The following is a 134,213-nucleotide window of genomic DNA, read 5'->3' on the forward strand; positions in this document are numbered from 1 at the left end:
ATCATTTTAAATATGTTACTGTGTTAAAGTACTCTTGTAGTTCTACAACTGGTAACACGTTTTCTTAAACTCTATTTTCTGTATTTAAGATTTACATTTCATTTGTATATTTCATATCTATAAGTGTGCAAACATGCATATGTATTGCATGCAATGGAAGATACGAACTTGTAAATTTGTTGTCGTTTTAGATGTTAGTTCAGTTGTTACGATCTATATGTAAACTTGTTATATAAAGGCGGGAACCTTCAATTAAAAGATTGAATTGAGAGACATATCATGTGCTATGCACGGGTACAATAAAAATGGTAGGCATACAAGTTTGCATTTTCAAAGGTCATTTTAAAAAGGAACACTTTACATGTCTGGAATTTTGGCAACGAACGCCCTCCATATATTGGAGATATGGACAGAATAAAATAAACGTGGCGGGACGTGACATTGCGTGTTTCCAATAAAGCGTCCACAATAGGTGGTGGGTTTAAAACTTCTGAAACTAGTGTGAAAAGGTTAACACTCGTGTTCCAAAAATGTCTGAATATTTCCATACACAATAACGAAGGAAACCAAATCACCAGTGTTTGGACATTTTACATTTGCTAAACTGTACTACTCTTCACTCGGAACGAACGCTGTTCTGCAATGAAACCTCTTAGTCTTCTAAACTGGCTCCGAAAACTTGACAAAATTGTATTGCTGATGCTCTTGCAACTGCTTTGTAGTTGAAACCATTCTACAGCACGTCCTTAATTCCTACAGGTAACTTTACCAGAATTTAAATTGAAAACATTAAAAGTATGTGTTATCTCAACTGAAATGAAATACAGTACATATATATACAAAATAAAATACAAAAAATCCCTTAAATACTTAACTGTATACAAAAGTTTATATACAAATAACATGTACTTTGTACTTGGTAGGTGTCCTAATTTAAGATACTGAACAAGTGAATAAAGTATCAATATTATATCATAACTGATGTATGGGACCATATTTTATAAACCATTTTAGCTTTAAAATGGGCATAGATATGTCAAATTGTGAGCCACTCATACGAAACTTGGTCATTGACCTCAGATGTCAACACTTTATATGTGTTTTAAGTTTCAAAGGAATAGCTAAAATAGTTTTTGAGAAAATATTTTTCATGAAAATCTAAACCACAAATTCAAAGTCGAAAAAGAGGCATAATTTGATTACAATGCAATTCAGAGATTTCTAACTTAGAGCGTGTTCTTAACAAGTGTGTGAAGTTTCAAAGCTGTATGATTTATTGTTTTTGAAATACCATGTTTCATGAAACTTCTTAACTACAAATTTCTTTGTCAAAATAAGGCCTATAATCTGGTCTATATTCAATATAAGATGGACGAAGAATGAATTACGGGTGAAAACCGATTAAAAATGTAGCAAACAACAATGCGAGACAGATTTGGATTTAAAACTGGAACCCATTTAAAAAAATAAAGCGTTTGATTCATACGCTGTATGTCAATTTGAGATTATATATCCCTGTTCCGGAAATCAAAACAAAAAATGGATACCCAATGCAATGCAATGCAAGCAAAGTATTTTCTTTTCTTAATCAATTAAAAAGGCTTATATTAGAATAACTTTCTGTTCTTGCGTATGAGCCCACATATTTTGTTTTTTAAATAAGTCTCCAGGAAACTTAGGTAAATTAACTTACCTCGTCTGAATTGTTGTCATATTCTGCCATATTTTCCTTGGAAATTATGAGGCAAGCACATGGGACAATAACAAAATCCATAAGTCAAAAGTCATAAATCAAAAGTCATAAATCAAAAGTCATAAGTAAATAGTAAAATAAGTCGAAACTCAAAAGTGACCCTCCAGGGCTTCCATAGCTAACCTTTAGTTGAATTATTCTCTCCTTTCATTGTTATTTTGTCTATTATATTTTACAATGACATATATATCGTAAGTCCCAGATTAAAGAGACATCTTCATGATTTAACTGTATATATATTTTGCATGTATATACATGTATCACCAGTACGAATACATATATAATAATAAGTAAAACGTTAGCGAGGTGTGTAGGAAACAGCACTATTTTACATAATAACTTACTTACTTTTTTATTACAACAGTACATCAAAAGATTGTACTGGCTACTTATATAAATTATAAATAACAGTATTTATTATTATTATAAGAGTTTTTTTACAGCTGTCACTTTGTCGAGTCATGATATTTTAACTATTAAATTATGTTTCCAGGGTGATGATTGTCAGTATGATTTCGACGAATGTAAATTTGGAAATCCTTGTTACCACCGTGGCAAATGCGAAAATACATTTGGTAGTTGGCGGTAAGAACGATATGAATTGAGCATAAACTTATTTATGTTATGCTAGGGGTTTTCTTAAAATGGCGATGAGAAAGATGGATACTAGTTACCTTTGTTTCAGTATTCAATACACATGCATCATTTCTATAGTAAGTTTAATAGAATGCTGTCATTTTAAAGTTACTACAATAAACACATTATTCATAAATTGTTTAGGTGAGAAGCTTTATTGGTATTTCATTAGAAAAAATGGCCTGCAATTAACTTCAGGTATTTGTGACACTGCCAACGTTACTGTATTATCTTATAAAATTGTGATTCTTACAGTCTTTGTTTTAAAACTAATAGTTGCATTTTTTCAGATGTTTGTGTTTGCAAGGATGGAGAAATGGTGTACACAATCATTGTGAAAATAAAACAAATCCTGACATCAACTTCCGGAAGTGTATGCCAGGATGGATGGGAGACATGTGTGAGAATCAATGTCTAAATGAGTAAGTATGAAAGATTTTAACAGGTTAGTCTATCACCAAAAGTATTGTTTCTACATAGTCAATTTACTTGGAATTGCATGAACATACAGAAAACACATAAGTGCTAAAATCGGAATCATTGTCGGTCGTTTCTTTTATATTAAGATAACTTATGATAAATATCACTCAAGTACTCCCTTTAAAACTTATAATATATCACTCAAGTACTTTCCTATTATTTCCATCAATTTGCTTTAGTCAAATGTGTGGGCCAAACCAAATTTGCAAAAAGAAGGGCAGAGGAAAGCTGTGTTTATGCCGAGATGAATGGAAGGGCGACAACTGTGACATAGACGTTGATGAGTGTGACACAAAGCCGTGTAAACCGTATGAAATTTGTTTAAACAGTGCAGGTTCATACAGGTGCTCATGCCCATCTGGTTGGCAAGGTCCAAGTTGCTCAGATGATGTCGACGAATGTTTAACTAATCCTTGTAAACATTCAGGAATGTGTATAAATGCGCAAGGTGCTTACATTTGTAATTGTACATCTCACTGGACAAGCAGAAACTGTGAGGAGAATTCAACTAAAGGTAAGCTTGAATACCAATATACTAACTTTTTCTTGTTGAATTTTAAAATGAAAACAAATGAAAAATTATAAGTGATATATGAAAAGATATCAATTGTGAGTTGTAGAATAATGCACGGTTCGAGTTTAAATGCGCGGGAAAATAACCACAACAGCCAAAAGAGTTAAAATATGTTGAACTACATTGAGCGTAGAAGTAATTTCCCTGACGTCATTTAGTTTATTGACCTCATATATGACGTCATATCACGTGTAAATATTCGTTTTGAAAAATCATGCTAAAACCATTGTTTGTGAAAGCAGTTACATGGTATCAAATATATCTACTTTGATGGTCAATGATGGATGTATTTGTTGATTAATGGTTAGTAGATGCTGACGTTGTATAAAAATGCAGTTTTACAAAAAAGTTCTAGTTAAGCTCAATAAGAAGAACATTGAAATTGTAATAGGAGGATGGTTGACGAGGTGTAGATAACATAATCTTGGCAAATGATCTCGGACATTAAATATAATGGTCATTTGTCTTTCAGCGCTGGGTCAGAAATCATGCGGGATAAATAGTCGGTCACATGCAGTGAAATCGGTAATTACTAGTTAGTTATTTCCAAAAAAAAAAAACAACATGGAAAGGTGGACTGATGACCGAGATATGACCAAATATACTTTGAATCGGCGTCAAAACAGAAAAAAAAACTTTTTCATTAGTGACAAAAACGATTTGTCTCTATATCACTATTAAAGGTCATTTTTACAATCGTGCAATTCCATCTTTTTTATATTCCCCCCCCCTTCTGTTTCTTTTCATAATATGTTAATGAATGTTTTATGTTTATTGCCAGTTGGATTTTGGTCGATGAAGACTTATATTGGTGTGATGATCCTCGCCTTCTTGCTATTGCTCCTGCTGTGTATCGTTATCGTTGTCATAGTTAAAAAAAGATGGTAAGTACGGATAATCCATATGACTGTCATAGTTGCGACAGTAGCGATATCTATATACATGTATTATAAAAACTGTTTCCAAATTGTTAAAGCAACTTTAAAATATTTATTCTCTATGATGACATCCAATGCTAAGGAATAATGAAATTTCATTTAATAATGTACATTATCATAACAGAATACTAAAAAAGGCATTCAATTATTCAACCATTTTCTAATTATAGCAAGAAAAGGAAGAAGGTTCGTCCCAGAAGAAACGAAGAGAAAAGAAAAGTCATCCACATCAAGGAACGCGTGTCGATATATGAATAGATTAACTGTTTACGTTTCAAAACAAAAAACACATTATTTTTCAGTTGTGAAATGTCATATGATATAACTATATACATGCAATTGTTAATACTCCAATTTTGTTGGAAGAACAACAACGCATTTGTCATTTAAAGTTAACTCATGTCTGTTTAATTGATCAATAAGATTTGTAAATATTTAACAACATGAATATCGCTGAACGTGCCGGATGCCCTTCGTATCTGCACATTTGTAAAGGTTTTTCAATGCACATCGGTCAATAAATAACAGTAGTAAGAGCAAAAGGGTAAATTTTTTTTACATCAGTGGCAAGCAAGATTAACTTAGAGGACAACTAAAGGTTGATTAACTTAGAGGACAACTAAAGGTTTTGAATAAAGGCTTTCTTTGTACCCTGTCTTGTTTATGTTTGGAGTACGCCTGAGCTCTTTGCCACTGGTTCTTGTTGCTGGGCCGTTTGGGGTTGCGTTCATTGAACTTTCTTTCTTGAATTTTTTATCATATTTCAGTGCAAAAGTGAATTGTCTATATTTTCAGCTTCTTAACTTTGACATTGACCCAAGTAAGTGTTAAAGGACAAGACAATCCGATATAATTAATTACTTACCAAATAAAGAAAGACATCAGTCGATTTTTGAGTTTTCGAAGAAACTGAACAAGATGTTCCCCACTACACTAATCATTGCATAAAAGAGACCTAAAAGCCTCCGAGACATACTTGTTCGAGCCCGACTGAGATCAATAATGACAGACAACGATGGTCAGTCTGGACCATGTGGCATACCTAGATGACACACCTGTGCTGTCATGCACCTCAAAAATACATTCTCTTCAGAATTAGGGGCCTAAACTCTCTCAAGAACACTATGAACTTTAAAACAGCAAATATTATTTATATTTTGGCTTCCATTAAGTAAACAGACTTACACCGCTCTGACTGGAGAACACACACATTAAACAGATCTCCAGTCGCTGAACATTTTCACCTTGAGTGACATAGAAGTGTCCCTATGTTGCATTAAACACAACACAGAATGGTCAGATGTAACACGCACATCACGTGAGACATAATAATGGATTGGCCGTCTTAATACGTTTGAACCATCAGCAATCAATACAGGAGATTGACTTAGGAGACTATCATAAATCCTCGCCAATCTCTGAAAAATTGCTTTAAACCTTTATGACCCAGTTGCCTTCCTATGGTTTGACTAAAACAAAACTCGAGGGTTGCTGGTTCGTTTTTAATTTGTAGTAGACATTTATATATCATACACAGTCCATCAGATCACATGGTTTCAATCATATCAACACACATGTAGCATAACACACATATAGTATATCATAGCATAGCAGTATCATGTCAAAGCAACGAGTCCTGAAAATATACATATTAAGCATTCCTTATAATCATGAAAAATATGATACAAACACCTATATAATATCTTCAAATTTAACAAATCCATTATATCAAAAGATCAGTTCATATAAATATTCTAAGAATGTTAACTTTTCTAAATATATCATTCATACACAAAATACATATCTGAATACATTAATATCCTAGGCCGACAGAGTTGTCTTTCTTGGAAAATAACAATACACCTTTAGTAAAAAAAGGCGGCACCGGGGAGGGCACTCTTCCCGGTGCCTGGGAGATTTTCATTTATTATCATTTGTTTTCATTTCTACTTTATAAAACATCCTACTTGATGAAAATTACAATTTCTGACATTATACATTTAGTAACACAAAATGTCTATATACATACTTAAAAAAAAATCCTTTAAATTTGATATTATATCTTCATTACAATACATTGTCCGCGGGGCTATATAGGCTTTGTAAAGTATAACAACAATTACCATCCAATAACGGTCTTTTCTTAATCCATACAAATTTAATCACCTTTCCAGCGACTGTAGTGTGAAGTAAAATCCAAACATGTTTGTACACTATACACGATGTTTAATAATTTACACAAATACGTAAGACTGGACAGCAGTCTTAAAACTGTCCAGGTTGTCCACAGTTGTGATGTTAGCTGGTAGGCTGTTCCAATAAGGTACAGTTCTTGGAAAGAATGAATGTTTGTACGCATTAAGTCTGCAGTGATAAGTGACGAACTTTACCGAGTTTGTGTATTTTGTTGATAGTTGTGGATGGTATTCAACTGGTACAGCCACCAGGTTATTAAACAATTTATACATGAGAATTAAGTCCGCACACTGACGACGTTGTTCAAGTGTTGGCCATTTTAGTTCGTGTAGCATTGATGTTACGTAGATGGATGTAGATGTAGATGGATTATAACTGTTGCATGGCTTATTCATGACGAATCTTGCCGCGTTCCATTGTATTTGTTCGATTTTCTTTCATGTATTTAGTTGTTGAGGATTCCAAATTGGTGACGCATATTCCAGTTTAGGTCGAACCAAAGTTTGATAAGCTCTTTCTTTTACTGTGGTCGGACAGTGTTTTAAGTTCCGTTTGATAAATCCAAGAGTGCTAGAAGCTTTTGCTGTGATTGAATCAATGTGTAGGTTGTATTTCAGAGTATCTGCTAGTTCAACACCCAGATATGGATGGTTTTTAACAACATGTTGTGATTGATTTTTAGCTCGACTTTTCTATGAAAAGGGGAGCTATCCTACTCGCCCCGGCGTCGGCGTCGGCGTCGGCGTTAGCGTTGGTGTCACACCTTGGTTAAGTTTTTCGTACCACCCCACTTTATTTCAGAAGTATTACAAGTATGGCTTTGAAACTTACCATACTTGTTCACCATCATAACCTCCATCTAACAGACAAGAGTACATAACTCTGTCAAGGTTTTTGACAGAATTATGGCCCTTTTTTGACTTAGAAAGTGTATTGAGCTTGGTTAAGTTTTTTTGTACCACCTCACTTTATTTCAAAACCATTGGAGGTATTGCTTTGAAACTGACCATACTTGTTTACCATCACGACCTTCATCAACAGACAAGAGGACATAACTCTGTCAAGGTTTTTGACAGAATTATGCCCCTTTTTGACTTAGAAAATACATTGAATATGGGTAAAATCCACTTATTGCCTTAACCCTTTGAGATATTGCTTTGAAACTTTTAATGCTATTTCACATCATTACCCCCATCTGTACGCAAGAGAAGGTAACTCTGTCAAGGATTTGTTTTAAAAATTAAGGCCTTTTATCGACTTAGAATCTTGGTTAAGTTTTTAGTACCAGTCCACTTTTTGACTGAACTGTTTGAGATATTAATTTGAAAGTTGGAATACTTGTTTACCATCATGGTCCCAAAACATGGGCAGGAGAAGGTAATTCTGTTAAGGATTTTATTTGAATTATGGCCCTTTTTGACTTAGAAACTCAGTTAAGATTTTCATTCTTGTCCACTTGTTGACTTAACCATTTGAGATATTACTTTGGAAGTTGGAGTTCTTATGTGCCATCATGAGACCTATCTGTAAGCAAGAGAAGATAACTCTGTGAAAATGTTTCTTGATTTGTACTTAGAAATTCCTAGTTAAAGTCTTGTGTGCCCTTAACTGTCAAAGTTTTGTTTTATAGGCAAGCACTAAAAAAGTCGAGCGCGCTGTCCTTCTGACAGCTCTTGTTCATTTTGTAGTCAAACACAGATTTGTTACGTTTATTTGTTATTGACATGGTCGCACATTTATCGACGTTAAATTCAATTTGCCAGATATTACTCAAATCAACTAAAGTGTCCAGGTCTTTTTGTAAAATATTATGATCTTCACTGGTGAGTATGTGTCCATAAATTACACAACCGTCAGCAAATAGGCGAATTGATGACTTAATATCCGAAGCGATGTATAGTAAAATAAAATTGATTTATACTAAAAACAATGCAGGACCAAGCACTGTTCCCTGAGGCACGCCCGATGTTACCAGTGACGGTCTTGATGATTCTCCGTCTACTACCACTCGTTGATAACGACCGTTAAGGAATTCATTAATCCACAAATTGGTTTCATTACGTATACCATAATATTGCATTTTTACAGAGAGTCGCTGATGTGACACTTTATCGAAAGCCTTAGAAAAGTCAAGCACCGCCATATTAACCTGGTGACCAAGATTAACACTACGAGCAATGTCATCTGTAGTAAATAAAAGTTGAGATTCACACGAGCGTTTAGCCCTGAAACCATGTTGGTTTTCGTGAAGAATGTTCTGGCTGTCTAAATGGTTCATTACTTGCGAAACTATTATATGTTTAATCATTTTAGAAACAGCTGCGGTTAAACTTACAGGGCGGTAGTTCGATGGTTTGGTTCTGTCGCCTTTTTTGAAAATAAGTACAATGTTAGCGTTTTTCTAGTCCAATGGTACTTAAGATTTATCAATAGACTGTTGGAATAAAGACTGTATAATTGGTGCTATTTCAGGTACACATTCTTTCAGACAACGATAGGTATTTTATCTGGTCCAGAAGCTTTCTTGGGATTAAGTCTGTTAATACACTTAACAACACCATTTAATGTAACGTTTATCTTGGGCATCGAGCGGTATGGCGAAGTTCCTTTATTTAGTAGATTGTCCAAAGATTCTTTCGTAAATACTGAACAAAATTGGTTTTTAAGCATTTCTGCCTTATGACTAGCGGATTCGGCGATTTGACCGTTGTTTTTCAATGTTCCAATGTTCATGCTGTCTTGTTTACGAGACTTTATATATTTCCAAGATTTCGAAGATTTATCATTTTCTGGATCAAGAAGATATCTAATGTAATTGTAGTAGGAAGTATGTAGTTTATTCCTTACAGTTTTGCGAAGGTCACTAAATTTTTACAGTCACTTGCGCTATTACTTTTTCTTGCAATGTGATATAAGTAACGATTTTCTTAAAAAGCCGTTTGATATTCTTTTATAACCACGGTATGTCCGATTTCCCTTTTATAGTTTTCTTCGGTATGAAACGTTCCATGATTCTAATATCACTTGTTTAAAATTGTTCCAGTTTACATCTACTGTGTTGTTATGTATATTACGCAGAAACTCGTGTTGAAATAATAGCACACGATCTTTAATTTTCGGCCAGTCGGCTTTTCTATAATTAAACACGGTTCTCGGCGGTAGTTTGTTGAGAACCGGCTTTATGATTGTTGTTACGGATAAGCTATCATGGTCACTAAGCCCGATAGGTGGTCCGACTACGTGTCGTTGTATAAGTGTTGGATGGCTCGAAAAGAATAAGTCTAAAATCCTATCCTTACGTGTAGGGGTTGTGTTGATTTGTTCAATAAAACAAATTGAAGTTATATCGATTAATTTATCACAAAAAGTCTTATCCCTAGCGTTTGGCAATGTTCACCCGTTATTCCAGTCCACGTCTCCGATACTAGGATATTTATACTTTAGCACTGTATGAACGTTTATTTTCCCCAATGTTTTGTTATTTTGTCTACGTTTTTTTTTATAAATAACAAGCAAAAATTCTGGAAACAAAGTGATCCCTCTGAAGCATTAATCACAAATTACATTACATGAAAATTGCAGACTCGGTTTGATCGAGTCTGTACATGAGGGATAATGAAGAAGTGCAATATCCCCCACGCCCCTAGCACTGGCTTGAGCGGTACTCAATTATCAACACTTTATAGTGTTGGCATCAATAAACCCGATGGACCAGCAAAATATAATAACACTGAAGTGAAGTACGGGACAACTTTACAGTTGCCACACGGCACTTGACACCTGCTGTTGTGATGTATACAAATCTGGAAACAAAGTGATCCATCGGAAGCATTAATCACAACAAAATCACATGAAAATTATTGCAGGCAGTTTTGTTTGAGTTAAACATAAGGGATAATGAATAAGTGCAATATCATTCACGCCCCTAGCACCGGCTTAAGCGGTACTCAATTCTCAACACTAAATATGCTGGCATCAATGATCCCAAAGGTTCAGAAAAATACAACAACACTGAGGGGTAGAACGGGACAACTTTTACGGCATTTGACACCTGCTGTTGTGATGTATAAATAATCTGGAAACAAAGTGATCCCTCGGAAGGGAAGCATTAATCACAACAAAATTACATGAACATTGCAGACTCGTTTTGATTGAGTCTGTACATGAGGGATAATGAATAAGTGCAATATCAATCTTGCCCTCAGCACTTGCTTGAGCGGTACTCTTTTCTCAACACTTAATAGTGTTGGCCTCAATGATGCCGATGGACCACAAAAATATAATAACACTGAAGGGAAGTACGGGGCAATGTTTTACAGCTACACAGGACTTGACATCTACTGTTGTGAAGTATAAAAATCTGGAAATAAAGGGATCCCTCGGATGCCTTAATCACAACAAAACTGCAGACTGCTTTGGTTGAGTCTGAACATGAGGGATAATGAATAAGTGCAACGTCCCTCACGCCTCCCCTAGCACCGGCTTTAGCGGTACTCAATTCTCAACACTTAATAGTGCTGGCATCAATGATCCTGAAGGACCAGAAAAATATAATAACACTGAATTTTAGTATGGGACAAGACAGTTGTTCGTGAAAATGTGTTGTTTACTATTGCAAACAAAACCAAACTAACAACAATTTTTTTACTTATGTATCCTCAGTTCACTTGAATTATACATTTAAAAGATACAGTTGATCGTAATCTTGTTCATTGAAGAAGAAGCTTTATTCTTTCACAAATGTCACAATACACAATTGGCAGACATTATAGATCATAGTCACATTTTTTGGTATATAAACATATGAATAAGTATTGGCATTAGTCAAGAATAAATTTATCAATATAGTAAACCAAGTATATGTAAAAATAGTAAGATACAAAAATCTGAACCTACTCTTACAAGCTTTGAATACATTTTACTCGTACTTACTTCCCTTGCATTTCAAAATATCTAATAGTCTGTGACTAGAAAATCGAATAGTTGTATGCCTAAAAATGTGTCTGCACAGTGATTATCTGTTGTTTTTCATAAACGAATAATCTTTTATAACACTTTCTTAAATGATTATTAAAATAAATATAAAAATAGAAGCATGAACATTATTTTGCATCTTATTTATTTGTATTATTTGTATAAAACAATTCTTTATTGTCTCATTCAATGTAATGAGAAATATTTATACGCCATTTGTCGTCATATATGTGAATCGAAATCACGGCTGTAGTTAAAGCCGTGATGAAATCAACAATTAAATGTTGTTATACCACTAATGAAGTTTAACACATACTTTTTGGTTGCTTTTCTGACAGTGTGTAAGATTGAAAATATGAATATGTATCTATTTTTCTTTTTATGCGCCGCAATACAACCATGCACAGTCCATCGTTCAAAAGTTTAAAGATAAAATTACCATGAACTTGAACTATAAGAACGCATTGGCATAAATATTATCAGCAAATACTAATGAAAATGTTAATGTTATTTTAAATATTATCTTAAAAGTTACAGTCATTATAGAATGTAAAACAAACGAGTATGTAAAAATTATATCAATATCTTTTTATCTTAAATGCTTAATATACATATACAGATCAATTTCTAATGTTTTTAACATTTTCTGATGAAATAGTCGCAAAATTGTATCAACTTTATAAGCGTTTAAAATTAAAGCTTTAGTCACTTATCTAGATTTGAATACCATTTGATTATAACATTTTTGTTAACACCATGAAATTGAGATTGCTACTTTCATGAGAATAAAAATAATTTATTCATACGTTCATAACAAATAAAAAGATCGATTTTAACTTAATTTGATATATCATGCAAATATATATGAAATAATATGTCATCAGTAAACTCACAACGAAAGCATCTTCTTGCTGACAACCACTTTTTGTGGCCGTTTTCTTTTTCCTCATTTTGTTTTAATCTTTACTAAAATGTAACTGGGATGATGAGTAAATGGGTAGGTATAGCAACACATTTATTTGAAAGATTTCAATACGAGTTTACTTACTTCAAATAATTTAGGATCATAATTAATGGACATCTGATTGAATATTGATTGGATGGATTTTCATAAGCATAACCTGAAACATCTACTTCGGAAAATATTGAATATAAAAGTGGGTTAGATTTTGTTTGAATTAACCTCACGTGCTTCGCAATAAAACGATTAGAAAATGAGATACAATATAGATTTATTGACAGAATTAAAACACACTATCATGCCATGTCATAAATTGAAAAATAAAATCAACAAAATATATTTAAAGACATATTCTACTATACAAGATATTTAAATCAAATAAGGCTTTTAAAATCATGATGATATAATCATCATTATATTTGCAAGATAAAGAATAGTGAATTTTACTATGCTATACAGAAAACAAATATCACAATAAAAATGACTTTACAGGAGGTCAAAATGACAACAAATAGATAACCTTTAAGGACGGAATACATTAACTTATGTTTGTATTTCACTCAATTACATTCTTGTTAATATTACTGTAATGATTTATTGACTAGGTATTAAAATAACAATACATTTAAACATACTAGGTCAAAAGTCTGTTAATATGTACTTTTATAAGAATAATAAGCTTAAATTCAAGTTGAAAGTTTACCTGATTTCTTTTTAAAAACAATAACAACAACCAATATTTTGTTTCATTGGAGATACATGTACAATTTATACAATGGTAATGACCAAAATGTGATACAAAAATATTTATTGTATTTAAAATATACTCTAAATAAAGCTTGAGATTGTCATAAAGATTTTGTTAACGATTTTATTGTCTTGAAATTACTGATGCCAACTTACATCTATCAAATACACAGCTCTAGAGACGTTTCATATCTTTTGTTTCTAAGTAAATATTTAACAATATAATAATTATAATCAATAAAAAATGGGGAAAAATAAATTGAGGTGACGAATAAGTAAAAGTTTATTCTTTAAACAAGTTCTTTTCCCGTCACATTGTAGTCCTTTATTCAAAAATAGACACTCTTGCTCGACCACCTGTGGCTTGTTCATTTATTTGATTCAGCTGCGTTAGATCATCCGTTTCATTCTCGCTATAATGTTAAAAAATAAGTGGACAATTATTGTGTGTGTCAGGAAAAAAAAGTTCCATATCCGAGAAAAATGATGGTTACCAATACAAAAGCATTTACATTTCAAGTAGCTGAACAAATACGTCACATCATTTTAATGAGTACGATATGTGCCTTTAACTTTTGCCAAAATCATACAAAACAGTATTGAATATGACTTACTTTGATGCAATATTTTCTAATTCTAAAACTCTGACTCTATTGTGCTTTGCAGGCTTGTCGTTTTGAAATGGATTGAAATTTTCCTCAGACCTGAAAATTTATTTTATTTTATTTATTTGACAGTTTTTGGAGATTCTGAAATTGCTCGTCAACCAATTGTAGTCTATAGGTTTCAAATGTTAATTTTGTTTATCAGTACAAAGAAACGACAGTAGTATTTTTCTACACAAGTTAATCCGTAACCTGCTGGAACCAAAAGTTATTTACTTTTGGTGCCATGATAGTGCCATACTTGTGCCATACCAGCCTGAAGTCTGACCAGACCCTAAACTGTTGGTAGATTAAATGCTCTAATTCAATATTGAAATTCTTTAGTTCCATATTCAAAGCAATGGTCAGATCCATTAAAAGAATCAACAGATAAAGGGTCACAAGATGAAATATTATGAAGAAGGCTATTGACAAAATTGTAAGTGTTGCATCAGCATGTTTATGGAAGGTAATGGTAAATGCAAGTTACTGTCCAAGTAAACATTTGAAGTATATTTTACTAGAAATAATATGGAAGTATGAGCAATTCGCTGCTGTACCTTCTTTCTATACCTGTACAATTTACAATTAAACTTGACTCATGCAGTAAAGGCCACCTACGTCTATGCACTCGCCCCTTACCGTTTTGTGGTCGAATCCCCGTCAAGAATTTTGATTCTTTCATTTAAAAAACCTATCCAACTAGCTTACGGGAGGTCGGCGGTTCTACTCAGGTCCATCTCGCGTCTGAGGAGCTTATAACTACTTCCTCTTATATTATTAGTTCGAAATTCGCAATAAGACAGCACTGTCGTCTTGACTTTTATCCCAATTAAAAAATGTCTAGACAAGCGTTCTTGCATAATCAATGACATTTTAACACTCTTACCTATTTGTTGTAATAGATTCCATGGCTGAAATGCGTGCCATCCTTGACACGATTCGAACAACGTTTCTCTTAGGTTCACCCGGTGGATGGGTACTTAAAATAGTCGATATTTCAATGTAAGACAGTGCAATTATCATATGGTTATAGGCAGTGTCTATCTATAATAAAAGCTGTGTGTATATCTACATATAAAATGATTATTCAGTTTCCTGAAATATGTGACTTCCTATAAAACTATTTTATCATTTCAAATACATGTATACAAATGCAGTCCCAGCGCAATAATAATTTATTTATAAAACACAATGCGTATACACGAGATACATGCATACTGTGTGTTATTCTCAAACGTAGCAGTCCAGAGCGTTTCAATAATGAGATTGGTCTGTATAAATAATAGCCATTATCTTTGATTCTTTTGATTTGCTGAACCATTCATGTGTTGTGAACATTTTTATAGTACCCCACCCCAAATAAAAATGGTACGCTCTTTTAACGCTAACCATTTTTTGCATTATTAAATTATTAAACAAACGTTATAAAAAGAAAGTTACTTTTTCCCGTATGTGTTCTTTTCCCAGTCTGATTTTGCCGACGGATCAGATTCCATGTCTTCCTCTTGTTGATTTACGTGTCGGTCTTTACTGTAAATACACTAATTATTATACATTGCAGAAATCAAGGGAGGAAACAAATAAGGGGGACGTATAAATTAAGAATTACTTTTTAACAAACATACTTGAAATATTGAAAAGTGTGTAGGTGCTTACGAAATGATGACAAGAATTAAAAGGTTGAGCAAGAAAGGGAGGCAAGGGGGTAGGTAAAATTAGAAAAGAAAGGGAGGTAAAACGGAACGTTGTCAACAATATACGCATTACTAACGAAAAAAAACATTGGTATCTAACATTTATTTCTAATATCAGATTTAAAATCGTAATTTTGCAATTCATCAAGATTGTTTTAGCTATTTGTAAGATAAAGCAAAACATGTTACACTTTCTTGATATGAATTTTACAGAATATTCCTGAAAAATCTTATTTTGTAATGTCATAATCTTCATCTATTTTATACGTATATTATCTTTATATTATACTGATTTACAACATGTATAATACATGTAATTCAATAATATATAATATTGTCAGAATATTTTATTATTTTCATTCTGTGAAGATTCGCCTGTGAATAAAAGTACGTGGCGATTTTGACGGTCTCCATACGGCACAAACAACGAAACCACAAAACCACATAACTTACTAAATATCAGATCTCCGTAACTTCTACATGCATATTTTAAGGTTTCAACGTCTGTCCAAATAAACCTATTTAAGCCAACAAAATAAATCATCAGTTGAAGAGAGGGATCTGATAGAAAATCCTAATTTGGAAGCATAAAGAAACCTCCTTGAAAGTCAGAGAAGCTATTGATTTTGCGGTACAAAACGATAAACATATCTTTCGAATGTTCTTTAAGTGACAAATGAGATCATTTGTATTGTTATTTAAGCGTCGTATAATTGTTTTACATAAAAATCATGACTGCTCTCATTTATGGTCACCCGCTATATCTAGGAATTGTGACAATAACGCTAAAAATTGTGGTTTCAAAACTGCTAAAATATTTATGAATGTCAGATCCTAAATCATATCATTATTTAGGAGCTGTTTATGATCAGATTGCACATCCATATCGACTGATATTAACGATACCTATGCAGGTGTACGGTTTCGAACATTTGTTTGAACATTTTTGGCTCAACTGCATATTCAGACAATAACTTGTAATACCACACCTAACACTATAAAGCAAGATTAAGTTTGTTAAATGTGCGAATACAAGTTCACTTCAAGTTACATTATGCTTATCAAAAGGTATATAGTTAGTGAACAAGTGAAAGTCAAAATAACTTTTCATTATGACATAACTCATTGTTATTTTCCTTCGGATTCATATGAACGATAAACAACTCACACGGCCTATGGACATTTCTATAAATATCCATAGAAATTTACTAGTATCGTTCAATTAAAACAAGAAGTATCTTTAAAAAGAAACTCGGCCGAAGAAAATCTGCTTTACTTGCATAGTTATTTCGGAGATACCCGGCCAAAGTAAATCTACTTTACTTGCATAGTTATTTCGGAGACTCCCGGTCGAAGTAAATCTACGTTACTTGCATAGGTATTTCGGAGATACCCGGCCGAAGTAAATCTACTTTACTTGCATAGATATTTCGGAGTTTTGAGTACATGAAGGCAGTTTCCCAGTTCGATATCTGTGTTGAACTTTTTGATCATGTTGTATTTTAAAAACATAATTGATACACATTTGCATCATATAATACAACAGCGTAAATATTATTCTACATAATTACAACGTTGACAAAAACACAACAGATTTGAAGAAACATGTTATTAAAAAACGCTTTACTTACCACAGGTACCTACTCACAACAACGACAATAATCGAAACAATAGAAAATGCAAACGACCCCACTGCTAATGCAAATATGGCGGTTTTGGGTGGTGCAAATCCTGTTTTTCGGGTATTTTTGAAAGTAAAAATGTAAAAGTTAAATATGAATGAACGTATAATGAGTTCTGCAGATGTAAAAAATATAACTAATCTTGCAACTTGTTGTCTTATTACTCTCCGTATTTCTAAGTATCACACAAATTAATACATTGTATTTGAAAAATCTTTGAATAAAGTATACTAGAATTATGCAATAACACTTATTATATTTTCAGGCTGTGTTTTTTTATATTAAAAAAGGGCATTAAAGTGTTACCTTCATCTCTATTCTGGCATGAATCACCTTCTTTACCAGGAAGACAATTGCACTTGTAGGAACCTACAGTGTTCATGCATATACCGGAATAACTACAATGATTTGTTAGACATTCATCTATGTCGTCTGAACATGCTATCCCAGTATAGCCCGTTGGACACCCACAGGAATAAGATCCGTCCGTATTTGTACACACCTCAAAACTTTGGCATGGTGATGAAAGGCATTCGTCGATATCGATGCAGTTATCTACAGACCCGGTCCAGCCAGGCCGACATGCACAGATTTTACCCCTTCCGTGCTGAATGCAGACTTCGCTCGCCTTACAATCATTACTGAAGTAAATAAACGAGAATCTATCAAATCATTAAATCCCTTAGCTAAGGATGCCACACGAATAAAACATGAGAGCTGTGGACGAAAGTTTGTTGGCGAGAAGGTTTTTCATAGAACGATTTTTTTCAGTTTCATTTCGGCACTCATTTATTGAATCAGTGTACCTTTATTTCTACTTTAATAGAATTTTCAACTTACTTCAGAACACTTTAAAAGGTAATTTTTACTTCATGAACTTTTTGCAAAAAGTTACTAAAGACCGCTGCTAGACGGTGTTTCCTTATGCCAGCATGAACACAAGAAAAGCATTGATGCAAAGCATCAAAGGGCGTCCAAGCAAGAAATGCAGCAAGTGAAGATGAACTAGTACACATATGATGACAAGATATTCTTATAAACTACCAGAAATGTATACCACTTATGAATGAGCTGACGAAAGACATTGTTCATTATGAACTTTGATTGGCATGCTAGAGATTAGAATATTACTTGTTATTTCTTTATGATCGTGGTTATTAATAGCAACGGATATACATGTATGCAATCATTTATAATCCATATGTGTAACGCATGATCAACACGTACCACACATTTGTCCCTTATTATGTACATGTTATCGCTATTAGCGAAGACACTTCGTTTGATCCGGGTCGGACTAACTTTGAATCGGCATAACTTTTTTAATAATCAAGCAATTAACATGCGGTTTAAAGCACATGGAAGGGAATTCATTTACGGAGGGAACCGTGTCAGGGATTTTTGTTTGCTCAATCAGCGACTTAATTATCTTTCATTACGTAATATGTATGGTGAAAAAAGTCGCATAAAACGTTTGACGTTACGTAATTTTTTTTGAGAAAATATAGAAAAAATTTGAGACACGGTTCCCCAGATATTATAAGTATGTTTATTTTCCAAAAGTTTGATGACAAAAAAATAAAAAATGACTTTGATATGACGATTTAAAATTTTAGGATTTTTATTAAAAATCAATCATTTACAAAGGCATTTTTTTCAAATATGTTATTTTTTATGATAATCAACGACATTTAATGCACAAAGATAAAATAAATAACAATTATTACTGAAATAAGTTGGTTTAAATGACATTTATGTGAGTACCACGAAAAGTGTCTGTTGTCACCTTAAGGTATCTGTTCACACTTTAAGTTAGTAAAAATATGACACTGGTTATATTACCATGTTGATCATGTTGAGCATAATTGTTTATTATACAATAATTGTAATATCTATTAATTTTAATTTAAAAAAAATACAAATTTTATGAATATTGTTTTCTTTATTCTTTTTGTGTTTATGTGCTATTTTAATACTGAGTTTTTACTACTCTTTTTTATTAAAATTGTAAAATAAATTTTAGGAATTCAATTGTCATATTGACCGACGATTATAAGTCAAAGCTTAACTGGAAAAAGTCAGTAAATTATGGTTTATCTTTCAATCTATAATATTGTTTATTCTTAAACCATGTACATGTACATTGTATTTTTTCTTTATCATTTTTTAAATTATCGATCAATTGAATAATTCATGAAATCTAATTTGTAACTTTGAATAATTCCTCGGCATCTTTACTAAACACGGATAACAAATTGAATAATTAAATAAAATGTTTCAAAGTTGATAATGTCATTTTAATACCATAAAAAATGTACCTTTTTCTCAATTATTGTACATATCACGGATTTATATTACATATAAATCCGTGTACATATTTATGTTTTTATCTCATATAGATAAAATGAAACATGCTATTGTTGTTTTTTTCTAATTGTAACGATATCAAACATCTACTCCAAAACCGGGAGAGACCGGACAATATAACGTGTGGTACTATTCGCCGGTCACTAGTAAATCCTGGTCAAAATAGACCGGGAGAGACCGGCATTTACCGATAGGAGTGATAAAAAGATATATCTATAAATAGGTTTTTGGAATATTTAGGTCATCAACTGATCATTCTAGGATACATGTACAACAATAACATACCATGACATGATAACCGACTGTGTACTACAAAATGATAAATAAAAAACCCCGAAGAGCGCGATTTATTGACGGAAAAGGTTATTTCATTTGTAAATGTTTGCATTGCGAAAATTCATTGTAACATATCGCGACATTTCATTCTTATTTAATAATCAAGCACCCTCATACCGATCGGAATTTTCGGCATTTATTATGACCGACTAAAAGACTCGAGAAGTTGCTTTCGCCCTTTCTCAAAATCTGATCTCATTCCATAAGAGCGCCGCGCTTCGGCGCGGACGCCAATAACGACCTACACACGAGTATTAACGATTTTTTCTGTTACCTGTACTCGATAATCAGTTTGATATATACTCGATCTCAATTCACGATCCTTGCAAGGTGAAACGTTCCGATACATTTTAAATACTTTCTACATTTATAGCAGCATAAATATAATTTTTTCTTGTTAGGTGGTTCTTGTATTCCTTCTTAAATTTGTTAAAAACTCTTATGTATACAGATTTTTCCAAATAAGCTTTTGGATCTTTCAGCTTGCAGAAATTGCGACAACTTCTCTGCTTGCACGCTTGAATACACAATACTGACAGTCAACGTCTGAAGGAGCATCACTGGTGTTTAAATCCAAAAAATAAATAAATACGGAATCCCTTAAGAAAGCCCAACACGGCAATATTGAAAATGTTGCAGGTTCGGTTTGATTGAGCCTGTTCATGGACGGTACTGTAAAGTGCAAGTTACCGTCCACGCCCCTAGCACCGGCTTAAGCAGAATTCAACATTTAAACATGAAATAGTAAAATTTTGAATTTAGAAACATCCGCAGATGTGTTCATACGGCGGTTATCATGGAACCTTCAATGTGACACTTCCGTGCCATTCCATATAGTCATCAACTGGAGATTTCCGCAGCGAGATGAACGGCGTAACTTTCCTGAAGTGGGTCAGAGACAAAGTTCCATATTATAACCTTCAAACCGACAAGTGTCCTCCTGTAAAACCGAAATTCAGGACTGCTTACGTCGCCATGATATTGTTTTTCAAAATATTTCATGTTGAAGTCCCTGCTACTGCAGCTATGCAATTGTTATAAATCAGCGCCCGGTTATCAAACCGAGCCTGCAACATTTTCAATTTTGCCGTGTTGGGCTTTCTTTAGGGATTCTGTATTTATCAATTTTGTACTTAACAGCCTCTTGAAAGATCATGACCATAATGTTTTACGACTTCCAGCATATCTTCAGAGAACAATATCACCCATAATGGTTAATTTTCGGCAGAACAGTATTTTGCATGTTCAAAAAATAAAATAAAAATATATGGAACTAGACATCGCAGTTGTACAGATTTCAAGACATAGTACAGATTTCATAGAATTGCGCTTCTGTGACGAGGATATCGACAAGTGACGAGGATATCGACAAGTGACGAGGATATCGACAAGGCAGAGAGTGATGGGGAAGTTTTTACAGGCTCTGTATCATCGGAATAAAGTTGATATTCTGCCTTTTTAAATATTTCGAAATATTTTATCAAATTTTTGGACAATTTATGTTTTGAACTTTAATGATAAATTGTGTGAAATAAGTTTTCTCAAATATTTCAAAGTTGTTATTTTTTCAGAATATATTTAAAGGAACTTTTCCAAGCTCCCCATACAAGGCTAATTAGTTTCTGGATTTATGTACCCGTAGAATGTACATCAATGTTCGATGTATCATTTCAATATCAGTGGCTTAAAGTGTATTTCTGAACATGAATTCAGCACGGATCCAAATTATACATTAAATAAATGATTTTTTTATAAACTGGCGATTCAATATGTTGAAAAATGGAAAACAAAAGCGTGAAGTTTGCAGCCCAGCAGCCTGAAGTTGGCAGCCTTACAGCCTAGCAGCCTAAAGAAAACTTAAGTAGCACTTCTTTAGATCATTCCACGCCTTTTTCAAGAACGTGATCTTTATTTTTTAAGATGTTGAACTTTATCTTAATTTTAATTTCATTCTGACGCTTCGAAATTTGTGAAGTTTGCAGCCTTGTAACACCGCACTTTGGGGTCAAACGCACTTTGGGGTCCAACCCCAATGTGCGTTAAACTTCGCACCGCACTTTGGGGTCCAACGCACTTTGGGGTCAAAATCGAGAAATTGACCCCAAAGTGCGTTAATATGCTACATATCAACGCACTTTGGGTTCCAGAGGTATAACGGTGTCATCTAAGTTCTGCTTAAATACTGAGTACTGACTTATTTTCGATCTGAGACATTGAAATATTTAAGGTGGAGTTTAAGATGGCGGTCAATACTTTATGATGCTTTAGTGATAAAAGTTTCATTAATGTTACCACTTAAAATATCTAAAAATTGTGGTCATATAACAAAATTACGGTGGCATAAAAGTGACATTTGCATTTTTTTGTTTTTAGTTGTGTATGCATATTTTATTTTAGTTTTGCATACATATTTTTTACAGTTTTGCATACATATTTTTTTTTTAGTTTGCATTCATATTTTATTTTTGTTTTTCGTACATATTTTATTTTTGTTTTTCGTACATATTTTAGCCCATCAAAACAGCAGTGGTTTGGTCACATTTCGACCAATTTTTGGAATCGGCCCAGTCGTTTTCGGCCGGGCAAGTCTGGTTTCGGCCGACACTTTTCGGCCCATTTTTTTAAATATATGTATTTTATATAATTATTGTTGTTTTTTTATTATTATTATTATATACTATTATATTAGTGTCTATTTGGAAAGGGCTGTTGATTGGTGATCAGTTATTATTCCATGAATATGCACCACTCAACCCCATCCCCTGAGAATAGCGGGGAGGAATTGACTTTAAAACAAGCCGACCACTGGTAAAATCTTCCCCCTGCGGGGGATACTCGGATAATAACATTCCTGCCTTATGTCCCGGAACAGCGCAAACATCAAAACACGATTCTTTTTTAACCCGCACTCCCCGGGGGCCAGGTGTACCGGCTCAAGGTCGGGATCACACCTATAGGTCAAAGGATTAAGACTTGGGTTTCATGTCCGCTCCTTATCTCCTAAAACCAATGAAGGATTTTCATGCACCTTGTGTCATATGTTAACCACATCGAGACCATATGCAGAACCTTTCTTTGGGTTACCGCGGACTATATATATACATGTATACACTAAAAAGTGTTGTTATTTTTTTTATTTATTTTTTTTTTGTTTTGATAAATCCAAAAATGAAAATGTTGGTATTTGCAAATGGCATTTGCAAATGGGGTAATTTATAGATGGCGAAGTGTTTGAAAATGGTGTTTTACAAATGGCGTAATTATCCAAACCTCTACTTAGCAAATGATCATGTACAAATATGTACAAAAAAAAAAAAATAAAATATGTACAAAAAACTAAAATAAAATATGCATGCAAAACTAAAATTAAATATGTATGCAAAACTTAAAAAAGTATGTATTCAAAAGTAAAAAAAATATGTACGACAAACAAAAAACAAAACAAAAAATATGTACGGAAAAAAAACAATAAAAAAGTATAAAAAAGAATTGCAAATGTCACTTTTATGCCACCGTTCAAAATACTCTAGTACAGAAATTGTGTATTCCTAAAATTAAAAGATGCTTCGAAAAATATCCCGTTCTATCAGTCATTTACTTGATAACTTTTGATAATATTGAGCCCCATTTTAAATATGTTGGGAATGAAATAAAATGCAGTTAATATTTTTTTTCCGAATAACTATAAATATACTCTATTGCTATGTTCTGGTGAAACATCAATTAAGTTTTTCGATCGGACTATAAATAGTGATTTTTACAAATACATTATTAAGCTTATCAACAAACTTAAGGGTTTTTATAAGCTCCGTAACAACCTTTCGCCAGAGACTTTTTTAATGGGAAATGCAACATACTTCTTTTGAAAGAGCAAACATGAATTTTATAATTTTAAAAAAATGGTTACCTCAATGAAGTAGCGATAAATGTGAAATTATTCGTCATAAAAGTAGTCAAAACAATGTAGTATTTGACTTCGATATAAAATACTAATTCACTATAGCATGAAAAAGATGGTTCAGGTAATTGGCCAATGTGTATTTTTTTGGATAATATAGAAGAACATCAAAATAAAAAAGCTTTTAAGAAAAACGAATAAAAGCATAATAGTCCTTTAAAACGTTTTTTTAACCATCGGGGAATCGATACCCCACAATCTCCTTTATACCCCCATTGAGAATTTTAAATTATTCTGAAGTTCCGCTCTACATGTGCGACTACTTCATTAGTTGATATTTTAAGTACTGCCGGAACGGCTATTCAAGTTTCCTATGTGTCACATTTAGCTAAATAAATGGCTATTTTAAGATATTATCAGGCACATTTTTTACTGAAATGTCTTACTAAGATTACCCAGAATTTATACCTTTGTCTATGCTAAGACTATCATTTTTCTATAAAATGTGTAAATAAAAAACGGGAAAATTATGCATTTAGCTAAAAACAATGGAGTTAATGAAAGGTGTACATTCTTTGAAAATAAAAAGAAAATTTAAGAAAAAATGTTTTAAGCTTATCAATTGATGCAAATACTTTATTTGGTGATTTATTTGGTGAAAGTTCTCCACTTACTAATCAAATACATTTAAATCCCTATTGATTCTACTATAATTCAGGGAACATGTTTTGGGTCTATTTAATGACTTGATTTTCGTTTACCATTGGCTTTGGCTACAATATATTATTTAAAACATAATGAACATTAATTTTCTCTGACCCCAAAGTGCGGTCGTTTGCCTGATGTTAACAAATGCATATGTACCTGTTTAACGCACTTTGGGGTCAAAATTGGGCCCCAAAGTGCGTAACGCACTCTGGGGTCGGACCCCAAGGTACGTAACGCACTTTGGGGTTGGACCCCTAAAGTGCGTTTGACCCCAAAGTGCGGTGCTACACAGCCTAGCAAGATGGTTCAAACATGAAAACCGTCGGTTTTTACTTTCGCGATCTTTACTTTTTTAAATATTGAACTTTCTTTTTTTTGGCACTTCGAAATTTGTGAAGTTAGTAGCCTATCAGCCTTAATTTATAAAGCGTTCAGTTAGGTGCACACTTCATTTGTAAAGCGGCTAAGTATGCGAAGGTTATTCATGGGTTTGTTACGTACCGGCTCGCCAAATATGACTTTTCAAGCTGTGTACAAGTCCAAATATATTCCCGTATTGTACAGTATAATGTAGAATAACCTATAAATATTTTTATTGTACAATACAAGATTCAGTACTCACAAATTATGAAATTTTTACTTAAACATTTAGGAGAAATAGTTGTATTCTTTTATTGATTGCATTCAGTGGTAAAAGATCAGTATTGAAATTCCAAATATTGCTTTTATAAGAAATTAATAGCCATACTCTGTTATACATTTGTCTGAGCACCACTCCCCTTTCCAACCCGGCATGCACTTCCGAAAATTTATATCAGGGTTCGTTTGCAACTCGCAATGTTGTCGAGGACCGTTTTTCCAACCTTCCAAACAGGTACAACTACCAAAAGAACACACTTTCTGACAATTGTTAAATAAATTAATACATACATAGTAAGCGAATAGAAATAAACAATAGAGAAATTTAATGCATATGAAAAGTATATGTATAACCAGATTTATTTAGAATTCAACTATTGGTGCCATAAAGATCGTGAATAGAAATCCCTCGAGAGAATTAAAAGACTAAATAAAATGTAGGCCCAAAACCTTTTGGTACAATTAACGTTACACATACCTATAGCTGCCAAAGGAATTATGACACTGACCTCGATGGAGGCAAGGATAATGACCATTACTACATTCATCAAGATCTTCTTTACATTCTACACCCTAAATATATCGAATATATAAATCACCTACATATCTTTTGATAAAACTTTAATCACGACTATAATTGTAAAGTAGAAAATAATTATTCTAAAAAAAAATAAGAATATGCACACGAAAGATAAACTTGGCCTTTGCAATGAGATTTGAACGGTAATTGAATTCAACGCATTAAAATTTAAGCAGTTGTAAATTGCCTTTCATAATTATGTGATAATACTAAGTCATATATTTTACATACGGAAATACAATATCTTCCTATTAAGAATGTATCTCTTTTAAGGGTTCGTCGTGATGACATAATGCTTTTATGTTCAACCTACAGTCTTACACAGGAACTTGAAATTCTATCACTATTAACGATAATATGCAAAATATACCCCCTATATACTATAAAAAAATTCAAGGAATGAAACGCCTTTTCCCCACCCGAACATAATTTACGCCGAACAAATCAACAAAACAAAAGATCAAAATAATCTATCTGGCCATTCCGATAAACATTACATAAATGCATCAAATACCACTGATAACTTTTTTTTAATTTCGTAGCTATGTAGGAATAATTCAACATTTTCTGATTATTTCCCACGATCTGAGTTTTTGTCGCCGACTCCATTTCGTGACGTTTCACTGGATGTTGATTCGAGGAGAATAATATTATTTAAATTATTTTTAACAAGTTCCAAAAATAACAGGTTTGCAAGTAAAATACTGTCAAACTAGAACAAATGACTGATTTATTTCTTACGACAGGGCTGAATTTATTTGCTGGGCCATATCAAATAGAGTACTCAATTTTTTTTTAAAACGACAGTACTTTTCAAAGATTTACCGTTCATGTTTGGGGTTTCCCTTTCAAATGTTTTTATAAAAGTAATTTGTTAAAAAGGGTTTACATGAAGATGTTTAAATCTATTTACATAGAATAATTTGTATAAAAGTTTTATACATACCTGTTATTTTTTGGAACTTATTAAAAATAATTTTAATAAATATTATTCTCCTCGATTCAAAATCCGGTGACGTCACGGAATGGAGTCAGCGACAAACTCAGATCGCGGGAAATAATCAGAAAATGTTGAATTATTCCTACACAGCTACGCGATTTTAAAAAGTTATCGGTGGTATTTGATGCATTTATGTATTGTTTATCGAAATGGCCAGATAGAATATTTTGATCTGTTGTTTTGTTGATTTGTTCGGCGTAAATTATGTTCGGGTGGGGAAAAGGCGTTTCATTCCTTGTGTTTTTTTATAGTATATAGGGGGTATATTTGTATATTATAATTAATATTGGTTATTTGATAGAATTTCAAGTTCCTGTGGTCTTACTATTTACAGGAATGTACGATATCAAGAAAAATGAATAAGAGTGATTTAAATCAACGAATTTAACACATTAAAAAAGCAATAGAAAGACTAAATATTTCTGCAATTTCATAAAATATATAACTTAAAACCAAAGTAATGAATCAAACAAAATTAGAAAAAAATAGTATTTTTCAAAAAAAAAAATGATTATATGAAAAATAGTCGCGTTTTGCTGTTATAAGAGTCTAACACATTTCGTATTTGTAATTGTCGTGCAGTCGTTTAACATAAATAGAAACGTACAATGTATCCATGACTACATTGACACCCATTTCCACTTGGTTTGCACATACTCCTGAAATGACATACTACATTTCCACATAATGTGGTGCCGTTATCGTCTGTGGCTTCACAAACAAATATAACCTGAAATAAAACAACGATCAATAAAGTGTTTGATACCAGAGTAAAACGTGCGAGCTAAAACGCCAGATGAAATAAGTAGCATGAGTGTATTCAATCGACCGGAAATATAACATTTGCTTAATATGACAATCTGTATTCGCTTTTTTAATTTTCAATTTTTAACGAAACGAGTATGTCGCTTAACGTTGTAGTATAAAAATACATGTAACTATAACTATACAGTTGCTGAATTCATTTCAATCATGGGATCGAAATTGGCTAACGTAGGAGCTGGTCGTGTAGTACATTAACACGTAAAAAGTAGAAGCTTTTTTTTACCAACCCCTTTGTCAATAAGATATATTTGTTGTTATGAAATATAGTTTTGAAAAAGAAGAGCATGAAAAGCATGTCAATAAAATTAGATAACAGTAATGAACGATGCCCAGTAGACCTTTTTGCAATACGGTTATCCCACAGCAACGCCGTTGTTATTAAGCGCATTCCTATTCTCCGTTGGGCAAAAACTAAATCGAAATGATATTAAAAAGAAAACATTTCATTAGAATAATTAGAATTAAACAATTTTATCAGCATTCTGTGGTAAGAAATACATGTTTTATCTTGGGGAAAAGGTGATGCAATAGTGAGACGAATTAACTACTTTAAAATTCCTGCACAGCTTTATCTATGGCAAATTGCAATTTATCTAATTTCTGCGTGAGAACTATAATCTGAATTCATATCTAGTAAAGCATTAAATGAAACAGTTTAACCCATTGATACGCGCTTGAAATACGTATCGCACACAGAACGGGTGAGTAAAAGTGATAACAAAACAAATATTCTTTACGGGATTTTATGAAAGATTCCCGAAAACTAATCAGTTCGAGGTCAATATTACCAAACAAAATCGAGAAAAATACAGTTCTATAAGGTAAACATAATGATAATAAAGTATATACATGTATATATAGGCCAATAAATCGTCTTATTTAGCGTGAACTTAGCCAGGTACCATAGACACACTTAACACACAGTTTGCCTCATTGAAATAGATAACGTTTGTGTGTTATTTATACTTGTTTAATAGTATAATAATGGGGTAATGACATAATGGGTAATAAATGAACGCAAAAAATGTATGAAAAGTTTATATTGACAAAAATACATGGATGTATGTAAACAAGATATTAGGCGGTGAATTATGATAAACGTTACAAGGAATAAAGTATAATTCTTACTTCATAAGTTTTTGTTTTTAAATTATCTAAGACGTCACTTTTGTCGATTTCATCAAAGTAGTTTCTCACGTTATGATAGAACATTTAAGGAGGACATAAAACGATATTATCTCATTTTTCTGATAATTATGTTTTATGAATGAAATAACCCGAAAGGTACTGCCTTGGTGTAAAATCATGCTGTGTTACTGTTAAATTATTGTGTTGTCCAAATAAATATCTGAAAAAGGAGAAATCCGACGAAAGCAATGAATTCAATATTTTATAAAAATTGCAGATTCAGTTAAGATGGAATTTGTGTATGGGAGACGAAGGTAAATTGCAGCCTTTTCACGAACACTAGCACAGGCTTAAAATGAATTCAATCCTTAACAATAACGTGATGGAAGTCATACTCAATGATTGATGTGATGTAATGCATGCTACCATTGGCTTCTTTTACAATTTTAGTTATTGTACCCTTGATTAAGTTCTCTATGAAAATATCAGTTTACAATCAGTATTCTCTTCGATAGCAGAAACATTAAATACAAAAAATAAAATGTTGCCATATTCGTGATAAGAAAAATTATCAGATACCACTGTCAAAGTGCTCTGTTAATTATTCTAGTATCTTAATTTCATCTCAATGTATTTAACAAAAATCATAGGATACAATACTTTTTATAATTTATTTCACACGCATCTCATGATCTCCCTAAAATTGTTTTGAATAAATCCATCCTTTAATTATGTAAAAAAATGATTCGTAAAGATAAGAAATAATCATGTTAAAATGAGTTTACCTTGTATAATATCAGTAATGTTAAGTTAAAAATTAACAACATATTTATACTCCTTTGATGATCATATGAAACTGCAATCTATGCACGCATCTCCACTAACGTCATGTTGTTTTTCCGCCAAACTTTATCTCTATCTGACAGACATGACATAATACCCGCTATGGGTATTTGTAAGTATCGTATCGGTAACCTTCATCGATATAATGTTTAACAAATTAATAGCTTAGTTTAATCGCTGATTTGACCCCCCTGTTAACACAACATAGGACAATTTATCAACTCCATAGAAATAATTAAGTGCTATAAGTATTATTTCAGTATCTTCTTTTTCACATAAACCAGGACTTAAGGTCAACCTTAATTTCAGCGATAATATTATCTTTATTCACGTATCATTGGTACCTGTCCATTTTATATGGCCGTTTAACAGAAAACACGTCGTAATACTTCGGCTCCATGATAACCGCCATATGAACACATCTGGGGATGTTTCTAAATTCAAAAGTTTGCCAATTCATGTTTAAATGTTGAAATCTGCTTAAGCCGGTGCTGGGGGACGTGGACGGTAGTTTGCATTTGAAGCACAGTCCATGAACAGGCTAAAAAAACCGAGCCTGCAACAGTTTCAATTTTGAACTATCATAATGGATTCCTATTTTCTCTATTTTAAAGTGTTTTGTCCATATTCGTTGGAGAAAAATCAAATTGTTCTTATATTAGAAGAGCAAAAGGAGACACATATCAACACATGCCAATTGGTATTATCCCTGTCATGGTTGACGAAAATATGTAACGTGACATGGACCCGATTATGGGGCTATCGAAACTTCTCGCTCTGTGTTGCTTGGTCGTATGGGGGTTGTGTGCATTGAACGCCCTCGTTTATCATATTTTCACACGTGAGTTGTCAGGTTGCTTACACATTCTTCCTCTTATAAAATGAACAGTTTTGTTTAAAACAGGTTTGTCATCGTGAAGTGATCGGTTCTTGTGAGAACATGAGACTCCTGAGAGATTCTATGAGGAATATTGGTGTCATCTGTATATATTTTCAGTGATAATTTGATTCAGTGTATGTCACATTAAAATGCTAAAAGATTAATGTATTATAGGGCAACACCAAAGTGAAGGTTAACCAGGCATCTCTTTTTTCTTTCTTCTTAAAATCACGCAATTCAGATGAAAGTATTTTCAGCAATAATCCTGCTTCATGTAATTGTCGACATTATATCTCTAAATAAGCTTCAAGTAAGTAGAACAATCATAACATTGTGATAATATTTCACTTTTTCCTAAATCCACTGTTTGTTTTAAAGATAAGAACGATTGATCGAGATTAATCATATCTGTATTTCTTTATTTGTTTAAACATTAGACTAATATGCTTATTCATCTAACCAACTGTAAAATAGAACGCCCCTGTAACAACAGAGCTATCTCTTTCAATGGTAAACGCTTATTTGCCCTGTCGCTTCTACCGAGCTTGTGTATGGTGCCGCATTTATGTACCAATAAATGATAAATGATGTCTTATTACATATTTTGCATCAAGTATCGAAACTAGAAGAATGCTATGCTAAGTACTTGATCAAAGTTTCCAGGAAACGTAAAGTTGATGAAGTCTTACTTGAACTGTAGCTGTGGCGGTATTTCCAATTTAGCGTTGAAATGGACTGTTCCAGTGTGAAAAATAATACTATTACCTCATACTGTCATACATTATATGTAGAAGTTACGTCTAGAATGCAATAAAATTCTAAACAGAGCCAAAAATTAGTTTTAAAAGTTAATGATATTTAATCTGTGAGACAATTCTGTCGTTAAGGAGGTAGTCATGTCGCTTATGAGAGCTATATAGGTTATTTACAGAAGTATCCTATGTGGCGGTTTAACCGTGCAAAGTATCCTATGTGACTGTTTAAACACACGAGCGTACTATCTCTTTAGACCTACGTACACATACTGTGTTTTGTTTGTGTATTTTTTTAAATTTAATATGAAATTTCATCCTGTATATTTAGGTGTAAGAGTTTTAATCCTTCTGTTAGCAAAAACAGTATTAAAATCACCTGTATGTCCTTGTTTATCACATATATACCGATCGTCTGACTTATGATGACGTTAGTATTTATTCTATTCAGCATATGTTCCCATCAATTGTTGGCTTTATTTAGTAATAAGAGATGAAAAATATATACGTATTTTGATTAAAATCTTGCTTTTGAATACGATTTATATTTTAATTGTGTTCTACTCCAAGCATCTACTTAAAATATATTCATTGCTAATTTGGATTGTTGTTTAGATAAAAAAAATAGGCAAAGACAATTTGTTACACGATGAAACAGTCCATTTTTAAGCTAAATTCGCTAACTGGAAAACGTCGCCGCTATAGCAGTTATAACATTAATCCATCAACTTTATATTTCCTTGAAACTTTATGATATAATATATTTTTTGATTTTTTTGTCCGATTGAGATTTAAAAAAAATATTAAATAATAATAACAAGACAAAAATATATGTTTGTTGATACTTGCACAAGCTCGAATTAGGTAGCTATGTTGTTTATTTGTATACCTCTGAGAACACCATAATTAGTTCCCGATCCCACATTTACACATATCTCTCTATTTTGACTGCATCAAATGATGGTTCAAATGATGAAAAAATAAAGATATCACTTAAATCATTTGGGATATTATCTGCTTTTATAAGCTTTATTTAATTATTATTCTGGAACCATGTTGTTTCAAATTAAATAACATTATTATCTTGCTTCTTTGGCGTCTTAATATGTAAATATTTAAGTACAAAAAGGTATTGATTTGACAAATGTACTTAGACACGTTTAAAATAAATTGTCGGTGCACTTACATAGATACAGATAACGCTTTGAATACCTGATCCAGGGGATAATCCGTTAAGTCGGATAAATAAAGATTAGTGACAGCGACAATATTGTGAGATAGTTAAGTATAACCTTTGCTGAACTTTCTTTATAGATTCCTAATGAACAGAAATAAGTTTGGGAAAATAAGCCTGATCAAAAGACAGATCGTGATGAGAGGCATACAATATTACAGAAACGATCAACACAATATGATTATATATTGGCATGCCCTTCTGTCGAAGGCGAGGACAAATTCCGATGATATCTACATATTGTACTGTTACAGACCCCTCTATAGTTCCTCAGATTTTACTTTGATATTTGATCAATTTCTCGGAGAACGAAGGCAATGAAAGGAATTAAACTACAAACAGTTCATTCTTATTGTGTCATTCACAAGATATTACGTTTAAATTACAAATAATAAATGAAACACCTGCTCACTGCCATTAAACGTTTTCTTTATATATATATATATATATATATATATATATATATATATATATATATATATATATATATATATATATATATATATATATATATATATTATATATATATATATATATATATATATATTGCATACAAAAATCACAAGTAATGGGCCAGTGTTATGTATGATTCGAGGTAATTTTAAAACAAAAGGAAACCAAAGCGGGAAAATGCTAATGCTAAAAGCTTGATTTGAATAAAAAATCTGGTAAAAGGGTGTTCATAGCTGGCAGTGGTAAATGAAACTAATCATCCACGCTCACTAGCAACGGCTCCGGACTCTATATATGATTTTAATTTAAGAGAATGGAACATTCAATGTGACATTTTCGTATCATTCCCAACCATCACAAGCGGCGTATTGTTCCCATGTAAAAAAATTCATGTGTTCCAAACGAGAAACCATTTGGCAGAAGAACTAAATAAAAACGAGATATGAAGCCTATGTATCACCGACAACTACCAAAATAAATTTAAAATATTAGTAACTATGCAAAGGCTCAATATTGGAACCATTCAACAAGAAAAAAATATCTTAAATTGATGGAACTTACATTGATTTGATTGAGTATTTTCAAAGGCGTAGTCGTAACAGCAAATCTACCATCCACGCCCTTGGCACCGACCTAAGCGTTCTGTGAACGCCGCCGCGCTTTTTTATTTTAATTTAATTAAGCAGAATTTAACATATATATTTTTAAATATCTACCGAACTATATTAATAATAAAATTCATTCACCAAGGTTTCTATTTTGTATTGTGAAAAGATGAATTTTCATTGTATCAAGTAATAAAAATAAACCAAATATAGTTTACCCTGCTGTCTAACTCTATGTTAGGTTGCTAACATGATTACTTTTAAATCACTGTTTATATAAACAATAAAGTCACGAAATTGAAATACATTATACAGACTGTTAAACTGTTAAGGATAGCTGTATCGGTAAATTGTAGGCACTTCAATCTGGATTAACTAACATTGATCCGCAATAATGACAGCCATAAGTGAGATATTGTCAGGCGATATATAGATTTTTACAAAATAATTATGATTTTATTACGACATTTTGTCACATCAAACAAAAATAAAACATTAAGTTACTGAAATACTCCATTAGTTTTTAAAGGGTATAAAGCTAAAACTCTATACTGCTTGTTGATTAGAAATATTTTTTGTTGTTTCGATAAAGCACAATACGAAAATAATTATTTGTATATTTCCTTACTTTCAAATGATCCGGCTAAAAATATTATTTTCAAACCAAGTTATACTGAAAAATTGTTAACAAACCAAAGGAAATTAAGCCTTTAGGCCTTTGTTTAAAAGATGAATTAGATAAACATAAAATTAATCCAGACAGTATCCTTCAAAATGACGATGAAGATATTCCACCTTGGACTTCTTATTCCCTAGAAATAAATATTAACCTTTCAAATATAAAAAAGTCATCAAATTAACCTGACCAGTTCAAAGAGATGTTCCTAGCAATTAAGAAAGAACATGAAGACTTTATACATATTTATACGGACGGTTCAAAAGAAAGTTGCAATGCAGGCGCGGCTGTGTTTGAAAATAATTTAATATCTAGAATGAGGTTACCAGATAATGCTGTTGTGAAGTACAAAATACTTAAAACAATGTGATCCCTCGGAAGCATTAATCACAACAGAATTGCAGACTCGGTTTGATTGAGCTTGTACATGAGAGATAATGAATAAGTACAACATCCCTCACGCCCCCAAACACCGGCTTGAGCGGTACTCAATTCTCAACACTTAATAGTGCTGGCATCAATGATTCCGAAGGATCAGAAAATACACTGTGTAAAGGTCAGAAAAAAGACCTTATCATAAACGTAATGTCTTGAGTACTGTCTTGCATGCGTTTTTAGTTAGGTATTATCTCGACATTCTTCCTTTCAATGAGATAAAAGGGGCGTCCCTGCCCGAGTTGTTAAGGTCGTTGACTTCTTCAAACCACTTGCCCCTCACCGCTGTGGGTTCGAGTCTCGACATGGAATTTGGATTCTTTCATGTGAGGAAGCTATCCAGCTAGCTTACGGAACGACGGTGGTTCTATTCAGGTGCCCGTTCGTGCAAGAAATAATGCACGGAAGGGCACCTGAGGTCTTCCTCCACCAGTAAAGCTGGATCGTCGCGATATGACCTATACTGTGTCGATGTGACGTAAAACCCAAAACAAACAAACAAAACAAATGAGATAAAAATCATAATTTTTGTAAACTGTGTTAGTTCCCCGTAAAACCAAACATACAAAAAATCGATTTTGAGACATCTTTTTGTACAGTAAATCAAACAATTTTTCATAGCTTACACTGTCCTAGGATGATAATTTGAGCCATTCTTTACATAACAAAGACCAATAACAATGTGAAAAATAGGTTAGGCAGATCAATGCCACAACCTATAAAATGAAAATAAAACTACATGTTATCATATGTCTTGTTAGCACGATAGGTAGAGCAAACGTGTCAGTAATGTGTTTTACCCGTACAGGCAGAAGTTCGATTACTGGTAAGACCTTTTTTTACCTCAGAACTTTTCAGAAAACAAGTTTGACCGGTTTTTTCATATATATACATGAGTATGAGATCGAATATTTTATTACAATGCGTTCAAAAAATACAAAAAAGGAAATAGAACAGAAATAAAAAATAAATATATACTATAAAATATATATTATAATAAGAAAACAAAAAGGGAAGTGAAATATAAATCAATAAATAATGATAAAAAACAGAGCAAGAAGAAAAAACTGTGGTTATAAAATGGCACTACGTAGGGTTCGAACCTATGAGTACAAAACACTTAAAGTTACAATAATTTCGGCCATAACTGTCATATACCAACGATACTGTAAGAATAATGCTATATAGTATATGTAAGTGTTTACATAATAATCCAGATAATCCCGTTTTTGGACTTTCCCATGCAACGTTAAGACCAAATTATCATCCTAGGACAGTAGCTGTCTGTGTAGGAGACATTTTGCAGTAATTTGTTAAATTTTCAAAACAAAACATTACATTCCACTTGGCTACATTTGATAGCAGAACGCTGTAGTTGTCAATGATTGTGATACATAGTAGCATTTGTCCAAGTGAGGAGAAGGACATCGAAATCATACATTGTGATATAGAGTAAATATATGTTTTTGCTCGGTTTGATTGAGCAAGGTTATGGACAGTACTGACATGTGCAAATTACCGTCCACGCCTGCTGTTTTTACTAAAATCATTAAACGTTTTATTAAAAGAGGTTATGATCCTACTATTTTAAGACATACTGCATGTTTAGTGTTCAACCCTTTTACAGATGGACACCACGCTTTCCTCTTTTGATTACATCTGACGGACCAAGTGGGAGTCTCTATGCTGGACAGTTCTTAAAGCTCTTTGGGACTAAATTGTCTTAATGTTCGTCTTTTGCCTTGCTTCGTCGGGCCCTTGTAGGTGATTTTCTTGTTGCTCTTTCTTTCTTTAGGACATATGTTTCCACATGATCATTTTGGTGTTTTACTTATTTAACCTTTTGTAACAATGACAACTGTTAGAATTTCATTTGGCGGGGATTTATTTTATTTACACTGTCTCGTTTATAGGAACATGGTGGGGCTAAGAGCGAGGTTCGGTGCACCATTAACCGGTTTAAACTCCCTAACAGTCATTATTATGCTGCTAATCGTTTCAAGGCGACGCCCCTCTGTGTTCGTCAGATGTATGTCTATGTTGTTTCATACTGTTTTGGTGACATTTTTGCTTGTGTCCCTAATTGTCTTCCCCCTTTGTCCCTAGTTTTTATTTCTTTGATTACCCCCCCCCCTTCCCCGGTCTCCTTCCCCGGTCTCCTGTCCCCTTCCCCTTTTGACTTTGACTTTGTGGGCCTATTATTCAATCATTTATTTGGTTTCTTTGTATTCCTGGTCGGTTTCAATTTATTTTTCATTTAGTGATTGGCCTGTCCGGGCTCTGTCTTGTTCCCTGTCCTGTTTTTGTTTGGGGTCCGTCTGGGCTCCTTGCCACTGGTTCTTGTTGCTATGTTGTATTGGGGTTGCGTTTTTTGAACGCCGCCTTTCCTTGTTGATCCTGTTTATCATATTTTAAGCAGAATTCAACATTTAACATAAACTTGTATAATTTTTATTTTTAAACATCCGCAGATGTGTTCACATGACGGTTATCATGGAACTGTACTACATATTGACCAACTTTATGTCACAAAATTTCCATTTACTTTGTTGTTGAATGCCGGTTGGCCGAAAATGGTACATTCACAAGGTAGGCAGTTTATAAGCAGACATCGATGTAATAACATGATTAAATGTAGATATAGTTTGGTCTTTAGTCATGTGTACCACAGCATTGATATTAAATTTAATTGACTGTAAGATTATAATGTTACCTTAAATGATACCTATCTTCCATGGTAGATTAAGTTTCACATACTAATTATACAGTTAAACTCAAACTCAACATCGCTCGCCCTTGTGCACTAGATATTCAATAACTCAAAACTAATATTATATGAATTGTTCAGACCAAATGAAAAAAAGGAGTGAGACTTGATTGGATACTTACAGCCTTTTTGATCAAGGTAAAGTCATGTATCTATAGATAAACTAAATATTTCTAAAATATACATGTGTACCATATTTTTATGTTGGGATACACATTTATTATATACCTATTAATAAAATAGTTAGAAATATTGATAAAATTAAATGAGTGTTTTCATTTTCCGTATTTTCATTGTAAAACAATGAAAATCACTGTAGTGAAACATATTTTCCGTATTTTCACTGGTGTCTTGCAGGACTACTTTGTTCTAAATTCTGCCAATACACAAATAATTTTCGAATTGTAATATCTAAAATAAAAATGTACATATTAAACAAAAAATCAAGTTTTTTTTCCTACAAATACATGATTTATTTTCATCTTGTGGTATGAAAATCATAGCATTATCATATTTCACTTGTGGCTACTGCCAGTCATGAAATATATATTTTCATATTACTCGATGAAAATAAATCCTGTATTTTTAATAAAAATTTTATAGTCTATTTATCTAAAAAAATATTTTCAAACATGGCTGATATTAAATATTGCGAAGAGTTTAAATATATTGACATAAATTAAAATGAATATTTGAAAGACTGATATTATCTTCTAGCTCTGAATATATAAAATACATTTCGAAAGGTTAAAACACTGAACATTATTATTGTTCATATTATTTGTATTACATTTTTTTCACATTTACAGTTTAAACCCATTTATAACTGTTGATATACATGTTCTTTTTATTTGTTTCTATGACTTTTACTGTTTGTATGCTCGTAAATGACACATAATTGTACCGATATTTTTGGTAATTATTTATTAAACAACGTTTTGATGAAGTCAAAATCTTACATCTATAAAACAACGTTTTGATGAAGTCACAAGGTATTCTTTAACGTTTTTCCGCACCCTAGAAGTAAACGATAATCACACCTTTTGTTTTTGAAATATGTTATAGGAAAGGTGCATCTGAAGCATTTTGTAATTACCCGGCTCGATTAATACCATACAATACGTTAAATTCAGACATCATTTACAGGAAATTTCTTAAAGAACCAAATTTTCTTAGTAGGTCCCTTGTTTTCATTGTATTTATGTGACTTCCCTTTTCCATATCCCGCCTATAGATCTTTTACACTGCAGAATTCAACATCTAACATGAAATGATAAAGTTTTGAAATCACTTGTTTCCATGGTTGTCCATAATTTATAATGACATGTTCGAGCAATGCACAAAAAAACTTTTTATTACTTTAGTTTTAAAATAAAAAGTCGAATGTCAAATTTATAGGCAATTTTAAAGTATGAAAAAGACTTTACACTAGTTAAAATATTTTACTGAAACATTAAACTTTTGCAGTTCGACCGAATACTATAATAGAAGAGGGAGAAACCAATATGGAAGAAAGCCTATAGATCTTTTAACGATTTTTCCATAGCAACAGTATTGTATTTCGTGCATGCGCATTCTGTGCAGGGCAAAAGCGCAATAATAGTAGACGACATTTTAGCGTACTTAAATTTAAGGCTTTAAAAGATGTGATTTCAAGTTATGTCACCCAGAAAAAAAAGAACGTTTTGGATGAAATAAAGAGGTAAATACTTCAAAAGTGAATTGATGTTTATCACACATATACAAAATTAGCGGGACTAATTTATATCAACGAAAATGTCTTTAGTTTTTGTATGGTCGTTTTCAAGAACAATTACATTGACTTCTATATTTGCGGATATAAATATTTCCACATTTTTATAAACAAAAATCTCAATGTCAGAGGGGGGATTCTAAAACAATTGACTTTTCCATGCCTTTATTTATAGCAATCTTGGCCACAAAGCTATAAAGGCATCTTTATGTTTCTGATAAAAGCTATTTAATATGATTTTACCATCAACTTACTCGGTTTTGACATAACGCCGCCTGTCAATCAAGCTGGCATGGGTCTTACAGATAAGCCATTCGGCGATCGTTATCAGTTTCATGCTAAGATGTCTGAGAGGTCCGCCATTTTCTTAGACAAGCTATTTGTATAAGGCAATGTTGAAGCAGTATTTATATTGAAATTATTTGATTTTTTGTCAATATAAAGCTTTAAAAACGGTATATCTAAGTTACAAAATATCCTGACATATTGACAGATGGAGACAGTTAGTTCATTTAATAAAAACAAAAATATCAGTAGCTTTCTATATATGAAGTTATATAACAGGTACGAACGTTAAAACTGGGTATTCCACATTGCATTAAGCTAGGAAAAAGTCATCCTCGGATACCCACGGCCGAACCATTAACATTTATCAGTTTTTGCCATTGATTTTAGCAAGACACTTACAACAGTTTTTAACCATGGGGGCTGCCATTTTATTTCTGATTGTGTTTTTACCTCCGCTGTTGCATTGTGTACACCGGTCTTTCTGTCATGTGTGAAACCACTATAAGCATGATGGGAACGCACTACTTTTAACGTGGTGGCTTGAACATGGAAGTGATATAACAAAACAACATGGGGCCACTTGATACCCTGTTGGCAAAATAACCATGACATCATATTTACTCAAAACATACATCATTTAAGATACCTTCTGACAATTCTTAAATGGTTTAACAAACCCACTTTCGTTCAACATGCGTGATAGTATTTCGTCCATTGTTAGTTTAAAACCGAAAGTGAAAGTAGTTTTGTATATTTGAAAGTCCAACGATAAATTGCACTTGCAATATTAAAATCGGGAAAACATTGATCCTTTGGAAACATGAACAAGTTTAATCACTTGAAAAAATATATTGTGTTTTATAAAATAAAATCGCCAACCCTACGCGCACTTCTTTCTGTCGGAGTCATTTTAACCCTCATTTGGGGTGAGCAATGCGTCGTACGGCACAGGTCCATATTTGAGAGACCGGTGTGTATACAATGTCCGCTGTTGAAGGATATATATTTGTTAAACGCGATGTCATTGGTAGATATTTTACGCACCTGTTGCTGTAAATCGACGCAAATCGATTCATTTTACCCACGGTGTGACAGGTTTATCAAACGTGGATACCCGACGATGGGAAAAAGTTTAAAAAAACTCTTTGCCTCCCTTCATTTCAGTTATGTCTATTCAACAAAATGCTGCAGTAGAAAGTACTTGAAAACAAATTGTGAACATATGCAAGAAAAAATATATTTTAGGTGAAATTATCACTCATGTGAAATTTCATTGAAATCCCACCAGTAGCTTGACCTGTGAAAGCCAATGCAGCGAAGCAGAACGTGCAGGTGACGTGCACAACTAAGGATGGTACTGATTACTTCTGTGAAGTTTAGTTGAATTTGTGTCGATGTGACGTAAAACCTGAAACAAACAAACCACCAGTATTTTGACCAGTGAAGGACGGACAAGATTTTTTCTATGTTTTGTCTGGCGGCCATTCTGTGTAGCCAAGCGGAACGTGCCGGTGACAATAGTACTGATCACTCCTGTAAAGTTTGGTTGAAATCCAATAGGTAGTTTGACCTGTGAAGGGCGGACAAGCTTAATGCGGACGGATGGACAGACAGATAAAATATTTAAACACATCTGCTCCAATAACATCATACCTGATCACGGTTTTAATTTAAAGCCGAGGTTTGATATATGTGAATCTTATTATGAGGTAAATAATAGTGCGTTTTATTACGAAAATTTCTTATGTACATAATTATGATCATATATCATACAACAAAGTTACGCAAGGGCAATTTTCTCATTTAATTTTGACAATTTATGCACAAATGCAATACATATTTCTGATTTTGCATATAAAATGGAGAAAATAAGAATCCCTAAAGAAAGCCCAACACGTCAAAAACATAAAACCCCAAAAACATTTGTAGATGTTACTGTTTCATTCACATAATTTTACTTTTATGTGTTCCGCTACATCAATTTTAACTATCTTTGAATTTGTTAACTAAAATGATAATTTTCCTTGAAGTCAGCGAGAAATATAAGAATCATTTCCAAACGTTTTATTCATCATAAATGCGTGAATGCAGTTATTTGTTACTTTTGTGATTACCATAATGCATTGAACTTTTTAATAAAAGCATTTAATTTTATATATACCAATTTATGTAAGGTAAATTCATTAGTCACTCAAGTGGCGATGACAGTTTTGCGGAAACGCCGGAACCGTCTTTTGTCTAAGGTTCTGAATGACCGGGTCATGTGAATCAGTGGGCAGAGCAATTTTTTCTTGCAAAGCAGACTGGCGTTTCCGTGAGTTTTACCCATGCCAGAAATTTCATTTGACATGGGGGGTGCCAGATAAGTTGCGTGCCAAACAACAACGTCATTTTAGCGCACTTTATGAATGAACCGCGTTAAAATGACGTCGTTTTAGGAGGGAAATATGTGCTTAGGATGACGTCATTTTGCCGTTGTTATTTAAGATGTAAGTTCATACGCTTTTGTAAGAAAATAGTTATGGATGAAATGACTTTAATTTCCATGAACATATATCATATTGAGGTTGTTGTTGTTTTGGGTTTTACGTCACATCGACACAGTATAGGTCATATCGCGACGTTCCAGCTTTACTGGTGGAGGAAGACCCCAGGTGCCCTTCCGTGCATTTTTTCAGACACGAAAGGGCACCTGAGTAGAACCACCGACGTTCCGTAAGCTAGCTGGATAGCTTCCTCACATGAAAGAATCCAAAGTCCCTGTCGGGATTCGAACCCACAGCGGTGAGGGGCAAGTGGTTTGAAGTCAACGATCTTAACCACTCGGCCACGGACGCCCCTTCATATTGAGGTAAACAATTCTAAATATGAAATAAAAAGGCAGAACATGCAAGAAAAAATATCTGTCATATGTTGCGGTTCGGATCGGAATATCCGTCCCTCGGTAACCCGCCCATGGGCGGTAACTCGGCAAGCCTCGTTACCGCCCAATGGGCGGGTCCCCTCGGGACGGATATTCGGGTCCGAACCGCAACATATGATGTAACAGGGTTTTATTTTTAGAATTAGGTTTAAGGGACAATACTTTTGCTTTACTGTTAAATTTTATAATTTAGCAAAGGGAAACAAATTTGTTGGTTTTGTTTAATACTTTTTAAGGGAAACTACTTTATTGGTTTTAACTAATTTTATTTTGTGTTTACATTGGTTAGTATTTTAAAAATTTAAATAATTGGTTTATAAATTATTGGTTTTAAGCTATTTTTATGTTATGTAATTTTTTGGTGGAAAAAAGTTATTGTGTTTTTGTTTTGTTGTAAAAAAAAGGTTAAAAAAATAAGTGTTTGTGGTTAAGTTTTTTATTTTTTAAGTTGGTATGTATTTATTTTAACTGCTGCTAAATGCTTATTGTAAATATGTAAAATTGCATTATTGTAATTTTGTTGTATTTTGGTTTAGTTTATTAATTGTTAAATTTGTAAATAAGTATAAGTTTTAAAATAACATGTATTTATTAAATTACCTTTTATTTTTTATTTACTATTAATATTTAACCTTGCAGTTAACAGTTACTGGTGTAATAGTTAAAAAGGTAATAGTTAAATTAATGTACTGCACTCATCCCTCAAATGGTAAGTTACATGTGTAATGTATTGTGTATTGTTTAAAAGGTAAAATATGTTAATTGTGTGTATAATTCCATAAGCTATAATACTATATTTAAAAACTGTTGCTAAGTGTAAAAAACTAAATTGGCCACTAAACATGTAATTAATTATGTAAAATATAATAATAATTAATGCATTGTTTCTACTTTATTTTACTTTATATTTACATATTGTTATATACTTATTTCAAAGTGTTGTTGGTTTGTACCTACAAAATCTACTTGTTTGTACCTTTATAATGTAATCAGTATATAAACAAAATAAAACTTTACAGCTGTTTGTTAATTTAATTTTAACAATCCCAAACTCATTTAACCCTTAGGGGCTCAAATAATTATATTTATATTGCGCCAAACCACCCCTATTACAATGACAGATTAATAATTTCTTGCATATCAGACAGGATTATCTACCGTTTACACCGGTGCTAGAAAACCCTATCTTACAACCCCCATGTAAGACAAGTCGCGTGTTTTAAATGACGTCATTGACGCGAGCCTTTTATGAATGAATTGCGTTCTTAGGATGACGTCACTTAACCGTTATGAATGAAGTTGTAAGTTCATACGCTACAATAAGAAAAAAGTGCGTTATGAGAAAATCGGTTTATGTAATTTCTGTTCTGAAAATAATTTATATGTAATATGCAAGAAAAAGAATCAAACACTGGCTAACAGTGCAGACGGGAATATCTAGCTCTCGGGTAACTGTTCAGCGGAAACTCGGCAGAGCCTCGTTACCGCCGTAAACAGTTACCCTCGAGCTAGATATTCCGGTCTGTACCGGCAGCCAGTGTAAGATTCTTATAATCTGTCATATATTTCCCACCTATTCCCCTTCTAAAACGACGTCATTTTAACGCGGTTCATTCATAAAGCGCGCTAAAATGACGTTGTTGTTTGGCACGCGACTCATCTGGCACCCCCAAGCCAGATGAATTTGGAAATTATATAAGATTCTTGCATAGCAGACTGGCGTTTCCGTGAGTTTTACCCATGTCGGAAATTTCATCTGACATGGGGGGTGCCAGACGAGTCGCGTGCCAAACAACAACGTCATTTTAGCGCACTTTATGAATGAACCACGTTAAAATGACGCCGTTTTAGTAGGGAAATATGTGCTTATGTTGACGTCCATTCACTGTTGATATTTAAGTTGTAAGTTCATACGCTGTTGTGAGAAAATAGTAATTGATCAAATGACTTTAATTTCCATTAACATATATCGCATTGAAGTAAACCATTTTAAATATGAAATAATATGGCAGAAAAAAATATTTGACGTTTGCTGTTCGGATCTGAATATCCGTCCCTCGGGAACCCGCCCATGGGCGGTAACTCGGCAAGCCTCGTTACCGCCCATTGGGCGGGTTCCCTCGGGACAGATATTCCGGTCCGAACCGCAACGTATGACAGATATTATTCTCTGGCGTAATGTCAATTGTCTATTAATTTTTACTACATTTCATGAACGCCGCCGTGGTGGAGGGGTTAGAGTCAATGACAATCTAACCCAATTACCTCTCTGGCCTGGGTTTGATCCCCGTGAAATGTTTTGGTATTTTAGCACCGAGGTAGGTACTGTTGTAACTCTCAAGGAACGATAGTTAGGAAACTATCCGCCTATAAGACTGAAATACTGTTGGGAAAATGCGTAAAATGAAACAAACGAACAAACAATCTACTACATTTCTATGTAGGACGATGCTCATTTTTCCCTACACAAATTGCGCATGCGCGAGAAAATACTACTCCCGCTCAATTTTTCATAGCAACCGCACGCGTCGTAAAAAGATCTATTAACAAAACGTTACGGATTCTGAAAAAAATACTTCTAAACTTAGTATTGTGATTTTGTACGGAACTGGCTAGGGTTAAATGCTCATTCCTGTTAAAAGGGTCAGAACGTTATCATTGGTAGCAAGCCTAAACGCTAAATGCACAGGAGCTTGACATTCTATCTGTAATTTGTATATGTATTCAAATAAATTGGAAATTAATTGATATTGTCCCTGGGTGCGTCCGTGGCCGAGTGGTTAAGGTCGTTTGACTTCAAATCACTTGCCCCTCACCGCTGAGGGTTCGAATCCCGGCAGGATTCTTTCATGTGAGGAAGCTATCCAGCTAGCTTACGGAACGTCGGTGGTTCTACTCAGGTGCCCGTTCGTGCCTGAAATAATGCACGGAAGGGCACCTGAGGTCTTCCATCACCAGTAAAGCTGGAACGTTCGTCGCGATATGCGATGTGACGTAGCCCCCCCCCCCCCCCCCCAAAAAAAAAAAAAGAAAAAAAAGGAATACTCCCAGCTCTATAAAGCATAAACAACAAGGAAAGCAACACCTTTTGACACCCAGATACATCTTTCCGCGAAATTAACAATCGGGGCAATCAAAGGCTACAAATGACCGGAGCCACTTCAAAAAAATGTGGGGCACGTTATACTTCCACCGGTATTTTATATCAGCTAATTTACATTTACAGTATATTTATATTTTTGCTCTTATGTCAACAAATTAAAATGACATTGACGCCATGCGCTGACGTCACTTACGATACAGCTCCGGGCTGAATATTGATACTAAAAATATGTTATCAACTCTTTGCTGTTATTTTACCGGACGCAACAACAACAATAACACAGGAAGAGGATATTTTTCTTAGTTTTGTGTTGACTGGCTCGTGTGGAACAGGAAAAAGGCACACTTTTAAATAAGTAGACTTGCAAATATACCAAAAATAGAAAGTTATTTTCAGATTTTCCACGGATTTATATTACAGGGATCGGACACTGCCAGTTTACCCTATATAAATGCTTAAATATCTTGTCGTGCACCCGATCGATAATCTACCGGCGCTTAGCGTAAATGCTCGTTCGCAACGGATACCTACTTTACAAAATACCATATAGCTTTTCCATTTATTATCCGATTATGGAAATTTAAAGTTTATTTTGAAGAAAAATACTTGTTTAATTCAAATATCTTACTTATTTTTTAATGGTATAGTTTATTTGTCCGCAACGGCGATTAAAATATAACTTGATGAAATCCGCGGTAAATTTACATTTTTATATAAAACGCAGGTATTTGAAATTAATTATTTTGGAAACATAATAAATTAAATTTCAAAATAAAAAGAAGCCGATCTAAGTTATTCACAGATGATCAAAGATGCAATATTTAAGATTTATTGGGTTATGTAGTCAAATTTATTAACGCACAATAGTTTTACGGGTAATGTAATGCGGGCTTTACAAATCGCTCAAGATATTCATTTTTTAGTACAAAAATATTGCAGAGGTTTTAATATTGCCATATTCATACAATATTTAAATTTCATTCATCATTTATATCATTATTATCTTTTGTAAATCTGTTATCAAACGTCGGTGCAGTGAAGTAGACAATCATCGTAACAGTAAAGTAAGCCCTACTCTTGTCTGGCTGTCTCGATTCCGGCCTTTTTAATGTCACTGGTATATTTTAATTATTGATTTTATTTGAATGACTGTAGAAAGATATTTCTGATATTTTTTAATGTAACACTAGAAAAACAATAAATATCTTTATAGTTGAGTCAGTATTATGCGAAATAAAAGTAACTGTTGATTATTTTTTACATATCGCTTAAATTTCTTTGAAGTTTAATTACTTTTGAAGGGGGTTAATTACCAGCACGGATAATATAACAAGTGATAATTGAAAAAAAAACTTTATTTTCAAACTTTCAGTACCAGGTTGCATGTGATAATCTTCAAAAACAAATAGAATTTGAATGTATATTTTGTATGTGCGCTGTCTTTAACTACAGTCCATGCATATGTGTAATAAGAAAATGATTCTGAAGATGATAGATATAAATACAATGTAAATCTATTTTCTTTATTAACATTTATAAATGAAATTGAAAATATACAAGTCCTTTCGTTGAAAAAAATGAAAATAAACATATGACAAATAAATCATTTGACGGGAATTGTGAAGGATAACTATGAAAAAATTCTGTGTCAACATTAAAAATAATATAGCTGTTCTGTATGCCAATAAAAGTTTCTTCCTTGCCAATATAATAAATTCATCTATGTATGAACGCTTTTTTCAATGATCTGAAAATATATTTAATACACTAATTAGTAGACTACTACATTTATACTGATATTCAGGTAATCAAATAAAAAATGTTCAAATCATTTGGGAATAATTCACAGAAGAAAAGAAAAATTTCAAACATGAATTTCTTTTAAAGTTTTTAAGCAATCAAGAAACATTTTTTTGCATTGCAACCATTTAACCATGTAGAAAATAATTATCTTAATCTGAATCGCGGCAATAAATTGTGCTTGAAGTAAAATGGTGCCAGAGTGTAGAGACTATGCCTAAACAATAGGCGAATATTTTTTTAAATTAGGTACTATTTTAACTCGGCGTTGCAGCGTTCTATCGGAATATTTTCATATATTAATACTTTAGCGAAAAAAATAATACTGTATCAATACATAAATGTGTGTAAAATTTTTCACAAAGCTGCAATAACACCACATACTCTTGTGAAAATCTGTCATATTTCGTACTCCGCGCGTTCCGCAATCTCTCATACTGTCCACCTTTATCCGATATGCGATTCCGCGTATGCGCGAGACGAGATTTTAAGCTAAACGAAAGTGTCCGATCCTTGTAATATAAATCAGTGGATTTTCCGATCCCGCTTTAAAAGTATTAAAGGAATCACTTTAAATAACCAACACCCGATCATTTGTTAGCTTGTACGGATGTTTCCTATCTGTTGTACTGAAATTATATTAAAAATGCACATCGCATGATCTTAAAAAGATGTATTATTAAATATACGATGATCTTTAGAGCGAAAGCTTACGTAATCGTCTTTGTGATACATGGAAATAATATACATGTAAAAGTCGAGGGAAATCGTCAATGTAGATATTTGGACTAATGGGTCGTTATTTATATCACGTACTTTTGATAGTGCAGCGTTTTTCGTAGATATGTTTCTCTTCGGTTTCAGTGGGCATGATTGATATGCTGTAAATATGGCAGTGATTCTTCCAGAGTAACACCCATTAAAAATTAAATTTTGTCTTAATATAATTGTATTTTGAGATTGATCGTTTTGTGCTAGAGTAGGATTGGTATTTAAACCTTTTCTGGTCAATCTCTGTTGACAGAATAAATTTTCAATTAAATCTGAATTGAAATAGCAAGAATTTTAAGAATTTCCGTCAATAATATGTATGTAGCAGAGAGATAAAATCCAGTTATAGAAGTCTTTAGATCATTTTGTGTTTCTTCTATCATTAGATTCTTTTCAACACAATATTTGTTGTTGTTTTTTCATCTTTTTCCCAGGTTTTGAAAAATTCTAAAAAAAAATCAAAATTTTTATTTGTCAATTTCTGGTTACAAAAATAAAACTATTACAGTGTTTTTATTTTAGTAATAAGATTGGAGATGAAAGTCTTTGTTGGTTGTATAGAGATTTTTTCGTAAGTTTTCATTAAGAACAGCAATTCCTTATCTTAAACTTGAATTGCTAAATTATTTCGCATTTTTGCAGGAGTATAAGTATTTAATGGAGAGCTAGAACGATGATAAGGAAACTACCCGCCTATATGACTGAAATAGTGTTGGGAAAAGGCGTGAAATAAAACAAACAAACAAAACAAAACAAAAAACAAAGATTGTAAATTAGTCCGTCCTTTTTTTAGAACATCCATTATGTCTTGAATAGAACATACATGTACAGAGTGTTTACTTAAAAATGAGTTGAAAATAAGCTTGCTTTCACGAGGTTTATCTATCAACATATTGGTAAAAGATCTTTAGGATGAAGCACAACCCAGCATCATTAAGCCCCTCAACATATTGGTCCACGCTTTCCTAAATTGTACTGTATAATTGATGAGCAATTTCTGTATTTGAGCCATAATAAAATTTTGGCCATCTTGAAATGAAAGATAACACAGTTTTAGTCTTAGAAACCAAACAAAGTCGAAAATGAATGCTTGGTTTTAATCCAACCCAAAAAAAGGAGAGAGGATGGAAGCGGGTGTTTCCCTTCTTTGAGAATTATAGAAGTATATATACTTTATATCGGCTCCATTAATTCTGCTTGCATAGTGGTATTTCGTTTTTTTTCCTTGGGTACCATATACCGCTTTTCATAGAATGGCACTTGCGTGTCACATTGAAGGTTCCATGATAACCGCCATATGAACACATCTGCGGTTTCAAAACTGTACCAGTTCAATTCTGCTTAAGCCGGCGATAGGGGTCGTGGACGGTAGTTTGCACTTGACAGTACCGTCTATGAACAGGCTCAAACAAACCGAGTCGGAAACATTTTCAATTTTGCCTTGTTGGGCTTTCTTTAGGGATTCTTATTTTCTCTATTTTAACTTAAGCATATCTCAAGATGAATGTTATATAACCTTTGCTTCATTATGCATTCATATTTAATGTACGAAGATGTATTAATTCATTTTATACTTGAGAGATATACAAAAAGGAAAAGGTTAGCCAAGTTCAGGGTAAACATTCAATCATTTAAGGGGCATGACTCGATATATTTTAAGTATGTTGAATATTTTCATGTTGTATATTCATCATTTATGTTTAAGTAAAACGCTTTGTGTTTCTATAACAAGAGGGCCTAATGGCCCTAAGGTCGCTCACCTGTATATAGGCCCCTGGAGCAGGGCCAGTTTGAACCCCAACAAACTTGAAAGACACCCATTAGAAGATGTTTCATGATGTTAAGTTTTTACAACACACATATAATAAAAAACAATGATCCCCCCTCCCGTTAGGGCCAATTTTAAACCCAAGGGCTTTTATTTGAACAAACTTGGTAGACTCCCATAAGAAGATGTTTTATCCTAAATATATAAGCCCTAGCTCATTGGGTTTTTTAAAAGAAGATTTTTTTTAAAGATTTTACTATACACATATAGTTAAAAACAATGACTCCCCTGGGGCCGGGCAAATTTGGACCCCAGCTCTTATATTTGAACAAACTTTGTAGACACTCACTAGAAGATGTTTCATGCTTAATATCTAAACTCTAGTTATTTGGGTTTTTTAAAAGAAGATTTTTTAAAGTTTTTGCAATACACATGTAAGGAAAATCAATGACCCCCGGGGAGGGGCCAGTTTTGACCCCAGGGCTTTTATTTGAACAAACTTGGTAGACACTCATTAGAAGATGTCTTATTTCACCATTTAATTTGTCTGAAATTGTATTATTTGAAAGAATGTACAAAACGTACCTGAAACTCGTGAATCCATGGAAGTGAAATTATAATACATTCGTATTCATTTTTACCTTTTGTCCTCCTGTATTTTTAGTTTTAATGTTGAAGGGCCCCATGTCCAATAAACCAACATTCTTATACTAGTGTGCTTCTTGATGGCAAAATTAACATTTCATATTTTTTAAATTTTTTTGTAGGCATTGCGTTCATTGAACGCCACCTTTCCTTGTTAATGTTTACCCTTTTTTTGTGAAGAATACATCAAAATGCCTTAACATATATTCATAACTTTTGGGTTCCCCATTCTTAGATAAATTTCAGGTGATTTTGTAGTTGTAGTTGTGATTCAAATAAAAGGTTAAATTCATGACCACTCCATCTTGGAAAATTTGAATTAGGATCTCTGAATGGTCTTTGTGTAGAGTTATTTAATTTGCAGTTTGGAAATTTTCTTTTTCTCATTCAATTTAAGCTGTTTTTCAGCCAACATCAGATTGCAGAAGAGAATACAGGAGTTGTATTATGGTCACATTATCTTAGCTTTTCATCAAAGGGCTTTGCCCTTTGCCTCATACGTCGAGGGCCTTTGGCGACACTTCTTTCTAATATACACTATTTTGTAGATTTTCACAAATGATCCAATATATGAAGCCAATTATGTCAATTTAAAGTATTTTTAATACATTTCCACATGATTTAAGGGATTCTGCCTACTGATTGAATATGTGTGTATACATATCAGGCATAAAGATCCTATTAGAGCTGTATTGTAGTGTGTTCTTTTCCCTAAGTAACTGTAGTTGATGGAGACATACTTAATGATGAATTCCCAAATGCATTTTTACAAAGGAATGTACACACGCTACGAAATTTCATGAAAAAATTTGTGGTACGAAAGCCAAGTAACTTCCTTTATATATGCTAGAGTTACATTCCTCAATTCATTTATTTTCTTTCATATTATATTTTTTTAGTTTTAATAATGTTTCACTTTTATTAAAATAACGCAAATATGTAAAATTAGTTTCATTTTTAAATAGTGTCATACTGAACTGCAAGACCTGGCGAGTTATTTGTTGAGATACATTTAGGGCAAATTTTGCGAATTTAAAGCGACAAAACTCGCACGGTGATTCACGCCCTTATACCATCGACATAAATGCATATGTTATCCTAATTACGCAATTGTTGTATCTCGTTAACTTCTTACATATGTCGCGAGAATACCGCCCGATTATCGCACAATACTTTTTTGTCATCTGTTTGACCCTAATTTGGCTGCGGAGAACATCGCCATTATGAATGCTGCATGATGTCTTATGGCTGCTGCTGACGATTTTTGCAATATTGGTGCATGAGTAATGAACTTTGTCACATTATATGTGTTTAATGATATCTCGTAAGAAATAAATATGTTACAGTAAAAAATAATATCCTTTAAGGAAAATTTTAAGTTCAAGAGAAGATAAATGTGACATTATTGGAGCGAGAGTTATGAATCTGGTCAAATAAGATGTTGTTGATGACAAGAAACATATAATTGAAGTATGAGGTCGATCCCTTAAGATAAAGAAGTAACAGTAAATTAGGCATTTTTAAGTTGAAAGTTGATACCTTAAGTTGTGACAAATATTTGACAGCACCAAAACTTTAATCAGCTCTCCATATAATTCAAATAGTCTAGCTTTTTAAAACTCGGTACAAATTTTATTGATTATAGAGAAGGGTATAGTTGACGTTATTCATTAATTTTATGCTTATATTTTTCAATTATTGACAGAATGTCAAGGTCCTGTGCCTAAATCAAAGAGAATATTTTGCTTAGTTAAAATATATTACATTTGGAGCAAACATTACCTTATATAAGAGAAAATGGAGAATTAATCTTTAATAAAATATACTTTCTTAACGAGAAATATTACATATTTAAAAGTTGTCTCTGATCCACGGCGATACAACTGTCATGCCATTTGGACAAGAAATAAGAAGAGAATTTATGCTACGTGACGGGAGTGTGTTTCTTAATCATGGCGCATACGGCTGCATTCCAAGGTGTGTACATGATAGACAAATAAGGTGATTTAATCTTTTTTATTTTTGTGTTTTTCTATCGACTTTTATTCAACATTTGTACGATCGTTTATGGCATCAATGTGCTCGTTTACAAAATCTACACATGTGATTTGCATCTGTTTGCTTTGCTTTAACAATACATCACATTTTTTCTCACATTAGTATGATAGCTATGGAGGCTATTCGTTGCCAAAATTCCAGCCTTGTTGATCTGAGCTGAACAGCTTGTTTACGGCGAAATACAATTGCATTTCTTTGTTTGTAAACTTCAATGTTGCATTCTTGGATTGAGTTTGCCGATTCAACATTGTAAACATCTATTTCAACAAAATTAATTTTGTTTAACGACAAAACATTAGCTGGTTTTCTGAGAGTAGCAATACCAAGTGTTCATCATAACATGCGGAATACTCATTGTTCGAGTATACGATGACAAAACAAAAGTTACTTTCTTAGCTGTACATTTACAAACCATCATGATTCAGATCAGCATAATTCAGCTGTACACGTTTTTCAATAGAAAATAAATAAGCTCCGCCCATTTTCCCGCCCACTACATTATCGTACATAAACGTATTTGTCCGCTCATTTACCGTCAGCGACTGGTCTGAGATGAAACAAGAGCACGCATCCACGAATATCAGTGGACTTTAAATGATTATAGGCCTATAAATTTTGAAACGTTGTAGATACCACATTTCCTAGATGAAGAACCTAAAGAAATCACCAGATTACTTATTGTCTCAATCTAACTTTAATGGGGGTTGTTTGAGAATATTTCAAGGAAGTAATAATTATTGATAAGACTATATTCAATATGTTTTTTAAATACTAATACAGACCAAAAGCTGGCAGTTGTATTTCCTAGTATGAGCATTTGCTATAACATTAGTAACCTTAATTTTAGCGTATGACTTGACAAGAAAAAAACGTTTAACAATAGTAAAATTAACACCAAAATTGTGTGTACCCTTTATTACATTTTTTAACATGATGTATAGATATTTTTCCCTTTTTACCATTTTATTTTTCAATAATAATACTTAAATTAGCACAAAGATATGTATGTTGAAAATCAAGTTATGTTTACCCTGTTTATCTTATCTCTAAGAACGCCATCACTTCCAAAACGTAATTAATATTCTGTATACATAAAAATAGTTCCCTGCTTTTGATCAGAAAGATAGCAACTCTAGGTAACAGCTATTGACAGCATGTATACACAGATTTAAGAGGTGTCATTGATTAAGTAAAATGGGTTCGCTGAACACCATAAGCAACACCAGCATGCACATATATAATAACAAAAGACTAAATCACATCCTATGACTCAAAAAGTCAAAATATCTCCTTATTGAGATAAACAGAGATGCTAGGATACACTAAATCTTTATAACAACATTAAAATGGGACAAATTCACAACTTTCTGGTTATACAACGGAATAATCGACAGTAAACTTTGAAAAGATCCGTGGTTGTTCACTTGGTCAAAAATATGGGTTTCTCTACAAACCAATATAGTCCTTTCAAAAAGGTATGACACAGGCTTATTGTTCAGTTCTCATATTTCATGTTGCCATAAGTGAAATTCTAGTACTGACTGCTGTAAAACAATTGCGTACAAACACTTCAACAAATCCATCTAGGCACACAAACCCTGTCGGCGAAACGCTAGCTCAACACAGAGTTGTTTGTGTCATTATATATGGAAACATCCCCTTATGTTAATTCACCAGCTTTAGTTTTTGCATATTATTATGCTCATTATCAGTATAAACGTTGTTTTATTTGTTACATTATATCTTAAACAATTTTGCATTACTTGAATATCCAGTGCTCAAATACAGTCAACTCGCCATTACCGGATCATAACCAATAGCGGATCACTCTTACTTTGCATAACAATAACTTAATCTTCGAGCCAAAATAAAAATTGTTGGCGTCACCTGCAGTATGTATTTTCCTAAGACGGTAACTACACAGCAGGAAAGAAGCCTCTGTTTTAATCTAAATTGATGGAAAGCGAGTAAAGCGTTTTTGCACACGGAGTTTGTGCGCGTCGGTCGAAACATTCCCGCGACGAGAGAATAATTGAAAAAAGTTTCAGCAATAAACTTTTGTAGTTTGCAAGGTGAATATATAAACTTTTATTCGAAATAGTTCTTTCCAATTTGTTCTGTTTTTTTTCCTGGTATATAGACTTGAATATCCGATAGCATAAATTGACTAGTTTTGGATCACACGTTTTGCAGTTGAGGGAGAATCTCAACAGCATAATATTATTATTATAATATTGTTTCATGTCAAAATAGTACATGACATTTACAGTCACAAAATAAAGTGAAAAAAGGGTAAATAATTGTAACGAAATAGAAAAAAAAACAGAATCCCTAAAGAAAGTTCAACACAACAAAATTGAAGATGTTTGAGTATGAAGCCTTCATATAACAGACAAGACGTCACGTCAAAAGACAAATTTAAAAAGCAGGCATCATATCCTTAGGGTGATTTAACAGTATTCAAGAAGGAATATTGGAACCACCCAAGTAGAAATGGCCGAAAAGAAGAAACTAAAAGTACCATATAACATGTATAAACAACAATTACGTTGTGCTGAACGATCTTCAAGGATCGAAAATATAACATCATTGATTAAATGTACGGGGAGACTTTTTACAGCCGCCACACGGCACAAATAACACGGATGTGGCAATAAAATAGAAAAAAAGGATCCCTAAAGGAACACACAACAATATTGAAAATGTTGCAGGCTCGGTTTGAGCCTGTTCATAGACGGTACTGGAAAGTGCAAGTTACCGCCAACGCCCCATAGCACCGGCCTAAGCAGAATGCAACATTTAACACGAAAATGGTAAAATTTTTAATTTAGAAACATCCGCAGATGTGTTCATACGGCGGTTTTCATAGAACCTTCAATGTGACACAGGAGTGTCATTCCCTGAAAAGCGGCATATGGTGCCCAGGTAAAAGAATGATTATTTATGATTTTAGTGGTTTGCTTGCCCATGCTCTGCCTTGTGCCCTGTACTGTTTTTGTTTGGGGTCCTCCTGGGTTCTTTGCCACTGGCTCTTGTTACTGGGTCGGGTGGGTATTGCGTTAATTGAACGCCGCCTTTCCTTTTTGATCTTGTTTATCATATTTTTGCCCTAAACGAGAAAACAATGGGCAGAACTAAATAAAGAAATATAAAGCCTGTTTGCTGTCTTTTAAAACTACATCTAGGTCTAACATTTAGCCACTTTTTGGCTTATTTTAGGATATGGTTGAGAAGAGGAAGTCTATCCATACATCATGTAGCCCTGCACAGAAATCTGCAAAGGCAGTTCAAAAGACGTACAGGGGCAAACAAATGACGCCAGATAATAAGACACGTGTACGGTGAACCCTTTATAGCGCATGTAACAATAATATGTCTTTGAGAAAAACTGCTAAGGAATATAGTTTGTCTTATTGTTTTCTCCATAGAGGTATTAAGGTGAAGAAGAAATTGAAAAGGTTAAAGGACCTGCTACTATTTTCACTGAAGCAGAGGAAGAAAATATGGCCGTATGGTTAAATGAAATGACAGAGAGGCATGGATCTTAGAACATGTGAGTTTCTTGACTTTGTCCAAGATATTGTGAAAAAGAGAAAAGAAAAACGCCATTCAAAAATGGAAGACCTTGTTACCAGTGGTATGCCAAATGTAAGAACAGACATTCACACATTATAGAAAAAAGAACAAAATCTACACTTGAGCTGAAACGTTCAAAGGTAACTAAGGATGCCACGATCAGTGGTATTCTGGATATAGAGACTTCTTGATTAGCATACGATGTCTTGATAAGCCTTCTCGTATCTGGAATGCAGATGAGACAGGATTCAACATGGGAACCATGGGAAGTGGACAGATGATGCCACCATTTTCTGTATATCCGGAACCAAAACCAAAAGTGGAACTTGGTGTCCAGAAATACAGCCGTGAAAACCCAGGCAGATCTATTGGGAAGGAAGTCTTTGCTGAAAAATTATCAGAGGTTTTTCTACAATTCTACAAACCACTCACTGTGATAAATGCTTTCAAGTCTTCAGGACTATGAATATATCCAGTTAATGCATAAGCAATATCAAGTGATCAGAAACTTTCTCAAATCCAGAGACACAATCACACGAAAGTAGTATGATAGAAGAGTCTGAAGAAAGAAATGCAAATGGAGCTCTTGATATATTTGAAACAAAAATGTCTACCCCTGTACGCACTAAATATAGGCAAAGATTAGTTGAGGGATATGATGTTGAGAGACAGTCACCATGCTTTGATGTATACAGGAAGATAAATAGGAAAGCTAACCGCCTCCGTGGTCGAGGGGTTAGAGTCGATGACTTCTAATCCAGTCACCTCTCTGGCGTGGGTTCGATCCCCGGGAGATGCTTTGGTAGTTTAGCGCGGAGGAAGGTAGTCTAGTACTGGTGTAACTCTCCAGGAACGATGGTTAGGAAACTACCCGCCTATATGACTTAAATACTGTTGAAAAAGGCGTAAAATGAAACAAACAAACAAACAAACAAAATAGGAAAGCTAACATAGTTAGCAGTAAATCTTTATCAGTAGAACTAGAAAGTAGTTCTTGGAAGCAGATGACCGGATTGGACATGCTTGCTGACGTAGTTCTACTTGGTTCCTCTAGTCAGACATTTTCAGATGTTGAAGCTGAAATTAGAGAAACTCCATCAATTTCGCAATCACCGACTTCAAGATGTTTCATTTCACCTGTGTTAAATGAATCTCCTGTTTTTCCAAAGGCCTAGGAACACTAAAACCTGTCAGAAAAACACTTCGGAACACTTTACCAGACAATCTTATATCTTAAGAATGTATCCGTTCAATGTTATTGAAGCAACTAGACAAAATTTAATTGTTTGCTGAAAAAGAAAAGCAAAGGTCTTGCATATAAAACAACAACACAAACAACTGAAAACAGTCACATCTAAGAAGAAAGGAAAGTCTAATTCAAAACCAAAGAAAGGCAAAGGAGCTCAGACTCAATAGAAAACTCACGACAAAAGCAGTAAGCATGGAGACAAACAAACTGCAGCTGATGCATTATCGAAGGACTTCTGTAAAAGGTGTTTTCTTTCATGGGATGAAGGTACTGAATCTAGAAACAATCATTTTTGATACAATGTGACCAGTGTGAAGGTTTGATGCATGTAGACTGTCTGCCCACTCCTGTTGATGAAGATCAGCCATTCATTTGTCCTGACTATAATTAGAAGTCATGTTTTTTTTCCACTATGGTGCTTAAAGTTTGGCATTTAAATGTTTAAGTAGGATGTTTTATGTTAATGGAATCAACATCAATTATGTGTAAGATAATCAGTTATTTTCAAATTTCAAGTCCTTCAATACATGTTGACTTAAATGTTTAGAAAGTAACAAGTTCTAACAGATTTTATTAAATATAAACAATGACAAATACTTAATCAACATGCATTTTCAGTTTGCAGAATTTCTGTTTGATGAAATGGATAGTTTAACCTGTAACAATCAAGTATCACATTCACCAATGTAAATTTCAATTCATGAATAACTTAACTTATCATAAATTAAGATGAATTATCGGAATAAACAAAAACAATTTCTTATCAGATGTCCATCTCATTTCAGGAACAAACAGCAAGTATTCCTCCAGAAAACATTCCAGACACCACAGTGAATAAGAGAATGACTAAAAATTCTGTTATAAAAGGATACCATGTGTTTCAACTACACCCCCTACCCATTTACCTGTTGAACCGGAATATACTAATATCCATGATGAATGTGCAAGTTTAGTGTGGCTTCTACCACTTGACACATTTCCTGTTGATTAGCATGATTTAGTGACAGATGAAAAACGCCAGTTGAAACTTAAAGATGTTGCTGGTCTTCCAATAGGATACGTTCCAAAATCACTAGCAGGTCATTTCAGATCACTCATGGGGGGTGGACAAATTGTAGCTGAGGTAACTGTAGAACCTGTTCGTAGTTCCCCCTTGGCCAGCACAAAATATGGAGGGTGGTGGTATTGTGCTGCCAAGTTATTACATTATTACTCATCATTTAGATGTTAAAACAAGTAATGACAGCTATCTGGCCTGTTACTAACTATTCCAGGAGGAAATGCTATGGAACTTGTCATTTCAATAGTGAAAGTATAAGGAGTAATTCATGCTCAGAAATATTGTTACAAATGTACTTTTGTTCTTTTTGTTCTAAATAAGTTTCTAGTCATTTAATAGAAGAAGCTGTTTAAATCTTGCTTATTGATAATACATAATTTGACAGTTTTGACAGGCAAAACTCATTTTGAGAAAGCCCCTTGAAATCGAAAGTCACGTGATCCCCTAATGGCGAATTTGATCCGGTATTGGTGGAAGCATATGTAGATTAAAACTAGACGACACTCGGACATTTCAACAGGAAAACTTAAAAAACTTTAAATTTATTAAAAGGTATAATAAAAAGCTATTAAATGACGTATGTTTCAGTCTGTAAGAGTAAAATTTGTTTCCATAATAACTTGATACTTTGATAGTTAATGGCGAGTTGACTGTACGTTTTGACAAAATCAGAGGATATTCAAAGTAAACTTTAATGCATTTTATGTAAGTGACATATATAACAATTTTTATGTAAATATTGTTTGGTTTTATTAACCTGTCAAATACATACTGATTACACGGTCGATGCACACAGTTTATTAATCCTCGGCAGATGTTCGGTAAGTTCCGTGAGATGTACGCTGTACGATCGCATTTAATTTAATTTGTATCTCTAAACTAGGTGAACTCAGCGTTAAAAGGGTAAATCACGAGTTTATAATCTACGTGTCACACGTGTTTTAAGTTCGACGCCGCGTTGGTCCAGTTTTTTTCTTATTAATACTTTCAACATTATTGAATCTATATGATTATATTATGTTGTTCGTTTTTTATTTTGTTTTACTTAAATTTGTTATGTATATACTCTTTTTAAATGACATGTTTTTTAAGAGTTCATGTTTAAAATTAAAACGGATTAAAATCAATAAATGTCTTTTCATTGCCGTAAAACACACTACACATCTGTTCCATTAAAATATACTGCAAAAATAAAGAAAGAGTACTAAAACAATGGCAACAGTAAGGATCGAACCACAGACCTCACAATTATCAGGCATTCTCTTTACCGACTACTATTGTCAATGGTAGGATACTACGTCATCGCGCACCTGCCAAATGCTCCCACTTGGACCATTTTTTCGTCGACTCGAAGGTAAAATACAATTCTTTTTCGTGAAAGAATTTCGTTCGGTTAAATGAGATGTGTTGCGCATGCGCGGAAGCAGTGTTGCAAAATGGCGGAGTGTTTCAACGTTGTTGAAAATTCGAACACTTTATTTTGATCGTAGATCAAAGTTTATCTGTGTATATTAAATTAAATTTGCGTGTATTAGCAAGATAAACATTATATATTATTTTTTGGTGCGTATTTATATAGCATTGTTGTTTATTCGTGGAATAAACGTGTAATAAAATCGAATCGGGCACGTGGTGTCCGGACCGGAGTCAGTTAAAAAAATTTTGTAGCTAACTATCGTCGATAGTTTTGTGAACTTTAATTAAAATGTCAACAAAAACCACCGAACGTTGTTCGGTCGATGATAAAAAGGACAATGAATCCGTTGATTTAACGGTTAAAGACAGAAAAGGTAAACAACCGGTTCTTGGAAAACAAATTACAAAAAAGAGTTCAAAAGAAAAAAGCACGTGTTCTTCAAAAGAAAGTGCATTGACTGAATCGGAAAATGTTTTATTGAACGCTATATCTGCTTTACAAGGCTCAATAAATAAACAATCAGAAAGAATGGGTGCTCAAGAAAAGCAAATTAATGAGCAGAGTAAGCAATTAAAAGAATTTGCCTCCAGGATGTCGTATTTAGAGTATGATGGTGAGGAAGGTTATTATGATGAATGTGAAAATAGTAACTATGATGCTTTATGTGGACAAGAGGATCAATCATATCCTGATGTAAATGATATGTGTGAAGATGTAAATGATGAGCCTGGTAGGAATGAAGCTTGTAAAAGAAAGGCAGAAAATGATGATAACATTAACAATAATCGATTTAATGAAATGTCTAAACGATTCAAAGCAGCAGAAATTTGTGACCAGAACATTGATTCTGTATTAGCAAGTAATGTTAATGAACTTTTTCGAAATGGCATTGACGAAACCAAATATAATGAGATCGTTAAGGATGAAATAACGCCAAGACCAGGAAATTGTGAGAGTCTTGTAGTGGTTCAAACAAATCCATTAATATGGGACTCATTAAGTCCCGTTGCGAGATCTAATGATAAGAAAATGCAGAACATTGAGGCATCTGTAGTTAAATCGGCCACTAAACTGACAAAAGTTGCAAATAAAATGGCAAAATTAGAGACAAAGGTTGAGAGTGATGTGTTCAGTGGGTTGATCGATGAGTGTAATGATGTTTTAGCTTTGCTTGGGCAAGCAAACAAGCAAATTAACTTCACTCGAAAAGATGAATGGCGAAAATTGACTAGTGATAGCTATATTTTAGATATTGTTGAACATTGTCACATAAATCTTGAAGAAGATGAGCTTAAAAATTTAAATAATGCATGCATTCAATACAATTTTAATAAAAAAGAAAAAATGGTTATTCAAAATGAAATTCAGAAATTGCTTAAATTACAAGTTATTGTTGAAGTAGAAGAATGTCAAAATCAAATTTTATCACCTATATTTTTAAGACCAAAAAAGAATGGTGAATACAGAATGGTATTGAACTTAAAACGTTTGAATAATTTTATCCCATACAAACATTTCAAGATGGAAACTTTTGAAAATTCTCTAACACTAATTTCTAAAGATACATATATGGCTTCAGTTGATTTGCGCCATGCATATTATTCCATTAAGATAGCTGAAGAACAGCAAAAATATTTTAGATTTACATGGGAAAATAAGATTTTTCAGTTCACATGTTTGGCAAATGGAGTGAGTGAAGGTCCAAGATTATTTACTAAGTTGCTAAAGCCTGTTTATGCAAAGTTACGAAGTATGGGATATGTTAATTGTGGGTTTATAGATGATAGTCTTCTTTGTGGTGATTCAAAACATGAATGTACACAAAATGTTCTAGCCACAACTAATCTTATGAAAAACATAGGCTTCATGATCAATGAAGAAAAATCAGTATTTATTCCAACAAAGAAAATTCAGTATTTAGGGAACATAATTGATTCGGAAAAAATGATTGTACATTTACCATTGGAAAGACAAGAGTCTATTATTTCAAGCTGCAAAAGTCTTTTAAAAAAGCAAACAGCAACTGTTAGAGAAGTGGCAAAAATTATAGGTTTAATTGTGGCTAGTTTTTCAGCTGTTGAATATGGAAAATTACATTATAGACAATTAGAAATGAACAAAATTTATGCTCTTCAAAAAAGTAAGGGTAATTATGACAGTTTTATGGTAATAACAAATGACATGAAAAAAGAAATGCAATGGTGGATAAAAAATCTTACATTTCAAGTGAGACATATTTTTAAAAAACCTATTGAGGCTGAAATGTACACGGATGCCTCGAGACTTGGATGGGGAGCAAAATTAGAAGAATGTAAAATAGGGGGTCGTTGGAATAATACAGAAACAAATTATCATATAAATGCATTGGAATTATTAGCTATATACCATGCTCTAAAGGCTTTTAGAGAAAAATTGCATGATAAACATGTTAAAATATTTTCTGATAATACTACTGCAGTAAATTATATAAATAACATGGGTGGTATTAAATCCCAAATTTGTAATAGTATAAGTGTTGATATATGGACTTGGTGTATACATCATAATATATGGTTAACATGTACATACATAGCAGGTTCTGATAATGTGGAAGCTGATTCAGCTTCAAGATGCTTTAAGGATCATCTTGAATGGAAATTAGATAAAAACATATTTCAAAATATTTGTATTAAATGGGGGAACCCTGATATTGATATGTTTGCTTCACGTTTGAATGCACAATTACCAGTTTATTGTTCTTGGAAACCTGATCCAGATAGCACTTTTATAAATGCATTTACTTTAAATTGGAACACATTTAATAATATATATTTTTTCCCACCTTTTAGTTTGATGGGACGGTGCTTGCAGAAAATAAGGCAGGAAAAGGCCAAAGGCATTGTTATTGCTCCACTATGGCCCACACAGCCATGGTTCACACGTCTATTGGAATTAATTGTCGATTACCCAGTGATAATTTGCAAAAGGAAAGCACTGCTGACTCTTCCTCATACAAACAAAGAACATCCACTTACGAAAAAACTTCAACTGATTGCATGCAAAGTGTCAGGCAACAGTTTCGAGAACGAGGACTTTCAGAAATGTCTACCGATATTCTCATGTCATCTTGGAAATGTGGCACCAAGAAGCAGTACAGTGTATTCATCAAAAGATGGTTTTGTTTCTGCAGTGAAAGGAAAATCAATCAAATTTCTCCAACTGTGGAAGAAGTAATTGAGTTTTTAACACAACAATTTGAAAATGGATTAAGTTATGACAGTCTAAATACAGCCCGTAGTGCTTTATCATCGTTGGGTTTAAATTTCAACAATTTTAAAATTGGTGCTCATCCACTAGTGATTCGTTATATGAAAGGAATTTTTGCATTAAGACCACCAAAACCTCGTTATGTCAGCACATGGGATGTAAATGCGGTTTTATTGTATCTTCGTAAATTATCACCGGTTAAACAACTTACACTGAAAGATTTAACATTGAAACTTACAATGCTTATGGCCTTAACTCAGGCAGCACGCGTCCAGACTTTGCATTTGATTAGTGGTGTTCAGTTTAAAAAGTTAAAATCTGAGTTTGTTTTTAAGTTAGCGGATTCTTTGAAACAGAATCGACCTAATTTTAACAGTTCATTTGTTAGTTTCAAAGCTTACCCTCCAGATAGGAGGTTATGTATATATACGGTGTTAAAAGAATACTTGTTGCGCACAAGACCTGTGCGGTTAAATGTAGATGAAAAGGATCAAAGATTGTTGATAAGTTATGTAAAACCTTATAAACATGTAAGTAGAGACACGATATCTAGGTGGTTGAAAACAATCATGTTACGTTCTGGAATCGATATAAAGAAATATGGTTCTCATAGTATTAGATCAGCTGCTAGTTCTAAAGCAAAGATTAATTCAGTACCAATTAGTGACATACTAGCCAAAGCAGGGTGGTCGAATGTCAAGACATTTGCCAAGTTTTATGACCGTCCTGTTGAAGGCAATTCTGACAGATTTCAAGAGGGTGTACTCGCCTGATTTGTGAGTAAAATTTTTTCACATTATTGCTTTAAAATCTCATTTAACCGAACGAAATTCTTTCACGAAAAAGAATTTAAAAAATTAAACGAGACTTACCTTGGTTAAGTCGATGTTTGATTTGAATTCTTTGAAGTAAAGAATTGAGTGAGGCTTAAATGCCTCCCACCCACCCTACAAAATGAGGTACAGCAATATTGCTGTATTAAGAATAATTTCAAATATTTGAAGTTTCTATGGAGTTAATAATGAGAAAAAATTCATTTAAAAACTGCTTCCGCGCATGCGCAACACATCTCATTTAAGCCTCACTCAATTCTTTACTTCAAAGAATTCAAATCAAACATCGACTTAACCAAGGTAAGTCTCGTTTAATTTTTTAAATTTTATTATAAGAAAACGTAAAAGTATTAAAAAATCATGTAGCGCACCAAAGAATGGCTATAGTACTTGAGATAATTGTAAAAAAAGTTTATAGATTTATTGCCTGGTTTAGGCCTGAAAACGGGATAAGTGTTTTTCTCTGAATGCTCCCACTCGGACTTCTCCCGAAACATATATGAAATAAGGTTGAAAACCTTCTTTAAAATTATTTTTAACGTACCGGAACATAAACCGAGTCATGTATACCCATTATTCTTTATTAGTTTCAAATATTTCTATTCAAAAGTCAGTCTTATAAAGGTTTTTTTATGAAAATGGAAAATGCTCCCACTCGGACTCGATTTCAGAGATGCTCCCACTCGGACCCAAATTTAAACATTTTGAAAGCTCATTGCTGTGTTAGCTTTTATGGATTATTCTCACAATTTTAACACCATTTTGCCAATAACTACTGTGTTTGGCAACATTAACTTTTCATTCTTTTTACAGAGATCACTTCTTTGATTCTGTAGAATGACGTCGTTGGGCAGGAACAAGGTGCCATGGCAAAGTTTCAACTGACAGGATCACTATACTAAAAGGTGCACTTGGCTTGTGTTGCATCCGAAGGGATAATTCAAAATTATTGCCAACAACAAGCTAGGACTATAAGACTTTAAATGGGCAGTTTGGATCTCAAGAATAAAGGTTTGTTTAGATGTTCAAAAAGTGTGGTGTTTTACAAAGAAGTCATTATACATTCTTTAGTACCATACCGGATTAAGATTCTGTTGGACTCGTACACATATTTGAGGCCAGCATTTATTCAATAATTGCTGACTTTATTATCTTGTTAATAATTTAAAACCCAATGTTTTGCGTGTTTGTTAAACTTGTGATTTATGTTTTAAAACAGCATTATGGTACGTTTATGAACATAAAGAAGTCAATATCTATCGGTTGATTTGAATAGTTTATTAAAGAACAACATGTAAATCATGTTTGTCATGAACTGGTTAAAAAGTCAATGTACTGCCATAATACGGCGTCACAATTATTAACAACTTTGACAATTTTAAGTATGAAAGTTATCATGTGTACGTATTTTTACCCAAATAAGAAAAAAAATAAAATAAGAAAACAAAGATCATAGTTATTTCTTTATCACAGTCTTTACCATATTTTGGTAATTAAAGATCATGTAAGTTATATTTCAGGCTGTTACCAATTGAAATTGTCTATAAATTAAATGTATTAATATTTATGGTACTAAAACAATTTTCAAACATAAAGGAATATGTAAAATACGTACTGCAAGTGCTTGTCCACATTATATGTAATCGTTAAAATATACATGTATGCATAATGCATTCATTTCTTTTTGAAAGATTCAACTTACACTTAATAGAAAATATATTTCTAATTACCTCCCTTTATGAAATGTAAATTCGGTATTATCTTTACAAGTAATGCTTTTCGGAACATACAATATTGATAAATCTTCATTTGAGCATTATATTTATGAATAAAATCATAGAAAAATGATTTCAGGAGGATATTTGAATGACGTTAAAATAATAACAATAATACAAGAAGGAATCACAGACAGCAAAATCCCCCGCCATAAGGAGGAAGTACATTTTAAAGGGGAAGTAACCCTTACATACGTGTAAAAATTCCAAGTAATGATACTCGTGAAAATTAATGAAAAGTTATAGCCTAGACATAATAAATCATGACAAAAATAACACTCCCATGAAAAAAAAAACAAAGAAAAACAACAAAAAGCATTAAGTGAACACTTCTGGTCCTTATGCTCTGCTATTCACTTCTATTAAACATGTTCAATATAAAGTTTAAAGTTTATATCTCAAATACCTTTAGAGGTATGGTCCTTGCAAACTAATGATAGTGAATACAAAGAACAATAACTCCAAAACTGGAGAGTTGTCATTCTTGTTTGCGGAATTTATTTCTTTATTGAAATCTATCCTCCAGTGAAATTTCAGATGAATTGATCATTTATGACACATTGTCTAAAAATTAACGCAAAAAACTGAACAAAAGACAATTACTTCAAAGAACTATTATTCTTGTGTTTTCTAGAGTATTCCTCCTCAATGAGATATATCCACAGTTGGTATCTAAAATATTTGCTCAAGCTTTGCCGTGCCAAGATGTCCTGCCATGTGCTTCCTTACGTCGCAATGTGGTTAATACCTTTTCCCATACTGGTCACAAATACAAATACTTTCTGCAAAACAAAACGTTATTATATTTTTAAAATGTATAAACAATTTGTTTCTTATTTAAGCGACTCTTTTAAACGAGGAATTGTTTCAACACAACTTTTTCCCCTTATACTAATCCTCTAAGAAGACATATTTACGAGACTGTTTAGTAATTTAAATATTAGTATCATATTTTAAAAATGCTGTTTCATTGAATTCTTACTAATTATATGAATATATGAACGTGAATATAAAGATATTTTGAAAAAAATAATAATGTCTTAAGACAGCAATGTGCTTTCAAAATTTGTATATATTTAGGTCCGAGTGGGAGCATCTCTGAAGTTGAGTCCGAGTGGGAGCATTTTCCATTTTCATAAAAAACCTTTAAAAGACTGACTTTTGAATAGAAATATTTGAAACTAATAAAGAATAATGGGTATACATTAGGCCACTAAAGTTATGAGTATATGTAGCTTGACATCAAACAAATTGCAACACAAGCTTTCTTTAGTATTTTGCAATCAATATATATGCATGGACCTTGTAGTAAAACCCTAAAAAAATATACCTTCGGAAACTTGACTTTTGGCAAGTAGTTTACGAGTACCTGTCCAGGCATAAAAATCGTAATATATAATATCGTAATATGTTAAATATGTGGCGACTGTCTTGTCTTTCTCTGTTGGTAGTTTTTTAGCCAGCATGTATTGGTGTTCATAAAAATAGAATTTGCAATGAATAATAACAGGTTTGGCCTCTTTTTTATTATTTATTCACTTGTGACACACAAGATTATTACCCCACCCACTCATAATAATAATGCAAAACGTTCAAATTGCATTATCTTAAAAATACCTAATATTTACAATTGAAAAGAGGTTCAAGTAATATTTATATCACATAAGCTTATATAAATAATAGAGAAACATAATCACTTAAGCAAAATGTAACATACGTTACATCAATTACATTGACATTATTCTAGCATTTTTTAACTATTTTTGAATTATTTATAAAAATAAAGAAAACAAACTTAGTTACAACAAACAATGCATCTGGTAATATACTCAATTTCTGAAAGTAACTCGTTAATTAGTCTTTTTCTGTGTTATTTAACATATTTGTACGTTACCAAAGTCTCATCCATCCAAATATTACCCATAAATGTTATGCAAACTATCACTTTTAACATGATTTAGTAGAAATAACTTCATCTATCATTGCCAGGATGGTCCAACTATCTATATTGCACAACACTTAAGTTAGTGAAGAATAAATGCTGAAAATGAGCTGTAGTTATGTCTTTAGTAATGTTTCAAAATTAGAATTTTATATGTTCAAAATGCCAATTTTATGTCATGTATCATTTAGGTTGCTTTAAAAAATATTTCACCTTTGAAATTGAATGCCATCACATCTTGTTTAACCTATTTATGTTTTCTTCCTTATTATATAAAGAGATATTTAAGTGATCTCCACATCTCTATATCTCTCATAATGCTCATTAGTACGACTGCACCTAGTCACATTAAAAAAAAGTTATCCTTTCAATAACTTTCAAAGTATTGCATAGTGGTTAAAAAACTTTCTCCTGCTGTTTTCGATGGTCTTTTCACTAGATTTACAAGTCGTGTGTTTGCACTTTTCATAAAAAGAACGTCTTGAAATGACTGTTTCTGTTACAACAATGGTGGTAACGTATTTTAGCTGTCAGGAGGCCATTTACGCCTTTGATTCTTCCTAGGACATTACTTCACGCTTAAAGTGTCTTGTTTTACTTAAACATGAAAGTCGAAGGTTTCAACTTTACTGACAACATCGCCACGAAAGTTATGTTCTTTCTGCAACTTACACAGTAAATAAATATACGTTCAACATTTTTTTCTTGTTTCTGAACTTCTAATCATATTATGGTCTCTTGCAGTTTTCTCTTCTCGTCGTAATGATAACAATGCTCTTTTCTATCATTTCGGCTTTACATCCAGTCATCTAAAATGGAATTAAAAAGAGATTACAAAAAAACATTGTCTGGTCTTAAAAATAATCATCAAATAAATTTTACCCAAAAAGTGGAGTCCTCTTCAGAGAAATGCATAAATTTGGGTGCACTATAGAGCAAAACGTATGTTCAACGTCAAATACAGCTTTCATGATCACAGACTCAATCAAACCATGCCTGTAATTTTCAGTAAATTTGCTGTTTTTAAGGCTTCCGAGGGATCACTTATGTTACCAGATATAAATTTATAGATGTGAAGTGTTGTGTGGCAGCCGTAAAAAATTGCCCCGTACTTCACTTCAGTATTGTTATATTTTTCTGGTCTTTCGGGATCATTGAATCCAGCACTTTAAAGTGTTGAGAATTTAGTACCGCTCAATCCGGTGCTAGGGGGCAATAGGGATGTTGCACTTTTTCATTATCCGTCATATACAGACTCAATCAAACCGGCTCTGCAATTTTCGTGTAAATTTGCTTTTTAATGCATCTGAGGGATCACTTTTTTACCAGATATTTAAATTACATCTGTAACTGTTATTGACGAGAGAAACAGAATTAAATAAAAGGAGGCATTTCCCCTGTGGTCACATGGTTGTAGGTATGACAGGGCTTTCATTTTTGGCTTATCAAAAAAAGCACCCGAACTATTTATCAATCACTGTCTTCATATAAATGAGTTATCTGTTCGTTTAGGCCAATACTTTCAATATGATTCACAGACCATATGCTGTAGTTTTCATAAATATAGGACGAAAAGCATAAGGAAAGGAAAACAAACAGATAGACAAACCCTATTAAAGATAGGCAGATGTTAACAGTATCTCAGAATCAAGTTTTACAACTATCAAATTTCATTTTTTGGTAAAGACAAAAAACAGAGAGCCAGACAGACAGAAAGGCATATATAGACATGTTTTTAAACAGAAAGACAGACGGTGTAGATGGACATACATATATCTATATTAGTACATACATCTCTGATTCATTACTTTTGTATTGAAACTATCTTATCTCATGTGTTTGTAAAATTGTGCAACGAATTTAACACTCAAAATGGGGATCTATTACCACTGGCAAAGCAACAGTTAACTCCGAATATAGCTCCTCATCAATATTTGTAGCACAATTTAGTTAAACCAGAGACACAGATAACACGTTATCTATGTCTCTGGTTAAACCATGGAGCTCAACAACAATTTGAACTGCTTACTGTGACTGTAAAATAAGTTTTCTCCCTTTTTTGGAATCACAATTTTGAAATTATATAATCATTGTAAATCATATATCTGTTTTTGACTCCCCTGACATCTCATATATCACTAGTATGTAAAAAAGATAATACACTCGTATCACACTCAGTATTACCTTTCAATTCTTATCTTCCAAATGTTATTAAAATGAAAACATAGTAGCTATCATACACAATGACATTTTTATACCAAAAACTAATGATCTGTTAATAAATATCATGCATTTATGATTCTAAAATTAATAACAATTTATTCTATATTTCGTGCATTGTTTACCCAAACACGCTTCCGTAGTTACATTTTGAAGCTACCCAGGATAAACTTAAATTTGTTTATTTTTATTTTCCTACTTGATAAACATCTTATTATCAAAAGGAATGTTAATATATAGGCTAATGATTATTTATATCTCATGAAAATTGCAAAATCTTTACTGTTTTAAACGACAATCGCTGATTTATATACACGCGAAAACCCATTACAATTCATTCATTGTATTTGATATTTGGGCATGTACGAGGCTAAAAGTTGTAAAAACAAGTAAATATAATATAAAAATTTATACATACTTTGCACAACAGCTTCTAAATCCAACTCCAAGTAGTAAATGTGTAAATTTTGATATATTTAAATCGCGCGGCCTCATAACTTTTGTTTACCTCGACACCGGTTACAGTATAAAACTCTGTGTATGGTGTACATGCAGAGCCATATAAAAACTCGAAACAAATGCAAAATTTGAATTGCTTTTTTACTGGTTTGCCATGGTTAGATTTTTTTAGGGTTTTTACCTGTTTTATATGATGTGTATAACAAACTAAAAATGTAAAAAAAGCTTGTGTTGCAATTTGTTTGACGTTAAATTTTACTTTAATCGGACTAATGACTCGGTTTATGTTCCGGTACGTTAAAAATAAATTTAAAGAAGGTTTTCAACCTTATTTCATATATGTTTCGGGAGAAGTCCGAGTGGGAGCATTCAGAGAAAAACACTTATCCCGTTTTCAGGCCTTAACCAGGCAATAAATCTATAAACTTTTTTTACAATTATCTCAAGTACTATAGCCATTCTTTGGTGCGCTACATGATTTTTTAATACTCTTACGTTTTCTTATAATGAAATTGTATTTTACCTTCGAGTCGACGAAAAAATGGTCCAAGTGGGAGCATTTAGCAGGTGCGCGATGACGTAGTATCCTACCATTGATTGTGGACTAACGAAAACCTTCACATTAAGCTGGCGTGACTTTCAATCCATGACTAATATACTCCACATTAATTATCGTAAACTACACGGACCAAACCGAAGTGGGATCGAATATTTAAATGAGTCCTATAATGTATTCATAATTGACAGGTCAATAAAATCAGACTATACTCATTATTACTGTACAAAAAGTGTTGCCTTTCTTTATATTCTGCTCTCGTGAAAATTGACTCCGCCAATTAATGTGCGTCTATTTCCGTGATAATGCCATATAAGTGAGTTGCAAATTCGTTAACAAATGTTAATCGCGTTAGCATGTAAAAGGAAAGTGTGTTGTTGTCAACCTGAGAATGTTAATTGATGCAGTAACACTCTCAACGTCATGATGCATATCATTTTAAACGTGTTGTGTACATTCTATCGTTTATATTTCTACGTGTCGTAAATTTGAAGTTAAACATTTCTAAATGCAGTTTGCAATTTATCTAAGTTGCATGTTTACAGCTTCCATTTTATCAAATCGATGTTATCAAAACGCTTAAGGTAGAACACCCCTAATGTGCACTATAAGAAACTGTAAAATTGACAACATAGGACAGTATTATTCCTTAAATGTCACCTGTATGCAAAATTTAAACAAAATTTACCGTGTGGTTTATAAGTTATGGACATTTTTCAGAAATGAGGAAACTCTAAATAATCTATAATATCATCATTATAAAAATGTTTTTCTATTGCTCATTGTTAAAAAAAACAAATAATGACATCTAGGTAACAAATTAAACAAGTAAAATGATTGTTTTTAAACGAAATGTTTTTGATATTTATAAAAATGTTAACTTACCCCACCCACTTTTAGCACTTATTTTACCATTTCTCTATGTAAAAAGCCTTAATTAAAATATCCCTCAAATTTTCCACAATGAAGGGCTGTTTTCAAAGTTTGCCTAAATTTTCTTAAATGTATATTGGTTTGTCTTGCAAAACATAAAATACTTTTACCGTGTAGTTTTTATTTTATTTAACTTTGAAAATATCTGGTATCATATTTGCTATTAAATTTGGCATTATTTAGTAAATAAATACCTACAATAATTATATAATTAAAATGAAACATTTTTTTCTTCCATTAGGGATCTGAGAAATTAATAAAAAATGTGAAAAAGAAAAAAAAAAAAAAAGAAAGAAAAAAAAAAAAAAAAAAAAAAAAAGTTGCCCCTTCTGGGGATTGAACCCACGCCCCTCAGTTTCAATACACTTGAGTGACTTGACAGTGATTCTAGCCTATTTGAATACTCTTCAAAGTGGAGATAGTGCATTAGGGGTGAACTACCTTAATACCAGTGCAGTGTGTAACTCCTGGATCGACAATAAGATTTTTACTAATATGTTTAGTAGAACCGAAGAATGCATTGCCAAGTTTCAAAGGCTGATTTTTTGTCAACGAATATCCTCCATAGATACCAACTGTTCGTGTGAAAAGCAGTAGACCGCCCATGCTTATTTATAATATTAAATAAGATTGTATTACGTAAACATGTACCACTTCATGCCTATTGCTGCGGCATTTGGTTCGGTAGAACTTAAATTGTCGCAGTGTCCAATAATTATTTTTCGATTCACATATCCATAAATGTCTCATAATTGACTCTAATTCTCAGATATTATTTACAACTGAATAAAATTTAAAAGAATTAAAGAAGAAAAAATTGTCTGACACATACAAAATCTTTATTTCTTGTAAAAGCACACGCTTCTATATGAAAAACGTGCTAAAGAAAAGTACTGATTTTTCATAATTTCTTTTCGAAATATTATTAATATGTAATATGCAAGAAACTTAATAAAAACCCCGGCTGGTGTTAGAGACCACGTAAATACGATACCTCGTAAACAGTTACCCTCGAGCTAACTATTCCCGTCTTTACAGGCAGTCGGTGCAAGTTACTTTTCTAAGGTTTATCTGTTCAAAGGGATATAAGTTATATAACGAGGCCAAATTTGCGTTCTTTGAATACCGCCTTTCTATGTTGCTCTCTGTTCCTATATTGAACAACAGCTTTTGACAGCCGTGCTAGCATTTATTTTTTAAGCATAACACGCAGTTTTTCTTGGCATTGCTCGCAGTATGACTATGTTGCTTTATAAAACGAACATACTGACGTAAAAATCACAATTGCTAAAATCTCTGTCACCAGTGGTTTTTGATGTTAATGTTTTTTAACAGAAACTAATATATTCTAACAACAACGGAAATAATACTAATTGGAGCTAACTGGTGTAACTCTCCATGAACGATGGTTAGGAAACTACTCACCTTTACGACTGAAATACTGTTGGGAAAAGGCGTAAAATGAAACAAACAAACAAACAAACAAAACATAATCTTATATCCTCGAAGTTGTACATTAGATCCAATTAGTATCAATTTCTGTCTTTTAGCTGGACTTTTTTTTAAGAAAAAAGTAGAGGTATTGCTATAGTCGCGGCGGCGTTGCCGTTGCCGTTCACGTCCGCAAACTTGTACCTGGATCTAAACTTTTGGCCACAACAACCCTTGGGACAAGACCTTTCAGTAGACCACACTAAACTTGACCTTTATCCATAAATGACATGACCCTCAAAGTTAAAAATCCAAATTTTGCTTGTTCTTGCTATTAGAGTTTTGCAGTTTTCTCTGACACGGACAGTGGAAATCTGATAACGAACTAATGTTGAGAGGAATTTCTCAAAATGGTTGTAAACTGAAGAGTCGAAATTCAGAACATCGAACTTTCTCATTTATACTGGGAACCTTTACATTTACCTGAAAATCAGTTTACCAGTTTCTGCCGAATAGTGCTTTATGTTTTGATTCAATTAAAAAATCATACAGTCTGAATGGTACACACACATTCTAATTCAAAGTAAATAACAAAAACAAAAAAAAAAAACAACAAAAAACAATCTTAGGTAAAAAAAAATGATGCAATTCTGTATTTACTAACATGCTCTTTTGATTACAAGTTACTTTTTGGCCTGGTCATGCGGGGGAATAATGTGTTCTACGCAGGCCCGCATATGGAGGCCCTTAATGGGTTTTTTTTTATATAGGTTTTACATTTTATTCATAGTATTTCATTGTTGCCTTTTACAAAAAAATGCAAATTAAAACAAGTGCCATCTCAACATGGCCATCCCCAAGCGAATGTGTTTGCACATTGGAAGAATGTATATGTAGAGCAGAATAATTAAATTTTACAAGGTCTTTTGACAATGAAAACTGATGGCTGAAGTGATTACAGATTTGAAACTTATGTGAATACTGATGGCTGAAAATAACAAAGGGCAATGACTGAAAAATAATGCAGGGTAAGTTATCATTCTTGTGTGCTGCACCCCTCCTCAGTAAAATCTATCCACCTATGAAGTTTCAAGTTGATACCTAAAATACGTTATGAGATAAGCTCCCGACAGAATAGTATGAAAAATAACAAAGGGCAATAACTAAAAAAATATATAGGGAAGAGTTATCATAATATAATAATGCAGGGTAAGTTATCATTCTTGTGTGCTGCACCCCTCCTCAGTAAAATCTATCCACCTATGAAGTTTCAAGTTGATACCTAAAATACGTTATGAGATAAGCTCCCGACAGAATAGTATGAAAAATAACAAAGGGCAATAACTAAAAAAATATATAGGGAAGAGTTATCATTCTTGCGCACAGCATTCCTCCTCAATTAGATCTATTCACCTATGACATTTCATGTTGACATCTCAAACACTTTTGAGTTATGCTCCACTCAAGTGAAAAATTAAGTATAAAACATAACAAAGGGCAATAACTAAAAAATACGAACGATAGAGTTATCAGTCTTGTGCATTCCACACCTCCTGAGTGAAATCTGTGCACCTATGAAGTTTCATGTTGGTATCTCAAAGGCTTTCTGAGTTATGCTCTGGACAAAAATTAATTTTGAAAAATAACAAAAGGCAATAACACAAAACAAAAATTTTGCAGACTAAAGTTATCATTCTTGTGCAATGTACTCGTCCTCAATGAGGTCTATCCACCTATGAAGTTTCAAGTTGATACCTCAAATACTTTTTGAGATATGCTCCGGACAAAAATGTCGGACGGAAGGACAGGACGGAGACTATAACTATATCCCCCGCCGCCTTTTCGGCGGGGGATAAAACATACAAGGATATGAGTTACGCCCATGAGAGGAAACTATGCATGAAATGTAAATAAAATAAATTGTATGGCTTTTGCAACATGTAACATGATGACCAAAAGGTAACTTTATGTTTTAAAAATAGAACAATGATAATATTGGAAATACCAACTCGTCAGAGATAAACTACATACATGTAATATGTTGAATACATAAAAATTTGTATATACAAATAGATAATCGAAACTAATGTGACAAGACAGACCGATTTATAAAAAGAAAATGTTAAGATTTGTTCAAATCTTTCTTTGTTTGCTTTAAGAAAAATTAAAAAGTCGAGCGTTGCCCCCGTCAGGCGGTGTTTCTTGTTTAAGTATATAATGGTTTCTCTGAAACTCGTAAAATCAAAACATAAAATTTCCGAGATGCATACATCAAACCTTATACCTTTCTATTAATATGTACCCTTCTGTCTCTCCAGTTTTCACCTAATTATAAAACTTAACTGCGACATGATTTGTCATAATTAACTTAGAACTGGTCAGGTACAGCTTTTGTTTCGTATAGTAATTCAATAGATTTTGATTTCTTACAATTAAACGGAATAACTTACACATAAAAAGCATAATTTCAAATTCAGCGTTACTAATATTGAATATTAATTGCAACATAGAATAGATGTTTTCAGCTATTTGGCAGAAATTGAAACACATCCAGATATTTGGTTTCGCTATAAAGTAAAAAAGTACATTCAACTCGCTAGAAACAAGGTTGCAGGTTTCATGGGTATAAATACAGATGACATATATTTACTCACCAATGTTACTAAAGGTAAGTTAACGTGAATGATATTCGCATAAATGACATTCTAAATGAGTAATGCTGTATTTTTTCTGTGTTTTAAAAACAGAATTTGCAAACGATTACTATGGATACCATATAATCATTTTATTAACAAAACAACATATTCAAGATAATAAGCAGCCAAAATTATTTTGTACATATTCTCCTAAGGTTAGCGCATAAATATAACATTTACTTCAAATATTGAAAAGTAAAACACCAAATACAGATATAGCATTGTAAAACATTAAAGAATTAATATAAACTGTGAACTGTAACTAAACCTTGCAATGGTCTATTAAATGCTCTATTTCATGTTCTTTATTTAGCAATAAATACAGTTTTGAAGTCATTTCCCCTGTGCAAATCCAATGCAATTTTACTGACGTCATTATCTTATTATGGTGTAAAACTGACGTCATATGCAACAGTTGCACGCTTGGACGGTGAGAATTAATAAAACAATTAGATTTCGAATTTAGATAATGTACAATATATATATTGTTTAAATCAATTTAAATCAGTTTTGATTTTAATTTGAGGTTTATTTGTTTGTCATCTGAATAGGCGTCCTAGATGTGTTATATGAGGTAACATAATTGCAGACTTTAATAACTCGAGAATATCATGTATAAGTTCATTTTGTAGAAGTAAAATATCAGTAATGATATAAGCGTAACATGCATTGTTCTCAAATAATAAAAATGTCATATTTTTAGGTGCAAAAACGTACGAAATAGATATAAGCTTTCCTATATATAGTGACATCTCTATCATTCAAAAGTATGAAGATTTTCTGCTCGCCCATCCAGATGTTAAACTGGCTGTCGTTGGTTTGTATACAGAAATTTTGTTCACCAATTTTTTGTTAAGTCAATTAACAATGTTGTGTGATTTTATATCATTTAATCAACTTTTTGGACATGTTAACAAAAGGTTCATGAATATATAATATAATAGTATTTAAGAAGTTCTATAAAGGCACCTAAAATATTTTCATTACTTGTTCTCATCTGAAAGAAATTACCCCATCCAGTCTTCATCTGTTCTGGAGGAAAATGCACAGCTATCATTTGCAAACCATAATACCTGAAAAATGTTATATAATTTAAGATCATATAACCAGTCCAACATCTGTTGTTCTGCCAGTCAAACATATAACGGAAGTTTGTCATCGATATGGTGTTGCTGTTGTCATAGATGGTGCACATGTTCCCGGACAGCTTAAAGTAGATATACAGGATATTGATGCTGATTTCTATACTGGTTAATGTTTGAGATTACCTTTACTGTATATTTAATTTACCTTTTATGATAAATACAATATTGAAAGGAACTTTCGTACAATCCTATAATTATAATATGTATAGCATGTAAATATTTTAATGTTCTGTGTGTAACGTTTTTCAATATCTAAGAAATAAATCATTGCATCTGTCTTACTTTTCCGGCAAAATATAAATCCTGCAGACAAGATAGAGAATCAACCGTACCGTTCTACTTCGTATTTTTGCATACAGGTACTTTACATAAATGGCTGTACTGCCCTCGAGGATGTGCGTTCATATGGACAAATCCAAAGCGGCATCACACATGGTTCAAACCACTTGTCACATCAATGTTTGACAAAAACACATTACACGAGGCTTTTGCACATGAAGGTAAATCGAACAAAGACATGGTACTTGCTCTGATCGATTCATTTAATATCATTTAATTTTCTATATGTATCTATAATCTAATTAAAAGTCATATCTGATGAATTATAGAATTATTAACTTTTTGTTCAATTTTCGATTTGAATAAAGTGTGCTCAAATTTCCGTTTAGTAATAACACAATCTTAATCATCCTTAAGGAAATTTAAAATTTCGGAATTATTAAACCATAAATATACTCTTTTAGATAGTACATTTAAAAAGATGAAAATAATCTTGTAACACGTATAGGCTTTGACATGTTTGATAGAGTATACTCATATCAATTCTCTCCTTTAAGGATAGATACGAATTGTTGTCTGAAAAGTAGGAGCTCTATGTTAAATCTACAGAACGTCACAATCGAATCATAAAATTAAATTTGTTTTTTACTTTCATATTTAAATTCTGGTACCTATAGAAAACATAATCGAGTTTTATGCTTGCAATGAGCACATCTCATTTTCTGAAGATTTATCTTAAATGTGTAACAGTTTATGTAATAATATATAAGATATAAAGATGCATATCGGACACTTAAAAGGCCGTTTATCCTCTCGTGCTATCACGTAATCAAACATCCAAAAGTAAAAAGAAATGATCAAGTCACAAGTTATGTACTATAAATCCGTTATTTTTTGCGATGTTTTAATTTTCGCTATTATTCGCGAATCGGCCGCGTCGAAAATTTATGATGCCGCGTAAATTTTATAATATAACATACATAATTATAAATTTGATGACAATTTTTTTCGAATTGTGATTAAGTTTTATAATTAACACAATAACTGAATGCAAATAATTAATATGTGCAATGTATTTTATACATCATAATAAATATATTAAAGTTAAAGATTTTTTTCAATTCCTTTTCCTCACGAATGCATGCATGTAAAACACAAGGAGAGACAATGTCCACAAATTTTGCACTGTACAGACAAATGTGAACACATATTGTTTAGATGACAATAGATGAACGGTTAAACAATGATCAACGGACAATTTTCATATGGTAGATAAAGTATCATTGCCAAGTCTATAACAACTTCTTACAAACATTTAACGTTTTATCAAACACGTTATTTGCAAACAAAAAATTTATAAAAACCTTTCAAAATAAGTCAATTACATGTATGTAGGTACATTTTGTATTTAAAATAAATAAACAAAAACCGTCTCTTATTAACACCATTAATATTTACCTTGAATAAGAGCGACATATTATAGGAATGAAGTTCAACTTACCCTGTTATATTGAGGAAATAAAATTGAAAAAATCGCGAATTTGAATTTCTGACCCTGCCATTGCGAATGTTATGAATACGCTATAAAATCCGTGGTTGGGGTATTCGCGAGTAGTTGTCATGTATTAGCAGCATAAATGATCATTCGATCATTAAAGGTCATTCGATAGCAATGTTCATGAATTTTGAAGATAAATAAATTCAAACAAATTGAAACTGTTAAGATATTTACATAAAATTATCATTTATATAAGCACTCGCGGCGAGACGCTTTTAAAGTAGCGCCTATAATCATTCTATATATTTACTTTCATTGACTTATCTCCTTACATTCAACGTAACAGAGGTTTGTTTAATAAAAGCTTCCTCTTCGTTAAGATGCAGTCATATCACATTTAGGGCCTAGCCTATGTATCAGCAGTATATAGTGACCAGTTTGGTGTGAATGTACATAATTGATATTGCAATGACTCCTTTATTTAATTGACATAAAATAAAAAAAAATGTAAATGCCTGTTACTTTCAAGGAACAAGAGATGACACTCCATTTATATGTGCGACTGACGGGGTCGATTTTTATAATCGTATTGGTGGAATTGTAAGTAAAATATTTTCAGATTTACTCGTATCATTATTTTCTGACCTAGCGTTATACACACTAGATTTGATGTAAACAGACTGTTCAATTGTGTCTGATGCTTTGTTTTTTGAAACAAATTATAAGTTATTGTATAACTAAATTTTAATATATGCTTATCTTTGTAGAGAAATCCTTCTAACTGAAGAGCGAATTTACAAATTATTAAGAATTTAGTTGTGATTATATTTTGTCACTGCATGTTTATTTTCCAGGATAAAATTGTCAGCTACAACTCTACACTGCTTTCAAAGGGGACATCATATTTAGTAAAGTTATGGGGAACAGAAACATTGGCAATACCGAAATCAATGGAGGCGCCGTGTATGCGCTTGTTACATTTACCGTTCATACCAGGATTTTCTGACAACTTGGTTGGTAACATACATTTGTTGGTCATATTGTTTATATAAGTTAAACTATGTTTTAATACTGTTTGTCAATGTAATCTCAAAAAAATAGTATACATGTATTAGAAATAAGTATAAATGAAGCCCTTGGAGATAAATAGAAAAATAATTACAACAGTACCGTAGAAATGTTCAAAGCATATATTTTGTGCGTAAATGTTAAGAAACAATACCTATCAAAATAAATGTCAGCACAAGTTTAACATTGAATCCGTTGTTCAACAAAACAAATATATGATTATTAAATTGTATATTGGACCCGTTTTTCAAACGAAAATTTAACAAAACAAATACATGTATATTGATATGTTTCATATTTGATCCGTTTTTCAGATTCATAATCGTATGTCATTAATATCTTAAATAAATAATATTTTCATATAAAAGCATATCAACTTATTTGAATTGTAATTGCTTTTAAGTGATCGACATTAATTTTGTGTTTCTATTTCTTTTATTTCATCTCGAATATCAAAAGGTTACCGGGGCGCTAAATGTGTTTGAAGGAAAGAACTTTGAGCTGAAGAAGCTAATCTTAGATCGGTTTGATGTTCTTACTGCTATAACAATCGTTGATGGCAAATTGATGATAAGGTTATCTGCCAATGTTTACAATACTATGGATGATTTTATTAAACTGGGTGGTGCGATTTTAACACTCACTGCCAGGAAATCAACAAAATAAGTTATTTCCTCGAGGTGTAATTCGCAACAAATAGCTTCTTTCTTGCAAAATGGTTATAAGATGAATAGATTGAAATGTCCTGTATATACTATTTTCTATAAACTATGAATTTTGACATGGTTGCATCTCCAAGTTAATAAAGCCCTATAATAATTATGTTCAAAAATGTTATTTATTTAAAGGACATGGACGTTGTAACTAAATATATATACATTATGTGTTTATATTGCTTGCGACAATCTTCTGATGAATTCTGATGCCAACATTTTGTATTTCCGAATCGTTTTGTGTCAGACTGCTGCAACTATAACTATTGTAAACTGATAAAATTGATAACTTCTTCTGATCAGTACATCAACTATGGAGAATGAAGAGGTATCAACTGGATGCTGTTGACCTGAATGCTTATCTGACAAATATTCCAGGAAAACACATTTCAAAACAAGTTTAATTTGAAACAAGCTTTTTCCTATGTGGTAACTCAATTTCATTATTGTTGACAATTCTGACATTGTCAGGGCTATTTAGAGAAAAGCAAAGCCAAAAATGATAAATTACTTGAATTCATAAGTAATAAAAAGGAGGAAAACACACTTCAATTCAATCAAATTACTTATCACCAATTATCGTTTCTAAATGTTTATTTCATTTTTTACTGTCTGATAAATACAATTCCTTCCACATGCAAAATTGCTTTTGATGACAATTGGGCATATCTAGATATCATACGAGCAATAACTGCCTAATAGATTGAAAAGCAACGACAGCTATCAGTCCAAAAAATAAGTAAACAACCCAGCGATCGTAAGGCAGCCTGTCAAAAATTCCATGTTTTCCATTTTCCTAGGGAAAAGAAATTCTTCGTCAGAAGTATACGCAAAATATTTCCTTTCAAGATACACGAAAGCTTGTTGAATCACAAGGACCAAAACAACTGTCGTATTCAGATGCAGTTACAAAGTTTGAAAAGATGGTTGACTCTGCAGTACAAGTCAACTAATGTCAATGCCCACCAATTAAGTTACCTTACCAAAAAAAGCAAACAGCTTCACAAAGTAAACAGTCTACCTCTGTGGAAACTCAGTCACCATCAAAGTCTTCTCCAAAGAAGCAAGCTGCAAACAATCATATAGCATCGGCTGAGAAAGTTTATCAAAAACAATCGCCTCAAGAGCGAATTGTCACAACAGATCGGGTAAAAAAAGCAATACGGAACTGGATCAACACAGGAAATCGGTTCGACCTACTTCACGACTCCGAATTGATGGAGGATGAGGATTTATACCTCTCACCTCCTCGAACTCCGAATGCCATAAGTCCAATAAGGTTTCCTATTAATATATATATTTTAATATGGATTATAGAAGTCATTCTATCCTACAATGGAATTGCCGTGGTCATAAGTCAAATTATAATAATCTTCTTTTACCATTATCAAAATTCTCTCTAAATGTATTATGTCTTCAGGAGACTTTGTGATTTCCTTAAGATAAAATTTCTATAGAAGATTATACACATTATAATTATATATGTACTAGTAACGCCAGAACATCAGGTGGTACAAGCTTTGCTATCGCAAATTGAATTCCTCAAAAAGAAATGAAAACTTATCACAAGATTACAAGCTATCGTTGTGCAGGTGACCTTTATCGACCACTAACAATTTGTTCTTCATACCTTTCTCCAAATATAACGGTAACAAGTGATGAACTTGTAAGTATTGTTCGACAATTACAAATCACCTTTCCATTTGTTAGGCGATTTTAAAGCTCACAATCCTATGTGGGGCAGTATATCTACAAATAATAAGGGTAACATAACTGAAAAATTGATATATAACTTTCAGCTTTGTTTATTAAACAATCGGTCACCTACATAATACATCCAGCTACAGGTACGTTTTCTTGCATCGACCTCTCGATTGTCCACTATGCTATATACTTGGACTTCGATTGGAAAGATTTAGATGACCAGTACGACAGTGATCATTATCCTTTGTTACTAACATCAAATGACTCTATACCAGATGAAGGACGTCTAATTTTTAAATTTAAGAAATCAGATTGGGAAACATTTACTTGACTCTGTTCTATTGATCTAACAAAAAATGAATTTATTTTCACCTCTGATGATATAGCTGAAACGTTCTCTTCAGCATAACATACGATTGCCTGCAAAGTTATTCCATTATTTAAAAAAAAAGTGGTTAAACGATGAATGTTAAAAGCCGTTCGTATACGTAAAGCTTCACTTGAAAAGTTTGAACATAGCCCTACAACAGAAAACCTTGAAAATTATAGAATATTTAGAGCCAAAACTAAAAGATCAGTGCGTCAATCTAAAGGCCAATCATGGCAATCTTATGTTTCAAAAATTAATTCAAATAGTCCTATTAGGAAAGTCTCGGATGCAATACGAAAAATAAGTGGTAAGTATAAAAAGAGTTCAACTGTTCGCTTAAAAATGGTGATGGCCAATATGCCAAAAAAAACAAAAAAAAACAACGTATATTGGAGAAACTTTGGCTGAAATTTTTGAAAAGAACCCTTCTTCAAGCAATTATTCAATAAAATAGATAAATACAGAATCCCTAAAGAAAGCCCAACACGGCAAAATTGAAAATGTTGCAGGCTCGGTTTGATTGAGCCTGTTCATGGACGGTACTGGAAAGTGCAAGTTACCGTCCACGCCCCCTAGCACCGGCTTAAGCAGAATTCAACATTTAAACGTGAAATATTAAAATTTTGAGTTTAGAAACATCCGCAGATGTGTTCATACGGCGGTTATCATGGAACCTTCAATGTGACACTTCCGTGCCATTCCATTAAAAGCGGCGTATGGTCCCCAAGTAATAAAAAGCGTGTGCCCTAAACGAGAAAACAATGGGCGGAACTAAATAAAATGGAATTTTAAAAGGGGATCAGAGGTTATGAAGCCTGCGTATCACAGATTAGACGTCAAAAGACAAATTTAAAAAGCAGGCAACATATCCTAAGGGTGTTTCAACCTTATTCAAGTAGGATTTTGTTTGTTTGTTTGATTGGATTTTTACGGCACGTCAACACATAACTGGCCATATCGTGCCGAATGCTATAATAGGCTTAAAATATTATGTAAAATATTGTAAATGACAATAGAAATGAGCCAATTAGATCTTAGAATACAAGTTTATCTCTTTTAAATAATCAATTATGTTTTTTGATGGAATTGTATTAAAAAGTTCTTTGAGTGAATTTACAGAATAAAATCTATTACGGGCCTGTGAAAAATCATGACATTCAAGAAGAAAATGCTTGACAGTAAAATTTTCATTACAACCTACACAGAAAGGGGCATTGTCATTTGTGAGGAGATAAGAGTGGGTAATTTTAGTGTGTCCAATTCGGCATCGAAGAAGAACTGTTTTGATCACGGCGGTTTGACAGAGATAGAGATGGTGACATATCAAAAGATGGGTTTATATCGTGAAGTTTATTAAAAACGGCATTGTCCCAATTTGCTTTCCATTCAGATGATACGAGTTTATTTATAGCCGGTCTAAAATCACAAGCAGGCAACAATAAGTCAGTTTTTTGAAAATTTAATGATTGTTTAGCTAAAGCATCTACTTTTTCATTTCCTCGTATTCCTACATGGCTTGGAATCCAATATAATTTAACATATTTTGTTTTTAGTATATCATGAAATCGTAAAAGAAGTTTCTTCACCATGATATTGTCAGATTTTTTATTTTTAATGGATATTAAAACAGAAAGCGAGTCAGAAAATATCACAAATTTATCGTGGGTATGCTGTGCTATGTATGACAATGCTATATCAAGTAGGAATATTGGAACCACCAAACTAGAAAATGCCGAAAAGTTGAAAATAAAAATACCACAAGCACAACAATAATGTCGTGCTGAACGATCTTCAAGGATCGAAAATATAACATCATTGATTAAATGTACGGGGAGACTTTTTACAGCCGCCACACGGCACAAATAACACGGATGTGATCATAAAATAGATAAATACAGAATCCCTAAAGAAAGCCCAACACGGCAAAATTGAAAATGTTGCAGGCTCGGTTTGATTGAGCCTGTTCATGGACGGTACTGGAAAGTGCAAATAAATTTCAACAACTTAAATGTTAAGCTAAGAAAGAGCATATTAAATTTACTTCAACAAACGACGAATGCTATAATTCCCTTTTCTCTATCGATTACTTAATTCATTCAATCAAAACTGCAAAAGATAGTGCTGCAGGCCCGGACGAAATTTACTACCAGTTTCTTAAACATTTACCACCCCAATCCCTAACTTGCTTCTTGAAATTTTTAACAAAATTTGGGTATCTGGTGAATTTTTCAACACTTGGAAAAATGTGTTAATTATTCCTATTCTGGGAAAGTTTCAACTGATCCTAAAAATTATCGTCCAACTTCACCAACAAGTCGCCTCTGCAGATCATTCGAGAGAATGATAAATAATCGGTTAGTTTGGTATCTAGAAAATAATGGAATTATCACTAATTTTAAGTCAGGTTTTTGTAAACAGCGAAGTACAAACGATCATCTTGTACGACTTGGAACTTTTATTAGAGAAGCCTTTGTAAATAAACAACACCTGATATCAATTTTCTTTGATCTTCAGAAGGCTTACGATACTACTTGGAAATATGGTATCCTAAAAGATCTAAAGGATGCTGGACTAAATGGCAGACTTCCTCTTTTCATTTCTGGATTTTTAAACGATAGGCACTTTAAATTAAGACTTGGTTCCCAGGACCACCAACAAGAACAAGGTGTTTCTCAAGGAAGCATACTTTCTGTTACACTTTGTGGCCTTAAAATAAACAAAATATTGCTAGCGCTCTTACACCATGCAAAGACTGTTCTCTATATATAGACGATTTTCTTATCTGCTATCGATCGGAAATTATTCGAATAATTAAAAGGCAACTTCAACAAAATTTAGATAAAATTCAAGAGTGGGCAATAGAAAGTGTTTTTTTAATTCTAAAAGTAAAAAACTCAATGTGTTCATTTTTTTCGAATGCGGAAACAACATAATAACCGTGAACTTTACATATCTGGTTCTAGAATTCCAGAAGTGGATGAAGTTTTTAGGAATTATATTTGATAAAAAACTTTTATACCACATATTAAACATTTGAAAACTAAATGCCTAAAAGCTTTAAATTTACTTAAGGTTTTATCTTATACAAATTGGAGATCAAATTCTCCCACATTACAAAAATTATACAGTCTTATCCGATCAAAATTAGATTATGGTTCTGTAGTCTATGGTTCTGCAAGAAAATCATATATTCAAATGCTAGATACCATACAATATGCAACTAGAATTTCATCTTATAGCAAAAATCCAGCTAAAATATTATTTTCAAGACAAGTTATACTGAAAAATTTGTTAACAAACCAAAGGAAATTAAACCATTAGGCTTTCGTTTAAAAGATGATTTAGATAAACTTAAAATCAATCCAAACAGTATCCTTCAAAATGACGATGAGGATGTTCCACATTGGACTTATAATTCCCTTTCAAATACAAACAAGAGGGCCATGACGGCCCTGAGTTTCTCACCAGAAACAACGGCTTTACATTGTTGGAAATTATTTTTTAAAGAATTTGCTGTAAGTCAAGGCCAACTCTTTCAGCAAGTTCAGCTTAACTTTAACTTGCCCCTCTAGTAATATACTTTCATAACACTTATTGTTTTACCTTTTTTCTACATAATAAAAAATAGGACCATTAAGATGACCCTAGATCACTCATCTAACCCATCATTTCACGTTTCAGAATATGAATTAAAATATTTTGCCCTTCTATTTTGGAAAAGCTTTGTTAAAAATATGTATGTTGCAAGTTTGTTCTATGAGACTATGTAGAATAAATACAGAATAAATGACCACTGGAGCAGGGTTAATTTTTTTATAATTTTTTTAATGAAAACACAAAACGTCGCATGCAAAACATGTATTATAATTAAATTCAACATCAAAAATTACACAAATTACACCCCTGGTCCAAATTTCAAATCTGTACATATAAGACAAAAAGGTAGGCTAAGCGATATCAATATATATCAAAAGTAAGCCAGGTCATATCAAAATTCAATTCAGGATCAGAAATTAAACCCCTTGTCCAAATTTCCAACAGGTACATCAAAAAAACGACAACCTAGGTAAAACAATATCAAACAATAATATCAAAAGTAGTCAGTTGATAACTTAATTCATTTCGCATCAGACATTTCATTCCTGGTCCAAATTTCAAGTCTCTGTACATCATTACAAATTTCAAGTCTTTGTGCATGAAAAACAAGAAAGTATGTGCAATGGTTTCGAAAATATCAAAAGCAGTTCCACTGATACCAAAATTCAATTATGCACATGAAAATATGTTCAACAGTCTGTCCCAAAATTTATTAAAATGTGCTTTTTCCAAGTTTAAATCCAATTCAAGAAAAAAGAAAGAAAATAAAAATACTATTTTTAACAAAATTCAGTAACAAAATTAAGCATACAAACTCATCTTTGTTAGTCAGGTACAGGAGAAACAATTAATGTTTCTTTAGGCCTTTTTTTCCTGGTCAATGACCTACAACTGACCTTACAATGATGAAATATGATGTCCGATTTCTAGTTCTGAAAGGTATTTACACATCATAAACAGGTCATGACATTAAGACTTTCTCCAAGCAATTGAACCTCCTTTGGAAAAATTGAATAACATATGTACATATTCCAACATAAATTGTTTCCCTTTTATAATGAAAAGATATCTTATATCATAGAAATTTATTGAAATTTATGAAATTCTTACTGAAAATGTCTTATTTGGACAAAAGAATGAATAAACTATGTATGGGAAGCTGCATATCCTATTATTGGCCAAGTAAAGTTGGTCTTTTCTATAAAAAAGTTTTTTAATGACACTTTTATCATTATAGTTTTACTGTGATCGCCTATAGCGTGAAGAGTTTACAACATAAGAAATTTTCTTTGAGTGTAGTCAAAACACGTTTATTGTTTATTTATAACAAGAGGGTCATGATGGCCCTAGATCGCTCACCTGACTTATCAAACTCATCCAAACAATTACCTAGACAAGCATTCTGACCAAGTCTCATGACATGTGTGTCATAAATGTGACCACTACAGTGTTAACAGAGATTATCCATATTTGAACAAGGCGACCTAGTTTTTTACCCAGGTGACACATATTCAAACTTGACCTAGAAATCATCAAAACAAACTTCCAGACCAATTTCCAGGATACTTGGATCAAAACAGTAGCAACTACAGTGTTAACAACATCTATACTTAGCTCTGGTGACCTAGTTTCACATGCGATTTCGAACTCATCCAAGCAATTACCTAGACAAGCATCCTGACCCAAGTTTGATGACAATTGAGTCGAAAATGTAACCACTAGAATGTTAACAAGGTTTTTCCATATTTGGGCGTTGTGACCTAGTTTTTATCCAAGATGACCCATATTCGATCTTGATTTAGGAAACATCAAAACAAACTTTCATACCAATTAACAGAATATTTTGATCACAACAGTAGCCACTAGAGTGTTAACAAGATTTTTCTATTTTTAGCTCCTGTGACCTAGTTTTTCATCCGAGATGTCCCATGTTCGAACTCATCCGAGCTATCACCTAGACAAGCATCTTGATTAAGTTTGATGATGATTGATGCAAAAATGTGACCGCTAGAGTGTTAACAAGGATTTTCTATTTTTAGCTCCAGTGACCTACTTTTTCATCCGAGATGACCAATGTTTAAAGTCATCCGAGCTATCACCTAGACAAAAATCTTGACCAAGTTTGATTATGACTGATTCAAAAATGTGACCACTTGAGTGTTAAAAATGTTTTTCTATTTTTAGCTCCAGTGACCTAATTTTTCATCCGAGATGACCCATGTTCGAACTCATCCAAGCTATCACCTAGACAAGCATCCTGATCAAGTTTGATGATGATGAGAATGCTACAGACAAGTTTGGTGATCATCCATCAAATATTTCATTAGGAGATGATGTTCAAAGGTTCTCCTATATTTAGCTTTAGCCCCTTAAAGGATCCAATCAAATTAATATGAACAAACTTGAAAAAATACTACCTAAGAATGCCACAGACAAAATTTGGTGATCATCCATCCATTACTTCTGTAGAAGGAAACGTTAAAGGGTATTTCTACTTTCAACTTTAGCTGCCTCTAAAAGGGACCAATCAAATGAATATGAACAAACTTTTATAAAAGACTACATTTGAGTGCTACAGGCAAAGTTTGGTGATTTCGGAAGGAAATGATGTTCAAATGTTTTTCTATTTTTAGCTATAGCAGCCCCTAAAAGGGGCCAATCAAAATAATATGAGCAAACTTGTAAAAGACTACATTAGGTTGCTACAGACAAAGTTTGGTAATCATCCATCATTTAGTTCTGTAAAAGAAGATGTCCAAAGATTTTTTTTCTATTTATAGCCCTAGAGCCCACTAAAGGGGGCATTTACGTCAACAATCGAACCAGTATGAGCATACACGTTCCAGCTAACAAGAACACTCAGGTGCCCAGCCGGACAACAGTCACGGAAGGGCACTGATCAGAACACCGACTGTAAAGCATAGATGATAACAATTTTTCAATAAGAATCCAAAGCCCTAGAGCCCACTTAAAGGGGCCAGACAAATATGATAAACAAGATCAACAAGGAAAGGCGGCGTTTAATGAACGCAACCCCTACACGACCCAGCAACAAGAACCAACGGCAAGGAGCCCAGGCGGACCCAAAACAAAAACAGGACAGGGCAAAGACAGAGCACGGACATGTTAAACATTAAATGATAAATAATTTAAAACCGACCAGGAACCCAAAGAAAATAATAATAATCCATAACCGATTAGGAATTCAAAGAAAATAATAAAAGGCCCACAAAGGGGAAGGGGACAGGAGACCGGGTGATGGGGGGGGGTTAATCAAAGAAACAAAATATAGAGGCAACGGGGAAGACACCCACCGTAGACGAGAAAACAACAAGGGACACAAGCAAAAGTGCCACCAAAACAGCATGAAACAACATAGACATACATCTGAGGAACAGAGTGGGGCGCCGCCTTGGAACGGTCATCAGCATAATTATGACTGCTGGGGAGTTTAAACCGGTTAATAGTGCACCAAACCTCGCTCTTAGCCCCACCATAATCCTATAAACGAGACAGTGTAAATAAAATGAATCCCCGCCAAGTGAAATTCTAACAGTTGTCATGGTTACAAAAGGTTAAATAAGTAAAACACTAAAATGATCATGTAGAAACATATAAAAGTAAACCCAATGACCACAACAAAAGTACTCAATGTCCTAAAGGAAGACAGAGCAACAAGAAAATCACCTACAAGGGCCCGACGAAGCAAGGCAGAAGACGAACATTAAGACAATTCAGTCCCAAAGGGCTTTACGAACTATCCATCATAGAGTCTCCCACTTGGTCCGTCAGATGTAATCAAAAGAGGAAAGCGTAGTGTCCAACTGTAAAAAGTTTGGTGATCATCCACCAATTAGTGCTGTAGAAGAAGACATTTAAAATTATTTCTTTTTGTTTAGCTTTAGAGATCCCTTAAAGGGATCAATGAAATTAATATAAGCAAACTTGATAAAAGACTTCCAAAGAGTGCTACAGAAAAAGTTTGGTGATCGTCCATCAATTGGTTCTATAGAAACAGACGTTTAAAGGTATTTCTATTTTCAGCTAAAATTAATATGAGCAAACTTGATAAAAGACTATCTAAGATTGCTACAGACAAAGTTTAGTGATCATCCATCCATTAGTTCTGTAGAAGAAGATGTTTAAATTTTTTCTATTTTTAGCCCTAGAAACTTCTAAAAGGGGCCAATTGGAATGACAAGAACAAATTCAAATGTGACTGTCACAAGGATGCTTCAGACCAAATTTTAAGTAAATCTGTCCAGTAGTTTCAGAGAAGGAGAGGATTGTTGACGCATGACGACGGACGACGGAGCATCCCCCTTTGATACTAATAGCTCACCCTGAGCCTTCCGCTCTGGTGGGCTAAAAATTTATCAAATTCACCTGAATATTTCAAAGAAAAGTTTCCAGCAGTTGAGGAAGAACATGAAGATGTTATACATATTTATACGGACGGTTCAAAAGAAGGTTGCAAAGTAGGTGCGGCTGTGTTTGAAAATAACTTTACATCTAGTGTGACGTTACCAGATATGCATAAATTTTAACTGCTGAAGCAAAAGCTATCGATTTAGCATTGTCATACGTAGAACAGCATACCCACGATAAATTTGTGATATTTTCTGACTCGCTTTCTGTCTTGATATCCATTAAAAATAAACAATTTGACTATATCATGATATAGAAACTTATTTTACGATTTCATGATATACTAAAAATAAAATATGTTTAATTATATTGGATTCCAAGTCATGTAGGTATACGAAGAAATGAAAAAGGAGATGCTTAAGCTAAACAATCATTAAATTTTCAAAAACTTGACTTATTGTTACCTGCTTGTGATTTTAGACCGGGTATACTTAAACTCCTATCATCTGAATGGAAAGCAAATTGGGACAATGCCGTTTCTAATAAACTTTACAATATAAACCCATCTCTTGATGTGTCACCATCTCTATCTCTGTCAAACCGCCATGATCAAACAGTTCTTCTTCGATGCCGAATTTGACACACTAAAATTACCCACTCTTATCTACTCACGAATGACAATTCCCGTTTTTGTGTAGCTTGTAATGAAAATTTTACTGTCAATCATTCTATTCTTGAATGTCATGATTTTTCACAAGCCCATAACAGATTTTATTGTGTAAATTCACTCTTTAATACAATTCCATAAAATCATCATTTGATTATTAGAAAGAGATAAACTTAGATATTTAATAAAAGTAGATTTCAGATCGAATTTATTATTTAACATCAGTTGTATGTAATTGCTTTTTGCTTTAGCTTCTGACAGGCATGATGTTATTTTTATCCACAAAGACAGCAATATAGATTAGATAGGATAAGATTGGATCAGATAATTAGATCGCATAAAACAAAAGCAGTCAGTGATAGTTGGAGTTTCAAGTGTTACAAAGTGCTTAAATGTCAATCACTTTAAAAACTTAAAAGTGCTTCATATGAGAGATGGTGCTTAACTTGATATCTCTCTAAATAAAATGATTATTTGTTTGTTTGTTTGGATTTTTACAGCACGTCAACACATAACTGGCCATATCGTGCCGAATGCTATAATAGGCTTAAAATATTATGTAAAACATTGTAAATGACAATAGAAATGAGCCAATTAGATCCTAGAATACAAGTTTATCTCTTTTAAATAATCAATTATGTTTTTTGATGTAATTGTATTAAAAAGTTCTTTGAGTGGATTTACAGAATAAAATCTACTACGGGCCTGTGAAAAATCATGACACTCAAGAAGAAAATGCTTGACAGTAAAATTTTCATTACAACCTACACAGAAAGGGGCATTGTCATTTGTGAGGAGATAAGAGTGGGTAATTTTAGTGTGTCCAATTCGGCATCGAAGAAGAACTGTTTGATCACGGCAGTTTGACAGAGATAGAGATGTTGACATATCAAGAGATGGGTTTATATCGTGAAGTTTATTAAAAACGGCATTGTCCCAATTTGCTTTCCATTCAGATGATACGAGTTTATTTATAGCCGGTCTAAAATCACAAGCAGGTAACAATAAGTCAGTTTTTTGAAAATTTAATGATTGCTTAGCTAAAGCATCTACTTTTTCATTTCCTCGTATTCCTACATGGCTTGGAATTCAATATAATTTAACACATTTTGTTTTTAGTATATCATGAAATCGCAAAAGAAGTTTCTTTACCATGATATTGTCAGATTTTTTATTTTTAATGGATATTAAAACAGAAAGCGAGTCAAAAAATATCACAAATTTATCGTGGGTATGCTGTGCTATGTATGACAATGCTAAATCGATAGCTTTTGACACACGCCATAGAGTTGTTTTAAATGATGACACCCTTTTAAGCAGCCTTACAGGAAAATTCCCCCTGGAATGTATGAAGAGGTGAGGCAGCACCTTAAGGATATGATTTATTGCGGTGCCATCAGGCCAAGTGACTCTCCTTTTTCTTCTAATGTAGTTCTTGTTCGGAAAAAGGATGGTTCATTTAGGTTCTGTATTGATTTTAGATTGCTTAACTCAAGAACAAGAAAAGATGCCTATATGCTTCCTCGCTTTGATGACACTGTAGACCTTTTAGTGGGTTCTAAATTTTTCTCTAAACTTGACTTACGCAGTGGTTACTGGCAAGTTGAGATGGAGGAAGATTCAAAGCCCTATACTGCTTTTTCTGTTGGTAATCTTGGATTTTACGAATTCAATAGGCTTGCCTTTGGATTAGTTAATTCAGGTGCTACTTTTCAGAGAGTCATGGAACGTGCCATGGGTGACCTTCTTTTGCGTGAATGTCTTGTTTTTGTTGATGACATTTTGGTCTTTTCTGAAACTTTTGAGGAGCATATTGTTAGGCTTGAAAATGTTTTTCAATGTTTATCTTCTCATGGTCTTAAACTTAAAGGCTCTAAGTGTTAATTTTTCAAAACGTCCGTTTCTTATTTAGGGCATGTTATCTCTGAGAATGGTATTTCTACAGATCCTGAGAAAACTTCTGCTATTTCTTCTTGGCCAGTCCCTAAGAACATTGCTGAATTAAGGACATTTCTTGGAACTGCAGGTTTTTACAGGAGATTTAATAAGGATTATTCCAAGTTGGCCAAACCCCTTAATGACTTACTGGTAATTCTCCCAAATCTAAGTCCAAGCGTTCTAGAAAGACTGCTATATGGGTATGGGGTGATGCCCAGCAATCTTCTTTTGATATTCTTAAGGAAAAACTTACTTCTCCTGTTCTTGCTTTTGCTGACTTGTCCTTTTTATGTTTGGGGTCCGCCTGGGCTCCTTGCCATTGGTTCTTGTTGCTGGGTCATATGGGGGTTGCGTTCATTGAACGCCACCTTTCCTTGTTGATCTTGTTTTTCATATTTCAGTAAACCCTTTAAAGTCCATATCGACGCGAGTGGGTCTGGATTAGGGGCCGTGTTACTTCAAGAGCAGGATGGCTCAGAGCATGTCATAGCTTATGCCAGCAGAGGTTTAAGACGTTGTGTACGTAATTACCCTGCTCATAAACTTGAATTTTTAGCTTTGAAATGGGCTGTCTTTGATAAGTTTCACGACTATCTTTATGGCAACCAATTTCTTGTTTCTACTGACAACAACCCTTTAACTTATGTCCTGTCCTCTGCTAAGTTGGACGCGACAGGTCATCGTTGGATTGCTGCTTTGTCTGCCTATGATTTTGAAATCATATATAAGTCAGGCAAACAGAATCAAGATTGTGATGGGCTATCTCGCCGACCACAACTCTTCAGCGATGCTGTCAAGGCAGTGTGCTTTGCTGCTTCTGTCTCTCTTTCTTCTGCTGAATGTTGCTCGGGAGATGAGGTCCCTCATATGGCCAATGAGGAATCTTTTCCTTCTGAAGCTGCAGTCAGACCAGTGGATTGGGCGGTAGAACAGTCTAAAGACACTGATATATCTTCTGTTCTTTCCATCCTACGTTCTGGTTCTAGTCCAAGGGGCGAGGAGATGTCGAAAGACATCAAATCTCTTCTTCGTGCCTTCTCTCGTCTTTCTATTAAAGATGGTGTTCTTTATCGTACCGCCACTCTGGATGGAGAAGAAGTACAACAACTTGTTATTCCTTATTCTCATAGGAATATAGCTTTTACTGGTGTTCATGACAATGTTGGCCATCCCGGACGTGATAAATCTCTATGGTTAGCTCGTCAACGTTTTTATTGGCCTGGCATGGAGGCAGATTTTAATAGTCGCATTTCAGGTTGCAAAAGTTGTATTTGCAGAAAGACACCGGTTGTACCTGCCGCAGAATTGGTTCCAATCCAGACTTCAAGACCCATGCAACTTGTGTGTATGGATTTCTTGAAGCTGGAGAAGTCCAAAGGAGGGTATGAGGACGTCTTGGTCATTACCGACCATTTTACCAGATACGCCAAGGCTATTCCTTGCCGTAATCAAAAGGCGACTACCACTGCTCGTGCCTTATATGAACATTTTATTGTCCACTTTTCTTTTCCAGAGCAGCTGCATTCTGACCAGGGGCGGAATTTTAAAAGTCGAGTCATCAAGGAACTTTGCAAGATTGAAATGTTCGAAAGACAAGAACCACTCCTTTCCACCCTATGGGAAATCCATCAGCGGAGCGATTTAATCGGACCCTTCTCAGAATGTTAGGTACTCTGGCAGAAGATGACAAATCTAAGTGGGCAGATTTTGTTCCTTCACTTGTGCAGGCTTATAACGCCACCAAGAACTCTTCGACAGGCTTTTCTCCTCACTATCTTATCTTCCCCATTGCCTCTAGTTTTTATTTCTTTGATTACTCCCCACCCCCTCCCCCCCGGTCTCCTGTCCCCTTCCCCTTTGTGGGCCTATTTTTATTTTCTTTGAATTCCTAATCAGTTACAAATTAATTATCATTTAATAAATAACCTATCCGTGCTCTGTCTTTGCCCTGTCCTGTTTTTGTTTGGGGTCCCCCTGGGCTCCTTGCCATTGGTTCTTGTTGCTGGGTCATGTGGGGGTTGCGTTCATTGAACGCCGCCTTTCCTTGTTGATCTTGTTTATCATATTCTTATGTTTGGATGGCATCCCCGTCTTTCTGTTGATGCCAATCTTGGTACTTTTCCTTCTAACTCTGAACATCTTTCTCCTACTACTTATGTTTCTCGTTTGAAGGAACGCCTTCAATATGCTTATCGGTTAGCTGGCGATGTTGCCAAGAAGCGGGCTGATCAAAACAAGAAGCAATATGACCGTAGAGTTCGCGAGAACAAATTGGTTGTAGGCGATATTGTTTTGGTCCGAAAAGTCAATCTTCAAGGTCGACAGAAGCTGGCAGATAAGTGGGAGAAGGATCCTTTTGTTATCATTGACATACCATTTCCTGAGCAACCTGTATATAAAGTACAACTTGAGTCTCGAAAAGGTCCTGTCAGAACCCTTCACAGAAATATGCTTCTTCCATTTATTTCTATCCCTGAAGAAGATACAGATTTACCTGTTGAAACTAAGCCTAAACCAAAACCTAGACGTGTTCCTATACAGAAAGAGTATGATGCTGATTCTAGCTCTTCTGAATCATCATCTGGTGTATACATCATACCACAGAGGAGATTTCCAGTTACTCGCAGTCGCAATACTCGCCTTTATTATGGACATTCTTCTGATGCTCCTTCTATTTCTATCCCTTCATTTGTTCCCAGGATTCACCCCAATCCTGTGACATATTCCCCAGACAATGTCCCAGTTACTCCAGTGAGTGTACCAGTTACTCCAGTAAGTGTTCCAGTTTCTCAAGTAAGTGTTCCAGTTACTCCAGTAACTATCCCAGTTACTCCAGTAAGTGTTCCAGTTACTCCAGTAAGTGTTCCAGTTACTTCAGTAAGTGTACCAGTTACTCCAGTGAGTAGACCAAGTACTCCAGTGACTATTCCAGTCATTCCAGTACATACGCCCGTTTCATCTTCACGCCCTATCCCACGCCCTAGACGTGTGATACATCCACCAGATAGATATGGAGAATGGGTATAAGTGTTGTATAATGTTGTTTCATTTTATGCAGTCCTTTTAAATTTCACATGGGTCCTATGTATGGAGGTATGGGCTATGTATTTATTATTTTCAAGTAGAATTGACAACTCTACTGTATTGCAATATTTCTTTATATTTTACTGTTTAACTATTGCAAAATAGTCATAGGATGGCAGTATATCTTAAATAATATGATATATTTATGTCGTCATATGAATATACAGTGAATTGCATTTTTGTTTTTCGAATTGATTATAATCTTATTTTTTTTCATAAATCCAGGTTTCATTAATAATTGTTGCTTAGGATAATGCCGTAGTCATTTTTAACTAGAGGGGGGAGTGTGTAGTTAAGGTTAAATTAAGCCAAGATCACTTTTTATAATAAATACGGTAGTTATTTCCCTTAAAGGCCAATTAAATCTTTTGTGGTGTTTTGTGTTCATGTTTGTCTTTGTTCCTTTTGTTATGGGTGATTGAACTGGTTTTGCAAGTTGAGTGATGGATGATTGGTTTTGGTATGCAAGTTATTTTTTTGATGATTTGGTTCTGGGATAGCTAATATTTCTTGGAATGATAAATGTTGAATTCTGCTTAAGCCGGTGCTAGGGGGCGTGGACGGTAACTTGCAATTTCCATTACCGTCCATGAACAGGCTCAATCAAACCGAGCCTGCAACATTTTCAATTTTGCCGTGTTGGCTTTCTTTAGGGATTCTGTATTTTATCTATATTATTTGGTAACTGACCACTCCTTTCATTGCATTCAAGGCAGTAACATCTCGTACATTCAAAATAATTATACTATTTCTTCATAGAAATATTGATAAGTTTGATTATCATTCATAACTATTAAATTAGATCTCATCTATTTAAAGCCTGGTATGTATATATTTATTTTAATTGTAATTGTGAAATGTTTATAATGTATATATTGTAATTATTGTAAATTATGAAATATGCAATTCATGAATTTTCTATTGTATTATATTTCTCTTTGTTATTTGTATTATAATCTATTTATTTTGTTATAGGTTTCTTCTATACCTGAAAAAAACATAGTAAACATCATACACTGTTGTTTTACTGAAGAAACCCCACCACTACATATGTATAAAATCTTCATGTTCTTCCTTAATTGCTAGAAAATTCTCTTTGAAATATTCAGGTGAATTTGATGCTTTTTTATATTTGAAAGGTTAATATTTATTTCCGGGGAATTATAAGTCCAAGGTGGAACATCCTCATCGTCATTTTGAAGGATATATTAAATAGAAACATGAAATGCTATAAATAAAATAGATAAATACAGAATCCCTAAAGAAAGCCCAACACGGCAAAATTGAAAATGTTGCAGGCTCGGTTTGATTGAGCCTGTTCATAGACGGTACTGGAAAGTGCAAGTTACAATCCACGCCCCCTAGCACCGGCTTAAGCAAAATTCAACATTTAACATGAACTGGTAACATTTAGAATTTTGATACATCCGCAGATGTGTTCATATGGCGGTTATCATGGAACCTTCAATGTGACACGGTACTTCTATAAATAAGACATGCTCACCCAGAATACCTACCCAAACTGAATCCTAAAGGACCTAGACAGGGTACTGAAATCCTACATAAGCTACCAGAGTGTATGCCAAACGCTCTTTTCTACGAGTCGAAAGGGAAGGGAGGCCTAGGCTTCCAATGTTGGAATTTTCGGCGCTGGAGGCACGCATCAATATGCTGCTACTGGTAGCTCGCTCGAATGACGAAAAATCAGAAACAGCAAAGGCGGGACAATCAACCCAAAGACCAAAGTCCAATGAAGTAAGAAACTAACGTCAGAATGGAAGAGGCTCAAGACGGTTGGACAAAATCACCTATTTTTCTTGTACAAGCAGTTCAACTCCTTGCTGAACTGTTACGCTCAGTATTACGGGGAAGCGGACTTTGCAGTGGAGGCTAAATTGAGGACCGACACGTATCCCTGCAGAGCCACACTTGTCGGCCACAAAGGAGACACTGCCTCCTGGCATTGCAAAATGATGGTAGAGACCTTAGGATCCATCTTCTGATGGTGCCCGAAAGTTAAGGGGTATAGGATAAAGAGAAACAACATGAGTGGTGATGTTGTGGCGTAAAATATGCAATGGCGCAGGCTGGCTCTTTTCACATGAGCCCCTACTCAAGTCAACCACAAATGGCAAGCAAGGAGTATGGAAGCCTGACTTGTTAGCCGTGGTGCTGGATCCCACGATTGCATACGAAATTTGACACACCATCAAGATGACTAACGGAGACAAGAAATCAAGTATGCCCACCTTGACCAAGCTATACATATGGAAAGCCTTGACTGTCTTATGATTATAAAAATGAACGTTGTTGTGTCACTCTTTCTTTATACAATGTGCACTCATGATTATATTATGTAGATGCATCCTTATATGAAGTCAACTGGACAATATATGATGTCAATGTGTCTTTATATGATGTCGACCAATCATTATACGATGTGCATTTATGAATATATGATGTGGTAGAATCATTATATACAGTCAACTTATCAATATATTATGTCAATCTTTCATTATACGATGTGCATCTATTATTATACGATGTGCATATATTAATATATCATGTGGTTGCATCATTATATACAGTCAACTTATCAATATACTATGTGAATCTTTCATTATACGATGTGCATCTATTGTTATACGACCGCTGCTTTATATGAAGTGCAAACATCTTTATATAGTGTGCTTCTGTCATTATACTGATGGGGTTAAATTTACCGGGTTATGTTAAAATAGATAAATACAGAATTAAGTTGACTCTATATAAAGACGGTTCCACATAATATATTCATTAATGCACATCGTATAATGAAAGACTGACATCATATAAGGACATGTTGACATCATATAATGTTAAGTTGACTCTATATAAAGACGGTACCACATAATATATTCATTAATGCACATCGTATAATGAGAGACTGACATCATATAAGGACATGTTGACATCATATAATGTTAAGTTGACTCTATATAAAGACGGTTCTACATAATATAATGTTGTTTTGACTCTATATAAGAATGATTCCACATAATATATTCGTAATTGCACATCATATAATGAAAGACTGACACCATATAAGGACGTATTGACATAATATATTGTTATTATTACTCTATATAAGGATGGTTTCACTTAATATACTAAAAAATGCACATCGTATAATGATAGATTGACATCATATAAGGACGCGTTGACATCATATAATGCTGACTCTATATAAGAATTATTCCACATAATATATTCATAACTTCACATCATATAATGGCAGACTGACATCATATAAGGACAGATTGACATCATATATTGTTATTTTGACCTTATATAAGGATGGCTCGACATAATATATTCAAAATTGCACATCGTATAATGATAGATTGACATCATATAAAGGTACGTTGACATCATATATTGTTCAGTTGACTACATATAAAGATGGATCCACATAATATATTAATGAGTGCACTTTGTATAAGGAAAGGTTGACTTGTTGTGATTGGTGCTTCCGAGGGATCACTCTGTTTCCAGAATTTAATATATTGCTATATAGACATAACAACATTTAGGTTTATGGGTTTATATCGACAACACTTCTGACCACAACAGGCATTTCCTAAAAGTAACCTTTCTTAATAAAGGTATCGATTTCATCGATTTACCAAGTATTTTTCGTGATAAACGTGTTACTAATTCAGTTCCTTTATACTTCAAAAACTCCGAGATACCAATTATTTGCTATAAATATAAGAAACCTGTTAGAAATATCATATTTAATTACAACAAAGTGGTTTCTGACTTAGATATTCAGTCTAATACTCCAACAACTTGAGACTGCAATACTTCTAAATTCTGTAATTCAGATTTTGGCCATATAATCACTGGTAATTTTGATATAATTGCAGACAAAAGAATTCGTAACTTATTCTTGAAAGGACCTAAATACAGAATTCCTTCTGAGATTGATTTTAATGCTTGTCGTGGTCAGATTGCTGAATCTATAGAGGATTTTTCGGTCAAATGGTGTCGCCGTGAAAATGCGGATAGTAATGCTCTAGTTACATGGAAACGTAACATCTTTAAAATTATTGATTCACGTATTAATTTTTATCGTGGAAATGAACATCTTTTGCCACCTAAACCAAGACTTACTTTAAGACATCTGAAAAAAGATATTCTAGCTTTTCATTCAAAATTTGTTTTGGTGCCAGCGGACAAGGCGGCTAATAATATTATAATTGTTTGACGAATCCATTACATTAACGTTTTGCATAAGGAACTAAATAGCACTAATGCGTATTCTAAAACCTCTGCCTCCGAAAAAGACATTGTAAACAATCATATTACTAATATTTCTAATCTTAAAGTCCAAATTAATGAAAAAGAACTCAAACTTCCTATTATGTATTGGATTCCTAAATTACATAAAAAACCTTACAAAGCCAGATTTATTGCTAATTCTACATCTTGCACTACAAGTAAACTTTCTATTTTATTGACGTCTTGTTTGACTGCCATTAAAACACATGTAATTAGATATTGTGATAAAGTCTATGAAAACACAGGCAAACATCTCTTTTGGTCAATTAAAAATTCTAGTGAAATCTTGGATAAATTCAAAATTAATAACTTTCAAGCTTCAACTGTCAGTACATACGATTTTTCTACACTTTATACAACTTTGCCACATAAATTAATCAATGATAAACTAATTTCCCTAATTCAGAAAACTTTTGCACGGGAAAAAGTTACCTTTCTAGCATGTAATTCGAACAAAGCTTTTTTTACTAAGTTAAACGGTATTGTTAAACATTATACTATGTGGACCTGTGACGAAGTTTGTAGAGCACTCTCTTTTCTTTTAGACAACATTTATGTCAGGTTTGGTAATACCCTATTTAAACAGATCATAGGAATTCCTATGGGTACTAATTGTGCACCCCTGGTCGCCGATTTGTTTTTGTACTGCTATGAAAGAGACTTTATGTTGAGTCTCTCTGAAGAGAAACAACAAGATGTTATAGTCGCATTTAATAATACTTCCAGATACCTTGATGATATTTTTAATTTAGATAATTCTTATTTTGATCAAATGGTGTCTGACATTTATCCGCATGAACTACAACTTAATAAAACGAACTCTTGAAATTTTAGTACATCATTTTTGGATCTTCATATTACTATCAACAATAATTCTATTCACACGAAAATTTATGATAAAAGAGATGACTTTGACTTTTGTATAGTTAATTATCCACATTTGGATGGAGACGTACCCCATGCAACATCCTACGGGTTTATGTTTCTCAGTTAATTAGATTCGCTAGAGCTTGTAACAACGTAAAGGATTTCAACGAGCGGAATATTTTTATTACCAGCAAGCTTCTAAAACAGGGCTACCGCTATCATAAATTACGGAAATATTTTACTAAATTTTACAATCGTAACTTTGATTTAATTTCTAAATTCAATAGTGATTTAAAAACTCTTCTGCGACAAGGGATTAGCCAGCCTGGTTTTTATGGCGATGTGGTTTACAAACTTCGTAAGATTTTGGGTCATGGTAATTTTTCTGCTGTTTTTTTACTAAAATTATTAAACGTTTTATTAAAAGAGGTTATGACCCTACTATTTTAAGACATACTGCATGTTTAGTGTTCAACCCTTTTACAGTTGGACACTACGCTTTCCTCTTTTGATTGCATCTGACGGACCAAGTGGGAGACTCTATGATGGATAGTTCGTAAAGCCCTTTGGGACTGAATTGTCTTAATGTTCGTCTTCTGCCTTGCTTCGTCGGGCCCTTGTAGGTGATTTTCTTGTTGCTCTGTCTTCCTTTAGGACATTGAGTACTTTTGTTATGGTCATTGGGTTTACTTTTATATGTTTCTACATGATCATTTTAGTGTTTTACTTATTTAACCTTTTGTAACCATGACAACTGTTAGAATTTCACTTGGCGGGGATTCATTTTATTTACACTGTCTCGTTTATAGGAACATGGTGGGGCTAAGAGCGAGGTTTGGTGCACCATTAACCGGTTTAAACTCCCCAGCAGTCATTATTATGCTGCTGACCGTTCCAAGGCGGCGCCCCACTGTGTTCCTCAGATGTATGTCTATGTTGTTTCATACTGTTTTGGTGACACTTTTGCTTGTGTCCCTCGTTGTTTTCTCGTCTACGGTAAGTATCTTCCCCATTGCCTCTAGTTTTTATTTCTTTGATTAACCCCCCCCCCCTTCCCCCGGTCTCCTGTCCCCTTCCCCTTTGTGGGCCTATTATTATTTTTCTTTGAATTCCTAATCAGTTACAAATTATTTATCATTTAATGATTAACGTGTCGTTGCCCTGTCCCTTTTATGTTTGGGGTCCGCCTGGGCTCCTTGCCATTGGTTCTTGTTGCTGGGTCATATGGGGGTTGCGTTCATTGAACGCCACCTTTCCTTGTTGATCTTGTTTTTCATATTTTATGGGGGCTGCGTTCATTGAATGCCGCCCTTCCTTGTCGATCTTGTTTATCATATTTTATAATTATAAGACAGTTAAGGCTTTCCATATATACAGGACAATTTCCAATTAAGTGCTGTCAAATATGGGCCTAGTAATAGGTGCAAGAGGAGGTTGGCACTCCGCCAACTCCAAAAATCTAGCTTAGTTCGGAATAATTGATCCCGGTTTCAAGTCCCACTTATGTCGACTTGCACTGGAAGGAACCATCAATATGTGCCGTCTCTTCATGGATGGATAAGTTGCTCGGCACCCAAGAGCCAGGTGAATCCTGGACCCTGCAGGCCCTTATCAGGGCCCGTCCGTTTTGCATCCCTGTATATATGTACAAAGCCGAGTTGTGTTGTGTTTTAACAGTGTTATTCTTGTTTAATGTTTTAACTCTGTAATACATATCTACAGATGTAACAATGATAGTAGATAAGTTTGCCAGAACAGTCCGTCTACAAGCCCCGGAAGGTGGAACGCATGGAGTAGAGAAAATAAGAACCCCTAAAGAAAGCCCAACACGGGAAAACTGAAAATGTTGCAGGCTTGTTGGGATGTTGCACTTATACATTATCCCTCATGTACAGACTCAATCAAACCGAGTCTGCAATTCTTATGTTATTTTGTTGTGATTAATGCTTCCGAGGGATCACTTTGTTTCCAGAATTTTGGTTTGATTGAGCTTGTTCATGAATGGTACTGTCAAGTGCAAATTACCGTCCTAAGCTAACTGGGGCACCTCACATGAAGGTGAACAGAACACTGACTGGTCGTGGGACTCGCGTTTCCGTTAGCCGCAGGACAGTCACGTGGGCATAAGCACAAGAGACGAAAATATTTGTATTTTTCTCTGTCTATAGCCAAATACCTCTCATCTAATAAGTGACGCGCATGAATGAATAAACGAGATTCATCTGCAGTAATTGAAATATTCAAAAGGAGCACATAAAATTCTGGAAACAAAGTGATCCCTCGGAAGCATTAATCACAACAAAATAACATAAGAATTGCAGACTCGGTTTGATTGAGTCTGTACATGAGGGATAATGAATAAGTGCAACATCCCTCACGCCCCCTAGCACCGGCTTGAGCGGTACTCAATTCTCAACACTTTATAGTGTTGGCATCAATGATCCCGAAGGACCAGAAAATATAACAACACTGAAGTGAAGTAAAGTCATTGTTCTATAATGTAAAGATAATTAAGCAACAAATATGATACAGTATTCCCAAACTTTATATATTTAAATAGGAATTACATCGCCCATTTCCCAAATGACACTAGACCTGATCTATTTCCCAAAATTTAAACAAGGCATCACTGGAAATGTGCTTAAAATGAGATGTGTTTGATGTGTACTGCATGTTTAGTGTTCAACCCTTTTACAGTTGGACACTACGCTTTCCTCTTTTGATTGCATCTGACGGACCAAGTGGGAGACTCTATGATGGATAGTTCGTAAAGCCCTTTGGGACTGAATTGTCTTAATGTTCGTCTTCTGCCCTGTCCTTTTTATGTTTGGGGTCCGCCTGGGCTCCTTGCCGTTGGTTCTTGTTGCTGGGTCATATGGGGGTTGCGTTCATTGAACGCCGCCTTTCCTTGTTGATCTTGTTTTTCATATTTTCTGCCTTGCTTCGTCGGGTCCTTGTAGGTGATTTTCTTGTTGCTCTGTCTTCCTTTAGGATATTGGGTACTTTTGTTATGGTCATTGGGTTTACTTTTATATGTTTCTACATGATCATTTTGGTTTTTTACTTTTGTAACCATGACAACTGTTAGAATTTCACTTGGCGGGGATTCATTTTATTTACACTGTCTCGTTTATAGGAACATGGTGGGGCTAAGAGCGAGGTTTGGTGCACCATTAACCGGTTTAAACTCCCCAGCAGTCATTATTATGCTGCTGACCGTTCCAAGGCGGCGCCCCACTGTGTTCCTCAGATGTATGTCTATGTTGTTTCATACTGTTTTGGTGACACTTTTGCTTGTGTCCCGTGTTGTTTTCTCGTCTACGGTAAGTATCTTCCCCATTGCCTCTAGTTTTTATTTCTTTGATTACCCCCCCCCCCTTCCCCCGGTCTCCTGTCCCCTTCCCCTTTGTGGGCCTATTATTATTTTCTTTGAATTCCTAATCAGTTACAAATTATTTATCATTTAATGATTAACGTGTCGTTGCCCTGTCCTTTTTATGTTTGGGGTCCGCCTGGGCTCCTTGCCATTGGTTCTTGTTGCTGGGTCATATGGGGGTTGCGTTCATTGAATGCCGCCTTTCCTTGTTGATCTTGTTTATCATATTTTTTGAGATTAAGCCTTAAATGTCTGTTGAATCCTGAGTGTTCACATCTTAATTATCATATGACATTTGATAGAGATGACATATTAACCCTTTAAAGTAACATATTTTAGTTACTCAATAAGGTCTGATCTTATCTCCTTTATTTTCAAAATAAGTCACCATATGTATTTTAGAATTTTGCTCAATAACTTTTCATAACATTACATTATTATCTTAATGTACACTAACTATGCCTTGCTTGTATATTGATGATACATTTAAGGGGCTGCAGTACTAACCTGAATACACTCCATTGAGAACTCTAAAGAGAAATACAGCAGTGAATATAAAAATAAAGGTATTAGAGAATAAGACTCACCGAGACTTTCAAAAAAAAGTTAAAAGGATAAATACTTTCCTTTATAACGATCCTTGAAGATCGTTCAGCACGACATTATTGTTGTGCTTGTGATATTTTTAGTTTAAACTTTTCGGCATTTTCAAATTGGGTGGTTCCAATATTCCTACTTGAATAATGTTGAATCACCCTTAGGATATGTTGCCTGCTTTTTAAATTTGTATTTTGACGTCTTAGCTGTGAAACGCAGGCTTCATAACCTCTGATCCCCTTTCAAAATTCCATTTTATTTAGTTCCGCCCATTGTTTTCTCGTTTAGGGTACACGCTTCTTATTACTTGGGGACCATAAGCCGGTTTTCATGGAATGGCACGGAAGTGTCACATTGAAGGTTCCATGATAACCGCCGTATAAACACATCTGCGGATGTTTCTAAATTCAAAATTTTACTATTTCATGTTAAAATGTTGAATTTTGCTTAAGCCGGTGCTAGGGGGCATGGACGGTAACTTGCACCTTCCAGTATCGTCCATGAACAGGCCCAATCAAACCGAGCCTGCAACATTTTCAATTTTGCCGTGTCGGGCTTTCTTTAAGGATTCTTTATGTATCTATTTTGTATCGAATAGTTAAATATACACGAGGATTGTCAAAGTTACAATGGTAATAAATCCCAGGTAGAAGTAAAGATAAGGGAATTTAAAAGTCACTGTACTACAATTTATTTTCATTTGTCTCCTTTCAAACAAAAAAGAAAGCAGATGACAGAACTGGGTATGAACCGGAGAGTAAAGAGTAAAAGAGCAAGACGACAAGTATAAGGATATGTTTTGATTTCAAAATTACTTGTGTTCACAGATGACGACAGGGGATATACATGTAGTTGCATTGTCCAGGGCGTAACAATGTATTTTAGAAATCATTTCTTTAGTCAGGGCACTTTGTTATTTTTCACCATGCTTCCTTTGAGTTATCTTTCTTTGAAATATTTCAGTCTAGCTTATATTAAAAGACAATGCATTGTTTTTTATTCTTTCTATGTTGAAGGGACATAATTATGTACACTTAGCATTTAGGAGACAATTCAGATAACTTCTGTTTCATGTATACTGTACTAGTTATTAAGATACTGAAAAATGCACTGTTCATTTGCATAGATTAAGGAAATCACTTAAGGAGATTCTAGAAATAATTTTTTGTTTGTTTGTGCGGCAATGGTTAGATTTTAGAGGTTTGATGACGGGACTAAAAATGGATCCGGGAACTTTTTTAAAGCTTTAAACAAATGGTATGGTTACATTATTAGATGAGTAGGATAAGAAAAAAATGTCATGTCCCCCTGTATCATATGTTAGTAAAATATAATGCCTTTTATAATATTTATTCAAAATATGAAAGCATAAAACATTTTTGTAGATCATTACAAAACAATTTTGACTATCAACTCCTGTGCAGTACAGTGTTTAAGATCCTTGTCGATCTTGTTTATCATATTTTAAGAATGACTTGAATCTTGATGTGCATCATTCTGATTCCTGCCAAAAGGTAGTTTTATTAAGTTATCAGGAAATTCATAAAAAGAAAATTTCATTTGTTTATGATTTCTTTTCTTTGTTAATATGCTATATGTCGCACATACAAGTAAAAAATTCTGGAAACAACGTGATCCCTCGTAAGCATTAATCACAACAAAATAATGAAAAAATGCAAGAGTAAACATATTGAAATTTATTACTTTTCATTTTGTTATTTATATAATTAACATACTCAAAGAAACATGTTTTATATACATATAATTTATATTTACTCACTGACTTGTTTTGCAGGAGACATGTTAGTGAAGTATAGTGATGGTGTAGCAAGAGTACCATGCTCATGGGTATAAACAAAAGGATCTTTGTAAATAATATTATAAAACATGAAATATGGATAGACTGTATGCTGGAGATTCTGCACATATATTATTTTTCTCCCTATTTTGAAATAAAATGCTTGTTTTGGCAACAAAAAGACTGAAAATAGGGCAAAATAATGAAAAAACTGGATCTCGTGATAAAGCAAACAAGAGGGCCATGATGGCCCTGGGGTCGCTCACCTGAACATAGGCCCCCAGGGCCGGGCCAGTTTAAACCAAAGGGCATTTATTTCAACAAACTTGGAAAAAACAGTGAAGATATTTCATGATGTTAATGAATAACAAATAATGAATAACATTTGCCCCCCCCCCTCTCCCTGGCAGGGCCAATTTTGACCCAGGGCTTTTATTTGAACAAACTTGGTAAACATCCATTAGAACATGTTTCATGCTAAATATCTTAGCTCTAGCCCTTTTGGTTCTTTAATAGAAGATTTTTAACTTTTTACTCTATGTATATAGGGAAAATCAATAACCCCTAGGACAGGGCCAATTTTGACCCCAGGGCTTTTATTTGAACAAATTTGGTAGACACCCATTAGAACATGTTTCATGCTAAATATCTTAGGTCTAGCTCTTTGGGTTCTTTAAAAGATTTTTTTGAAGTTTTTAATATAGGGAAAATCAATGACCCCCTGGGGCGGGGCCAATTTTGACCCCCGGGCTTTTATTTGAACAAACTTGGTAGACACTGATAAGAAGATGTTTCATGCTTAATATCTTAGCTCTAGCTCTTTGGGTTCTTTAAGAGAAGATTTTTTTAAGTTTTTACTATATGCATATAGGGAAAATCAATAACCCCTGGGACAGGGCCAATTTTGACCCCAGGGCTTTTATTTGAACAAACTTGGTAGACATCCATTAGAACATGTTTTACACTAAATATCTAAGCTCTAGCTCTTTGGGATTTTTAGAAGAAGATTTTTTTAAGTTTTTACTATATGCATATAGGGAAAATCAATGACCCCCTGGGGCGGGGCCAATTTTGACCCCAGATCTTTTATTTGAACAATCTTGGTAGACACTTATTAGAAGATGTTTTATGCTTAATATCTTAGGTCTAGCTCTTTGGGTTCTTTAAAAGAAGATTTTTTAAAGTTTTTACTATATGCATATAGGAAAAATCAATGACCCCCTGGGGTGGGGCCAATTTTGACCCCAGGGCTTTTATTTGAACAATCTTGGTAGACACTTATTAGAAGATGTTTCATGCTTAATATCTTAGGTCTAGCTATTTGGTTCTTTAAAAGACGATTTTTTAAAGTTTTTACTATATGCATATAGGGATAATCAATGACCCCCTGGGGCGGGGCCAATTTTGACCCCAGGGCTTTTATTTGAACAATCTTGGTAGACATCCATTAGAACATGTTTAATGCCAAATATCTAAGCTCTAGCTCTTTGGGTTTTTTAGAAGATGATTTTTTTAAGTTTTTACTATATGCATATAAGGAAAATCAATGACCCATTGGGGCAGGGCCAATTTTGACCCCAGGGCTTTTATTTGAACAATCTTGGTAGACACTCATTAGAAGAGGTTTCATGCTTAATATCTTAGTTCTAGCTCTTTGGGTTCTTTAAAAGAAGATATTTTTAAGTTATTACTATATGCATATAGGGAAAATCAATGACCCCCTGGGGCGGGGCCAATTTTGACCCTAGGGCTTTTATTTGAACAAACTTGGTAGACACTTATTAGAAGATGTTTCATGCTTAATATCTTAGGTCTAGCTCTTTTGGTTCTTTAAAAGAAGATTTTTTTAAGTTTTTACTATATGCATATAGGGAAAATCAATGACCCCCTGGGGCGGGGCCAATTTTGACCCCAGGGCTTTAATTTGAACAAACTTGGTAGACATCCATTAGAACATGTTTAATGCCAAATATCTAAGCTCTAGCTCTTTGGGTTTTTTAAAAGATGATTTTTTAAGTTTTTACTATATGCATATAAGAAAATCAATGACCCCCTGGGCGGGGCCAATTCCCAGGGCTTTTATTTGAACAATCTTTGTAGACACTCATTAGAAGATGTTTCATGCTTAATATCATAGGTCTAGCTCTTTGGGTTCTTTAAAAGAAGATTTTTTAAAGTTTTTACTATATGCATATAGGGATAATCAATGACCCCCTGGGGCGGGGCCAATTTTGACCCCAGGGCTTTTATTTGAACAATCTTGGTAGACACTCACTAGAAGATGTTTCATACCAAATATCTAAGGTCTAGCTCTTTGGGTTTTCTAGAAGAAGATGTTTAAAGTTTTTTCTTTTGGTTGCCATGGCAACCAGAGTTCTGCATGGAATGGAATTCTTTGAACAACTTTGTTAAGGCTTCACACAAGGAACATCCCTGTGAAGTTTCATTATGATCTGCCTTATGGTTTCAGATGAGATGTCGTTTGAAAAGTGTGAACGGACAACGGACGACGGACACCGGACAACGAAGAGTGATCCTAATAGCTCACCCTGCGCATATGCTCAGGTGAGCTAAAAAGCACAATTATGGCCCCTTAATGGTCAATTTTGAGCAAAATCATCACAAACAGAAGGGGGATTTCAGTAAAACTTCACAGGTTTGTTTGTCACCAAGCCTACCTAGTTTTGCATACTCTCCTGATGTTATGCTTGATTTTTTTGCACAGTTATGGCCCCTTAATGTTTTATTTCCGAGGCAAATAAGTTTGTCCAGCTACATTTTCAAGACCGCTTAGGGAGATTAAAGTCAGCCTATGTTAGCAAAAAATATGATAGCATATTATTAGCAAAGTTTCTTGATTTTTCGGTAAATTAAATTTGTCCATGCTTCATTTCCGAATTCAATTAACATTTATTAAATGATTTGGATGGTGCCATGATGCTAAAGTAAAGTTGTGCATTGTGCCATGATCTTGAGCATGATTTTGTCCTCACAGTTATGGGCCCTTGATGATGAATACTTTTAGTTAAATGGTTTAGACCTATTTCTCCTAAAATGAAAATTTAAAAATTCCCAAAAAAATTTTGGGAATTTGAATATTTATGAGAGGCAGTTTTGGGGGGTATATAAACATATTTTTGTAATATTGCGGGTTTTTTATGTGGGGGAAAAACCCCCTTTTCAGGGGAACCTCTTTTTAAAATACAGAAAACTTTAAAAATTTTAACTTTATGTTAAAACAATGTTTTTTATCAAACCAGCCTGCAACATTTTAAATTTTGCCCGTTTTTGGGCTTTTTTTTAGGGATTTTGTATTTACTAATTTTTTTAAAACTCAAAACTATTCTCCAATTTTCAGGATTTTAAACCCTCCCTTATTTAACCCATTTCCCCCAAAAGGCAGAACATTTAATTTTTACCATTTAAATTTTAAATATTTGGAAATTTGTGTTCCGCCGGCAGAACAGTCTAAAATAATTTTTTGAATGATGATTGCTTTTAAAATTGTGAACATCCTGTAAGGTTTTGTTGACTTATGTTATTGAATAATAAGAAAGTGAATTATCCGCCATCAGAACAGAATCATTAATAATTATTTTGAATATTTACGTAACATAGAATGAAAAGTGTGTTCCGCTGGAATAGAATGAATGGTTACGGACTCGATTGTTTATGAAATAGAGAAAATAAGAACCTTGCTTCATAACCTCTGATCCCCTTTCAAAATTCCATTTTATTTATTTCCGCCCATTGTTTTCTCGTTTAAGGCACACGCTTTTTATTACTTGGGGACCATACGCCGCTTTTCATGGAATGGCACGGAAGTGTCACATTGAAGGTTCCATGATAACCGCCGTATGAACACATCTGCGGATGTTTCTAAATTCAAAATTTTACTATTTCATGTTTAAATGTTGAATTCTGCTTAAGCCGGTGCTAGGGGGCATGGACGGTAGTTTGCACTTTCCAGTACCGTCCATGAACAGGCTCAATCAAACCGAGCCTGCAACATTTTCAATTTTGCCGTGTTTGAGACATTATGTTTTTAGGAGTAAATATAACAGCTTTTGTGAAGCTTTCATATTTCTGTGAAAACGGGGGACATTTAACAGAAAATTTGTAACTCTTGTATCTGTACGGTACCATAATACTCTGGAGTGATGTGAAAAGTTCAATTATTATGGAATCCTTACCTAAAATTATTGTAAATATGTTATTGAAACCTTTCTTGCATATCAGATTATGTTTCCATTAGCATTACCCTACAGGAATTTTAATGTCTGGCATAGGATTTTCATCGATTTGACCAAGTATTTTTCGTATAAACGTGGTCACTAATTCAGTTCCTTTATACTTCATGTCAAAACCGAGATACCAATTATATGTTTCTTTGCCCTGTCCTGTTTTTGTTTGGGGTCCCCCTGGGCTCCTTGCCATTGGTTCTTGTTGCTGGGTCATGTGGGGGTTGCGTTCATTGAAACGCCGCCTTTCCTTGTTGATCTTGTTTGGGGCCCCATGTCCCCCCTGGGCGCACTTGCCAAACTGGTTCTTGCTTGCTTTAATTAAATAATAAAAATTTTGGAACCGGGATTTTTTAATTAAAAAAAAAATTAATGGGCCCCCCGGGGAGGAAAGGACGGGGGGCCCGGGGGGGTTGTTCAAAAAAAATTAAAAAACCTTTTTTAAAGGCGGGAAAGAAAATTTAAAATAGAAAAAAAGGGCCCCAAAAAGAAAGGGCCCAACAGGGAAAATTAAAAAACCTTTAAAATTAACCCTGAGGAAACACTGGGGGCCCCCTTAACCGCCCACCCCCAGCACCGGTTTTAAAAAAATTTCAAATTAAAAAATGATAAATAAAAAATTTCCCAAAAAAAACCCCAACAAAATTTTTTTGAAAAATTTCCCTTTGTTTGATTTTTATAAACTACGGGAAATCCCAATTATTCCCCCCCCTTAGAAGGGTTAAAGAAACCTTTAAACTTGAAAAAGTTTTTGGGGTTTAAATTTAAAACACCCCAAAAGAGTGCATCCCGGGGGTTTTTTCAGGGAAAAATTAAATTTTCATTCCCTTTCCAAAAAAAGGGCCCCGGCCTATGCCGTCCCCAAATTAAAAAAGCCGGTTGCCCTAAACGAGAAATTGAAACAATGAAAATGTTTGAAAAAAGGGATCGGAAGGTTTTGGGGAAGCCCCCCTTCCCAAAATCCCCCCAAAAAAAATTTTTAAAAAAACCCAAAACCCCAAAAGGGGCAATCAAATTTTTCAAATTAGAAAAATTTTGGCCCCCCTGTCCAATTAAAAAAAAACCAAACGAAGCCCAAAAATTGGTGTTAAAATTTCAAATAAAATTTTAACTCTTGAAAAATGTAAGGGAAAAATTTTAACCCAAAGGAAAAAAATAAACGGGGGAAAATTTTTAAAATAGATAAATAAAAAATCCCTAAAAAAAAGCCCAAAAAGGCAAATTAAAAATGTTGCAGGCTGGGTTTTATGAGCCTTTCATGGAGGGTACGGGAAAAGTGCAAGTTACCTTCCCCCCCCCCCCAAAAAAAAAAAAAATTTAAAATTTTTTTAAAAAAAATTTTTTTTTTAAAAAAAAAGAACCCAAAATTAAAAAGGGGTTTTTTTAAAGGGTTTTTCCCAAATTTTAAAATTTTTTCCCTTTAAAAAAAAACCCCAATTAAAAAAAAAAGGGCAAATTTTTGGGGGTTTTAAAAAAAAAAAAAAAAAAAAAAAAAATTTTTAAAAAAAATTTTTCCCCTTGGTTTTTAAATTAAAAAAATTTTAAAAAAAAATTTTTTTTTTTAAAAATTTAAACCCAAAATAAAAATTTTTTTTTTTTTGGGAATTTTTCCCCCAAAAAATTTTAAAAAATTTTAAAAAATTTTTCCCAAAAAAAGGGCCCCAAAAACCCAAAAAAAAATTTTTTTTTTTTTGAAAAAAAAGGGGGAAAGGGCCCCCCAAAATTTTTTTTTTTTTTAAAAAAAAGGGGGGGGGGTTTTTTTTTTTTTTTAAAAAACCGGGGAAACCCCCTTTTTTAAAAAACCCCCGGTTTTTAATTTTTTGGGGGCCCGGAAAAAAAAAAAAATTGGGGTTTTTCAATTTTTTGGTTTTTTTAAAAAACTTTAAAAAATTTTTAAAAAAACCAAAAACCCGGGTTTTTAAAATTTTTTTTTTGGGGCCCCCCCCCCCCAAAAAAAAAATTTTTTTTAAAAAAAAAAAAAAAAAAGGGGCCGGAAGTTCAAAAAAATAAAAATTTTTAAAAAACCCCCTTTTTTCCCCCCCCCAAAAAAAAAAAAATTTTTTTTAAAAAGTTAAAAAAGGGTTAAAAAAAACCCCCAAAAAAAAAAAACCCCCCCCTTTTTTTTTTTTAAAAAAATTTTTTTTTTTTTCCCCCAAACCCCTTTTTAAAAAAAAATTTTTTTAAATTAAAAAATTTTTTTTAAAAACCCCCCCTTTTTAAAAAAAGGGGGTTTTGGAAAAGCAATTTTGGGAAAAAAAAAAAAAAAAACCCCTTTTTTTAAAAAAAAACCCCCTTTTTAAAAATTTTAACCTTTTTTCCTTTTTAAAAAAAAATTTAAAAAAAAAAAAAGGGGAAAAAATTTTTTAAAAAAAAAAGGAATTTTTTAAAAAAAAAAATTTTTTTTTTTTAAAATTTTTTTTTTTTTGGGTTTTTTTTTTTTTTTTTTTTTTTAAAAAAAAAAAAACCCCCCCTTTTTTTCCTTTTTTCCCCGGGTTTTTTTTTTTTTTAAACCAGGTTTTTCCCCACCCTTTTTTTTTTAAGGGGGAAACCCAAACCCCTTTTTTTTTTTGGTTTTTTTTTAAAAAAAAAAAAAATTTTTTTTAAAGGGGAAAAAAATTTTTTTAAATTTTTTTTTTTTCACTTTTTTTTTTGGGTTGGGGGGGGGGAAAAAAACCAAATTTTAAAAAAAAGGTCTTTAAAAACCCCCCTTTTTTTTTTTTTTTTTGGGTTTTTTTTTTTTTTTTTTTGGGGAAAACCCCCCCCTTTTTTTTAAAAAAAAACCCCCCCCTTTTTTTTGGTTTTTTACCTCTTTTGGGGGGAAAAAAAATTTTTCCCCCAAAAAAAATTTTTTTTTGGGTTTTTTTTGGGGGGGGGGTTTTTTTGGGCCCCCTTTTAAAATTTTTTGGGGGGGGGGAAAAAAAACCCGATAAAATTTTTAAAAATTTTTGGGGGTTTTTAAAAAAAAATTTTTTAATTTTTTTTTAACCTTTTTTTTTTTTTTTGGGAAAAAAAAAAGGTTTCCAAACCGGGCCCCCCCCCCTTTTTTTTTTTTTTTTTTTTGGGGTTTTTTTTTTTTAAAAAAAAAAAAAACCAAAAATTTTTAAAAAGGGGGGGCTTTTTAAAAAAAATTTTTTTTTTTGTTTTTTTTAAAATTTTAAAAAAATTTTTTTTTCCAAATTTTTTTTTTTAAAATTTTGGTTTAAAAAATTTTTTTTTTGAAAAAGGGTTTAAAAAAAAATTTTTTTTTTTAAAAAATTTTTTTTTTTTAAAAAAAAAAATTTTTTAATTTTAAAAAAAAAAAAAAAAATTTAAAAAGAAAATTTTTTTTAAAAAAGAAAAAAAGGGGGGGGGGGGTGGGGGAAATTTAAAATTTTTTTGGGGGAAAAAAAAAATTTTTTAATTTTTAAAGGGTTTTTCCCCAAAAGGGTTTTTTTGGAAAAAAAAAAAAAATTTTTTTTAAAAAATTTTAAAATTTTTTTAAAAAAAAGGGGTTTTTTTTTGGTTTTAAATTTTTTTAAAAAAAATTTAAAAAAGCCCTAAAAATTAAAAAATTTTTTAAAAAAATTTTTTTTTTTTAAAGGGGTTTTTTTAAAAAAAAAAAAACCCAAAAAAAAATTTTTTTTTAAAATTTTTTTTAAAAAAAAAGGGAAAATTTTTTTTTTTTTTAAAAAAAAAAAAAAAATTTTTTTTTTTTTTGGGGGGGGGGTTTAAAAAATTTTTTTTTTTTTTTTATTTTTTGAAATTTTAAAATTTTTTTTTTAAAAAAAGGGAAAAAAATTTAAAAAAAAAAAAAATTTCCAAAAACCCCCCCTTAAAAAAAAAAAAAATTTTTAAACCCAAAAACCCAAAAATTTTTTTTTTTTGGTTTAAAAAGGGGTTTTTTAAAATTTAAAAAAAACTTCCCCCCCTTTTTTTAAAATTTTTTTGTTAAAAAAGGGGAAAAAAAAATTAAAAACTTTTTCCCCCCGGGTTTTTTCCCCCCCGGAAAAAAGGGGGGTTTTAAAAAGGGGGGGTTTTTTTTAAATTTAAAAGGGTTTTTTTTAAAAAAAAGGGCCAAATTTTAATTTTTTTGGGGGGGGAAAAAAGGGATTGACAAGATAGAGATGGTGACACATCAAGAGATGAGTTAATATCGTGAAATAGATAAATACAGAATCCCTAAAGAAAGCCCAACACGGCAAAATTGAACAATTAGTTAGTTTTTTGAAAATTTAATGATAGTTTAGCTCAAGCATCTACTTTTTCATTTCTTCGTATTCTTACATGACTTGGAATCCAATATAATTTAACATATTTGTTTTTTAGTAAATCATGAAATCGTAAAAGAAGTTTCTTTACCATGATATTGTCAGATTTTTATTTTTAATGGATATTAAAACAGAAAGCGAGTCAGAAAATATCACAAATTTATCGTGGGTATGCTGTGCTATGTATGATAATGCTAAATCAATAGAATATGATAAACAAGTAGATAAATGCAGAATCCCTAAAGAAAGCCCAACACTATAACTATTTCAAATGTATTTAAATAATCTTCAGAGATGGAAAGACGTTCTATTGAAAATGGGTGCATAAAAAATAGAAAGCACCAATTTTTATTTATTTTTTTTTGGCGGAGGGGGGTGGGGGGTCAGAAAATTTCTTGTTTAACGGATAAATTTATGTGAATCGCAAAAATCAAACTATTCAAAAGAGATGATAAGATTAAAATTAATCAAAGAAAAACAGAACAAGTCTTAACACAATTACCACTTGTCAACATTGCCGATAAAAGAATCATCAGAACTGTCTGTCTTCAAACTCCGAGTCCGACACACTTTGATCTTCCTAGCTTACAGCTCTTGGCTCCTACATATAAGGTCATTTTTCATTGACCTTTTCATTATAAATCTCAGAGTCGTCATAAAATCCATGATATTGTTTAATTTTTATCCAGTATAAGTTATCTGTGAAAGTTCAATATATATAGCGTTTCAATATGGCGGCTTTTCGAAAGTACATCTCTGACGTCACAAGCAAAGAGAAGTAATCGAAACATGTCGTTCAGCACGACAATATTGTTGTGTATACATGTTATGTGGTACTTTTAGTTTCTTCTATTATGCCATTTTCAACTTGGGTGGTTCCAGTATTCCTACTTGAATACTGTATAATCACCCTTGGGATATGTTGCCTGCATTTTAAATTTGTCTTTTGACGTCTTATCTGTGATATGCAGGCTTCATAACCTCAGATCCCCTTTCTAAATTCCATTTTATTTAGTTTCGCCCATTGTTTTCTCGTTTAGGGCAAAAGCATTCTTTTACTTGGGGACCATACGCCGCTTTTCATGGAATGGCACTACTGTGTCACATTGAAGGTTCCATGATAACCGCCGTATGAACACATCTGCGGATGTTTCTAAATTCAAAATTTTACAATTTTCGTGTAAAATGTTGAATTCTGCTTAAGCCGGTGCTAGGGGGCATGGACGGTAACTTGCACATTCCAGTACCGTCCATTAACAGGCTCAATCAAACCGAGCCTGCAACATTTTCAATTTTGACGTGTTGGGCTTTCTTTAGGGATTCTGTGTTTATCTATTTTAACTAAACGGTGCGTTATGCAAACATTTACCTGGTTATTTATGACATAGAGCGGAGGGTAAAAACTTTGCAAATTATTTTCATCTTCTTATATTGCATACTAGTACATGTATTTCAAATTAATTAAACAATGCGTTAAATTTGCCCTTAAGCAAATTCAATAATTGTGGTATTAAGTTTATATATGTTATTATAAGTTAAGTATTTCATTACATCATGACTGTCCAAAATCAACTACGTTTGACGGAAGATACATTAATTAGTAAAACACTTTGTTTATGTTATTATGGATGCAGATATAATACCAATGGTTACGAATTTTATTGTTTATTAAATTTATTATGCAAAATATCTTATTTTCTTCAAAAGTGCAATTGATAAAGGTATGGCAAAAATGAACTATTATCTTAATTTCTATGCCATGGTCAATAAAATGTATATTACATGAATTGTTATACAAAATGTTAACATTATGTTATGGGGCTTTCCCTTACCTCATCGAATCATTCATTGTAATATCATCAACAAAATAACACAATTTCATACTTTTTCTTAACAATTTAACAAGATAGGTTAAAGTGTGCATTATTGCTTGTTTCAAGACATCGTTTTATACTGTCTAATACCACTTGAAAATGTTATTCACTAGAACTGTGTTGGTTTGCCGTAAAACCAATCCAAACAAATACAATTGACCTTGAGGCCTTCTGTCATTCAGATGATTTATAGTTGATGTCGGCATGCAATGATGCCATGGAACGGACGAATAACAATACTTCCTTAATATCTAAATGTCGAAAACTGATTAAGCCAGTGTAAAGGGGAGTTGGCAGTAACTTGCACTTTTCAAACCGAGCCTGCAACATTTTTAAATTTGTCGTCTTGTGCATTGCTTAGTTTCCTTTTTTCTCTTTACTTTAAAAAAAGTCTCTCACATCGTCCTTATTACCTACCGATTGTTACCTACACACAACTATGACTCCCTAGCACCGCCTTAAACCTAATTTTTTATAAGACATTCATTGTTACAGATATTGCATAATGATTTATGCCCTCCGGACAATGTTAGTGTAGGTTATACTTGACAATGATAGAAAGTGGAAAGATCAACAAAATTATGGCAAACTGTCATGATGTAAAGAAATATATTTGTTTTATACCACAATAAATGATTTAGCCCTCTTTCATAAATAAAATACTTTGAAGACAAATGCCACAATATCTGTGAAAATGCCACATAAAACGTTCTGCTATCAAATGTAGGCAGGTAGAATGTAATGATTTGTTTTGTTTTGAAAATGTTAACAAATTTTCTGATAGATGTGGAACGTAATGTCTTGTTTTGAAAATGTTACGTAATGTCTTGTTTTGAAAGTTTTACAAGATTTCTGAAAAATGTTTCCCCTCTCACAGAAATATATATCGTACAAAAACCTGTTTTATTTTTACTTTAACAACCATAATGTCTCGAAATCGATTGGGTTTATTGTTTGGTTGGTTTTACGGCGCACGAACAAAGTTCTATTAAATAACGTTTTTAAAACAACTTTATTTCCATGTGGTATAAGGCAGCATAAAACGATGTCGTTTAACACTGAAAACTGTACGCTTCCATTTCAAAGGAAATTCCAATGGTTAAATTTATCTGGTTCATTCGTTTGATAAAGTATGGAATTCTGGAAACAAAGTGATCCCTCGGAAGCATTAATCACAACAAAATAACATAATAATTGCAGACTCGGTTTGATTGAGTCTGTACATGAGGGACAATGTAAGTGCAACATCCCTCACGCCCCCTAGCACCGGCTTGAGCGGTACTCAATTCTCAACACTATAGTGTTGGCATCAATGATCCCGAAGGACCAGAAAATATTACAACACTGAAGTGAAGTACGGGGAAACTTTATACGGCTGCCACACGGCACTTGACACCTGCTGTTGTGAAGTACAAAATTCTGGAAACAAAATGATCCTTCGGAAGCATTAATCAAAGCAAAATAACAAAAAATGCAGACTCGGTTTGATTGAGTCTGTTCATGAGGGACAGTGTAAGTGCAACATCCCTCACGCCCCCTAGCACTGGCTTGAGGGGTTGAGTCGGGTTATTTTTGGGATGATGACACAATGAATGATTCAGTAAGGTAAGGGAAATCATCATTACATAACATAAACAATTTGTAAAGCAATTTGATATAAATTTCATTAAATATGGCATACCAATTAACACACAATTCATTTTTGCCCTACATTTTTCAATTGCACTTGTGAATAATATGTTTTGAAAATCAGGAAATCAAAATAAATTCAATAAACGATTAAATTCGTCGCCATTCATATTACTGTTGCATCAAGACATCGTTTTATACTATCCTATATCACATGAACATACAGACATTAAGCTTCTTTTGAACATTTTATTCAGTAGAACTGTGTTCGTGTGCCGTAAAACCAACTAAACAAACACAATCGACTTTGAGGCCTTAAGTCATTCAGTTGATTTATATTTGATGTTGGCATGCAATGATGCCATGAACCGGACGCTTAATGATATTTCCTTAATTACCTAATGTTGAAAACTGCTTAAACCGATGTAAAAGGGCGTTGACAGAAACTCGCACTTTCCAACAAACTAGAGAAAAACAGAATCTCTATAGAAAGCCCAACACGGCATAATTGTAAAATGTTGCAGGCTCGGTTTGATTCAGCCTGTAAATGGACGGTACTGGAAAGTGCAAGTTACCGTCTACGTCCCTTAGCACAAACTTAAGCAGAATTCAACATTTAAACACTAAAATGGTGAAATTTTGAATTTAGAAACACCTGCGGATGTGTTCATACGGCGGTTATCATGGAACAAGCTCTATCAAACTGAGCCTGCAACATTTTCAATTGTGTCGTTTTGTGCGCCGTAAAGCAAACCAAACAAACACAATTGACTTTTAGGCCTGATGTCATTCAGGTGATGTTGCCATGGACCGGACGCATAATTATACATCTTTAATATTTAAATGTTGAATCCTACTTAAACCGGTGCAAAGGGGCGTTGACAGTAACTTGCAATTTCCAACAAGCTCAATCAAACATTGCCTGCAACATTTTCAATTTTGTCGTTTTGTACGTTCCTTAGAGATTCTTTATTTCTCTTTAGTTTAAAAAAATGCTTACATCGACTTTATTACCGATCGATTGTTTCCTATACATAACTATGACTCTCTAGCACCGCGTTAAACCTAATTTTAGAAGATATTTTATAAGCATATATTATCCTCTTTTTGGGATTGAATACTCACTTGTTTTCGTTTGGGAAATGTGTTAAAAAGTGATATAGAAGAGAGTAGTATAGCTACTTTTTGCTTAAAGAAAATGGCATTGACCATTGCTTTGTATTTTGTATGCCTGTAACATATATTATCTCACCACACTATATTTACTTCAGTGTACCATAATTCAAACCTGAAATTTGTCTTTTTAATTATATAGACAGAGACAACAATAAGATGGGATATTTCATAAGAAATGTTTTATATGAAGTTTAAATTAATAGAATACAGAATACCATTTAAGTATTGTCTCTTCTAACAGCTCATTATGTACCTTTAAAAGAAAATTATAACTCACGTAAAAAGTTACCTTATTTAAGCATGTCAGGTACGAATTTCCCTTACATGTCATGTTTGATTTTTTTTGTTTGTTTGCATACGGAAAATATTCCCTTTTAAAAAAACTACTTAATTTGCAAATTCTAATGTGTTTTTATAATCAGTTTGTTGCAGCCGCAAATTATTGGTGGAAATGTTCTTAATTTGTGAAGAAAACTTTTCAGTATGTACAATGACATGGGAAGGAGATTGGATAACCCTCAGTTTAGAATGTTTAAAATTTGTTTGAAAAAAAAAACTTTTACTTAAGAGACGTTTAAATAGATATTTCAATTAAAATCCGCCGTATGAACACATTGCGGATGTTCCTAAATTCAAAATTTTACTATTTCATGTTTAAATGTTGAATTTTACTTAAGCCGGTGCTATGGGGTGTGGACGGTCACTTGCACTTTCCAGTACCGCCCATGAACAGGCTCAATCAAACCGAGCCTGCAACATTTTCAATTTTGCCGTGTTAGGCTTTCTTTAGGGATTCTGTATTTATCTTTTTTTTGTATTCTGTCATATGTATATTCATGTATTGGGATCATCCTTTTCTAGTGTTACTGTTGGAGGAAGACTTCAGATGTCCCTCTACATTATTTCAAGCACAAACAGGCACCTGTTTAAAGTTACATTAAATAAATTTTATAAAAAACTAAATAGCGACATTTCATTAATAAACTGGGTTTTATATCGAGTCCAGGTCTTATTTTGGTGTCCAAACAACCAAAATGAGTTTTATAAGCATAAAAATAGGTAACCTCATTGTGGCGAAATGGGAAATACAATTTCTGTTTGCATGAGAAACTCCGCCTTCGGATCATCCGTACATCAATATTAAATCAACAATCATGACTATAAGTAGCAGTCCTAATTTAACGGTATATTTCCGCATTGTAACGGATGTTTTCATACATATTTAATCTTTTTACGAGATTATTACTTTTACTGAACCCCAGGTTTAGTTCACCGTGAAGCTTAAACGGTTAAAGTGTGTTTGCACAAGAAAATATCACATTTGCTGTGTTCGGATAGCAACTATAAAACTGTGACGTAGCGCATACACGAGCTCATTATAGTCTTCATTTGCATGTTAAAATTCGTATACGAACTTTAGTGGTACCGTGGGGTTTCCCGTTTAAAATCCTTATTTATGAACAATATTTGATGCGATTTACAACAATACTATTAAACAGGTTAATGAAACTGTAGAATGTTTGATTTTTAGGCCGACGGCAAAATATTTTTACATATTTATTTAATGTAACTTTAACCACAGGTGTTCTATAAGCTAGCCGAATAGCATTTCCATAAATGTATATTATAGTCTGCCTTAAGAACTGAAGCGAAAACATATGCCGTACCTAGAACAGTAGAATAGATAAACACAGAAGTTCAGTATTATGTTAAGTAGCGTTTGTAACATTCTTGAATGTGAATTGTCAATAATAAGAATTTGCATTGTTATATATTTGTAATACAAGTTACTCATTGGATATACAAGATACTATAGCCTTCCTGAGATATATGTAACCCTTGGCTGACCCCTAAAGCTAAAATATTAATCTCAGTCAGGCTATGTTCTCCTGTATATCCAATTTGCAAGCAACTTGTATAATTTAGATTTAATGTGGTCTACCTAAGGTGTATTCTGTCATAAATATATATCTTTGTCCGCCTAAGGAGTATTTAGTCATGAATATAAATTGTGGTCTCCTTAAGGTTTACTCTGTCATAACATTATAAATCTTTCTCTGCCTAAGTTGTATCCCATCATTTTTAGCTCGACTATACGAAGTATATGGAGAGCTGTCCTACTCGCCCCGGCGTCGGCGTCCGCGTCCAGATTTTAGATTAAAGTTTTAGTGCAGTAAATTATTTTTCACTATAACTTTGTCATTTCTTAAGGTATCAACTTCAAATATATGTTCCTTATCATCAACCACATCTTATGTGACAAGGTTCATAACTCTAGCACCAATATTTTCATATTTATCTCCCCTTGAACTTAGAATTTTCCGTAAAAAATTCTATTTTTTACTGTTATTTCTTTATTTCTTAAGGGATCAACCTCATACTTCAAATATATGTACCTTATCATCATCCCCATCTTATGTGACAAGGTTCATAACTCTAGCACCGATATTTTCAGATTTATCTCCCCTTGAACTTAGAATTTTCCTCAAAAAATACTATTTCTTACTGTTTCTTCTTTATTTCTTAAGGGATCAACCTCATACTTCAAATATATTTACGTTATCGTCACCCCCATCTTATGTGACAAGGTTCATAACTCTAGCACCAATATTTTCAGATTTATCTCCCTTTGAACTTAGAATTTTCCATAAAAAATATTATTTTTTACTGTTACTTATTTATTTCTAAAGGGATCAACTTCGTACTCAAATATATTTACGTTATCATCATCCACATCTTATGTGACAAGGTTCATAACTCTAGCACCAATATTGCAAGAATTATCTCCACATAAACTTAGATTTTTTTACTAGAAAAATGATATTTTTTATTATAACTTTTTTATTTTTAAAGGTATCTACCTCAAACTTCAAATACTTATTCCTTATCATCAATTACATTTTATTTGACAATGTTCATAACTCTTGAAGCAATATTTACAGATTTATCTCTCTTTGAACTTAGGATTTTCTTTAAGAAATATAATAACTTCTTTACTTTTTAAGGTATCTACTTCAAATATATATTTGTTATCATTACACAAATGTTGTGTGGCAAGGTCCATAACTCTAGCATGACTATTCCTAGAATTATTCACCTTGATCTTGGAATTTATGTTAACAAATGTTATTTTTTTACTATAACTTAATACATAATTATACATAATTGATTTTTCTTTCATAATTTTGTCCTCCTTACTGCGTCCAGTATTTTATTAGTCGAGCTTCGCTGTCTCCTGTGACAGCTCTTGTTAAAAACCTAGGCAGACCTGAAATATATATATTTATAACCCTTCCAGATATTTTCCGCCTTTTTGATTGGATATTGATCACCCGTAGGAAATTGATATAACCGAGCCAGACGGGTAATAAACACACTTAATTTCCCCGTTGGATATCCAACGTTGTAAACAACATGCGATGAGGTGATGCGCGTACGGTTCGATTTTACGCGGATAAAATTCCGATTTACAAGCACTTTTTAACTGTCAAATGATAAATATTTACTAAAGTAGAGAAATGATACATATTCCCATCAGTATTGAAAACAAATATGACCTTCTGAAAGCTTGATATTAATTACAAAAAAGTGCGTTCAATAGACTACTCCTTTTTCTTTTGTTTACATTCGTTAGGTACGGGAAAAATACGTCATGTATTTATGTGACGTCATGTTGTGATGAAGAGGTACCCTAAAGGGAATCTTATTTCGACTTTTCATTTGAAACAGCAATGATTTTTTAAAAAAAATCGTTTAAACTCGGCAGGGGAAGGTAATAAAATTATTATTTGATATATGTGGATAAATTACCTGCCAAGATAAAATATCACCCTCGCCGTTAAAATCTTAGCAGGTAATATATCCACATATATCACTCCAAAACCAAAATAACATATAATATATTTCTAAACATGACATCAGCAGTCCTTTCTCACATCTGTTCAATGTTTAGTTGGTACGAAGATAACTTACATAGTATTCTTCTTTTCATCGAGTAAGGGGTCAGTGGGTCAAGGTCAAGGGTGGAATAGATTTTTACACAATGGCTTAACCATACTTTATTTTTAGTGATGATTTTAATACAAATGTATTTGGTAGCATAATAACTTGCGCAGTCCTCTTCCTTTGGTCAGTTAGGTCATCAGTGCTTAAGATTTTTTTGACACTTTTACCAAACAGTCTCCATTTGTGGACAGATGTCATTCATATTTGGGGAGAAGATATCTTGCATTGTCTTCCTTTTCATTGTGTTAGGGGTCAGTTGGTCAAGATCAGGGGTGCCAAAGATATGGTTTTCAATGTATATTTCATACAAACACAATAAAATAATGATGCTTTAAAAATACTGATATATGTCCACACACGAACGCACGCACGCACACACATAACAGTTAATGTTAATGTCTTACCTTTTTCCTTCCGTAAAAACTATAAAGATCGTTTTGTTAAACACTGCGATACAAATTTCTTTTAATTGTTTAAAGAAGCCTAAACTTATTTCTAACATTGCTTTAAAATAGTTTTTATGCACATGAACAAACTTATTTATGAATGCTATCTTAATTAAACAATGTGTTGACGCAATTATGGTCGACAAAGTCTATTCATAAAAAACATTTTGACAATGCCTTTGATGAGCACTTTGTTGCTAAGCTAAGTGCAGAATTATTTCGCATCATTGGCGTCCGCGCCGAAGCGCGGCGCCCTTTATGGAATGAAATTAGATTTTGTGAAAGGGCGACAGCAACTTCTCAAGCCTTTTAGTCAGTCATAATAAAAGCCGATCATTCCGATCGGTATGAGGGTGCTTGATTATTAATTAAAAATGAAATGTCGCGATATGTACAATGAATTGCGAATTGGAAAATTTCGCAATGCAAGCATTTTCAAATGAAATAACCTTTTCCGTCAATAAATCGCGCTCTTCGGGGTATTTTTATTAATCATTTTGTAGTACACAGTGGGTTATTATGGTATGTCATTGTTTTACATGTATCCGAAAGCTGAAAATAAAATGATGAGTTGATGACTTAATATTCCGAAAATCTATTTATAGAGAGATGTACTCCTATCGGTAATTCCCGGTCTCTCCTGGTCTATTTTGACCGGGATTTACTAGTGACCGGCGAATAGTACCACATGTTTATTGTCCGGTCTCTCCCGGTTTTGGAGTAGATGTTTGATATCGTTACAGAACAGAACAAATATATTTTACAGATAAATAAGCTTTTTTTCAAAATAAATGTTTGTCACTTAATTTGGTTACAATAATTAATAAACACAGATCAACTCTCAAATTTATTGATTATTATTATACATACAACATACAATTCGAAAAAAAACAAAACAATAAAAGCATGTTTTATTTTATCTATATGAGATAAAACAATAAATATGTACAATAATTGAGAAAAAGGTACATTGTTATGGTATCAATATGACACTATCAACTTTGGAACATTTTATTTAATTTGTTATAAATTTGTGTTTAGTAAAGATGCCGAGGAATTATTCAAAGTTACAAATTAGTTTTTATGAATTATTCAATTGATTGATAATTAAAAAATGATAAAGAAAAATACAAAATATGGTTTAAGAATAAACAATATTATATATTGAAAGATTAACCATAATTTACTGACTTTTCCAGTTAAGTTTTGACTTATAATCGTCGGTCAATATGACAATTGAATTCTTAAAATAGTAGTAAACGTGAAAACTCAGTATTAAAATAGCACATAAAACACAAAAAAAGAAAAGAAAACAATATTAATAAAATCTGTATTTTTTTTATTAAAATAGATATTATGCTCAGCATGATCAACATGGTAATATAACCAGTGTCATAGTGTTACAAAGTGTGAACAAATACCTTAAGAGGGGGTCTTCGCTAATAGCGATAACATAATAAGGGACAATTACACAAGTGTGGTGTTGATCATGCGTTACACATATGGATTATAAATGATTGTAAACATGTGCATCCGGTTAATAATGAACAATGTCTTTCGTCCGTTCATTCATAAGTGATATACAATTCTGGTAAAAACCAATTAACCATTGAAAAGTTCATAAGAATATCATGTCATCATATATCTACGAGCTCATCTTCACCTGCTGCATTTCTTGCTTGGACGCCCTTTGATGCTTTGCATCAATGCTTTTCTTGTACATATTGTTCTTTATCTACTGATTTATACACGAAGAAAAGGCAAAACTTTAGATTGTATTATGTATAAACATTAAAATGGTTAAGTGGATTTTGTATTGTATTATGTATAAACATCAAACGAGAAAGTTTCAAGTATCTTATCTATATGAAGTAATATCTACATTTGCTCATTCCTTTGGACAATTGTTATAAAACGTTTTATTTGTTTTGTAAATTAATTAAAGACTTTAATATGCTTTACACTTTTAGATACATTTGAATTCTCAACTTGTTTTGAATTTAATAACGAATTTAATAACGAAATTTTTCATGGAAGTTTATTTGACATATAGCATGTGCCGGGAAATGATACGATATTTCATTTTTACTAGACAAATTGCATTGCACGTGCTTTTTATTCACTTGTGTGTTTACCAAATAATCAATTTAGAATGTATGCAGTGTGATAATGAATTCAAAGTGATTTGTAGACAACCATGTCCATCTTATTGTAGACAATGTTCATCGGACGATTTATGTCTGACATGTTTATCAACACCGTCAAATTTTGTAGATACTAGTTCTTTTGTATGCGTTTCCAGTTGCGAAGGTCAATGCTTCTTAAATAAAAGTTGTTTAAAAGACTGTAGTGTACTGCGCGTTATCAACACATATCGTCCGGTTCTTTGTGTAACAGATGACACTTGCCTTAACTGCTTAAAATTAACTGGAAAGTGTTTGCAATGTGATGCTGGAAGATATGGAAATCTTTGTCAAAAACGATGTGGACATTGTCAAAGAAATTTAAAGGGACTCGTTAATTGTAACATAAATACTGGCGACTGCAGGAGTGACTGCGAAAATGGATATTTTGGTGAACGTTGTGACAAACCATGCAAATATTGTATATCAGTTCCAAAGTCAAAACAATGAAAAAACTTACTGGCGAGTGTATTTCTGGTTGTTTACCTGGCTGGTTTTATAAGACATGCAATGAAACGTGTAGCAACACGTGTCTTCATAGGACATGTCATCAAATAAGTGGATACTGTGTTGAGGGTTGTATGACTGGTTGGTATGGTAACAAATGTGAAAAGAATTGTAATGATAATTGTAAAAGGAGATGCGATCAAATTAGTGGAAACTGTACTGAGGGTTGTATAACTGGTTGGTATGGAAACAAATGTGAAATGGAGTGTAATAATAATTGTAAAATTAGATCTTGCGACAAATCAAACGGATATTGTACATATGGTTGTAGCCAAGGACGGTTTGGCAAAACATGTGAAAGCGTATGCTCTGACAAATGTTTGCACAATTCCTGTCACGGGTCAGCGGCATGCAAATACGGTTGTTTGCCAGAGTGGTTTGGCAATGCATGCGAAAGAAGTTGAAATGATGCTTGCTTTAATAGATCATGTGATCAGACATCCGGAGTTTGTGAATTCTGTTGTATAAATGGAATCGATGGTCCAAAATTCAGTAAAATTGACCATGTATTTACAAACAACAGCATTTCACTAGATGGACACAAGAGAGAGAGAATAAAACAGGTTAATATTACTTCATTACAATATGATATCGCTTTGAAAACGTTTAGTTATTCAGTTTGGATATGCTTTAGTGTGCTATGACTTGTGCAATATTTCAGAAAAAGGGTTTTTGTTTGTTTCTTACAGTTGATGACTATGACATTGAACCAATAGTATATGGCAGTTTCGGGAGTATATCTGGGATGTTTGTCACAGGACTGGGTTGTATAATGATTCTGTTAGTAAGAAAGTAAGTTAATTATTGTTAATAAGAAAGTTTATTTATAACATATCTATGAAATGAGGGATTCTTATTTAATGTTATTCATTTCATTAATCAATCACATTTAGAATTCAATTTTACGTAACACAGTTGTCATTGTTAATTAAATATAGTTCATTCACCTATTCTCCAGAAATTCATTTACATAAATGCACGCAAATTATATTAATTTGAACATCATGTCTTTAATCTGACGAGATATACAGCAAATACTGCAACTTATAACGTTATTATTTATTCTTATTGTCAGAGCCATTACAAGTTTCCGAAGGTATGACTATCTTTACAACTCTTTAGTGGGAAACGTTTCACCAATATATGATGAGAATTTACAAAACAATGGTAAGATTTCGATATAATTGTCACAGAAAATGATATGTTAACAATCTTTGAGATGTTTATAATTTTTATGTAGGGTACACGAATTTTGATAAGTGTGTGCTATAGATAGTATAAAATGAAAGTAATGCGTTATGAAAGAGCTAGCTATTGTGTATTTGATACAGCTTAAGGTTATAATTTATGCAAAATTTATTATGTTTCAATGTGTAAAAAACAATAAGCTTATAGACACACTATGGAATCCGTTCCTGGCTTGCTTCTGACAATGATTGAACCCATAGACTAGATGTTTTAGATTACCAGACCGGATCATTAACCAATCGGCCATGACGCCTTGTTTATACCTAGGGGATGGTTCTAGAGTCATGGAAATGGCGTATATAATTTTATTCATAGTTGACTTCAGGAAGTTTCAATACTATACTGATTTTTGAATTAATTTATTACCTAGATATAGCATTAGCGTTCCGTATAAGTTGATATATCGTTATTGCATGTCTTTGGCAAAACATCTGCTGTTGCCAATTTCCTACGTGACACAAAATTCTGTATATATTAATTTGTTATGCCCCACTTCGAAAAAGTTGGGGTATATATTGTTTTGCTAATGTCGACCGGTCCGTCCGTCGGTAGACCACATGGTTCCGCTAATTACCTTAAAAACTATTTATCACAAAGTCTTCATATTTCAAACACGGATTATACATACCTAGTAGATAACCCCTTTTAATTTTAGGTTAAAGATCAATGTCACAGGGGCCTTAAATGTCAGAATGCTTTCCGCTCATTATCTTGAAAACATTTATTACAAATTCGTCATACTTCATATACTGATTGGTCATACATAACTAGTAGATATCCCTATTGCTTTTGAGGTCACTATGTCAAAGGTCAAGGGCACAGGTGCCTTAATATCAGAATGGTTTCCGTTTATTATCTTGAAAACTATTCATCACAAAGTCTTCATATTTCACATATTGATTGGTCAGAACATGTATATGATTCCTATAGATTTTAAGGTCACTAAGTCAAAGGTCAAAGACACGGGTACCTTAAATTTTAGAATGGTTTCCGCTTATTATCTTGAAAATTATTTATCACAAAATCTATATATTTCACATATTGGTTGGTCATATGTAGTAGATGACCAATATTGATTTTGGGGTCACTAGCTTAAAGTTCAAGATCACAGAGGCCCTCAATGTCAGAATAGTTTCCTCTGATTATTTTAAAAACTTTTTATAATAAAGTCTTAATATTGATTGGACATATGTAGTAGATGACCCCTATTGATTTTGGGGTCACTAGTTCAAAGGTCAAGGTCACAGGTGCCTTAAATCCGCTCATTATCTTGAAAATAACTCATGACAAACGCTTCATATTTCACATATTGATTGGTCATATAGTATAGATGACCCCTATTGATTTTGGGGCACTAGTGCCAATGTCAAGGTCAAAGGCGTCTTAAATATCAGAATGGTTTCTGCTCAATATCTTGAAAACTATTTATCAAAATGTCTTCATATTTCACATATTGATTGGTCATATGTAGAGGATGACCCTTATATATTTTGGGTTCACTAGATTATAGTTCAAGGTCACAAGTGCCATAAATGTCAGAATGGTTTCCGCTCATTATCTTGGAAGCAATTTATCACAAAGTCTTCATATTTTACAATTGATTGGTAGTAGATGTCCCTTATAGACATTCGGATCAATAGGTCAAAGGTCACAAGAGCCTTAAATGTCAGAATATTTTCCGCTCATTTTCTTGAAGACACAAAGTTATAATATTTCATATATTGAATAGTCATATGTAGTAGATGACCCCTATTGATTTTGGGGTCATTTCAAAGGTCAAGATCACAGCGGCCGTAAATGTAAGAATGATATTTGTTTTACCTTGAAAACTTTTATCACATTGTTTTTATATTTCACATTTTGATAAGTCATATTGGGGTCACTAGTTTAAAGGTCAAAGTTTTCATTTCACATATTGATTGGTTATAACTAGTAGGTCATTATTTTTCTTTTTTCCCTAACTGCACACTTCCATGTACCCATTTATGGCAAGTTTCTATAAAAAAATTTCCTATAGTATGAGTCAATGGCTAGAAAGGGGGCATATGTGTCGTTCAACATTTCTTGTTAATCATTTGATACTGTTGAACCACTAGTACAATTATATTATTATTTGGAATGTAATAATTTATTTCTGCTGGCAATATAGAAATGAATACAAATGGCGAGATAACACCAGGTGGGAATAGAGAATTTACGGAGTCTCACGAGTTTCACTATACTGGCGGTGGGACATCTATCAATCCTCGAAATGAAGCTAGCGTCTGTGATCAAAGAGCTTTACAGATAAGCCATGGCGAAGAACTAGAAAGAGAAAGATCGAATAGTTTTGCCGAAACAACAGGTGTCTACAGAACACATCTTAGCGATAATTCTGACTATGAACAAATACAGCTGCAATCAGATTTTTGTGAAGAAAGAAATAAAAGTGTTTACTACTTACACCCTATTTATTAAAAGAATTCCTGTGAAGTACAAAAGGCAAAAACATTAAATTTGCATTCCTTAATAAATCAGTTTGGTTGTCTATGGGCACTAAAACAAAAATACATGCAAAAGATAGTTAAGAAATATACCCAGAAATAAACTGGAAGATGAATTTTTGTGAGCGATGTCACGTACGCTGTATATCGGTTTAAACAGGTTCGATTTGTTATTAGCCTAAAACTGGTCAGAAATTTCAATAACCGGTAACCAAGTTAGCAAAAATCCTTAGACATTTTAGATTGATTTAAATAATATCTTTGTTTATGTAAAGATATGACATTTACAGTCCCAACAAACAACAGTTACGTCTTAATGTGTAATCGTTGTAGAGATCAACAAAATACACACATGTAGAGAACAACAAAATACACACAAAATGTGCTATCCTTATATCAATACAAAATAGTAAATTCTGAAAAATCAAAGAATTCTTTCAATACGAACAGTAAAACGTTTAACACAGTTATTTAGTCGCTGTTTAAACGGTTAACACTTTTGCTAAGAGTGAAGCCCCTAATTATTGTGCCTTTCTTGGCCCGATTCGGGTGAAAAGCGGGTTCTTTTTTGTCAATTTTTACAATTAGAATACATTCTGGGTAAACGGAATTAGCAAACAATTTGAAATGTTGCACACCGACAACAAATTTAACATTGATATCGAAAACTATTATTAGTCCTGTCATTATCAAAAACCTCATTGGAGTCCCATAAATATTTTCCTTAAAAGATGTCTTCTATTAACTAAACAACTTCAAATTAATGTAACGGTTGTTTTGTTTTCCATTGTGTTGACGAATGTGATATTACAGTCTTTATAACAAGTTGAATGTTGATGCTGCATATCAAAGATGCCGCCAAATGATGTGAACAGTCACAGGTAATGTACAAAATTGAAAATTGTTCTCTATTACAGTTGAATATACGAAGCACAAATCAATTTTTTCTCCATGTTCTTGTTTTGTGTCTGAAAGTCTGAAATGTTTGTCTGTTGCGACAATGACTGAAACGTCTATTCGAAGATAACAAGAAAAATTGAAATGATTGGTAAACTTAAAATGAATTCAAGACAATATGTGCCAAGAATATGTCCATTTAAATATTGGTGCAAATTACATAATGTTCGTTCGAATGAACTTGAGGACGAACTGTCTTTTATTTTACAAATAGCAAAAATATGTCTGTAATATCAAAAAATTGATATATATATATATGATCAATTCTTAGTCACGTATTGTTTTCTTATTTGAAAAAGATTAAACTACTTTATTAAACTAAAGATTGCATATTCGCCTAGAATCTAGGTAAAAACCACTAAATGTAGTAAAAAATCAAGGTGAAACAGAACAATCGCCAGTCACAGAATTCTTCAAAATAACTTATTGCAAACATTTGTGATACATTTTAAAATAAACGTACTTTTTCAATTAGTTTATCTGTTTTATATCTTAAATGTTTATTATTTTCATGAATTACATGTCGAACACGTTTTGCCTGTTTTGCAAAAAATATTTCCGCTGTGTCCGTATCGCCAATAAAATCTCCGTTGCGTATTTTAATTTTACTGTACCTCTTGTTCCCTAACCGAATTTGGTTCCCGTCATTAGACTAGAACAATCGACTATAGACTTGCTCATTGGCACGTTATTTATTAGGTAGATACAATTAGATAATTATAAAAAGAATATGATATTCAAACATGGCACTATCACTTCAGTTAAACGTTTATTTTAATCACTTAAAACTCTGTGACATGTTGAACATCAGAAAATCTATTTTTATTAGAAAATTTGAAGACAATGTGATCTTGTTAAAACAAGAAAAAAATGCACAAAATCAAGTCTAAAATTTTCCGCATTGCTTTTATAAACGAATACATATCTACTAGACGGCGCGTGCACGCGCCGTTTAATAATACTGCAATTTAAGGTCACCTATATAGTACGTCACCCTGTCGTAAGTCCTGCGATAAAATATTGTTACGTTTCCCGGACCGGGGAGAGCCTGCTAGTCCCCGGGTAACAATTTATACTTCTCAGGATGTAGGCCTATATAGCGGGTAGATCACTATAGCTTCACTTCTATAGGTATTCAATAGTCAGGGTATGTTGTATCAGGAGAAAACCAGTAGTTAGTTTAACATCTCATTTATTCATCATCAACATCATTCATTCATGTATACACAGTCCAACAGTAAATATAAATAATACATGCTAGTCAAAATGGAGTACATATCCGGAAACCACTCCAGTTGGGGTTTGTTTACCTTAAGTGACATAGATAAATATTCTGTACAAGTTTATAATAAATACTTGTAATTTATACGTTTATTATAGTTTATTTATATTAAGTGAAAAATATATTTGTTAAATGATTCTGGTACTACCTCTCCAGATGGATTTTATATTTCTATAAGACATTGGTGCATAGAGGTTGCGTCTGTAAAGCGGACAATACAATGACAAAGTTCAAAGGGAAAATTCTGCGGGTTGTATTTATAGGCGAAAAGGTCACATGACCCTTGAAAGAGTAACGTGACTGCATATAATGACGTCACTGAGTACCCAATACCCAGATGGGGTCATGTTGATCTATTTGATGACGTCACATTGTCTCCATCTTAACTCGATTAAATACAGAAACATATTTCTACGTCTCCATCTGGAATTCTGAATCAGTACCAACTAATAATGGATTTGGACCTTTTCGAAAACCTAGCTAAAACACCGTTTTCCGGTACGTTACCGATTTAGCTCTGGGGAATACACCAAATGAGAACATACAACACAGTTACATGATATTTCTATTTTTCTATTCATTATTTTACCGTTTAAGGGTGAAAAGAATTGATGTTATTGAAAATTATCAATA

The 134,213-nt window shown here is 33.2% G+C and overlaps 3 protein-coding genes across 4 annotated transcripts; 2 read left to right on the forward strand and 1 right to left on the reverse strand.

The window, feature by feature from the left end:
- Nucleotides 1–8,492: 8,492 nt before the first annotated feature.
- On the reverse strand, nucleotides 8,493–32,142 carry LOC132728616 (delta-like protein B). The gene is made up of 10 exons (XM_060714290.1): nucleotides 32,128–32,142; nucleotides 27,484–27,540; nucleotides 25,709–25,803; nucleotides 25,340–25,471; nucleotides 17,589–17,923; nucleotides 17,232–17,331; nucleotides 15,347–15,436; nucleotides 14,793–14,885; nucleotides 13,874–13,963; nucleotides 8,493–8,802 (listed from the first exon to the last, which is right to left on the reverse strand). Exons 1-10 carry the CDS (start codon nucleotides 32,140–32,142, stop codon nucleotides 8,493–8,495), a joined length of 1,317 nt encoding a protein of 438 aa, XP_060570273.1.
- Nucleotides 32,143–52,159: 20,017 nt separating this feature from the next.
- LOC132728620 (uncharacterized) lies at nucleotides 52,160–80,722 on the forward strand. Of its 2 annotated transcripts, XM_060714292.1 has the most exons (9): nucleotides 52,160–52,460; nucleotides 75,740–75,882; nucleotides 76,224–76,340; nucleotides 76,614–76,727; nucleotides 77,008–77,160; nucleotides 77,415–77,555; nucleotides 79,362–79,432; nucleotides 79,687–79,845; nucleotides 80,360–80,722. In XM_060714292.1, the coding sequence occupies exons 1-9, from the start codon at nucleotides 52,348–52,350 to the stop codon at nucleotides 80,564–80,566; spliced, it is 1,218 nt and encodes a 405-aa protein (XP_060570275.1). In that variant the 5' UTR covers nucleotides 52,160–52,347; the 3' UTR covers nucleotides 80,567–80,722. The 2 variants fall into 2 exon arrangements, with proteins under 2 accessions (XP_060570275.1, XP_060570276.1); XM_060714293.1 differs by lacking the exon at nucleotides 77,008–77,160.
- A 14,484-nt stretch (nucleotides 80,723–95,206) lies between these two features.
- On the forward strand, nucleotides 95,207–96,284 carry LOC132728619 (uncharacterized). The gene has a single exon (XM_060714291.1). It carries the CDS (start codon nucleotides 95,328–95,330, stop codon nucleotides 96,282–96,284), a length of 957 nt encoding a protein of 318 aa, XP_060570274.1. The 5' UTR covers nucleotides 95,207–95,327.
- Nucleotides 96,285–134,213: the final 37,929 nt, after the last annotated feature.

Source organism: Ruditapes philippinarum, unplaced genomic scaffold (assembly GCF_026571515.1).
Source record: "Ruditapes philippinarum isolate M1 unplaced genomic scaffold, ASM2657151v2 ctg2202_1_1_1_1, whole genome shotgun sequence".
NCBI classification, from domain to species: domain Eukaryota; kingdom Metazoa; phylum Mollusca; class Bivalvia; order Venerida; family Veneridae; genus Ruditapes; species Ruditapes philippinarum.

What these genes read in the sequence shown, in the direction of transcription:
- LOC132728619 (XM_060714291.1), top strand. Translation starts at nt 95,328, where the DNA reads ATGTTTGGATGGCATCCCCGTCTTTCTGTTGATGCCAATCTTGGTACT.
- LOC132728616 (XM_060714290.1), bottom strand. An exon ending in AAGAACACATACGGGAAAAA is followed by an intron (nt 14,886 to 15,346) that starts GTAACTTTCTTT and finishes GACTATTTTAAG; the next exon opens with TACCCATCCACCGGGTGAAC. An exon ending in GAATCTATTACAACAAATAG is followed by an intron (nt 13,964 to 14,792) that starts GTAAGAGTGTTA and finishes ATAAATTTTCAG; the next exon opens with GTCTGAGGAAAATTTCAATC.
- LOC132728620 (XM_060714292.1), top strand. Translation starts at nt 52,348, where the DNA reads ATGCCATTTGGACAAGAAATAAGAAGAGAATTTATGCTACGTGACGGG. An exon ending in TGTTAAACTGGCTGTCGTTG is followed by an intron (nt 76,728 to 77,007) that starts GTTTGTATACAG and finishes ATATAATTTAAG; the next exon opens with ATCATATAACCAGTCCAACA. An exon ending in ATAATCGTATTGGTGGAATT is followed by an intron (nt 79,433 to 79,686) that starts GTAAGTAAAATA and finishes TTTATTTTCCAG; the next exon opens with GATAAAATTGTCAGCTACAA.